This window comes from Arvicola amphibius, chromosome 10 (genome assembly GCF_903992535.2).
Source record: "Arvicola amphibius chromosome 10, mArvAmp1.2, whole genome shotgun sequence".
NCBI lineage: Eukaryota > Metazoa > Chordata > Mammalia > Rodentia > Cricetidae > Arvicola > Arvicola amphibius.
This window is the reverse complement of record NC_052056.1, coordinates 33,023,941-33,168,119: the sequence shown is the minus strand read 5'-3', so window position 1 is coordinate 33,168,119 and position 144,179 is coordinate 33,023,941. Positions and strand designations below refer to the sequence as shown.

Below are 144,179 nucleotides of genomic sequence, written 5' to 3'. Positions count from 1 at the left end.
GAGACAGAAACCCGGATGTGGGTTCTCTTTATGTGTTGCTTTTATTGGTTGATGAATAAAGCTGTTTCAGTCAACAGCTTAGCAGAATAAGGCTAGGGAGGAAGTCCAGAGAGAGAGAGAGAGAGAGAGAGAGAGAGAGAGAGAGAGAGAGAGAGAGAGAGAGAGAGAGAGAGAGAGAGAGAGAGAGTAGGCAGAGTTGAGGAGAGATGCCATTGTAACAGCTGAAAGAGTAACATACCACACTATTAAATCACAGCCTCGTGGCATTACACAGATGAATAGAAATTGGTTAATTTAATAGTTAGAGCTAGCCAGTAAGAAGCCTAAGATATTGGTCAAACAATTGCAATTATTAATAAGCCTCAGAGTGGTTATTTCATTAGCAGCTGTGGGAACTAGCAAGTGGGACCTGGTAAATGGAGAGAATCCAGTCCAGTGGGGCCAAGTGAGATGAAGAAAAGCCTTCTGTGTACAGTTTACTACCTCTTTACTTCTATCTCATGTCAGCCAGCTTCCTTATATACCCAAAACCATCTACAGAGGGATGGTGCCCACAGTGGGCTCGGCTTCCCCATAAACCAACAATCCATCTAATCTCAATAGACATGGCCACAGAGCAATTTGATCTGGTAATTCCTCAGATGATACTCTCTATTCCCAGGTAACAATAAAGCTAATCTGCATATTGTTTTTCCTTTAAGTAAAACCTTATATATTTACTAACAGTTGACTATCTTTAGATGTGTGAAACAAGGCATTCCTACTGTGACTACATTAAGATTATGAATTAATAACAGGCTTCAATAATTTTCCTGTACGCTCATAATAAACTGATAATATTCTAATACCTATTTGTGAATAATCTGTCTTTTATTTAGACAATAAAATTTCCCAAAGGACAATGGAATACTAGAGACAGTAGGATTAGATGTCAACTAGTCGAAGTGTCCAATTTTAGAAAAGTATCAACTAAAGTCTGGATTGGTTAAGAAACTCATTGGGAGGCACAGAGCACGTTGGTGTCTTAAGTAGAACTAGAGCCTAGAAAAAAATTCCTTCCATAACATGAGACTGAGAATTAAGCTCCCAGGATCACAGAGATGACAAAAACAAATACCAAACAGTGATTGTGCTTAAAGACGTGAGATAAGTCTTGTTGCAGCTCTTATTTATGTCCTTATTTTTCATAAAAAAAAAACATGCAAGACACCACACAATTCAACGATTTTCAAGGATGACCTTAGTATAAAAATGTCCTTGACATTGAAATGCATACAAAACAATGGATGTTATCTCTAACTCTAATCAAACAGAAAAATCAATACGGACACTTGGCAAATTTCTATCCAGAATTGTATAGATACAAAGGCATGTGCCTGTTTTCTTTGCAGTACCTAAATATTATTCCACACAGAAGAGACGGAACTAATGTAGGTTAAAAAGCCCCAAGAAAAACCTCATGTTCTGCTCTAATGAGTATTTGACTTTGAAGAATTAATTAGCAACACTCCCACTCATACAGTCAGAAGCACTTCCTAACAAAGTTGTAATGACTTGGGGCTGGAGAGATGGTTTGGTGGTTAAGAGCACTTACTGTTCCTGTAGAAGCTGAGTTTGTTTCCAAGCATCCATGCCAAACACAACTCCCTGTACCTCCAAGAAATCTAATGCTCTCTTACGACCTCCCTGGGTATCTACACTCATGACACGCACTCACTAATATAGGCACACACACACACACATAAACAAAGTCTTTTTTAATATTATAATTTAATTATCAGTCATGATAATATCTGGAAATACCTACAATAATAGTGATAAAAGTACTATAGATATGTTTATAAAATATAAGCAAATATGCATGTAATAAATATTTATGAGATGACTGTATGTGTGTTCATAATTATAAACCATAATACATCATCAAACTTAAAGCATTATCTCATTGAATATTGTACTGTGAAAATTTTTGTATGTTATCAAAATAAATAGTACATCATTATTTTTCCACTCCCTGCTAATTGACTCTTATCAGTGCACATGTTAATTTTAGTTAATTTGCATGGCTAAGATCCTTACTAAATTTTTGGTCCTATGGTCTTCGCAATGAACCCTCCCTTAGCTACCCTGCAGTTTTGAACTCCAACCTTCAACCTATCCCCCCACTTTTCTTTTTTATTCCCCTAAAAAATGAGATTTCATGCATAGGGATCAGAGCACCGACTCTATATGAAATATCCATAAGACTACAGAGGATTAAGACACTCAGGTCCTCATTCCTGCTTTGATCAGCATTAGCAAGGATTTCCCTTACTCTTCAATTTTCCTTCATGGTACAAATCACCTCCTAACAAACTGCCTTGTGTAATCAGTCATTTATGGCCTTTACATTATTTTATCCTTCCCTGTGGACTGTAATTGCATGAGAGAGGAAAATGTCTTGTTCACTGATTCCTCCAAACCTCAGAAGAATAACTTGTTCACAACAAATGCTATAGGAACATCAGCTAAATCAAAAGATCTTCCTTCTACTTTTATTATTCTAAATGTGCTGGATATTTCTGCAATTTAAATCCTCTTTCTTTCATACTGTTGAAAGTGGAACTATTGGGTCAAATGTCGATAACAGTTTTGATATTCTTGTTACTTAATGAGTTATTCAGGTCTCTCTGAAACAAATCGGACCAACTGTGCAGTGAGAAGGGGAGGAAGTAGAGCAGCTGGTCTTGCTCCACAGTTCTGCTCCTCTGAAGAACAGAGATAACCTTTTCCCTAAGGACAGAGGCCTTATTAATCTGACTGATCCATATGCAGATATTTACCAGGCAAAACATACCAGTGAAAGGGTACAGGACACTAAAAATATCAAGCACACTTGTAAATCTCCTCTACATCATTTGAAGACTCCAGTGACCACAAGGCACAGCACCCTGATGCATCTACACACCCCTGCACAACTACACAACTTGTGCATCCAACAGCAGCTACATACCCCCTGCGAAGTTTGCACACCCCAACAGCAGCTACACATCCCCTGCAATGGCTGCACAACCCCAACCCCAGGTACAAACGCCTGCAGCAGACACCCCACCCACCTTGCAGCAGATTCACCTCTGTAGCTACAGAACCCTGCAACAGACACACCCCGCTGCAGCAGACACCCACCCACCTTGCAGCAGATGCACCTCTGTAGCTACAGAACCCTGCAACAGAAACACACCGCTGCAGCAGACACCCACCCACCTTGCAGCAGATGCACCTCTGTAGCTACAGAACCCTGCAACACACACACACCGCTGCAGCAGACACCCACCCACCTTACAGCAGATGCACCTCTGTAGCTACAGAACCCTGCAACAGACACACCCCGCTGCAGCACATATGCATCTCTGCTCTTCGTCGGGTCCTGCAGACTTTTTCTAGGTGTACGTTCCTTAACCCATAGTTTGAAAACTTTGTTTTCTTTGAAGGTATTTATTTACTTGTTTGTATTTGTGTGAGTGTAGTATATACACATGTGCTTGTAGATGAGGACATTGGTTGTCTTCTATCCCTGTCTGCTTATATAGGTCTCTCACGGAACCTATCGCGAGGCTGTCAGCAGTGATTTGGTCCTTGTGACTCAGTTCCCACAATGCTAGGACTATAGACATAAAAACACTATTCAGCTTTTCACACAGGTGCTAAAAACTTGAACTCAGGACCTCATGCATGCGCAGCAAGTCCTTTAACCCACTCACCTATCTTCCTGGCCTTCATGTTTAAAAAATGTAGTTGAAAATATGAGCCTTGAGTTGCCAGGAGTCAGGAACTATTTGAATATGTTTCTAAACATAGATTTAAAATACTCTATCATCTTAAACTCTCAAATTGCGCCATTTGCCTCTATTCCTTTAACAATTTTCTTCGTAGAATGTAATACAGTTTCCTATCAAATGTCTCAGTGGAGTACAGCTATCACCTTCCTCAATCGAGACAGCATTCTTCTGTTAATGCCCATTATCTTTATTGACTGTCACAGCCCCCTGTTTGGTTCATTAAGTTTCCTGCTGAATGCTTGTCCCATTTGGCTATTTGTGCTGACACCCAGCCACCTCATTCCTACATTTGTGTCCTCCTTTTATGGAGTCAGGTTCAAGGTTGCACATGGCGTTAGTGCCATAGAAAAGAATATATTACACACCCCCAAACAACCATTTGTTCATCTGCAGATAGTTTTCCCAGGTCCATTGTGATTTCATGCATTTAAGAAACACGGTTCAGAGAGAAAATGTGATGTGGTGTACGTGGTCCGTGCCACATACAGTCAGCAAGGGATTTTTCAGCATTTTCTGTAGTAGAATCATAAGCCAATTTTAAAGGCTGCTGACTGTGGGAAACTGACACAGGAAGGAAGTCAGCAGAAGGATTTAATACACAAAGGATAGTGGGAGTATTGAGCACAGAAATGCCAGCAATACAGGGTGGTTTATCAATTTGGGGAAATTAGACTGTCATCGTTAAGCACTCGTCAGTGAGATTTTCATTTTGCACCAGTTTCACAGAGAAATACCTGTTCTCACAGATATTTCACAGGAAAGTGTCTGGTTCTCCTGTAAGCACTTCAAGCAATCAGAATATATGTCTGTGTCACTGGTAGGGTGCTTCTGGGAGAATACTTTAATTATATTCAGTCCAATTAGATAGACATCCTGATATAGCAGAAAAGTGGAGGTGGATGACACTCGGGCCAGGGGTTTCTTATGTTCTTGTGTGTTTATTACATTCTCTCCTGTGCTACTGGATATAGCCAGTTTTCAGATAGACCACTACTGAATTGAAAACCAGAAATCTGTTGGCCACCTACTTTTGAAGAAGCCTTTCTCCCTTTGCAGATAAATCCTAAACTATTTGTGAAAGCACAATGTTTGTTTTTCACATTTTAAAATCATGATTTTGTTTCTCTTTATATCATAACTTCCATTGTTTTTCTGTCTAAACTTTCTTGTGTTTAACCAGGAATCATCTACTTTATTAGCTAACAATGAGGTAAAGGTTGCTATTTTATATTAAGGACCCCATTTATCTTAAGAAACTGTAAGAAAATTCCAACACTGGTGTGAGAGGTCCTTCTGTCTATGTGTTGCTTCTATTGGTTAATAAATAAACTATCTTCCTTGCTCATCTTCTCCCTCCTTCTGCTTACTGGATCTTGAGGGCTCAGTCCGTTGCTCTGATGAGGGACTTTGTTTCTATCTCCATCCATCACCGGACAATGACTCTATGGTGATATTCAAGACAATCATCAGTGTGATAGTGGAGCAAGGCCAGTTCAGGCATCCTCTACTTTGCTGCCCAAGGACCTAGCTGGGGACATCCCCATGGACACCTGGGATACCTTTTAGAGCCAAGTCTCTTGCCAACCCTAAAATGGCTCCCTTAATGTAGATATCTTCTTCCATGCTCCTATATCCACCCTTCCTCCATCTCCACCCTCCCACTCCCCCAAGCACTCTCCAGTCTTTCCCTTTTCCCTTCTCTCTCTCCCTCTCCCCCTCCCCCACCCCCATGCTCCCAACTTTTGCCCGGCAATCTTGTCTGCTTCCAATATCCAAGAGGATCTATATATGTTTTTCTTTGGGTTCACCTTATTATTTGGCTTCTCTAGGCTTGTGAACTATAGGCTTAATGTCCTTTGTTTATGGCTAGAGTCCACTAATGAGTGAGTACATACCATATCCATCTTTTTGGGTCTGAGTTATATCACTCAGAATAGTGTTTTCTATTTCCATCCATTTACATGCAAAATTCAAAATGTCACTATTTTTTACCACTGAGTAGTACTCTAATGTGTATATATTCCACACTTTCTTTACCCATTCTTCCATTGAGGGGCACCTAGGTTTTTTCCAGGACCTGGCAATTACAAATAATGTTGCTATGAACATAGTTGAACAAATGCTTTTGTAGTATGATTGGGCATCTCTTGGGTATATTCCCAAGAGTGGTATTGCTGGATCCTGAGGAAGATTGATTCCCAATTTCCTGACAAACCGCCACACTGATTTCCAAAGGAAGTCTGGACCGTGAGGGGTTGGCCCACCCACTGAGGCAGTGTGCCTGTTCCAATGCGAGCTCACCAAATCAAGCTGGACTGGGACTGAATGAGCATGCAATTGAACCAGACTCTCTGAATGTGACTGAAAATGGGGGCTGACTGATAAACCATTGATAAAGGCACTGGGACTTGTTTCTACTGCATGTACTGGCTTTTTGGGACCCTAGTCTATTTGGATGCAAAGCTTCCTAGGCCTGAATGTGGGGGGGGGGGGGGAGGAGCTTGGACTTCCCTCAGGGCAGGGTTCCCTGCCCTCTCTTAAGGAGGAAGGAAGAGGGAGGAAGGTGAGTGGGTGAGCGGGAGGGGAATGGGAGGAGGGGAGGAAGTGTAAATTTTTGAATGGAAAAATGAATTAAAAAAGAAAAAATAAAGTAACTGTCTTGGCCTGTGATAGAGCAAAAGAACAGAGCTAGGTGGGGAAAACTAAAGTGAATGCTGGGAGAAAGGAGGTGGGGTCAGAGAGAAGCCATGTAGCTTCACCAGAGACAGACGCTGGAACTTTAGCTGGTAAGTCAAGCCGCATAGCAATACACAGATTAATAGAGATGAGTTAGTTTAGGATATGAATTAGCAAGAAATATGCTTAGGCTATTGGCCAAACAGTGTTTCAAATAATATGGTTTCTGTGTGGTTATTTCAGGACTGAGCAGTCAGGAAACCAAAAAGTAGCCTTGTTGCAACACCATGCTGTATCTTTAAAATTTCTTGAAAAGTAGCTCATGGTTGTCAAGTTTTCCAGGTAATGTTCAGACACTGATAAATTACCGTAAGTATTACTGTCATTAGAAAAAAAATGTCCTCACAAACTCACAGAGACTGAATACATGAACAAGATATGCACAAGATCAAGAGAACCAAATCTAGGAACCAAACCAATGGGGGTGTGGCTCATAAAGTTCCACCCTGGGAGGAGATGTATTAGTACTTGGTAGATTTTGTAGAAGGGAGAGTCAGTTTTCTTCAGGGGTATGTCCTCTGAGAGGCTGTCCACACTCTAGTATTGGTCCTATGTTCATGCACATGCAGCAGACACTAAGTGGATTCAATGGACAAAAAACAAACAACAACAAAAAAAAACACATGAGGTTGGGACAAGTAGTAAAAGAGAGAGCTGGAATAGAAACTGGAGGGAGGGGACAGGAGGGAATTTGGTCAACATGAATGTATGAAGTACCTGAAATTCTAAACAATTTTAAAACAACATTCTCATGAGTAAAATCAAATAAAAGGTAAGTGTTCAGATTATAGCTTGTCCATTCCCTAGATAGATAAACCAACTTCTTTAAACACCTACTTTCTCTTTTAAATAATGAAGATGTGACTATCCCTTCAGTGGTCTGGCATGAGATTGAAGTCTATGCTTGCTTATATGTGAGAGGCACTCAAGAATAGTGGTGATGACTGTGTTAGCTATCTACTGCTGGATAACAAGCTACATCAATACCTGCAGCTTCACACAATTAGCTTCATGATGCCCTACTGGTCGCACAGGCCATCCTTACTCAACTATGTAGTGTGTGTGTACTAGAAAGCAGAGAACATTAGGAGCCTTCTCCCAGACTACTTACCCAGATGATAGTGATGATGACGGTGGTGGCGGATGATGATGGTGGTGGTGGGAGTGGTGGGGACAATGACATTGGGAGACAAAGAGTAAATCTATAACCCAGTAAAACTAAAGGGACTTCATTTACCTTACAGTGCTTAAGAAGCTGAGTATTCAATGTGAAACCTACAGAGCTCTTCAGAACTCAAAGAATACCGAGAAAGTTCTGAAGTGAACTGATTTCTGGAAGAGCAATATAGTTTACTGGTTCTATGTTCCTAAATCATAGTATATTCTCATTTAATTCAACAAATATTTGGTAAGTTCTGAGAGTACTTCTATTTGCCAGATCAATGAATGTAACAAATCTGTCTGCCATTGTGAAACTTAATAGAGAAAGAGTGATGTGGGATTCCTTTCTGTATGCTGTGAATACCATTGGTTAATAAAGAAATATGCCTTGGCCTGTGATAGGGTAGAATAGAGCTAGGCAGGAAAAACTAAACTGAATGCTTGGAGAAAGAAGGCAGAGGCAGAGAGATGCCATGGAGCCACCAGAAAAGGAAGACACAAGCCGCCAGCTAGAACCTTGCCGGTAGTTCACAAACCTTGTGGTAAAATATAAAATAATGGAAATGGGTTTATTCGAAATGTAAGATCTAACTTGCAATAAGCTTAAGTGATTGGCCAAGCAGTGATTTAAACAATACAGTTTCTATGCAATTATTTCAAGAGTCTGGGCAGCCTCCAACAACACGAGGGACCATAGAAAGTGGTGAATTGCCAAGTATGCTTCCAAAAAATGACAAACAGAAAATGTATCATGTAAACAGAATCTAGAACTCTGGTATAAGGAATGAGCATGTGATATTTCAAAATAAGTGCAATTTTGACTCATGTTTTGTGTGTGTGTGTGTGTGTGTGTGTGTGTGTCTTTATTTACACAGGTACTCCACGATTGCTGCCCTAGAAAGGAATCCTTATGAAGGCAGACTACCTACTAAGTGAATCCTCACAACTTGGCACCAATCTTTTCTCTCCAGGTATTCATTTATCTTTAAAAGAGGATGGTGACATTTTTGCTTAAATACTCATCTTCATTTTAACTTTTGTGCATTGCATGTTTAAATTCTGGTCATGTAGGATGTGCCATGCTTGTCCCTGCTCCATCGGGTCTATGCCAATCCATCGATCAAGGAGGGTAGCTGAGAAGCATTTTCCAAGCTTTTAAGTCCCAAGCCACACAAGGTCAGTTGAGGCCTCACCCCTCAAGCACGCTGTTGACAGGTGTCAGTCCTTTGGCATCCTGTCCTGTTGGCCAAGGTCTTTGCTCTTCTTACTTTTTCACTTTGAAGAGAAGGCAGAAAGAATACAGTGTTTACTCACCACTCACTCAGCTCTGGCTGGCCAGGATGGCTTCTGAGTATGTAAACACTCTCCCAGGGAGACACAGAGACTGGCTTCTAGGTCTGCAAGAGACAGAACAAAGTCAGAGTGTTCTCAGAGCAGGCTGCCAGGAAAACCAGGGGAAAGTGTTTTCACTTATGAAAGTGTGTAAGCTACTTTAGCTGGATACCTTGAGCAAGCAGCTAGGAACTCCATGATGGCTGCTCTAGAAATTTGTACTTACATAGGTAGAGAGGGGAGGAGATTGGAGAAAAGAGAGGACTTTGAGGAAAGAAAGTGTCCACTGTTAACAACCTTCTTATGCAGGTAACAGCCATGAGACAGATGTTTAAGGCAGCTTAGTGTGTGTTTCCTTAAGCAACATACCTGGTTTTATACAGCCACATCAGGTTTGAGGGAAGACACTGAAAATGATTCAATCTTGCAGTCCTGGGAGTTTATGACTTTACATGCTATGAGCTGAGTGCACACTCTCCTCAGAAAAGATTTGATGGAGGACTCTTATTCGTTAATAAAGAAACTGCCTTGGTGCCGCGCACCACGCCCCAGTGTCTGCATTCAGTGCACTGGCACCCAGTTCGCGAGATTTGGGCACACACAGACAGAAAGACAGTGACACAGGTCATCCTTGAATTCTCCAAGAATGCCCCCTTTATTGTGTTCAGGGGCAGATTATATAGAGATAGCCACACCCCAGCCAAACCCACCAGAAACCACTCTCCTGCCATCAGGAACTCCTGAAGGTCTCGTGCTCAGAACAGCTGTAGGCACTCAGATCAGGGGATTACAAGAAATTCAAGATCTGGGGTCTCATTGCTCCCAACATCTCCCCCCTAAATTTTTTATAAAACAGAAAACCCTCCTGACCACACAGCCTTTTGGTCACTTTGATTGAACCTGTACTCAGGAGAGAGTGACAGCATCTCCTCAGGAGAATACTGGCTTTTAGGGAACACAAGAGAGCAACTTCACTGCCTTCTCCTTGTCCGGCTGCTGCATTCTCGGGTAGCCCAGTGGGGTCTGTGTGCCAGTTTGTCTCAGCTCAAGCACTTTTTGTTGCATTTGCTGATACTTCTGGCACTGCTGTGGCATCCACCAGCCTAGGCACCGACTGGGCTGAGGCAATGTGCCTTCCACCACGGCCACCTAGCAAAGCTCTGCTCCAGCTACCTTCTAGCCACAGCTGCATTCGTTCTGGGTCCAAACTGGTGCATGAAGTGGAGCAGAACTCAGGGAAGCAGGCTTGCTGCTCTGCAACCACTGAAGGGGCCCCACTTAGGGAATTTGGGCATTGTCAATCTGTCTGGCTACTTCCTGCTGAGCGAGGACACTGCGTTCTTAGGGGTATTTACTGCAATTCACTGCCATTTTCCAGTCACCCTCAGATGCAGTCATGCTGCTCTGTGCCCTGAGGCCCGCTCTGGAAGCAGGCCTAGCGTTCTTGCCTTGTTGGTCCTCGAGGCAGGTCCCCGGGTTTGCAAGCATTGCAGCCCCTCAGCGCTGGCCGCCTGGAGCAGCTTGGCCTTGGAGCCGCTGCCACTCACACTCCACTGCCAACATTTCAGGAGGTCTCGGGGATTCAAACCACATGAATATCGAATAAATCCTTAGGCTCTCATCGTCTGTGGAGACAAAAACAGAACCTCCTTTCCAAAACATCAAATTCTTAAGCCCATATTTTAAAGTCAAGATACCTTTTTTAGTTCCTAGAATCAAATGTCTTTCTCCAGTCCAGAACACAAAAGACAACACAATCAACATATCATACATCTGTACACATTTATCTTTTTAAGCTGTATACATTCTTTCTATCTTTTCCCAATACATACGTCCCCTCTGGTCGGGGACAACCCTGTTCGTTTACCCCTCTTTCTCGGTTGGACTTTGCTTTGCTGCCAAACCAAGCGAAGGACGTCAGGATTAACCATATACCCCAATCCACCCTCACCTTCTGAGGGCGACCTCTCAGCATTCCCTAGTTCCCAATATCTCGGCTGGGACCTCCAATTGCTGTGCACTGCGCCCCCGTGTCTGCACTCGGTGCGCTTGAACCCAGTTCATGAGATTCGGGCAAGGGGCAGGAGGTTAAAAAACACAAAGACTCACACAAACAGAGAGACAACGACAGCGGTCATCCTTGAATTCCCCAAGAATGCCCCCTTTATTATGTTCAGGGGCAGCTTATATAGGCATAGCCACGCCCCAGCCAAACCCACCAGAAACCACTCTCCTGCCATCAGGAACTCCTGAAGGTCTCGTGCTCAGAACACCTGTAGGCACTCAGATCAGGGGATTACAAGAAATTCAAGATCTGGGGTCTCATTGCTCCCAACACCTTGGCCCATTTGATACACCTTAGGTGGGTGGAGTAGACAGAACAGGAAGAAGGAAGTGAGGTAGATGCCTCGGGCAATCGCCATGCCTTGCCTCTCTGGGGCAGATGCCATGCCTCTCCTCAGGGAGACAGACGCAATGAAGCTCCAGCCCAAGATGGATGTACGCTAGAATCTTACTAGTAAGGCACCACTTTGTGGTGCTACACAGATTATTAGATATGGGTTAATCAAGATGTGAGTAAGAGGCTGAAACTAATGGGCCAGGCAGTGTTTAAATGAATATAGTTTGTGTGTTGTTATTTCGGGTAAAGCTAGCCGGGCAGCCAGTAGCCAGGCAGTCCGAATTGGCCCGCAGCTCCTCACTACAAAGATTGTCAGAATACAGGGTGAATTCCATGACAGCTTTTTGCATGTGTCTTGAAATAAGGCATATTTGTGTATTACATGTAGTGCAATGGTAAGGACTGATGTATCATCTTCTATGGAAATCTTTGGAATCAATCTAGAAATTTTTGTATAGTTCTTTGTCCTTGAGTTGACAATTCAAACAAAACAAAAATTGGAAAACCAAGGTGTTAGAGGTCCAGGATTAATGTGTTCCACCACTACCTTCATGACCTCCCTTCAAAGTAGCCTTATTATGCCCTTGCATGACTCCAGGGATTAGATCTGAATTGGGCAGCAAAGAAATGAAGAAATGACAGGCACATGGACACATAGAAAAGCTAGGATTGGTTGGACAGGGCTCTTGATGGAGAATCCTAAGCATCCAGGAAGCTCAACATGTATATTACAGACAGAACATAGAAGTGGGGTTACGGTATATAGTTGAACAACGAAGTGGGGTCATTACATATAAACAAGCACTCATGAACATTCTCTATCTGACATCATTTAAAGTAACAGATATAACATGATGGCCTGCTTGTTGGGGTTTCTGTCCTACCCAGTTCCCACAGCCAGTAAGCCCCCAAAGAAAGTCACACAGAGGTCTCCATAGGTTATAAAATGATTGGCCCATTAGCTCAGGCTTTGTATTGGCTCTTATAACTTATATTAACCCATTATTCTTATATATGTTAGCCACGTGGCTCAGTACCTTTTTCAGCTGGGTAGGTCACATCTTCCTTCTGTGGTCTGGGCAGGACTGCCGAGGAAGCTTCCTGCTTCCCAAATTCTTTTGTTGTCCTTGACCTGCCTCTACTTCCTGTCTGGTTGTCCCACCTATACATCCTGCCTGGCTAATGGCCAATCAGCATTTATTTAAAACATAATTGACAGATACAGGATCGTTCTCCGGCACAAAGCAGACATAAAGTTTTTTTAATCCCTGACTTTAAAGAGCCCACTATGCTACAGTGCTTTCTCTGAGCTACTGAAATTTTGCACTACAGTGAAGTAAGTCTATAACCTATGAGAAATGAAACTATGGAAAGTCTATGGATAGTCATAGGTGTTGATACAAGGAAATATTAACTGAATGTTACAATTTACAAATGAGCTAGATTCCATAGGATATCGTTGTGTTACAGGAAAACTAGCACTAAAAATATATATTTTAATGAAAACATTCACACACACACACACTGTCCTTTTATACTTGAGCTGGCTTGGGGACTGTCTCTTGCTGAGAGAAGCATGTCAGAACACCAGCAGTTACCATCCCAGAGAAGCATGCCAGAACACCAGCAGTTACCATCCCAGGAGCACCTTGAGGGGCTTCTTGTGCATTCAGCATAGAGCTGAAGTAGTACTTAGTAGCAAGGTCCCACACTCGTGATCTCATCTTGACTCTGTGACCACTATCACAGATCTCAACCATTTGGAGGCATCGATTTTCTGAACAGCAAATCAAAATGGATAGAATAATGATCAGATCAGATGCAAAGTTCTATGATTCTTTGATGCCTCTGCTTTAAATCAACTGGACATGAGTAACATCCAGAAAAAATGAAACTCGGATGGCAGCAGCCATCCCTTTAAATCTCCACCACTTCTCCTCCACCTCCCTGAGATCAGCTCAGCAGTAAGTGCCTCTCTCAACTGCTAGAATTACTCAACCCAATCTCTTCTGTTCCTGATGTGTTTCCCCTGACACCTCTGGAGCATTTTACTCTAATACTCCACTGTTCCTTCTTGAAATTACCTCTTTCCTGGCCAAGTACTGTATTTGCCTGCTTCTTTCCCATCTCAGCCCATTCTTGCATAGTTATTTGCAATTCTAAGCTCTGGGAGAACTGTATTGGGCTTTTCAGTCATGTATGCCCCAAGTACTAATAGTCACTACCCTCCTTTTCTTCCTCTGTGTACTCAGTCCTACTTATGGTCCCAATTAAGTCCTACTGCCCACAACCATTTGCCTGAAATTCTGCCCCATTGTCTCTAATTGACTGGAAAGCAGTTTCCCTGGATAGATTCCCTGTTAGTATTTAAGCATCTATACTGGCCTGACTGCCCTTAGGGTCCTGGTAGGATATGTCCTCATCTCCAGTCACTAAGACCTCCTCCTGCGTCAGGTTTCTTTTTAAAAGATGAGCTTTTCTCACCTCCCATATCTTTCTTTCTTTGCCTCTCTTCCCCTTTCTCCTCTTCTCTCTCTCTTTCTCCCTCTCTCTCTCCCACCACTCTTGTCCTCAGGGACTATTCTCTGCCCCCCCTCTAACCCCTTCTCTGCTCCTTCTCTCTCATCTTCCCATAAACCTCCCATATGAGCCCTGTTGCATGTCGTGTCTCCTCTTTATAGAAGTTTTAAATGATAACATTCCCCACTCCTGAAACCAACTATTTATTTCCTTTCTCCATCATCACGTTTACTACCCTCTATCCAGAACCCTTGAGTTGGATCGGAATCGAAACAAGGTGTTTTTCAATTATTGGAAGAGCGACACGCTATGAATGTGTGTCACACATTTCTAACTTTCTCAAACCATCTCCACTTGTATCCAGTTTTCTCTCCCTGATTACCTTCGAGGGTTCCTGGTCTATTTACAAAAGTGCTAAGGAGTTAAGCCAGAGACTTTCATCAGCCTGTGCTAGAAGGTTGAACCAGGCATCTCTCCTCACCATAAATGCATTAGTATTGGGGAGCAGAGCACACTATTTACAGAGCAAATTCAAATACAAACAACCTCTCACTTGGTTTAGGTAAGGGCTCGCTAAAACACTGCCAGTTAGATGGCAGAGAGTATTGTGAAAATAAAACAAAACAAACAGTGATTTTGGAGCTGTATAGCTCTGAAATTATGCATTAAAATATTTATGATATAACAAATATTAATGATGAAAACAATGTTGAGATAAAAATGATTCACTGAAAACTGATTACATTTGTGTATATAAAAATGGTAATAGAATAGAATGTGCGCCTCTCAGAGCCTGAGAATACTTCTTTCCCTGTTTTTATAAGAAAATTATGAAGTGCTACCAAGAAATTTTTAATATTTTTCATTCTAGAATATTGGATCTTTTCATTTTCTTTCCTCCAGAATTTGCCTTTGTATCCTACAGATTTGTTTCTGTCAATCGCTGTCTCTGAAATCCCAGTGTTGACGTATGACCCAATTTTGGTTCTGCACACTGTGCTTTGGATGAGAGTTTGCCCCAAATTGCTTTTGGTCGGAATTATATCACAGCAACAGAAAATAAAATTAGTATAATGTCCATGTGGGTAACAGAGTCATATAATGGCAAGAGGTTTACAGTCACAAAGGTAGGCACTAAGGGAGGCTCAGCCACACATCACCCATGGCTCTTAGTGCAAACAGACTCGCCAAGTGTGGACTGGGCTATAAATGTGATTCTTCTTCATTTCAGCCTTGCCTCTCAAAAGTTAAACCATTGTTTGATGGTGTCCTATACCCACTGCTGGTGTTTAGCAGAAGTCTAAGATTTCTAACAGTTGAGTAGTTAAAGGGCCTGAGGGTCTCTCCTGACAGATGATCAAGAAGAAGAGACGACCTATGGAAGGGACTGTTAGTTGCTGAGGGTGGTACCAACCAGTTCTAGTAAAAAGAGTTGAGGAGAAATGAGTTGTGGGAAAAAAAAGCCAAGGAGCTGGAAAAGGAAACTTGAATCAAGCTCTAGAAGAGGTTTAATTACATTGCTGTAGGTGAATCTCTGTTTTAGCCTTCTGATATATGGAGAAGTCCATGTGTACTTGCAGCCCTAGGAAAGGAGAGAGGCACAGATCACCAGAGCAAGCAGGCTGGTTAAAAAAGCCATACTGGCTCACTCTGGGATCAACGGAGACATCTCGTTTCAATAAATAAGCTGGAGAATGATTTAAAATGACTCCTGACATCAGTGTAGGCAATTAATACACAAGGACATGAGTATGTGCAACCTCAGACATGGCATGGCCACACACATGCTTAAATAGCATAGAAATGCATACACATGCATGTGTATGTATACACACATGCTCACATGCATATGCACTTTAAAAAATAAAATATAGAGAATGATAAAGGAAGACACCTGACATCTCTCCCTGGCTTTAAGACACACAGAGAACACACTCACAAAACACAGGCACATGCATAACATATGCATCTACATACAAAAGTGTGATACTTAAGTATTAAATATATAATGTGTGTTACAGATGATTAAGCTAAGCCTCAAGATTTCAAGAAGAATCATTCCATCAATTTGTCTAGCAGATGTTTCTAGAATAAGACACAAAGACACATTTTACACAACTACTCCAGATGGGGCTCTATTTATGAGACTTCCCTTGCTTTATAATACTGGAAAACGAAGAAGACCTGACTATTATAGCATCAGTTCTGAAAATTTAAGATGATGAGGGTAGCTGTACTATTGTCCTCTACAGACTAAGCGATAAACTACATTAAAGTATTACCATGTTTATTTCCCAGAAAAACCTGAACACATACATTGTGATTTATCTTCTTACTGTTAATTCTGACTTCACTGATGAAGAAATTATAAACACAAAAAGGTTTATTAAATGGGTTTAATCATACAACCAGAAAGTAGCATATAATATCAATTGGATCTGGTACCTCCACCCTAACTGTACCCTTGCAGTATGAGCATTCTTCATGAGGAGAGAGGAGTAAAAGATCTATGAAAAGTGGAATGGATAGAGGGGAATGAACAGAGGCAACTGCTGAAATTATCACAAAATTCAGCTGTTTCCAGAACCAAATCCCAAATGGGATATAATGTATTTCGCATTGCTCAGACCATTGAGAAATATTCACTGAAATAAAAAAGAAAGTAGTGATTATAGTTCTCAGTCAAAGGGGACACTAAAAACTTAGTATATATAATATCTCAAATTGGATCATCAAAAATATGCTAAAATTGTCTCAAAGAATAAAATGATCAAATTGAAGTTATATAAGGAATGCAGACACAAATGATAGCACCTGTACATGCCTTTTTACTTAACTAGAGAGAGAAGGAAATGGCTGGTTAATAATGGTTTTTAAACTACATGTAGATCATATTAGAGGGCCATGAAATCAACTATGTGGATCACAGCCAGTAGAGAAAGCGTGTGTGTGTCTGTGTATGCCTGTGTCTGTATACATGTATGCATGTGTACCTTCAGATCAATGACAAATGAGGATTAGTAAAACATTTAACACATCTGTGGGATTATAATCTTAACATCTTACAATTTTGATTCACTTTTAATCATTAAGTCCACTGTCATAGAATTAATCCTTTGTCTTTACTATCTTATCTCAGCTGGGACCTTGTCAAAAGCCTCCATTACGGAAGATAGCAGGCTGAAGTCCTTAGTGCATGAATACCTTTGAGCTGATTACAAGGGGCCCTCATCCTTTGCATTTCAGGGCGATACGTGGAGAATGAAGTCCTTTTTGTAAATAGAGAGGAATGTATCTGGGCTGAGGAATCTGAGAAGAGGGACTGAAGAAAGTGTATCTGAAGGACAAAAGCATTTCTCAGGAGTGAGCTCTGTTTGATATATGAGTTCTGGTTGATCTATTCACATGCAGAAGCCCTGACCTTCTCTCCATGCTCCACATGTAGGCTGACCAACGAGGTCAGATGACCGTGTTCACATAGCTGTCCAGGTCTGAGTATTAATAGATTGCCCCTTATTCTAAGAAATGTGTTGTTGGATGATGAATTACATGAACATGCTTTCCATAGTGAGGGCAGAAGTATGTCTCTGGCCTAGAAAGAAATACTTGTAAGAAATGGCTGTGTCCCAAGGATCTCTTATGTTTATCCTTTCCAAATTAATTCCTAGGGCTTTGGTTTCTGCTGGGAACCCCCTGAGATACACTTACTAGAAGAAACGCAGTGTTTTCCTATTCAAGAGTGTGAGAAAAGACTAGTACAGTGTTTGTAAGATGAACTTCAAGGACTTGGAATTCTCCAAGGATTGTCAGCTAACTGAGCTTCCAATGTACACTTAGGTACAGCACAGTTAATCTTTGTACTTATTTTGCAGCTTAAAGTATAAACTGTAGGTTATTCTAGATCATTTGAATGACCACTAGAGACTCAAGTGTTTCTGTTATCAATGAGTATAACTGAGCCATATTTTAATGTTTGTGAAAGAATTTAAAAACAAAAAAATAAATCCTCTATCCATAGAAACTTCGAAACAAAATGGTATAACAGGTACCAGAAAAATAAAAATGAAGATTCTTCTGTGGTTCAAATACTCTCTCTCTCTCTCTCTCTCTCTCTCTCTCTCTCTCTCTCTCTCTCTCTCTCTCTCTCTCTCTCTCCAAATAAGCAACAAAATCATGAATGAAATAATGGAGAAGTCATAGGATGAAAAGATGAGGTAGCTGATCTACAAAGTTCTATCTCTCTCTTATGTGTTTAAAAACATGCTAAGCACAGAGTCGCACTCCTAACCAAGAAACTCTTTGCGATTGATGTTAGGGGAAGTGGGTGAAAGAAAATTACTTTTCTCCAATGGAGGGTCACTGGAGGGATGGTCCCTTGCTCAGAAGTCATTGGCCAATGTAAAATGGACTCCATGGTTTTACTATTTTGGGGTGTGTGCGGGTGCGTGTGTGTCTTTGGGGATTAATTTTCTTTTTTGAGAGAAAGAGCATGGATTTTTAACAACAACAACCACAACATGCACACATTTCATGTGGTCACATCCTTTCCACAGAACAAAAGGACAAATTAATGTTATCCATTTCTATTTTTTTAAGCTTTATAAATTTCTAAAAATGTTTGTGTACTTTAGTGTCGCACAAAATGACAATGTATGTGGAATTTTATACACATTTGTTTGTTCTTTGTAAAAGAAATAATGTAAGAAAATATGGAGGGGGGCTAGAGAATGTTTTGCTTTTAAAATGGGATAGATTTATATTACCAAAGATTTAGATACAAAAGAGTGAAAAACCCCACACTTTGGAAACAAAGTCTGGTTTGCTGTTTTGCCGCTGCTGAAGAAAGCAAACACTAAACCAACCAGGTTTTCTGGCTCGATGAAGTAATGGGAATGTTCTTTTAACCAAAAGAATATACTTGCCAAGAAGGTGACCTAGCATAGCCAGTTGTCCTCCCATGAGTCCTTGTACTGGCTCCTGTAACCCCCACAGCCTGCAAGGAGACTGATCTATCAACTTCTCTGGGAGTTACTTTAGTTCCCCCATTGCTGTCCCGACTCCCCACTCTCTTAATGTTTGTACACAGCACTACCCATCTGTCTCAGTCTCAGGTATAGTTCAGGGAACATTTCCAAGGAGAAGACACCGGATTAAATAAACTAGCAAACAGAAATACCTAGCAAAGGCCTGGAACATAGGAAACAGCTCAAAATACACTCTCTTTTCTTGTGGCTAGTCTGTTTTAAAGATTAGACCACTGAAGCTCAGTAAGTTTGGAGACAATTTAATGCTGCCAATCAATGTAAAGCAAATGCAGTTAATGGTCATAGTCATTTTCATTAAAAAAGACAGTTCTCAGTTAATATTTGTTTACTAAGAAATAAGACTTCTCTAGTTTCTGCAAGTGTTCTTTATGATCTGTTTTGTGGCTGTCCTTGATGTGCCTCGGAATGGTTTGTTGTTCTATTTTGAGACAGCCTCATCTGCTTTTCTGCCATTGGATATTCCTCATAGGTTTAAAGTATCTTCCAGAAGACAATTATGGATTTATCCACTAGCGTCCTAACCTTATTATTGAACATGTTTCATTTTGAAAATTTTCCACACAGCGTGCATGCCAAAACTTGCCCTTAATCGAGTGGATTCTCTATTGAATTTGTGTTTCTCAGATCAGTGAATACCATTTTGAAAGTAGTCTATTCTTTTAACTCACTTTGTGGAAATTAGGTATTGACACCTATATCATTGGCACATGGAAGCATTAAAAAAACAAAACAAACAAAAACCCCCAAAACCTTGTATTGAAGACCCACAGCCAGATACCATGAGGAAGAAAGAGTCTAAACTGAAGGTCCCCATTAAATCCCTCCCCCTCAGAGCTCAGGGAATCCTGTAGAAGACGAGGAGGTAGAAAGATTCTAAGAGTCAGAGGGGATGGAGGGCAGCAGCAGAACATGGTCCTTTGAATCAATTATACAAGGCACATGAGTTCACAGAGCCTGAAGCAGCAAGCACAGGCCCATCATGGGTCTCTACCAGGTCCTCTGTGTATTTGTTATACCTATTAGTTTATTTTCATGGGATCCTGACTGTGAGAACAAGTTTGTCATGACTCCTGTGCCTGTTGTTGGGACTCCTTAATTCCTGTTGGGTCGCTGTGTCCAACTTCGATATGAAAGTTTTTGACTCATTTTATTATATTTCATTTTGTCATGTTGGTTGTTATCTCTTAGAAGCCTGTTCTTTTCTTCTAGAAGACAGAAAGGGAGTGAATATGGAGGGGAGAGGAGGTAAGAGGAGGAGGAAATGGAAGGAGCAGAGAGAGAGGAAACAATAACCAGGATATATAGTATGAGAAAAGAATCTATTTTCGATTAAAACTGTGAAAACATAATTTACTTTTATTGGGGAAAAGAGAAAGAGAAAATATACCTGGACTCCTTAAAAGTAACATCAAACTCTCTACTAGAGTTCTAGCTAATGTATGTGTCATGGCAATATGCTTAAAGGGTAAAACAGTCTATGAACAAGGACTCTAAACAATTTGATAATTAGGTGTCTTCAGTGGAACTATCCAAATTTTGGTGGATAAAGTAAAAGAATACAGTGTGTGTGTGTGTGCGTGCGCGCACGCACGCATGCACCAGATCAATTAGGTAGCTCAAAAGGCACATGTATGTCAGGAGAGATGGTTCTCAAGTGAAGAGTACTTACTGTTCTTCCAAAGGATTCAAGTTTTCTTTCCAGCATGTATATCCAGTGAGTGACAACCACCTTCAATTCCAGGGGATCCCATGTCTCTGGCTTCTGTGGGCACCTGCACCTACATACATGTACTTAGACACATAAATACATACACATAATTAAATAAAAATGTGTAGTGGTTTGAAAGAAAATGACCTCGATAGGGAGTGGCACCATTCGGGGATGTGACCCTGTTGGAGGAAGTATGTCATAGTACAGGTGGGTTTTGTGGTCTCATATATGCTCAAGTCATGCTCAGTGTCTCAGACCACTTCCTGTTGCCTGCAAGTCAAGATGTAGGACTCTTAGCTACTTCTCCAGCACCATGTCTGCCTACACACCAACCTATTGCACCATAACGATAATGGACCAAACCTCTGAAAACGTAAGCCACCCCAATTGGATGTTTTTCCTTTATAAAAATTGCCATGGTCATGGTGTCTCTTTTCATCAACAGAAACCCTAACTAAGACAAAATGCAGCTTAAAAAATAACACATGCATGAGCTAGCTACAGCCATATATGGAGGAGGTAACTGATATTATCTGTCCTGGAATCTAAGACAAACAATATATATAAAGGGATGTGCTTCTGAAACAGTGGCTGTATTGCTTAGGCTGGTCTTTTACTCTGAGCTCAAATGATCGTCCCATGTCAGTCTCTTATGTGGCTACAGTTACAAGCTATTATGCCTTGCTGATAAAGAAACCTTTTACTGAAGAACATAGGTGGTTAGATTGTGTTTGCCTCCTTTATTTGTTAACCACAATTGTTATAGTCGAGTGCTGCAATTAAGCTTTTTTTAATGATGAATGTTGTAGAATATTTGTTTAACTATGTAAAGATGTGTTGCATTGGTTTATGTTGCAGAATATTTATTTAACTATATAAAGATGTGTTGCTGTTCTACCTTGCTTGCCTAATAAAAAGCTGAATGGTCAATAGGAAGGAAGGAGGTACAGATGGGACTTCCAGGGAGGGAGAATAAAGTAGGAGGAATTTAGGCTCATAGAACGGAGAAAGAAAAAGAGATACCAGGAAGATGCCAGAGGCCAGCCAGACAGACAGAAAGGAAGCAGGAAAACAGGACATACAGAATAAAAGAAAGGCAAAAGCCCCAAAGCAAAACATAGGTGAATAGAAACAGGTTAGATTCAGTTAGAAGAAATAGTGGGACAGGTCTGGGCTAGCGCAGAGCATTCATAATTAGTAAGTCTCCATGTCTTTGTTTGGGAGCTGGTTAATGGTCCAAAGAAAATGCCAATTACAGATCAATTTAAGAGGAATATCTATCTTGTGCCATATGATGCAGGTAGTTATACTGGATCCTCGTGACTAAGAATGCCACAGAGTAGATTCTTGTGACATGAGAGAAAGTTATCCCCACCATGCCCCATCTTCTTTTCCTGAGAGTTAGAAGTGGTAAACTCTGTAGGCCTTACCTATCAGCATCATGTCTGACCACAGCCTTTAGCCAGCTCTTTTCTCTGGCCCTCATCTTCCTGTATTATTTTGGAAAGGTGATTAATAAATTCTTTGGATAAATAAGTGAAGTTTTATATAAAAACAATCACAGGCTTATTATCTTATTTTTCTCTCCCACCATCACTAATCCCTCTAGCTTTTGCCTATTTTATTATCTGCAACTTTATTCCCTTTTGTTTTTGATAACAAGATTGGGTCGCCTTGCTCAGCCTTACTACATGGAAGGTGCTTAGTCTTACTGCAACTTGATATGACATGTTTTGTTTATACTCATGGGAGACCTGCCTGTTTCTAAACAAAAATGGAGGAGGAGTGGATTAGTAGAGTGGAAACAGAGGTGGCAGGGGTGGGAGGGTTGCAGGAAAGGGACTGGGAGGAGAGGAGGCTGTGGAAACTGGCTGGGATGTAAGATAAATAAATACACTTATTTAAAAATAACTAGATTGAAGTTGGGCTCTATGGTCCTGTTTCTTATTCCTTAGTGAGCTATACGTTTTCAGTCTGTTTATTCTGTGGTGTGGTATAGTTATTCACATGTAATAGGCTCTTCCATAGCAATATGCAGTGGAAAATTCCTTTTGACAAGCCATAGCAAGCTTAATTGAGTCATGACATATCCCATTAAATGACTTCCAATGAAGCAAGCAGTACTTTCCCTGAGGTAGCAAATGCTATCCTACGGTTTCATCATGACTGTATGGTCTTATATGCCTAAAGAAATGAATTTCTTCATTAAGAAAAAGTTACAGAGAGGTGCGGAGTTCATATTAGAGTTATCAAATTAAATTTTAAAGAGGTACATGTTCTACCAAGCTAATCTTCCTAAGATTTAAGGAAACCCTGATATATGATTCCATTCTCTGTCCTGGGTCTTGAACCCTGTCCCAAGCCTTTAAGGCTGTTGTAGTACATATGGATAAGGTGTGTTCATCATAATTAGCTTGTTCCAGAGGATCAGAAAAAAGTCCTTCACCTAGAATTTGATCTAGGGAAATCTCGATTCCCTTTGCTCTTTTCTGTTGTTCTAAAAGTCTAGCCTCTTGTCTGAACATACATTTCCAATTTAATTGTGATCCATTCTCTAGAACCGTTGAAATTAACTGAATCCAATCATGGGAAGTGAGTTTATTGCTGATAGACCATGTTTTTAGCATCTCCTTAACAAAGGAGCTATGTATCCCAAAATTCATTAACAGCTTGTTTAATTTCTTTCAGATCATTTATACGGATGGGCTCCCATGTATGTTCCTTGATGACCCTAGGGTTGTTTACATTTGGAGATCATTGTCCTCATTTATTGCACACTTGTTTATTCTCTTAGTCTTCAAGTTAGAAAACCCATTTTTTTTTTTTTGAGGAAAAAAAACCTAGCATTGATTACAGGTCCATTTTTAAGTGTTATGCTTACTTGGTTGCTTAATGAGCCCCTTATGAGAAGCCCAAATCTACTCTTTTTAAGTTTAAATTTTATTACAAAATGTAACTTGTCATGTCAGTAGAAACCATTCTGTCAAGAAAGTATTTATGATATTCTCCCACTGCCTTTGCAGCCTGCAGTCATCCCGAATCCTGACACCGCAGTTAATGTTTTGAGAACATTAACATGTGAGGGCTCTCAGCACTAGCAGACCAGTAGTAGTGTTGAACTTGTGAGCCTCCATCTAAGTCTTCTGCAGGTGCCCTGGGATCGAGTGATATTAGGATACCATTGTGAGTCTGGAGAGAAACATTAGGAATGGGTCTCATCCTTGCCTCCAACCCCAGTGCAGCACTAAGCCAAGAAAGGGAGATTGCAAACCATTGATTTGAACCATACAGATGAGCTGAAAATAAATTGTGCTATCTGCTCTATTTGTCCCTAAAGTCAACTTTACCTAATACATAACACGAGTAGTCCCATTCAGTTGCATCAAAGGACTTCTTGGCATGTAACGCAATTGTCACTATTCGTTCCGATGTTCTCTTATATTTCTGATGAGCTGCGTTAGCCTATGCAGATAACCTGATGCTTCTGACCAGGCATCCAGGCCTCTCGATAAAGGTCCATTAGGCCTTTATTATTTATTTATGCACCATGTATTCAGGTAGTCATTATAGTATACCTACCGACATTATATGGAAGCATATTTTCTCACAGTACCACTAAGGGAATAATACGTAATTGAAGTATAAAGCTAAATGGATATATGTAATAGAATAAAGAATGGTAGGCCACCTTGACTTCAAACCACAAATAGCATCTTATGCTTTAAAAATTCAGTGCAAACCATTTAAATGCATGACATTTATTCGGAGTCTATTTGTGAAACTAGTGGCTGCTCCGGGTGCTGATGGCAGGGAGAAGTAAATGTGTTGGTGGCTAACCTAAACTTTTATGAAGCCGTTTTTAAAGTGACTTCGTGCACAGAAAGGGGCATCAATTATTGCTCAGTTTTCAGTTGAAATTGAAAGGCTGTCCAAATTTTCATTCTTCAGCTCAACATCTGTAACAGAGAGGGAGGCAAAAAATACCTCCATGGGAGACTCCTTATTATTACAATCACATGACACACTTCCTCCGAATAGGACTGAAATATTTCCTTCCTAACTATTGATAAAGCCTTTGATGCTCTAGGAATCTGAAGAGTGGAGAACAGGCATAAAGGCAGCTGGTAATCTTAAAAGTTCTATAATCCATACTGGTGGCACAGCACAGTATCAGAGGACGGGCTGGCAATGGAGCCAGCTCTCATTTGGCTCCCTGCTTAAGTTGCCAGTGTCCCTGACAAACAAGTAACCCTGGGCTTTGCTTCCTCATCCACAGAGAGGAATACAAACTCCCTACCAGCTGCGGCTCATTTGATTGCTTGTTTTGAGACAGTGTCTCCCTCTGTGGCCAGACATTGGAAGGCCTCTGCACGCCAACGGCTGATTACTGACAACCACCACCATTCCTAGCCCACAGTTATAAAGATCACAAAAGGCAACACAGACTTCGGTCAACCATTTAATGCTCAATAAATGCTTGCTATTTTGTTACAATCATCTTAATAAAATATAGAAATATATGTAATAAGAATACATGTATTTCTCACCAGTCCCAAGAAAGTCAAGTTGAGTATCACACTTTGTGTTCAACCGAAGCTTCATGACATTGTACAGGAAAAATAATGACATTTTGTGCTGTGAAAATGTACACTGTGGTTAAATAACACAAAGAAAATGCACTTTTAAAACTAGAGAATCCAAAGGCAGGATTTCAAACAGAAAAACAAACCAGTAAGTCAAACTAAAATAAACAGAACAGTGTTTTGTCATTAATCTTCCATAGTAACTGAATACAGTTGCTGGGCTCAGCAGATGAACTTTTACTTTAAACACACTGGTCACATATACTTTAGAATCCTGTAGAAAACAACATTTCCCTCAACTTGAGTGCAGTGACACAGGCTTGCAAAACAAAAAGTGTGTACTGGATACCTTAGAGGACAGAACAGACAGACAATACCACTCTGCTGCCGTGGAATTGTGTGTTCCCTAGCTAATTTCTGGCTTGAGCCATGGCTTCATGGTTAAGAGTACGTGTTGTTCTTGCAGAAGATCAGAGTTAGATTCCCAGCACCTACATGGTGGTTCACAGCCGTCTATATCTCCAGTTCCAGGGGAGCCCAAGCCCTCTTCTAACTTCCTCAGGCAACAGGCATTCACATGGTACACAGACATACATGCAGGCAAGACATTCATATATATAAAATAAAATAATAATAAATAAATCTTTAAAAAAATTTGAAAAACCTAATTTCTAATTTGAAGTATGCTTTGTAATTTTCTTTCATGCTCTCTATCTTTCCCTCTTTCCCTCCCTTCCTTTATTCTCCCTACCAACCTCTTTCTTAAAGAAGGTCTTGCTATGCACCTACCTCTGGCTGGATTTGAACTTGGTTTCTGCCTCAGTCTCCCAAATGCATTACCATGTCTGCCAGCATGATTTTTATTAATAGTTGGAAAAATATGTTTGGATCCAAGTAAAGCAATTTTTAAAGAAAAGTTCATGATTGAAAATTGATTCTAAAACCCTAAGCATACATATAGACATATGCACAAGACTCGTGGGGTACGTGTAAACAGAAAGAGTCACTCAGTGAATGGTTTGGGGTCCTGGAAATAGATAACTGACTCTCCTCAGGCTCTCTCTTGTGCATTAATATGTGACATCACACTCTCATATAACATTTTATAACCTAGTGAAATAAAAAGCCCCTTCAGATTGCAACTGTAAGATAATCAGATTCCGTAGTACTCATTATGACTGCAATTATGTAACAAAACACTCCAAATATAGTTCAGTTATTGCCGTTATTAATCATCCTGGTTGTGTTTCAAGTGCTTGCTTTATAGCCTGCTGGATAGACTGCATTATTTCACAGGCTGAATGTCGAAAGTCAAGCACGTGCTTGTGACTCTGCTGCACTAAAAGGCCTTTCAACATAACTTACCCTTTCAGTTTGTATTTCTGGATAAAAACAAATGGGAGGGATGAAGAAGTTGGTGTCAATGGAGTCACTGACCTTTGCAGTAAACAGAAGAGAGTCCTTAGCACAACAACTTTGCAAATAAGAAACCTATTTTCCTACGACTAGAAATTGTGCTGTTTAAGGAGCTAGCTTTGGAATACCAATTGCTCTTGCAGAACGAATCTGCACATTTGAGGAGGAAATGGTAATGAGTGTTGGCAGATCCATTTTAAAGGAAATGTTTAAAATACCTATGTCATAGGATTCAGTCCTAAGCATTTTATTTATTTCATTTTATGCACAGAACCATGTATTCTAACTCATTTACCAAGTAAAAACAAGAATTTGATTACACAGAGCCAACACCATCTGCCCCACTTCACACATCACTGTAGATATATTTCGAGGAACAAAACTGGACCTGAAAATTTCTTAAGCCTATGCTCTGCACGCTGAAGTACTAACTAAACAGGATTCCAAATGGTCCTAGGCAAAGTGGCTCTGTAATTATTTAAGGACTAACACATAGTGTGCTCAAATAATATGCATATAATAACACATCAATATGGCTTACAAAGTTATGTCACCATTTTCCTGTACTCACGATTTTTTTCAGCTTGGCTATAAACATTGGGCCCCAAGCTTTGCCCTTTTCTGGAATCACCAAAAGACTGCATTTCTGGTTAGTGGGAGCAAATGTGAAATCTTGGGAGCAAGTCCTTGCTATTCCACTAATATCCACAGGCACGATGGTACTGTTGGAAGTTAAGATCTCACTGATGACATCCTGATTTTCAGCCTTGGAAAGCGTGCATGTGGAGTACACGAGTAGCCCTCCAGGCCGTAAGGCCTTAATTGCAGACCTGTGCATAGTGGGAAAATGAAGAGGTGAGTGGAGTACAATAAGTAGGGGACCTGAGTCAAGTAGATTACATACCAGCCTTGCTCTGCCTCAAGCTGCAGTAAATCTGGTGGTTTTCTGACCCTAGACATAGTCTCTGTACATCCTATACATAGTTTATCACTGATACCTGGGAAACAGTAACCAGAGAAATCAAGATGGAAAAGTCAGAGAAAGTGAGTTGGTTGACGGTTTGTTCTTCTAAGGGTAGGAAAAGGGGGGCAGAACACAGATAATATTTTTTTGAATCATGGAAGTAAAACAGAAAGCAAAGACAATGATTGAAAATAGACATAATAAATCATTGATCGCACCCTACATGCTCAAGGAGGGCTATCAGGTAAAAGTCAGAAGGTATTCACCTAAGAAAAAGAGATAAATAATTTGTAGAGACATAAGGAAGCTGCTGTGGCCTGGGAAACCAAAGACCTTTGCACTCTACCTTATAGGGGTCCTCTAGAGTAAGATCTAGCTTCCCATGGTGTGATATTAGCAGAAAAAGTTTCCACCCTTACAATAAACCTCCTGTTCATTGTTGTTTCCTTATAGACTAAAACGTATGACCAAGGATCCCAAGAAATGATTAATCAATACAAAAGAAAAAGAACACAAACAGCAAAAATGTGGCCTAGAAAGAAACTGACAATTCAATTCAGGGAACAAAATATGACACAATAAACACAGAAAGATCAGGGAAGATGGATCACTTGTAAAATAGCAACATCATAAGAAAACAGCAATTTCTATGAAACAGAGTTCATAGAAATTGAACATCTGTTTGCCAAAATAAGGAATACCTGTAGAAGCACTTGGAAGGTAATGGTCAACATATCCCCCACTCCCCACCTTCAAAGCAGAACAACAGGTGAATTCAAAACAACCTTGTCCAAAATTCAAGTAAGAAATTTAGAAAAATATTACTCAGAAGTTTTTGACAACGGGAATTTAATTAATATAATAATATAACTATCCAGAATGCGGACAGAACACAACACTTCAGATGGTAGGAACTCATCAAGAGGCTACCACATTCATTATTATTCATGTATCACCTATTATATCCTGAGTATTGTCTAGGTATGGGATATGTATCAATGAATAAAACTAAACAATGAAAATACAAACAATTTAAAATACCTCCTACGAGGTGTGATTCTTTACCTAGCACTTCAGAGTCTGAGGAAGGAGTTTGAGGCCAGCCTTGGTTATACAGTGAGTACTAAGCTAGCCAGGGTTACACAGACAGGCTATCCTGTCTCAAAATGCTCCAGGAAAAAAGCACACTATATCCAATAACAAAGCTCAGTCCTGAAGACATACACATACAAATAACAATGTATAGCGTGAGCAGGCTGTATTTTAAATTTAGAAACACACATATGTGAGAGCAACTAATAAAAAAAAAAGAGCTGCGAATCTGAAAGAGAGCAAGGCAAGGTACTTGAGAGGAAGAAAAGGAAAAAAGGAAACAATGTAATTACATTAGTTGCAAATAATCTAAAAGTCTTCCAGGGAGGGGAAATTGCAGACATGATGAGTGTATGAGAGAATACATTTTAAAAAAATTATAAAAATAATCAATCTAGAGACCCAAGGGTGGAGGGCTTTATTTTCCCAAATATCACATTCTTATGAGCACCACCTATGGAAAGATGATCATGCCAGTAACTGAACCGTGCCCCTTAGACTTACACAATGATGTGAAAACACACGTCATCTCTGCATGGGGCTGAGTTTGGAAATAGGTCCTTTAATGAGATAATTCAGTTAAAATCCAGTTATTGGAGAGGACACATTAATCCAATTTAGCTGATATCATTATAGGAGAAAATTTAGACAAAGAGCTACAGAGAGACAGACCTGTAAGCCAAAGGAAAGGAAGGTCTGCAACTATGGAGGGAGGCCTCAGAAGAAGCCAGGCCTAGCAGTGTCTCTCAGACTTGCAGCCTGTCCGCTGTCTGAGTAAACTAATCCGTCAGATACACAGTCAGGTGCACTTTGCCATGGTGGTCAAGGAAAACTTATAGAAAGTATATGTATACACATAAACGCACATAAATCTATACACAAGAGTATGTAAGACTATGTGAGTTTGTATATATTTTTATTTCATGTGTAAATTATTGGCAGGTACCATGAAGGAAACTAAATCAAGATAAAAAGATTAGGAATGACTGGACAGTGAGGAATTGTAACTTTAAGACTGAGTAACAAATGTGTGGGCCAAACAGATGTGTGATGGATAACTATTTTACACTGCAGGAATAGCCAGTAAAAAAATTCCCTGAGGCTTGGCCAAGGAAAGAGGACAGACGTGTTGCTGAAGGCAGGGAAGACAGGAAGGGAATGGGGGATGGGATGAAAGCTCAAATCAGAGTCTGAGGTGCAGAGGCCTGTGAATGCTCTGTAAACCTCACCTTACACACGTGCACTGAAATACATCACTGCTAATGCTTAGAATGCTGGGAAAAAAAGAGAAGATACTAAATGCTTCCAGAAGGAAAGACGAACCACCAATCAATGGGCCATCTCAGCATTCAGGAAGCGGGCTGGCAACAGGGAATGTCATGTGACTTCCATTTGCATCCGACCCATCAAATAAATATACGAGAAGAATACAGAAATTCAGAGATCGGATGGCTCTGAATTTTTCCTCTAGCGAACTAAAGGGATAAGGAGAACTAGAGCCCATAAAAGAGTAAATATGGCACAGAATGGTTGAAGGGCGGGAAGCCTCAGAGCAGAAGCAGTGTGTGAACTTTGAGGGGAAGCCTCTTCAGGTGGCAAGGGGAGAGGAGGTCTCCAGAAAGAATGGTAAAATGTAAGAAAAACCTGCAGATCCACCATGCACAGCTGGGAGAGAGAAAGTTTGATGTTCCCATCTGATTTGGTTGCAGAAAGACTCTTCAGTAGAACTCCTGCCATAAAATTGAACTAACAGAAAGAGAAGTTTAATTCTAACACATTGGCCAAGTCTAGAGTAAATGATATTTATAGAGTTAAACAACCCTTTATCAATCTTCAATATTCAGAATCATTTCATAGACTGATATTAGTATTGCCTTGGAGAGTAAATAAAACCTCTGAAAGAACAGTACCAAGGTTGACAACCACGAAAATGAAAACACCATCAAAGGGTACTGAGAAATAAATGAGAAGGAGATATGCATGGCAGGGTCAGCATACAAATACACTTATTTCAGAAAAAGAGAGGAGACACTTTGGATAGGAGAGGGGGAGAGAGAGAGAGACAGAGAGAGAGAGACAGAGAGAGAGAGACAGAGAGAGAGAGAGACAGAGAGAGAGAGACAGAGAGAGAGACAGAGAGAGAGACAGAGAGAGAGAGAGACAGAGAGAGAGAGACAGAGACAGAGAGAGAGACAGAGAGAGAGACAGAGAGAGAGAGAGAGAGAGAGAGAGAGAAAGAGAAAGAGAGAGAGAAACTAGTAATAGACTAAAAAAATAGAGGTCTCAGAACTGCCTAGGAGAATGGGTAATGTGGGCTGCAGGTGTACTCCACTCATTATAAAATGCTGTCTGTGCAAATCAGTAGTCACAGATGACCAAGGACACAGGGTGTAGGGTCCTATACGTGCGATGAATACCAGCAACAGGCTAGTAGTCAGTGCCTAAAAGCTAGAAAAGAAAAACAAATTATTTAGAGAGCTGGGGATGCTCTTTAGAGATTTGGTAGTGACCTGGAGAATAAATTAAGAGCAGAAATATGTGCAAGTCATTGCCTCTGAAAACACGGGCGGAAGACTGAAAGAACAGGAAGCAACAATTTAGACACAATTATATTTTGGGATTTTTTACCTATATGGTTATTTTTTATGACACTACAAATGATAGGGGAGATTCAACAGTAGTATAAGTACCCACCTTTGACACAGTCATTGTTTTTGTATAAATTTTCATTGTTAGGAGAAAACTTCATCTCCAGACAACCTATGCTCTGAAATCCCAGACAGCTAACATTTTCTAGTACCTAAAATTTATAGACTTCCCAAGTATTCCTTTGCTAAACATGTAATGAAAATACATATCATATATTACTGCAGCAGTGGGTGTAGATGTCGCCAGCTACTTTCCACACTGTCATTCGCTCTTTCCATCTAACGTTTCCGTGTATCCTTACAAAAATAAAAGCAGCACAGAAAGAAAAAAAATATAGGTATATGCATATTTGGGATATTGAAATGGCAAGAAGCACTTGGTTGGGAATCTCTAACGCTCTGACTAAGGTTTTGAGATCAATCCAATTTGTATTAAAAATAAAGCCTTTGTGTTATTCCACATAGTTTCTTTGTTTAGAAATTAATGTAGCCAGCTAAGTTATGCAACCTAAGCTTAGAAGTTAAGTTAAGGATGTTGAAATGAAAACAGCAGAAGAATGAGCCAATACTGCAACATTATAGAAATAATTAATTTGCATCAAGCCAGAAACACATTGTTGGTAAACGGTGAAGCTTCTGTGTCATTTTGTACAACTTTAGTGAAAAGGAAAAAAAAAACTCACTTGTCCCTGATTAAGTACTAGCTTTGTTACCAGTGGAATCAAGATTAAAATAGTCCTTTTAATAGGAATTTAAAGACATCTGCATTCAAAACTGCATATATCCCGTGTACAGTGTTTATCTAATGGGTTTTTAAAAATTGTACACCTATTGCCATGGTCCATAGAAAATCACCTAAAATGAGTGTTGTTCAACTCCAATCTTAGAAAAATGACAACACATTTAACGGCTTAAAGTATCGGAGCGATATCCCCTTTAGGCCTTTGGAGCCCACAGTTCATAATAGGATTCATGACTCAAATGAAGGTACACTATGCTGTATCACCCCAGAAGTGTGGGTGAGGAATCCTTACTTTTATCCTGCTTTGTATTTTAGTAGCCATGCACCTTGACGAGGCAGTGCTGTCATTCAGCCTGAACTCTGTCCTGGCAGCTCCGTGTCTACCTCTATGCTCCCTTCCCATCAGCAAGGACCTTCGTGATGACACTGGCCCACTGAGATATCCAGGACATTCTCCACACCTCAGGATCATGTTTGATTTAAAAAGCTTCCAGCCTATTCTGGTGACTCTGATCATCACTGTTCTCATGACAGGGTGTTATCTTATTAACAATTCCCTTCTCTGGAGTCTAGATATGAAGACCTTCCCTGACCCTGGCTGTGCACATCCTGTGGAGATTGAGAAGAAAATATGAATAAGCATCTTTTAGGGACTTTTGAGCACAGCATGCATGTAGGGTAAATAAGCCCCCCATGACAGTCAACCCCCAGGTATGTTTTTAAGCAATGAAATTTGGTAGACACACACACTAAAAAGCTAACATTTGAGATGGAAAAGCATTTAAAGGCCAGAGAGTTGAATAATATATTGTGGCAAGTCAGTATGAAGTAGGCCACATAAAAAGACAAGGGAAAAACAAACAAGAAATACAGACACTGAATAGTTAAGAGGCTTTTCCCTCTAGCACAAGCTTCTGTGCTGTGCAGTTATTCTGTTTTATTGAGAGAGAAGAAAACTAAACTACCCTGCTAACCTTCTTTAAGGAAACAATGGCCTTCTTAATGACCCTAAGTTTGCTAGGTTAACAAGATCTTAGCAAATGTGACATTATTTCCCTGTACAACAACCACTAACCACAATGCATGAAAAAAAAATCACAAATAATGTCGTAAAAAGATGCATTATTCACCACTGAAAAGCAGCAGAGACAGGCTTACTTACAAGCTGATATCAGAAGGAAACAGGCAGTGTAGTATCTGCTAACTACAACAGAATCAGAGGGGCTCATCCAAATATTCAAAACTGCTACTAATCTCCGTTTCTAAAATAAGAACTGATAAACAGTATCTTAGGCTACATATATTATTCAATATACAATGTCCAAGTATAATGTAAAAATTGGGGAAGTCCTTCACAAGAAAGCAGAATAACCCACAATACAATCCCTCTCATTTCTCTAGAGCATCTATATTCTTCTCAGAAGCTTCCTACAAAGTGCTCATTAGGCTTAAACCTTATTTGAAATATAAAATAAAATTCTATCTCAGAGTAGCGCTGTAGTAAACAGGGCCGATGTTGCTTATAGGTAATAGAACAAAACACAGTGGGAAATTCTATTAGTAGGAAGTACTGCTAACAGAAATGGTGACTCAGTCACAGAAAAATTCCAGTCACTCGGTGCTTTACAGCAAATCTGGGCTATCTAGCTCTCTCCAAATCTCCCGTAGCTTTGTGGTGCCATATGGAAAAAGGCTGAAATGCGTCTTGTGCTTAAGCATCTAGTTAATGAAGCACCTGAAAACAAAGCCAGACATATTCCTACTGAGGAAACCATTACACAGAAGAACATTTTGAGTTATTAAATGAGATCAACCCTTACTGCAAAGTTGTGGAAGTTTACAAAGCATATACAAATGGAACTTCAGGCCTACTCCTCCTTATACTTTACCATTAATGCCCAAAGCTCTGAATCCTATAAGGTTTGTTTTTAAAGCTTTCTTTAGTCTATGAGTAATAAACACACACAAATCTACTTATGGGGAAGACCTATGGCATATAGCGTAGCTATATCTATGTTTGCTGAGTAGGTGTTAATGTGTGATTACAGAGTGTACCACTAACTCTGCAAGGACAAGGAGGTTATCCCATACACCAGTATGTGCTGCACTCTTTCTCAAGCCCATTGAAATGTCTGAGTTCTGAACATACCAACACCATACCTCAAGGGTTTTGAATCAGACTTTGAACTTCTGTCTTCTATTCATTGAAAAGTTATGTAAAATAGGATCTGCAATATATCTACAAATAGCCACATAGTTATACATTGAACATTTCATTCTATACTTGGTATAAGCAGACAACTGAAATGTTAAGGCATCAGAAAGTGTTGATGGACATTGCTCAGTGGCAGACAACCGCCCAGCACGTATGAGGCCTGGTTCAATCCCCAGTCAACAAGGGAAAATGAAAGAATCATCACACAGGCAAATCTACTTAGTAGACTATGTGCTCACCAGTGCTTTCTCATCCTAAGAGAAGAGGAAAAACTAGATTCCTTTGCTTTTGCAAGGCATAAAGAGTTCCATCCCCTTGATGTCAAAGTGCTTTGATTTGTGTTTGTATTAAAAAACAAAAACAAATGAACAAGAACTCCCAGCTCTTGGTTTATAGGTACTAACTAAAGCCAACTGTCAAGGCATTCCTTTTATCTTCCAAAAATTAAATCCTCTGCTTTTCATAGACGCTGATCATCTTTCACAGGTCTACTGACAGAAGAGCAGCTTCAGCCACCAAGAGCCCTTTACGATGCTGGCTCAAAATCTGGGTAAGACTGTGCTCCTTCTCACCACAAGAGAGCTCATCTTTGGGTCTCTACATGGGCTCACAGAGTTCCAACTCCCGGCACATGATCTACAGAGAACTAAAAGAAAAGGCAAAGGGCTACCTGGATTTAAATCCTTTAAGGAAAAACACAGTACTTTCATATTAGCGTGTTTCATGGCTTGGGAACTAAAATGAAACAGAGAAGCCAATAGCCTTAGAAACCTCATAGCTGCCTAAGATCCAAAGGGAAAGCAATGGATCCAGCCAGGACTTAGCACATGACACAGGGTGTCCTGTCTTGTCTTCCCTATGGCAAATCTCAGTCTCAGCGAATGTTCTTTGTGGAAATACATTAAGACAACTAACATGTAGCCAGGTGGTGGTGGTACACACCTCTTTGAGTTTGAGGCCAGCCTGGTCTATGAAGCGAGTTGCAGGACAGCCAGAGCTGTTACACAGTGAGACCCTGTCTCGAAAAACAAAACTAAACAAAAACAAATAAACAAACAAAATTACAAAAAAAAAGACCTAACCTCTCTCATCTCTTCTTCTACTGCCTGATTACAAAACGTGGCATTCAGTGGGGAGGGTCACTGTTAATTAGATCAGCGCATTTAACTGGTTTTCTGAATTTATAAAGGACCAAACTCACATTATAAGAGAAAAACAAAACAAAACAAAAACCTACCAGCACAGCAACAGTGCCATCTTTTGACTGAAGAAAATAAAAAAGAAAATGGTTTTCATTTTCCTCTCTCAATTCCTCAAGCCCTGCCAGGAGGTAAGCGACTTCTGTTTGTGTCATCACTATAATGTGATGTACTTGAAGATGTAGATCCCGCATCATCTCCAATTTCTGATGTGGAGGTAGAGGATTCATAGATGATTCTACTCTTGAAAATATAGGTGATGACTGAAAAAGACTGTAACTAAAATGCTTATAGCTCATCTTTATTCATGTCTTTCTACTAACACTGTAGAAATAAGGCAACTGTACCATATCATTGGATATAAATATAGGCAAAAGGAAAACAGTAAGAATCACATATTGTTTTTTTTTTTTTTTCTGGGTTTTTCGAGACAGGGTTTCTCTGTGGCTTTGGAGCCTCTCCTGGAACTAGCTCTTGTAGACCAGGCTGGTCTCGAACTCACAGAGATCCGCCTGCCTCTGCCTCCCGAGTGCTGGGATTAAAGGCGTGCGCCACCACCGCCCGGCTAAAAGTTAAGTTTTTTTTTTTTTAATCACATATTGCTTTAACTAACAATCTTAGCAAGCTTATCCACCTCACAATACACTTAAAAAAAATCCACATGGAGGACTCAGTGGTTAAGAATACTTATTGCTCGCAGAAGAGCTGAGTTTGATTCCAAGCACTCACACTGGGCAGCTTTCAACCATCTCCAGCTTCACTGGTGGGTGTCCCATGCCTTCCTTTGGCCTCTCAGATGCATGCAGTATAGAGATACACATATTTGGACATAAAAAAAATCCTTCTTAAAAATCAAAGGTTTAATAATTTTAGATTATTTAAAGTAAACATAAGAAGCCATTTATAGTCAAGCAATAGCTCTGCGATTCTGGATCAGAGCACTTTATAACGCATGGTCAACCTGTACTGAAAATAAAACGGATCGCGATGATATGAAAACTGGAGGCCTCCCAATACCACTGCCCAGACAACAGTAATAAATAAATAAATAAAAATAAATCATAATAAAATGCAAAGATAAAACACGCACTTCCAGAGGATACTACAATCTTGGCATATATCACTCCATGAAGGCAATTTCACTCTTGGTTTAGAACAAGCATATCATGTTCCTCTATAAAAGGGAATGTTGATTTGGCTCCACTGAACTTGGAGCAGGCAAAAGAAGTTTGCCTATTCTTGAATCCCATAAAAGGAAGCCCCACAGAATAATCAGGGCTTTGGAGAATCTTCATTCAAGTGGTCCTCTGCTCTCTTATAGCAAACTGTGCTTTTGCTTTTTGTGAGTAAAGTATTTTTGCCATTCTGTGGTCCGTATGCATGTTCATTTCATTCTTAAGATGCCAAGAACCCGGAAACATGCAACTTAAACCCCAACTGCCAACTCCCAATAACAAGCTAAACTGTGAAAAGGACGTGTGATCTGTCTATGTATTAATACTTATTTGGTACCTCAAGATCACGGCACATGCAGTCTTAATGAAACATTACAAAGTGTACAAGGTAAATAGTCTGACTCTATTTATCAAGCCAAGGGTCACAAACTCTAAGTTACACTGTTAATTAAGGGAGCACAGACGGCCAACCTTAGCTAATATCAGAACAGGGCTACACGCTTTACCACTGCTTCTATCTGAAGCAAAAATTAAAAGTGCTAAAATACAGAATGGATTCTAGGGCAACAAGACCTAGGATGCCACACATATTCATTTCATCATCCCAACTGCACCAAGTCCTCATGGAAGAAAAGGGAAACCTACAGGCCTTCAGGCATTTTAACACAAAGAAATCAGGATCTGGCAGGCCCAAGGCAATGACCTGAGAACCTCAGTGTATGTTGTTATGCTTGTTTACTCATTCCTACAGGTTGATTTCTAATTAAATGGCAAGAACTGGACTGACTGCCCTGGTGAGTTCAGGCTCTAATGACTATGGAACCTGACTATCTACTGACTGCCAGTACTACTTTAGGAAGTTTAGTTATGTTACTATTTATTTAAGTCATTCTTACATAAAGTGATATCGGGGAGAAAAATAGCTTCACTATTACTAAATCTGGTGGCATCATGCTGAAGTAGCTATAGCAGAATCTCAAATGTAATAATGCTATAATAAGCAAGTAACAGGGAACACACTATAAAACTACAAGTTACAATGCTAGAATGATAACTCATGCCGTTTTTAACTTCATTGGACCACTGTGCCCAGATATTGGTTAAATAGTATTTTGAGCACATCTGTGTGGGCGGAGAGGTTAAAGAAAATTAGCATTTGAATTGAGAGACTAATAAAGCAGGCTGCACTTCATAATATTGGTGGGACTTTGAACAATTAGCTGAAAAACTGAGTTGAACAAAACATTGACCTCACTTAAAAAAGAAACTCTGTAGCAGGTTGTGATGAACTGGCAGAGCAGGGTGGGCTCTTCCCTAGGTCTTTGGCCTGCTGGTCTACCCTGTAAATTAGGGACTTACTAACCTCGCTAATTTCATACAGTTTCTCTCAAGAACCCTAGCTAATATGGCCAATGACCTTCACTATGCCATCACAATTTTTTTTTAACTCACATTTTCTGTCTCTGAGTTATCTAATTGGCATGACTCTGTAAAGTACACAAACCACTACAGGTCCATTGGTTCAACCTTTATGCAGAAGAGAGTGGCTATGCATACTTCCTTTGGAATCACAGGGTATTTCTCAACTTCGAATTCTGAAAATCTGAGTTCTCTAATTCTGGACCACTTAGTTCACAAAGGAATCCAACAGCTCCTCTACAGATCTCTAACACCATTAAAGTTAGAAGCTTAAGAGTAAGAAGAGAGCTACATAGCTTTTGATAATAGAGACGATTTCTCTCATTCTTGTGGGTTTTCCCCATCACATGTGCAGTCAGCCTGCTTAGCTCAAGTCTAGTCAACATAACCAACTCTTAGAACTGGACGAGATCTAATTCTCAGACTACATTCCTGCAGCATTAGGGAGATTCTCTCTAGCCAACTCTGCGCCCAGGCAACCAGTTACCATTGATGTAGGAGTGTCTTATATCTATCTGTTGTTTCATTGGTTAATTAATAAAGAAACTGCTTGGCCTGATAGGTCAGAACAAAGGTGGGTGGAGTAGACAGAACAGAATGCTGGGAAGAAGGCAGTGAGGCAGACACTTCAGTCAGTCGCCATGAAGCCAGCCATCAGGTCAGACATGCTGAATCTTTCCCAGTAAGCCACCACCTTGTGGTGCTACACAGATTACTAAATATGGGTTAGTCAAGATATGAGAGTTAGCCAGTAAGAGGCTAGAGCTAATGAGCCAAGCAGTGTTTAAAAGAATACAATTTCCATGTAATTATTTCTGGGGTTAAGCTAGCCATGCGGGAGCTGGGTGGGATGAAAAGCAGGCCTGCTCGCCTCATTACTACATACCATTGTGAAATTAAACACCTAGTCATGGAACTAGAGCTACATTTAGTTTTAAGACTTATGTAAGTTTCCCCCACAAAAATCATGCTTCTTTTTTAGAGTTGATGAATACTGATTTATCTGTCAAAACCCACGGCAAAGTATGCAGAGTCTCTGAAAACTTCACTATGAAATGCCCTAGTACATTTTCCCCAGGCAGTAAATTTTTAGCTTTTTTTAAAATAATGGCTTTGTTACAACCATGCTGCATGTGCCCAAATATTTATTGTGTCTGTTTGAGATAGGGTCTTGCTATGAAACTGTGGCAGTTTGTTATTTGGCCGGGCTGCTCTAGAATTCATGAAAACCCCCTGAATACTGGGATAACAGGCATGAATCACTATATTTAGATACCCTGTAATTTAAAAATATAGCAGAATAAATGAACGTTACCTTAAGAGGGAGGTCATAAAAAATATTTAACATTAAAGACAAGAATGCATTTAATTTAAGCAAACATTCAAACATTCTGAATAAAGAGCATTTCAAGCAGCCTCTGACTTTTATGCTGTAGAAGAGGTGAATATAATAGAGGCCGAAGTTTCACTTGGGGAAAAAAATACAAGTTTTTCCTAACAATTGGATGAAAATGGTTTTCCTAACAATTGAATGAAAAAATATTTTTCTTCATGCCAACTTAAGTTTCAAGTAAGTCCTTTAGTAAGAAAACAATCAGTTAAGGGAGGGCTAGTACTTAAAGCAACATGGCTTCACTTTTGGTAATGTCGTATTGTTACTGTATTCAAAGACTTTATTTTGATTATGGGTTTAAGTGGATATCTTTTGTGGGTTTGTACATGTAAGTGCTGTACCTGTGTAGGCTAGAGGAGGTTTTTAGCTCTTCTGGAGTTGAGCTTACTAGGAATTGGAAACCATTTTAATTCACGGGTGCTAGGAACCGCTGAAAAGGCGGTGCTTATGCATAACCACTGAGCCCTTATTCTGTAACTTTTAGTAAATAATTGGCCTCCATAAAAAGAACATTGTTATTGCTTTAAAAATGAGGCACGTGATATCAAAATTACAATTAAGTCATCTTAAATACTAACTATCTCAGATCTTGCCTTTTTACTAAGAAAAGAAAAATCGTAACAGAATACATTTTAAAATGGCGGGGAAGGCAATTTGATCTAAAAATAGATCTATTTTTAAAAGAAGATATTAGCCTAATTTAACAGAATAACAGAACCAATTTAATGGCTATTTAATAGCTTGACAAACTGTAAAAGAATCCCTGAACTGACTTTCAAGGTTTCTTCAAATCTCCACCAAAATGTCCAATTCCTATGCATCCACACACCCTTTGTCTCCCTGGGACTGGGCGGGGGGCAGGTGGTTGGGGAAGACGTTTCATTTCTTTTACCTTTCCATCCAGGGTCTGTCTCTCTCATGGTACTCTCGCACACTCGCAGCTTCTAGTATTCCTTTCCAATTTTTCTGCTTCTGCTCCTTTCCGTGGGCTCTCATTTCTTTCCATCCCCGCTGCCTGTTCCTCATCATTCCCTCCTCTATCAGTTTACTGTTGCTGCGGGAACACAGCAGTCTGAGCAAGGGAGCAAATCAAATATCCCTATGTGATTATGCACTACGACCACAGAGACATTCAGGTGAAAAGTTGGAGCCCATGTGCAATCTATCAAGTAAATGCAGATCTGAAATTAAGGTTCAGGTACTATAAACATCAAAACACAGATATTTCTAGGCTGATAGCTATCGAGTGCTATCATCAGTTTTAAAAGTATTATTTTACAAGCCTTGAGGGTACCCTTCACTGTGCTCACAGTATGTAATCAAATTTCTAGATAGCAAACTGTTTATTATCAAAGAAGTTCTGTAAACTCAAGATAAATAAACATGACCAAGCTTGCTATTTTCAGAGGCATCATGCCCGGTGGCCAGACTTTTGTCAGTATAAGAAACAAAACCACACTGATAATTAACCATCTCTCTTCTGGCAGGAAGTTTTTACCTTGAGGAAGGGATATTTCTTCCAGTGTGTTAGTAGAACAAAGAAATGGCATCAGATACTTCTTCCAGATTACAAAGGACAGACTCTAACATGCTTAGCACCAATTTTCACTTGAAGATCTCAAGTTTTGTGTATCTTTTGCAAATGCATGTTTACTTTAATTACTTTACTAATTTAATTTATTATTTTATTAATATGTGCATGAGGAAGGAGTTAGGTATTAAAAGTTCTGTTTACAATTAAATATAATAAACCTAAGATTATACTGCCTAAATTAGCAAAGAGTGATAACATACCATTAAATCTGCCTAAGTTTAAGATCAGGTTGTTTTTTTTTTTTTTTCAAGACAGGGTTTCTCTGTGTAACAGGCCTAGTTTTCCTGGATTTGTATGATGGAGGATTCTCATTGGCTAATAAACAAACTGCCTTGGCTTTTTGAGAGGGCAAAATTTAGATAGGTGGAGTAGACAGAAAAGGAAAAAGGAAGTGAGGTAGATGGCTCAGACAATTGCCTCGCCTCTCCTCTCTGGGACAGACTGCCGTGCCTCTCAGTGAGAGTGATGCGATGGAGCCAGCCGTTCAGACGTGCTGAATCTTTCCCGGTAAGACACCATTCGTGGTGTTACAAAGATTATTAGATATGGGTTAGTCAAGATGTGAGTAAGAGGCTGAAAATAATGGCCAGGCAGTATTTAAAAGAATACAGTTTCAGTGTAATTATTTCGGGTATAAAGCTAACCATGCAGGAGCCAGGCGGCCAGGAGCCGGGCGGTGGGATCTGGCCCACAGCTCCTCGCTACATTTGTAGAACAGGCTGGCCTCAGACTCACAGAGACCTGCCTGCCTCTGCCTCCCAAGTGCTGGGATTAAAGGTATGAGCCACCACGGCCCAGCTTCAAGATTGGGTCTTTAATATACCAAATGTAATCTCACTAACAAAAAAAAAGAAAATTTGAAAAATATTTATTTAAGCAAACCAACAGAACTAGTGTCTGTGGATGCTTGTATGTGTGTGGGTGATGGGGGGCGCAGTTCTGGGAAGAGCTGGACAGGAGGGACTAAGGTGAGGGTTTGACCAAAGCACTATTCAAACATGTATAAAATCTTAAAAACAAAAGAATAGAAAACCATCAGAACCAATTCTATCTGGGCTCATGACGAACGCAATAGTCAACAGAGAACAATAGTTTTAAAATACGAATTTTTAAATAAGAAATGGTCTTCAATTTAAAATCTTATTTTTAAATATGAAATCGTTTTTAAATGAAATTCTATGCTTTTTCTTAAAGATATCACATCTAGCTATATTTTGGGTGCAAATTAAGGGGCTCTAACGATTATCTTCTATATTCCCTCAAGATGATCCCTGAACCAGTGCTCCAGAACCCCATATCTTTATAGATGTTCCCCAGATCAGTGTTCAAGAACCTCATGTCTTTATAGATGGTTCCTAAATTAATGCTGTAGAGTCCCTATGTCTTTATAGACATTCCTTGAATCAGTGCTGTAGAATCCCTGTCTTTATAGATGTTATCTGAATCCGTACTTTAGGACCCTATGTCTTTATATATGGTTCCTAAATCAATGCTATAGAATCCTTATGTTTTTATGGAGTTCCCTGAATCAATGTTGGAGACCCCTACATCTTTACAGACTTTCCCTAAATCAATGTTATAGAATCCCTATGTCTTTATATATGTTCCCTGAATCAATGTTGTAGAATCCCTATGTTTTTACAGAGCAGAGTCACATTGACCTGAATAATTCTTTAGAGAAAAACAATGACCTCCTCTTAAAGAAAGAAGTCATTTGGTTCCTGCAGTGGCCAGATTATAATATAATTAAAAGCCTGTAAAGCTTAGTGATGGCATTTTAGTGAATCCATTTAGGTCAACAGCATGGTAAACTCAGGTGCCTGTAGTGAAGGATAGAGTGGGGTCCAGTGTCATGGCATGCCTCTGCTGGAAGAAGCTTTGCAGGGACCTAGATTAGCAGGGAGCACTGATCTAATCAAATCCGTCAGGGGAAGGAACAGTTCTTCCCAACAGAGAGAAATTTTAAGGAAGATTATGTGGCCCCAACTAGCACTAGAGAATACTCAAAGCCTGGTGCTGTGGAGCACACTTATGCCAACTCTCAAGAGGCGTGGGTAGGGCTACAGCCTGTTAAATGGCTTCTGCGGAGAAAAGCGTTGGTTTTCCTAAGGTTGTGGCTCCTGGTTGGTCAACCCAGCTCCAGGGGATGGCCTCATGCCCAGATGCAAATGGAAAGCACAAACTGAAGTCATCATGTCTTTGAAGGAAAAAGAAGGCAAGAAGTCATTAGGTGGAGGGAGGAGAGGAAGGGAGTGGGAGGAGTTAAGGGTGAGAATTGGAGTTGAATATGGTCAAAATACAAACAATTCTCAAACAATTAACACAGTATTTTTAAAAACAAAATCACATTACTGAATACATCAGCCGTTTCCTAATTATAAGTTACCTTTAGTTATAAAGTAGGGCTTTTAAATTAAATGTTAGTCAGAGGCCTGATGGTAAGGGCCAGTAGTAGAACACTTGCCTAATATGGGCAATGTCCTGGATATGATCCATAGCAAGAAAAAAACTTAGGTTGTATACAGTCTGGCTCAAGAACAAATAGCTTGACAGAAGACTAAATCAAGTATTAGGACAGTAAGATGGCTCTCTAGGTAAAGGTACTAGCCATCAAATCTAATAAGTTCAGTTCAATTCCAGAACCCAAAGGGTTTATCCTCTGCCGCCCGCCGCACATATGTGGCTCAAAATATATAAAAGGGAAAAGGAATAAATTAACAGTAAATACTGATAATACAGCCCCATTTTTCTTTTTTAAAGTACAGTTATTTATTTGTGTGTATTGGGCACTGCTTTTCTCGGGTTACTTGCCCTCTAGCTATTTTCTCTAGCATAATCTTTATTACATCTGCTGATGTTTTCCTAAGGACATTACAACAACATATTTTATTATTTACAGTGTTGGCAAGGTACAACACAAATCAGATATTTAACAAAATGCTCGATAAATTAATAAATACTGAAAAAATCCTATTATACTTAGACTGTATTTCACAGTACTAAAGACACTGACTAAAAGCCACAGGAAGGTTTAAGTTATGAGTGAAAACAATAGCTACAAATTATAGGATTTGATTTCCCCTGAACTTCCTTTCTATAATCACACTTAATGGAGAAATCCTGACAACTTTCATTGAAAAAGACAAATGTAAGAGCTAGGGATAGAAATCAGGAGGGGTGCATGGACCCAGCAGGCAGAGGTCCCTGAGCGGTACCAAAAATAAATAAATAAATAAATAAAATCCCAAAACAAAACATAGGAAACAAAGTTCATTTTGCCAAATTATAGATGATTAACCTCGGAAGTTCTGGTTTCTAATGCTAACTTAAACAACAACAACAACACCAAAAACGAAAAACAAAACAAAAAGGGAGGATTAGAAAACAGGAGGAGGGAGAAAGAGTGTCACTATTATTTGCAGGAATAGTTTGCTTCTGTTTTTCGGATTCCAAACATGTATGACTAAGCATGTGATGACAACATACCAGGCAGACTGATAGGGACTCAGGAGAAAGAATACTTCATGGCAGAAACAGTGAAACAAACCTCCCATACCAATGTAACTATGCAGCCATGATTATTCTTTGAACATTCGGACTGACTTCTTCGGTCACCATGTTGATAAAGGATAAAGGCCCATTCTCCAAGTCACTAGGAGTCTCCCAGCTCAGCTCAAGAGCATCAGAGAATAAATGTTAGTGATTTTTTTATTGCTTCTTTTAAAAACACACTTCTTCCTGCCAGTGTACCACTTTTTAAGACTTGTTATCTAGATGATTTATACAAATTTTCAAAACATTACCCAATAATCTACGCTTCCTCTTTCAATAGTTCTCAAATTCAATTTTACTTGTCAAGTAGTGAGAAAAGAAAACCAGAAGGGGTCAGTATTTTATATGTGATTGATTTTCTTCCAGGAAATGGATGACATGATACATTACTGCAATAAGATACCTATATTTTTGTGATAAATCATACTCCTCAGTTAGCACATTCCCAAGCCCAAATCATGTAAACTTCTCCTACACAAACATCAAAGGCACTTTCTAAAAAGCTGCCGTGTTTATCACTTTCAGCATGTCTCTCCACTCTGCATTCTTCTAAATATATTGACGTGGAAATGGAGTGACAGAGTTCTACTGTGTAATATATATATACATATGACACACAAGCAGCAGTGAGTGGCTCACAGATTATTTTGAGAAGCAACAATAACGGTATACTTTAAACAGCATTCTATGGATAAAACTGGGTTATCTTCAATTATTCCTTTAATTCTTGCTCTTCAGTCTTTGATTCTAAGAATAGCCTCGAGCAGTGGTTTTTGACCTTCTTAATTCTTCAACCCTTTAACATAGTTCCTTCATGCTGTGGTGACCCAACCATAAAATTATTTTCATTGTTATACTTTATAACTGTAATTTTGCTACTATTATGAATCATAATATAAATAGTTCTGGAGACAGCAGTTTGCCAGGGGAACCATGACCTACAGGTTGAGACAGACTGGCTTAGGGGCTACTGTGTGATAGAATTTTATATAATGTGTATGTTCATCCTTGAGAGACTCAGCAGAGATTGTCATGTAAGCCAGAGTCCATCAGCTCTTAAACTTTGGGGATCTGTCCTCTGACATCACTGTGCTATTTGTGTTTTTAGCCATCAACAGTACAAAAAAAAGTGTGGGTTAAATTACTACGGTCATGACTGCATATAATACTATACATAGATTTGGTTTTTTGAATGATTTTGTAGGAGACTATAAGTGCTAAAGACAGAGCTCAGTTCAGTTGAGCGTTTGCCTAGCCTGTGCAAGGCTCTGGGTTCGAACTTCAGCACCACAGGACACTCCTACCAACAAAGAACAAAACAACTTGCACATATACTAAAAGTTCTTTTGAGAAATAAACACAAACCTTCCACTAAACAAAACACCACTTTTCAGTTCTACACCACGTAAAATGTGCACGATTAATATATGACTACAGATCATTAACTTTCAAAAGCTAAAATTTTAAACCCTATGAAGATCACCTATCTAAGGAATCATTAAAAAAAATCTGGGAAGATCATGGATGGCCTGAACTAGAGATCCTCCCCTGCTTCAGCCCCTACAAGTGCTGGACTTACAGTCTGAGGCAAAGGTCTGGACTCATTGCCTTCTCTCTGTTTTTAGAACCATCTTTTGTCCCTAGTATTAGGCCAGGCAATATTTTTTCCTAACTGCTCTTTGTAAGGATCTATCAATTCTTTGCAGTTTGGCTAAACTTATATGTATAAATTTACTCTCTTGTAAATTGCATATAAATCCATTTATCTCATATTACAAAATAAAATGATTATACCTTTTCTGAAAAAAATAAGTATGCAAGGAAAATTAAGAACACCGGCCAAAGAAACTTCTTTGTAAATGATATGGTATCTCTGATTTTAAAAATTACCATAATCCTTTTCTTTTCTGAAATGAACAGGGAGATATGGAAAGATTGTTTGCTATGCTTTATCTTTTAAACCTCAAGACTTGTCTGTATCAGGAAATCGGACCTTTTTTATCCATGTTTCTACAGCTTGTGTATTTGACTTTCTGCCCTTTTCATCATTATCACCTGGCCAGATACCAATTTCAGCTGCTCCTAGTCACTCTGCCTACAGAGCGGCCTAGGAATCAGAGGCAAGGCTTCCAGGCTCCCTGTTCACAGGAGGGGACAGGACAGCTGCAGAGATGGCCTTCCCCAGGTACATATGATGACATGAACACTGACCCCAAATATGCCCGACAGTCAGTTCTGTGCCTTGTCAACCTCCTTTAGCATACACCGTTTTGTCTGAGGGTTAAGGAGATGGAGGAGTGGAGTGCCTACTAACACAAGCTTCAGCTCTTGCGTCCTAAGAGGTGGAAGTATGTTATGATCTTCAGAATGAGGAAAAATGCTATTGGATCTTAAAGAAAATTTAGTATATGGAAAAAAATAAAGTCAAACCAAAAGCATGCTTTGTCTATATAAAAGCTAAAATAATCAAAATATATTATGAAAATTGTTTTGCTGCTATGCCTAATTACCTTGCAGCACAATAATGATTACAAGATTATTTTGATCAGTTTAACTTTGACCAGAATAATTATAACTGTGTATTCCAAATATTCAGGCTTTGAGATTTATTGTTTTTAAAGAAACATTTACTGAGCTCCTTTATTTGTTTGGCACTACATTGAGAATAACAGTTACTCTCTGATCCACAGAGTCAACCAAGCAGGGCTATAGGGGCTCACAAAGACTGAGTAATAATTACAGGCCATGTATGATCTAAGCTAGGTCGTCTGCATATACATTACTTTACAGTTTGGTGTTCTGGTGGGACTCCTAATAGTGTGTGTGTGTGTGGGGGGGGGGGGGTCTCTGATGTTTTCGCCTGTGCTTCAGACCCTTTTCCTCCTATTGGGTTGCTTTGTCCAGTCTTGATATGAGGGGTCTGTGCCTGGGCTTACTGTAATTTGTTATCTGTCTTATTGAGAGAAATAACACAGGCAAGTGTCTAGTGGAGACTGGCTATAGACAACACATACACACACACACACACACAAACACACATCTATTTTTTTCCCTTGGGGAACAGTGTTTCTCTATGTAGCTATGGCTATCCTGAAACTCACTCTGGAGATCAGGCAGGCCTCGAACTCAGAGATTCACCTGCCTCTTCCTCCTGAGTGTTGGGAATAAAAGCATGGGGCCACTATTGCCCAGCTCACCATTTTTAATAAAAGTAAGGATGTCATAAGAATATCATTGATTAATGCTTCAATATAGGGTTAGCAAAGCTGATTCTGAAGAACAACAGTCAGAAGGGAGGGTTAGAACGACTTAGAACTCTAAGGCAATGCACTGGCCTCAGACTTGAAAACTAAAGGGACTACATGCGGTGTCGCTCCCCTGAAATACACGTACGTGGAGCCTTAAGACAGTGAAGGTTAAAGAAGTAAGAGTGAGTCAGGTGAAAGAGAGGCCTTGACTATTAGGTTACAGAGCTGGAAATTTTCCTGCTATGGAGAAAGCGCTAAAACTCTGCCAGGATAATGAGGGTTCAGATGGACCTCTCAGATGAAATGCTTTGGCTTCAGCGTATGGAATGAAGTGGTGGAGCTCACCACTGCAAGCCTGTCAGAAGCCGGCTGAAGTCATTTCAGTGAAAGATTCTGGGAGGATCTAGCTTAGGTTGTGAGGAATTGAGGGAACTGGATGGAGTTGACAGATATGTAACAGTTACAACAGAAATGTCTTAGTGATTGATTGGATATGGGAGAAAAGGGGGGTAGTTGAAAATGGCTTTCTGACATAGGCAAAGACATTGCAGAATGTCATTTACTAAGAAAGAAAACAGGCAGATTGATAAGGCTTTGTTTTTACTTTTTATTGATTTTGGCAGTGGACCTAATAAATCATTAACTTAACTAACTTAACTTACTGAGTTTTAACTTAACTGAGACTTATTTTCTAGAGAGCCATGTTACGTTAAGAAGTGCATAAGTCCAAGGCTAGGGAGAAATCTCAATTTAGATATATATTTAAAATACAGCACTTTACATCATTTGAAGCCGTCATACAGCAAAATGAGATTAGCAACTTAAAGAAACACAAGTTTTTTTTGAGATGAGCTATGTAAGAACTAAGAAAAATATAGAGAAGACACAACCACAAGTAAAAAGAAAACATAATCACAAACTTCAAGAACAGAGAATATTTTAAGAGAGAGCAAGTACAACCTCCTTAGCAATCAGGGAAATGAAAATCAAAACAACGTTGAGATACCATCTTACTCCTGTCAGATTGGCTAAAATCAAAAACACCAATGATAGCCTTTGCTGGAGAGGTTGTGGAGTAAGGGGTACATTCATCCATTGCTGGTGGGAATGCAAACTTGTGCAACCGCTTTGGAAAGCAGTGTGGTGGTTTCTCAGGAAATTAGGGATCAACCTACCCCAGGACCCAGCAATCCCACTCTTGGGAATTTACCCAAGAGATGCCCAATCATATTACAAAAGCATTTGTTCAACTATGTTTATAGCAGCATTATTTGTAATAGCCAGAACCTGGAAACAACCTAGATGCCCTTCAGTGGAAGAATGGATGAAGAAACTGTGGAATATATACATATTAGAGTACTACTCGGCGGTAAAAAACAATGACATCTTGAATTTTGCATGCAAATGGATGGAAATAGAAAACACCATCCTGAGTGAGGTAACCCAGGCCCAAAAAGATGAACATGGGATGTACTCACTCATAATTGGTTTCTAGCCATAAATAAAGGACATCGAGCCTATAATTCGTGATCCTAGAGAAGCTAAATAAGAAGGTTAATCCAAAGAAAAACATATAGTTATCCTCCTGGATACTGGAAGTAGACAAGATTGCTGGACAAAAAATGGGAACATGGGGGTGGGGTGGGATGGGGGGATAGGAGGATGGGGAGAGAAAAGCGTGAAGTGGAGGATGGGAAGAGCTTGGGGGAATAGGATGGTTGGGATATAGGAAGGGTGGATATGGGAACAAGGAATTATATATCTTAATTAAGGGAGCCATTCTTGGGTTGGCAGAGACTTGACTCTAGAGGGGTTCCCATGTATCCAGGAAGATGCCCCCAGCTAGTTCCTTGGGCAGCTGAGGAGAGGGAGCCATAAATGTCCAGATCCTATTGCCATACTCATGAATATCTTGCATATCACCATAGAATCTTCACCAGGCGTTGGATGGAGAAAATGACAGAGCCCCACATTGGAGCACCGGACTGAGCTCCCAAGGACCTGATGAGGAGCAAAAGGAGGGAGATCATGAGCAAGGAAGTCAGGACCGTGAGGGGTGCGTTCACCCATTGAGACAGTGGGACAGAACTAACGGGAGACCACCAAGTCCAGTTGGAATGGGACTGATGGAACAGGCGACCAAACCAGACTCTCTGAATGTGGCTGATGGTGGAGGAGGAATGAGAAACCAAGGACAACGGCGATGGGCTTGGACTCTTCAGCATGGACGGGCTCACTGTGAGCCTTGTCAGCTTGGTTGCTCACCTTCCTGGACTTAGGGGAAGTTGGTAGGACCTTGGACTTAACATAGTGAAGGGAACCCTGATGGCTCTTTGACCTGGAGAGGGAGGGAGTGGGGGTATGGGTGGAAGGGAGGGGAGGGAAGGGGAAGGAGGAGGGGAGGAGATGGAAATCTGTAATAAAAAAAAATGAGAAAGGAAAAAAAGAGAGCAAGTAGCCACCAAAGGAAAGTGCAAGACCATAGGCTGGTACCATAGATTCTGGAAGGAAATATAAATATGATAAAAAAAAAAGCTATTATGCACATCTACTGAGACAAAGGACAGCATGCAAAAATGTTGTCGAAGGAGAAAGAAAACAGGATACAATAGACTATTCCTCTTGAATAGTTCACAGGCGTTGAGGAAGAGGCAGATCTATATAGTCTGAAACATCACAAATAAAAAGTACAAGAACATACGTGCATAATAACACCTATTTTTTAATGTATTTTTTATCCATACTTACCTACATACACAGAGACTGAAGCAGAAAGTTTACAGGCATATAAACAGAACTTAAGCCTAACAATCAGCTTTGTAAAGAAAGACAGTATAAGACTGGGTGTGTGGCCAACAGGTTTACATCACTTGACAGTTTTTACAGCATCAGTATTTCCAGATCTTATAAATACACTTAAAAATACATTTTAGGTGGCCATGGTGGCTCACGCCTATAACTTGGGCACTTGAAAAATACTGATGCACGAGGGCTGAAAGGTGCTGGAGCCGGGCTGGGTTACACAGCAGAATACTGTGACAGGAACACTAAGAGGAGAAAGGAAAGAAAGGAGAACAAAGGGAGGAATCTTAAAATCCTGTCAAATCTGGGCACATGAGGTGTCTCAGCAGGTAATAGCCATGCAAACCTGATGATTCGCAATCAATACCTGGAATCAATGGAGGAAAGAAAGAACTGACTTCCACAAGTTCCATACATGTACCATGCACCACGCTGTGCATGCCTGCATGCATACACACACACACAAACACACACACACACACACACACATACACACACACCCAGACACTTATAATAAATAAAAATTCAAAATCTGTCTAACTTATTTTAAAAATAGATTGAGTAAAATTAAGATTGAAAGATAGTCAACTGACAATTAGATATTTAAGAACTTTAATAAGAAAAGGTTTGTAAAAATGAAGCAAGCAGAAAACAATAAATTGAGATGAACTGAAAAGAAAGGCATTAAATAAAATGGAAAACTCAAAGAAACTGGTAATGGCAATGGCAAAAATAAAAACCAGTAAAGGATATTTCATATGAGGAGAAAAAAGAAAAATTCTCTCGCTGTTTACTCACAGTTTAGAAAAACTAAGAAAGACATGCAGAAGACAGATGTCACAACAGCTCCCATTTTCCTAAGAAGTTCACTTTTCAGAAAATTACAAAGATAGGAATCTGGCCCCAGACTGCTTTCCCTAGTAAAACAGGGTAATAGGCTCCTGGCCTGGTACAGACCTTGGCAGAAAACAACTGAATTACAGCAAAATCCCTGATGTTGTTTTGAAAAATACATTGAGGGGAGGAAGCAACACAGCAGAAAGATGACCTGGAATTTTTTGCTTGCAACCTTTGGAGGAATTAATCAGAACACCCATAAGAAAAAAAGCTTCCCATATGCCTGCCTGACATGCTTGGCTGCTGCTGTTTAAATTATAGTAGGAACACAAACAAGCTTTTGAATAGACAGTCCTCACCTTAAGAGGTCTACCTGTAGGAGAGGCAAATTGCTCCTTTGCTGGATCCTATAGGCAGCCTTCTGAGAGTCAGATGAGAACAGCCAGCTTCGATCATTTGAACATGGAGCATCAACTAACACCTGGAGAAAACAAAGACAAACAGTGCGAACATACTTAGGATGAGGAATATGGCACAGCTACATGACAAACAGCATGTAAATAAACCCCTGCCTTAGGAATCCAAACATATGACATGTTAAGTCCTGTGATGTACTTGTCTCTGATAGTTCGCCAAACATTTTCCTATGCAGTATTAGTGTTTGTTTCAATACAGAGAGGGGGCATTAATGAAATAAGTCTACTAATGTCTAGTATTTGAATTTAATGTTCTTTTTTTGTTTTGGGTTTTCAAGACAGGGTTCCTCTGTGTAGCCTGGAACTCACTCTGTAGATGAAGTTGGCCTCGAACTCAGAGATCTACCTGCCTCTACCTTCCATGTCCCGGGAGAAAAGACATGCACCATTACACCAGGCTGAATTGAATATTCTTGACTACAAATGAAACTTACAAAAGTGACTCATCTTCAGAAAACATAACTGTTTTTCTGAACCCACAGTATTTCTTTCTTTCTTTTTCCTTTTTTACCCTAGTAAAATTATACATTGTTGGGGGCTGAATCCAGGGCCCAGTGTTTATTTTTAAGAATTAAAAAAATTCAATTTTAATTTACTGAAATGGCTTTTCTTTATCTATCATACTCTGATATGAAATATTCTGAATTAAAATAAAATGTACAAATATTTTAACTGGTTCGGATGATAACTGATCATTTCCAGAGTAACTCTGCGGTACCAGAAAACAGAAAACATTCTATAATCCCCAAACCCAATGTCACTGTTTCCACTGAACCATACTAACCATCAAATGAAAAATGCCTCCACATCCAGTTTATCAAAATCTCCCAGAACAGTGAGAAAGTGTACCATCTGGAAGCAGAAGGCGAAGAACAACAGAGCAACACAATACCGTATCACTAGGAGTCTGTCAGCTTTTCACAGTACAATAAAAGTACCTTGTCAAACGTTTCAGGCTGGGCATCTCCCATTTCTCTGCCATCCGATTCAGACACTTTAATTACATTTATCAAAGGCTGTGGGATGAAAGATTCCAACGTCTGTCGCAGCCATCCCACTCTCAGACGATCATATTCGTTACAAAGAAGATAACCTAAATGTAAAAGATTAAAAAGTTCCAGAGTAGTCCGAGGCAACAGAACTGGGAAAGTTTTACTTTTTAACAGACTTCAGAAAAATCAATCCTTTGGAGTTATATGGAGATATGGCTCAGAGGTAAACATTATGATAACTTTGAAAACAAAACCACATACTTTATTGAATATTTGCCATGTTAAGCCTCCCAGCCTCCCAGAAGCGCTCATGTTTATTCAATCAAGTTTAATTTGTGATGTGAAACTTATAGATTCCTAGAGGTGCGGCACAGCCATTACCTCATGTATAATTTTCACCCTGCAGTACCAGCTGTGGAGAGTAGGCAATATATTCTGATAGGTGTATAAAGTTCCTTGCTGGGACAACACATTCATTTTAAATGAAGGAAAGTAATACAGTGTCAAATAAAATGGATAAGAATATAAGCTACCGGTAAGGAAAACATGGGTTTAAACTGTGAGCTGAGAGCCTAGGACAGTTATTTAACTCTGTGACAGTCTTTGTTACCTTGTGGCGATTGGTACGATGGGGATCATAGTTGCACAATGGTTGTTATGATTAAATGGGACAGAAACTCAGAACAAGATGGTGGCTGAAGAAATGGTGGCCTCCCCACAGAGACACTGGTTTAAGGGTACGAGGAGTCAGGTAAGAGGCAGTGTCTGGTCTTGGCACTGAATAAGAAGAGCTGCAGTGAAGAAAGAAAGAGGTGTCCTTGTCCATACCCTTCCAGTTCTAGGCAGTGTGATGAGAGACTCCTCTTACTTGGGGGAGGGGAAAGGAATCAAGTCCAGACTTTGACTTGAAACCCAGTAGCATAACCTGCCACAATGAAACCCTGTGCCTACTAATCTTATAGCTCTTACACCAGGCTATTACTTGCAGACTGTGACTGGATGTTCTCCTTAGTTAGGCAGGCAGGAGCTGCCACCACTCCTCCACCAACCTTGGGAAGCAGAGTGAGAAAGGAGACTCCAAGTACTGGAAGTGTTGTGGATATAGATTGATAGGTCTGTTTGCTATGATGCTTGTAGCATTGTTTGTTATCTGAGTTAGTTGGGGCCAGCTGGAGTAGGGAACGTTTCATGCCTTGTAAAAACCTGTTAAAGAATTCTATATCCCTCATTCCTTCCCATGTGATGTTTTCTATGCTATTCAAGTAAATACAGAGCTAAGTTTCTTCTTAGGGATACAGCCATGGACATAGACACACAGACACAAGGACAGACAAGACAGCAGTCAGCCAAACACAGATTCAGATTTCTATAACAGATTACAGATAGAAGAGATGATGGAAGACACAGGGAGAGAGAAGTAAGCAATTCAAACCTGGGCTTGCTCTTGGTAAAACTACTCCAAGGCCAGGATTATGATTTCTTTTCCTTAATACAATACACATTCATTTGAGGTTGTTACTAGTGTGATAAACTGACAATAAAGGACCCAGTGCCAGGCTGGTACAACTAACACCAGGCAGATCTTAGCAATCCCAGTCCTCAGGCTAATGTCCATGGACAGAGCTCCTAAACTGTCTGAATGCCACCATCAACTGAACTCATAACCTAGCCAGCATCTCTTATGGTTGGATATAGATGCTCTGGACCATGAACAGACATAAATCCACCAAGGAACAGACAGTATATAGCAATGTAGGTCTTAGTGTCCCTCTGTTACAATGATCTTAGTAGCCAATATACTCTGTACACAGTGTTTTTAACCATGGAACTGCCAACTCCATTTCTTCCCTGACTCCAGACAAATCAGGGGGAGCAGCTGTCCACTTCATGGCAAGTAGAGGGAAGTGCTGGGGCAGTGAAACGGTCAGTGACTAAAGGATTCTGCCACTAAGCCTGACAACCTGAGAAAGGAGACCATTAATTCCTGAGAGGAGGAGATAACTGACTACTGCAAGTCATAAGCTGACCTCTCTGAGCGTGCCCCTGCAAGAGTACATGCGTAGGTACATGCATAGGTAGGTAAGTAGGTAGGTAGGAAAGAAGACAGGTAGGTAGACAGATTAGATAGATAGCTAGGTGTTGCTGATATTTATTTAAGGAAATATAAGGGAGTATACATTAATCCACGAAATAAAGTGTGGCACAGAACTAGATATAGCTCTATTGCTTGTCCATAGGCCAGTGACTGCAGCTAAGGCTATCCCAGCTTTGGGGTAAGGTTTGTTATGACAAACTACTACATTTAGGCACTCCTCTAGCGCCTTCTAAATTACATACCTACTGAATACACGTGACAAAATATGGTTTGGGGAATCAGGGAGCTGAACCAGCAGCTACAACAACAACAACAACAACAACAAAAAAAACAACAGGCTACAACAACAACAACAAAAAAAACCAACAGTGGAACTGTGATAAACCTAGACTCAGGGTGCCATCTAGTGCTGAAATACCAGAAAGATCCACAGACTCACACAAACCACCTAGAACTCTGAAAGAGCAGGCACAAACAGCTAGGTTATAAGGGCTGGGAGAAATAACTAATGTTTATACATGGCCTATGTCGTAATCAAGCATCAGAATTCACAGAATCGTGACCAAGTCTAATGGATAAAATAAGAAACTGACCATAAAACAAACCGTCCCTGGCTAATGGAAAGAGCGAAAAGTAGCACTTTTAGGGAAACTTGGTAAGCTTCAGAAAACTCAGAGAAATCACAGATTAAAGCGACTTTTAGAAATATCAATTATTTAAATGCAACAGAAGGCAGAAATAGCAGAACAAATCAAACAAAATTCCAGTTGCCTTGAAATCAGAGTATTTGGAAACATACTGTTGGAGACAATACTAAAAAGAATAGAAATGTTAAAAAATTCCAGCAGATATGATGTAGTAGCTAAAAGGGCAAATACAACAAAACAAAGGGTTCATTCTAATATTTTCTACCAGCAAAGGTTAACCAGATGTCTAAACCTTACCACTGACAGCAAGAAAAATTTCCCTCTAGAAGGACTTCTGTCCTCATGGAGAAGCTTGACCATGCTACTCCAGGAAGCTGCATCATTCCTTGTGAACAGTTCATCTTTTACTGTTTAGGATCATAGCTGTTTGCTCTTTTTTCATTAAAAACCAGCACACTGCAAAACCTGTGCTAATGACAACAGTAATAATTTTAAAAAGCCAGTCCATCCCTGTGGTACAGGTGAAAGAAGTAGCACGTCTTTCTGGATCAACGGACAGACAAGCAGACTAATGCTTTAATTACACTAAACCCTTATGTCATCCAAAGCCACAGCCTCGTTGCCTAAAACAATGTCAATGTAAAAAAATTCAGTGCATAAATTGCACATTTAGTATGGCCTTCATTTTAAATTTTGCTTATGGAAGCACTGACTAGCGTTGCTTCTGCATTCCACATTTGAATAGTGTGGCTAACTTAGTTTGGGTTTTCAACATCACCATGAAGACATCAGTGCCTTGGAGGGAACCATTACCATTAGTGTATTTGATGAAAAGCTGCTTCAGTTGGAAAACTAGTGGTAGTTCACTGTCCTTGAGGAAGACTTGCCCTATCTGCAAAGGCCTAAATGTGATCAGTTTGTAACCTTTGTGTTTCTGAGCCAATTACCTTCATCACTACAAATGTGTAAAGTATCTCTAACCTATGAATGAGGTGGTTTAAAATTAAAATGCAACTTGTTAAAATGGAATTAGATTCAGGTATTTCTCTCCAATCTCCTACAGTATTACATATTCTATACCTAAAATTAATAAGCTTGTAAGAGTCAACTAAGAACATCATCAAGTAACATAGAAAGAGTGGGTGTAAAACAAATACTCCTTATAATAAATGAACTGACAAAAGCAGAGTCAAATTATAAAAATAATAATGTAGCCTTACTATTTACTTTTACTTCTTATACCAAACACATAAAGCTTCAGGTGCAGCATTTTATTGGAAATCTAAAACATACAGTGTATTTTTTTCTTTTAAATATTAATATATCTGTACCACAGCCTAGTACAACTGGCTTCACATTTTGAAAATGCTTCCAAAGGAAGAAATAAATTAGCATGAAGATGCATGTCCTGGGGGAAAATAATACCTTTCTAAGAGACAGGCAAGCTTGGAGGATCTGAAGAAATAGCTGTTTAGATCATCCACTTCCTAAAGGCATCTCCTTCCACATGGCTAATCACCAACTTTATAAATAATAGCAAGCTTCTCACTCATACATAATCTGAAGAAAATATGCTAGAGTTTTGAAACTTCCAGTACAGTAAAGAAGAACAGTTTAAAACACTAAGAGGCTGGAGAAAAGGCTCAGCTGGTCAGAGTTCTTGCTGCTCTTTTAGACGACCAGAGTTTGAGTGTGCACATCTGGTGGCCCACAGCTGCCTCCATCTCCAGTTCCAGGCTATCCAAAGCTCCTTTCTTACCTCCTTGGGTACATGTATGTGTGTATGTATTTTTGCATGCACCCCCCCCCCATACACACACACACATACACACACAGACATGCAAAATAAATCTGAAAAAAAAAACCCCAACAACAGTTTCTTCTTTGTTGAAAGAGTGATGTGTTAACAACTAAGCAAGACAGTAAGTGATTGGGCTTGAAACTTACTTTTGAAAAGCTGAGAAAAGCAATCATTAAAATAATGCCCGCTGCCCCTGGTAGCAACCATAACTCGGTTATAGCAAGGCTCTCAGTATTTCAGGTGTTTTTTTTTTTTTAATCAGTGTGAACAGTAAGTAAACTTAAGATCATAAAATACAACCAAATTGAACTGAAACTGAACTATGCCTCATCTAGCAATCACTAACATTCAGAGAAACATGAATTAAGGTTTTAAAAGTTTTAGCAAAATGATCACTAACATTATTAAGGAAGTAATTTACAATAAAATAGGTTTATTTTATGTGTGCATGTGTGTACTCATGTTCATGCGTGAGCACACATGTGTGGCTAAGCAAGCATGTAGAGGGGACAGAGGTTGACTTTGGGTATCTGTCTTTGTCCATAGCTCTCCACCATAGAGACCTACCTGGGTCCTGTCAGTGCTAATAGTACACGTGCAGGCAAATATGCACAGCATTTTCTTAACATTGGTACTGTGAGTAAAAGCTTTATTAGGTCCTTATGTTTACATGGTAAATACTATACTGACTGAGACAGACCTCCAGCCCCTGGACTTAACACCAATATCAGCAACAATAACAAAATCACTATAAAAGAACTTACTCCACTGTTTAATACTATCTTCTCTGCCCATATGTGGTTATGAGAAATTGACCTGTGTTCTAATAGTAGAACAATTAATTTCAAAGACGTCTAAGAAAAATGAGAGTGTAAAAATACTTCGTCAAATACTTTTATTGTGATTATGTGCTCAAGGGTCATAACCTTGGTACTCAAAAAAATGTCAAATTAATTTTACCTCTTACTCCTTTTTTAAATGAGAATATTCAAAAAATTGAAGTATTTTATGTGTTACATAGTATCCGTCTGCTAAACAGAACTTGTTTAGAACCATATGGTTCTTAAAAAAAAAAAGTGGTTTTAAGTGGAGTTTTGTGTGTTTGACAAAGAGCTCTGACAATGGCAACCAGGCAACCACTCAAGTGTAAGGAGCTCAGTGGCAGAGTACTTCCTTAGTCTGAGAGGCAATCTGAATGCCATCCCCAGTATTCCTCAACTATGCTTTCCGTTCTTACTCATGGTGTCCTACCTCGTATTCGGGCTTCCTAACTCTGCAAACCCATGCTCACATTTCTCTTCATCGATTTTCAAAGTGTCTGTAACCCTCAGATATGACAACTGTGGGGTGTGACGAGAACAGACAGTACCTGGGGAAGCACACTGCAGCAGGGCTACTGATTTGCCTCCAGGAGCAGCACACAAGTCCAGAACCGTCTCCCCGTCACTCAGCTCCAGAGCCAGTACTGGGAGAAGAGAGGCAGCGTTGAGGAGGTAGTATCTCTTCAAGCTTCCAGTCTGATGTCGCTCTGAAGGCATTCGATCTGGAGATCGGCTGAGGTAACACTTCATTGATTTAGGATAATATGGTAAGGACCCTGGAGGGATTGTGTGATAGCCCCTCAAGTGTAAGTCCTTTTCCAGCTCAAAGGGATAATTGAATCGGTTGAAGAGGACCGCATATTGCCACAGTGATGGAGATACTAGAACATCCCTATAGCAGAAAAAGTGCAATAAATGAGTGTCAGTATCACAAACTAGTGTAGTCTTATACGATTAATAGGATGAATGTGGTCCTAGGATTACACTCCTCTACCTGTGATTATTCAGACAGGATCTGTAATGGTTAATCTGGACTGCCAGTGTTACAGAGCTGAGAAAAAAAGACTATATTTAGTGATGCACTGTTCCGTATGTATCTATGAGGTGATTAGTTCATGAGGCTCTTCCCTAATCAAGAGATTAATCCCTGCTGTATTTCTACATTATGCTACAAATGGGGATGATGCAAAATGGGATGTGGGGCTTGGTTGGGAGGTACGAATCACTGGGGTGGGGCCTGGAAAGGTAAATTTTACCTCAGCCTCGCCTATTCCCTTACCTATATCCAGGCCCTGTGAATGGGCTTTTTCCACTTGGCTCTCCCCACCCAACATGAACTAATACTTCTCAGTGCATGAGCAAAATAAACCTACCACTTTCCATCATTTCCATAGCTACTGACCTAGCAACCCAAAAACCTAATACAGGATGGGTCTTCCCGACTTTTCCTTTTGCCTCATAAGATCATGATGTGGCCACCCTGATTTTACTTAAAAATATAATTTAATTAATTAATTAAGTGATACACTCTGTTTATTTTAATACTAATTTTGATTAACGTATTAGGAATGAAAAAGATTGGGAAGAAAGCAGAGGGTAAGAGAACTTCCTTTACAAACATGAGGATACTCAGCACCTAGGTACAAAGTCAGGCATGGCTATAACCCGTGGTATAACTTGGAGTTGTGTGCCTGTAACCCCAACATTGAGAGGTCAGACAGTCGAGTTCCCTATTAGTCAAGGGTTAAGTTTTGAGTTCAGTGAGACTCTATTGAAGGCTTTAGAGCAAAATGCAATAGACGAAGACATTTGAAGTTCTGCTCTGACCTCTGCATGCATGTGCTCAGATACACACACCCACACAGGCATGAGCAACCACATACTCACATGCATGTACCAAACAAATCTCTCTCTCTCTCTCTCTCTCTCTCTCTCTCTCTCTCTCTCTCTCTCTCTCTCTCTCTCTCTCTCTCACACACACACACACACACACACACACACAAACCACGTGTTCTGTGGTTTTTAAACTGCAGACCATAGAAAAATGCTCTACTTACCTTTGCTTCCATACCCACTGAAGTCTTGCCCTCCAAAAGTGGCTTGCCTAAAATTTACATAACTTTGCATCTGCCACAAAGCAGTTTTGTTGGGCATAGAGAGATGGCTTGGTAATGGTTACAAGTGCCTAACGGTCTTGGAGAGGACCCACATTCAGTTCTCAACATCCACATGGAAACTCACAACTGTCTATAGCTCCATTCTTGGGGATACAATGGCCCTATCTAGCCGTGAAGGCTCCCGAACACACATGATGCAGATAAACATTTGCAGGCTCACACTCATGCACATAAATTAAAATAATACTTTTTAAATAAAATAAAATCCAGGAAAAATAGTTTTTAATCTGTCAGTATTTGCACAAAAGGTTTTCTTTAGTTACCAAATTTAAGGTCAGGGGGTGACCCAGGGAAAAGTAATATCATAAAAAATAACATATTTGAAGGAATAAGCACTAAGCTCTTTAACAAGAATAAGGGATTTGCAAAGCTAACTTTGGTCAACTCTGCAGTAACACAAGGTTCAGATGATGCAGAGCCAAGGATGTGAAAACCTCTCAAGGACTGATATGTAGGCTTCCGTCAGCAGCTGGACCTTCCTAGATCTGTATTCCGTCCACCGTTAGGTCTTCCGACAATCCCAAGCTCCCATCAACCAACAGACAATGCAGCAGGAAACATTTAATTTATTTCCTAGCTGACCTTTCTGGCTGAGTTATTTGGAAGCCTCATTAACTATGGTCAATTAAATAAATCCCAGCTACTGCTCTGTAGGGCCCGGGTCTGCCCTTGTTCCTGGGGCTCACCTTGAGGACGGTTTCTGGTCAGATGACTAAGCATCCTGTTTGTTCCTGTGCTCCCTCTGCCCCGCCTGGTGATTTGTTGTAGGGCATTGTTAACTCTATTGTTGGTATGGTAATTTCCCACCTGCCTAGGTGGAAGTCCTTGTGCAGCAGTTAGATATGGTAATTTCCCACTTGCCTGGGTGGAATTCCTTGGGCAGGAGTGGGGTATATAAGATTTTCCCCAAGGCTAAATAAACGGCATTCGGCTGATCTCCTTTCGAATGACCCAGGTCTCTTTGTGTGTTCTTTCAATCTCCAGGCCCTTGTCCGACTCGCGTAAGGTACAGTGGCGCGCGAACTGTACCGAGGGGGTAACACAGAATCGGGTGTTACAATTGGAGGCACCGCCGGGATCATCAACTACAGTCGGAGACCCATCTGCGAGATCGGGAAGTAGGGATTCCTGAGAGGTCGCCCTCGGAAGTCTGGACAGCAGGTAAGAAATTGAGTGGTGAGGGTGTATTGGTTATGGGTGCAAGTAATTCTGTTCCAGTGTTAAGGGGCCGGTTAACAGGCCAGTTGTTAAGTCTTTTGGAGAAACAAGGCACCGGTATTAAAGTTGAGACAGCACAAGAGATCGTGAAGACGGTTTGAGAGTTTAGTCCCTGGTTTCTACATGCAGGGGGTTTTAATACTACTGATTGGGAGCAGGTAAAGGCTGACCTTCAAAATGCTCTAAAAGATCGAGGGCCAGAAGAATTCCCCATAGCAATATTTTCGCTATGGCGCTTAGTCAGAGATGCTCTTCTCAGTGATGATGTTAAAGTAAAAGAGCAATTAGAGAATTTGAACAAAACCCTTGAGGAGATTCAGGAGGTAGAATCTGTGAGTTCTATTAAGAGTTTTGAGGAACAGGAAGTTAAGAGTATTAGAAGGGATATAGAACAGGAAGAAGAAATTTTAGAAAAGGAGATCGCACTGATAAAAAGGAAGTTAGAAAAAGAGGAAAGGAAGGAAGCAAACAGAAATGTCTCCATGAGACCTCCGCCACAAAATACATTTCTTGACACTTCAAATCCTTATACCAGTGCTTCCGCCCCTATAGACTTAGAGGCAGATATCCGAGAGCTCCAAAACAGATTAAATAATCTAAGTAGAGAGAGGCAGATTTATCCTGTTGTGGAAACTATTGATCCGCAAGGACAGAAGTTCAGGCAGCATAACCCCCTGGCCTTTAAGGATATTAAGCAGTTAAAAGAAGCAGTTATGGACTATGGAGCTCATGCTCCTTTCACTATAGCTTTTTTGGAATCCTTTGCAGAACTCAACCTTATACCCAATGACTGGATGCAGCTTTGCAGGGCTTGTCTTTCAGGGGGAGATTATTTGTTATGGAGAGGTGAAATGCAGGAATATTGCAAAAAGACAGCACGGGAAAATGCCGAGGCGGGTTTCCCCCAGCATAACCTTGACAAGTTAACTGGTGAAGGACAGTATGCTGATTTAGCAGCACAGATTGCTTATGACCCTGCGGTTTATGCTCAGATAGCTGCCGCAGCTGTTAAAGCTTGGAAAACTTTACCTAACAAAGGAGCAAGAGATCAGCTTTCTAAGACCCTTCAAGGATCTTCAGAACCTTATTCTGAGTTCATTGACCGCCTGCTTCAGGTGGGGAGTCGCATTTTTGGGGATGTGGACTCAGCTATGCCAGCCATAAAGCAACTGGCCTACGAAAATGCTAATAGATTTTGCCAAGAGGTTTTACGCCCCCATAGAGATGGAGATTTAAATGACTTTATCCGGTTAGGCAGGGACATTGATGGCACTCACGTGATGGGTAGGGTAATTGTTTCTGCCCTTAAGGAAGGTCAAAGTGAAGCCAGGTTAAGGAATTGCTTTCAATATGGAAGGTCAGGACACAACAAAAGGAACTGCCCTGCAGGTAAAGGGATGGTTAATCAGCCCAGGAAAAAAGCCAGGTGTAGTGGCACGTGCCTTTAATCCCAGCAACTAGACCCAGCTACTAGAGACAGAGACTGGTGGAACTCTATGAGTTTAAGATCAGCCTGGTATACAGAGTGAGTTCCTAGAACAGCTAGAGGCAGGATGCATAGTGACATCCACTTCTCCTTGGAATACTCTTATCTTTGTTATTAAGAAAAAGTCTAGTAAATGGAGGTTGCTGGAAGATCTTAGAGCAGTAAATAATTATGGACATTCTACAGGGAAATCCAGACCCAACCTCCTTTCGTGAGTTGACACCTCAGGCAAGGAAATGTATTACTTTAATTGAGAAAAAGCTTGCCTCTGCTCATACTCATTATATTGACTATAGTCAGCCGTTGCTATTGATAATTTTTCCCTCTCAGCATAGTCCTACTGGAGTTTTTTGGCAGCGAGGACCCATCCTATGGGTACATGAACGCGTGTCACCTGTAAAAATTGTTATCTCGTACCCATCAGCTGTGCTACGTGTTATTCAGAAAGGGTATAAACTTAGTTTGCAAACCTTTGGAATGTTGCCTGATAAGGTTATTACGCCTTATACCCAGGCAGAAATGACTTGGTTACAAAATTTTGCTGAAGATTGGACCTTGTTTTTATGCACTAATCCCTGCAAGTTTGATAATCATTATCCTTCTGATAAGTTGGTCACCTTTTTCAAAAATCATCCGGTATGTTTCCCTAAAGTTATTTCTTTGCAGCCTCTGGCAGGGGCTCGGAATGTGTTTACTGATGGATCTTCCACAGGGAGAGCTGTGGTAGCCTCCCCTCCTGATTTCGATATTCAGCCTGTTGATACTAAATCTGCTCAGGTGGCTGAATTGATCGCTGTTCAAATGGCATTAGAGAAATATGCTGATATTCCATTTAACCTTTTTACTGATAGTCAGTATATAAGCAAAATTCTTGCACCTTTGGAAACTGCAGTTTATATTGCCTCTGTATCTCGAGTCCAGACGCAGTTATTGGCTATTCAAACTTTGCTTTGGGCCCGGTCTGTTCCCATTTACGTAGGGCATTTACGGGCTCATACTGACCTCCCTGGTCCCTTGAGCGAGGGGAATGCATTGGCTGATCAGCTTACCCGCCAAATTTGTGCGGTTAGTCTAGAATCTTATGAAGCCGCGGAAAAAGCTCATAATCGTTTTCATCTCAATGCTGGGTCGTTAAGATTTCATTTTAAGATATCTCGAGAGCAAGCCACTGACATTGTTAAAAAATGTTCTCTGTGTACAGAACTTTTAACTGTTCCCCATTTGGGAGTTAATCCTCATGGGCTTGCTCCTAATCATTTATGGCAAATGGATGTTACCCATGTTCCTTCTTTTGGGCGTTTGCAATATGTTCACGTAACCGTGGATACATATTCTCATCTTATTTTTGCCTCAGCTCATACAGGAGAAAAATTACGTGATGTTAAAAGTCACTGTCTCCAGGCCTTTGCCTACATGGGAGTTCCAAAAACTGTAAAAACTGATAATGGGCCAGCCTACACCAGCTCTGGCTTTACTAAATTTTGTTCTGACTTTTTCATTTCCCATAAAACGGGAATACCTTATAATCCTCAAGGACAAGCTATAGTGGAACGAGCGCATCGTACGCTCAAAGCCTATCTGCATAAAACAAGAAAGGGGGAATATGGTTCCACCCCCAGAGACCATTTGTCTTTTATTTTATACATTTTAAATTTTTTGACTGTTGATGCTCAATCTCATACCGCTGCTGACCGGCACTGGCGGCCAGATTCTTCCGGGATGCCTCATGTTAAATGGAAGAATCTAGCAGATGGCACCTGGTATGGTCCAGATCCTGTACTGGTGTGGGGAAGAGGGGCTGTTTGTGTTTTCCCACAGGATGCTGACAATCCAATATGGGTACCTGAGCGTCTGGTGCGTGCTGTGGATTTTCCCGTCCAGAAGCCTGAAGACAGGACAGAGCCAAGAGATCAAGTAGATACTGGCTTGTCAACTGAAGAGTTGCTGGGATCCTGAGGAGCTAGCTGTGGTGGTCCGAGTGCTAAGGACCTATCTACCCATCCCGTGAATGCAGCCATTGCTGAGGCTGCCAGAGCAGCTAGAGCTGCTGGATGTTCCATTAGTCAGTCAGTTGCTTCTGCTTGCACAATGGATACCCTCTCAGGGCAGGTTGCAAATGCCTTGGCCATTCAAATTGAGCTAAATTTACAAATGAATATTGCAGTTAATTTTGCTATTGGTTGTGGTTAAAGTCCACTGCTAGGTTACAGTAAAGGCTTATTGCTGTTTTTCGTGGACCCTGGAGTATACAATTTACTAATTGGCTCTTGAGATTATTCTAGTTTAATATACCAGGGTTCCTTTCACCAGTGCTGAGACCTTACTTAAAGGACTCCAATTTGGGCAGATTTATTAAGCAGGCACAGTCTCCTAAGGAATGCTTATATGCACTGGAGCATCATCTTCATGGTTTCATGGTGCCAGAGCCAAAGGCAAACTCAGGTCAATGTTGCCACGTGGCAAGTCCTCTTAGCAATTGCCCCAGAGAATCTTTCAGCACAAATCTGGCTGAACTCGGTGTTGGGTGACTAGTGAGCCAATGACGGGAAAGGTTTTTGGGGGGCTACCCCAACCTAAGACAGGAAATGTGTTTTGACCTGAATGCTTTCCCATGACGGGTAAGGGGTATTGCCTGACGTCCAATGCCACCCAAGACAGGCCTAGTCATAATTTATATAAAAGGGAGACCTGTAGGGCCCGGGTCTGCCCTTGTTCCTGGGGCTCACCTTGAGGACGGTTTCTGGTCAGATGACTAAGCATCCTGTTTGTTCCTGTGCTCCCTCTGCCCCGCCTGGTGATTTGTTGTAGGGCATTGTTAACTCTATTGTTGGTATGGTAATTTCCCACCTGCCTAGGTGGAAGTCCTTGTGCAGCAGTTAGATATGGTAATTTCCCACTTGCCTGGGTGGAATTCCTTGGGCAGGAGTGGGGTATATAAGATTTTCCCCAAGGCTAAATAAACGGCATTCGGCTGATCTCCTTTCGAATGACCCAGGTCTCTTTGTGTGTTCTTTCAATCTCCAGGCCCTTGTCCGACTCGCGTAAGGTACAGTGGCGCGCGAACTGTACCGAGGGGGTAACACAGAATCGGGTGTTACACTGCTCCCTCTGAAGTTGCTTATGTGAGAAATGGCTGGATTGAAATGTAATACCTATTACGCATGCCTGCCACGTGAATTTCAATTACACCTGAATTGTGGACTGCTTTTTTGCCTTTCATTGCCTCTTGCTTACTATGGGCGGTGCATCTTGTTTATTTACTTTGACTCTGGATCCTGTTTGGAGTTACCAAATCAGCAGGATAGGGTCTACTATTTTTGTTTCGTTTTAGGACAACTGGTGACTTACTCATTTACTTATTTTTTTTAAAGATTTATTTATTTATTTACTTACTTACTTACTTACTTATTTATTATGTATACAACATTCCTTCCCTGTATGCTTGCATGCCAGAAGAGGGCACCAGATCTCATTATAGATGGTTGTGAGACACCATGTGGTTGCTGGGAATTGAACTCAGGACCTCTGGAAGAGCAGTCAGTGCTCTTAACCTCTGAGCCATCTCTCCAGCCCCCTCATTTACTTATTTACTTGTGTGTGTGTGAGCATGCATGTACAAACAAAAGTGCAGGTGCATATACACCTCATTCCCCTTGTGAACAACTTCTTGGGGTTAGCACTCACTCATCTCCCACCTTACCTGAGGCAGGGTCTCCCTTGTTACTACTGCTGCACTTAGTAGCTCAGGCTAGCCAGCCCTCCGGCTTTCAGGCAATTCTTCCTCCACCTCCTATCTTGCTCTAGGGCTACTGAGATTATAAGTGTGTGCTATAGCACTCAGTGGATCTGAGCTAAGGTCAGGCCTGCTTAGCAAGCACTTTTACCCACTGATCTATCTCCTCCACCCAGAACAAAGAGTAGTGCTGTTTCCAGCTTTGGTCAAGCTTAGTTTTTTCAGTGGTCAACACTGAACGTTGATTCCTGGCCAGAGTACTAAGAATAAATGACTGCTGAATTTCAGGCTGTAAATGACACATTTGTATCACAGTCTTCCCAAGGCTCAAGGAACATTTTGGAAGAAGCAGAAGAAGAAAGAGAAAGATGGGTATAGGTGTGGATTGCTCACTTCCTAGCATGAGATGGCTGTTGCATTCTTGGACTCACAGCAGAGTAATTCCACGCAACAGATCTACTCAAGACTGGACCGTCAGCGCCTTGTTATGGAAGGAGAAGAGACTCATGAAGTCTTATACATAGCTAATGATTAGAGAAAGACAGAGAAACATTTTCTTCATTGCTGGATGCTGGAGCCACTGGTATGCTACACAAGCTTCTTCAAGTTATAATCCATGCCCCAACTGATAACCCTAATGATATTCATTAGGTCACACACTCAGACACTTGCGCACACGCACACACAGACACACACACAAACATACATATAAGTCATGAAAGTAGAGCCAGGCAGTGGTGGCACATGCCTTTAATTTCAGCACTTGGGAGGCAAAGGCAGGAGGATCTTTGTGAGTTTGAGGCCAGCCTGGTTTACAAGAGCTAGTTTCAGGACAGGCTCAAAAGCTACAGAAAAACCCTGTCTCGAAAAACTAAATGAAAGAAAGAAAGAGAGAGGGAGGGAGGGAGGGAAGAAGGGATGGAGGGAGGGAGGGAGGGATGGAGGGAGGGAGGGAGGGAGGGAGGGAGAGAGGAGAGAGAGAGAAAGTAGAAGTGAGGGTAGTTAGAAGAAAAAATATGAGTGGAATGGGAACAAGAGAAGGTAACAGACAGAGGTTATGAATATAATCAAAATATATTATGTACATGTATGGAACTGCCATAATGAAACCTATTATGCACAATTAATATATTCAAGACCCTGTCTCAAAACCCAAAACATAAATATAAATAAATCTACCCAGTGAAACATGACTATATTGGATTTGACACCTGTCACTGCTCATTTAGAGCTCATATTAATGATTCTTCAATAAGTAGAAATACATTATTCCTTTCTTTAACTTTTTCCATTATATTTTTATGCTTCAAATCCTTTATTTTTTTTAAGGTTTTTAGGTTTTTCTCTTTTGAGACAGGGTTTCTCTGTAGCCCTGGCCTGCCTACCTGTCCTGGAAACTTACTATGTGGACCAGGCTTACCTCAAACTCAGAGATCCACCTGCCTCTCCTGAGTGCTGGGATTAAAGGCGTGTGCCACCATGCCCAGCTTGTAATCCATTTTTATTCACAATTTTATCCACACTTCGGTGGCATGCCCACTCACATACACACTTTGCATGCAGTATAAGGTTTGCTTTCCCTGTGGTTTTAAATATGTGTAAAAATAGTAATTTCTATATTTTATTGTCAATAACCAGTGCAAATTTGCTTAAAATTTGATATTTATTAAACATAAGTAAACCTGATCGGAAGCTGGTATCTTAATGAAATAAGTGCTGAGGAACAATGGCCTGTTCCCTGTCACTTGTATTTTCATAAAATGCTGATTGGCCAGTAGCCAGGCAGACAGTAGAGGCAGGGCAACAAGAACAGGAGAATTCTGGGAAGAGGAAAGGTCAGTCTATAGCCATCACCCAGACACAGAGCAAGTAAGATGAGAACACCTCACTGATATCATTTACAAGCCACATGGCTAACATAGACAAAAATAATGGGCTAATTTAAGATGTAAGAATTAGTTAAATAAGAAAAGCCTGAGCTACTAGGCCAACGAGTTTATAATTAATGTGAACCTCTGTGTGTTTCTATGGGACTGAACAATTATGAAACCATGGAAGACAGAAACCTCTGTCCACAAATAAGCTTTTGTTTCCACATATCTATAGATGACTTTTTTTTTTTTTTGGTAGAATGATTCAGGGTTCAAGATCAATATTATGCCTATTTTGATTTTTATAAAGCAGAAAAAATTCCCACTTAGGTCAGTTAAAATGAAATGTTTTGTAAAATTAAATACACTTGCCAAGTTTCCCTCCTTGAATTCTTCTGAATTATGTCTCCAAAACTGCTACTGATCCATCACCAAAAATATTTTAATGAGCTGTCAATTGCAGCTGCTTAGTTTTGTTGAAATTAAGCCCTGGAAAACATCTCAGCTGTCAAACAATTTTCCATTTAGTTTCTAAGTCCTGATGTTGACATCCCATGCCTTGAGCATATGGGGATTTTGATGCCCTAGAGAAATGCTTTATAGAGGTTGGATAAATAGCTCAGAGATTAAGCATGTTTGGTTCTTCACATCCACATGGTGGCTCCCAACCACCTGTAATTCCATTTCCAGAGATCTGATAACCTCTTCTGACCTCAAACACTAAGCACTCACACGGTACACATATACAGCCATGCAAGCAAAATACTCATACACATAAAACAAACTAAGTAAATCTAAAACATAATTTCCTAATAAAAAAAGAAAGAAAAAGAAAGAAAGAAAGGAAGGAAGGAAGGAAGAAAGGAAGAAAGAAAGAAAGGAAGAAAATCCTGACTGTATGGAAGTCAGGATAAATAAAGCATGGCTCTCTTTGTAAGTGTATACAGCATAAATGTGGATTCTGCTTTGTTGCGGTTTTTGTTTTTTCTGGTAGGAGAACCAGAGAAAGGCACGTTGGGAAGTACTGGTTTAGGTAGATGGGACGGCACTGTTCTGAAGGGGCTTAGAGACTGCAAAAACTTGCTGTGACTGTCTATGCCTACAAAGTCTTTGTGATTCACGTTTCTTATGCTTACACAACATGCCAAGTCACTGTTGTCATCTTGCTAAGATTTATTTATTTGTGCTCTAAATGAACACTATGCTTAGGCCACATGCTATTATATAGTCACAATCTAAAACTCTGAATGTTTAAATCTTATGCAAAGTGACTTTAAAAGACAATAAATAAAACTGAACTTGAACACAGTACTAATGTTCTTACTGTCCACTAGAGGGTGCTCACTAGATCACTTTAAAGGCTGGGCTCAGAAAATACAGGATGCATGGAAACACACTTAAGTTGTTTCCAAGGCTTTTCATCTTTGTCTTTATTTTTTTCAGTGATTTTAATAAGGGGCTAAAGGCTTCTCACCTTTTCCTGGCAATGCTTCCCAGGGGTTGTCTAAGACCACTGGAAAACACAGATACTTACACTATGATTCATAATGATAGAAGTAGCAACAGAAATAACTTTAGAGGGGTCACCACAACATGAGGGACTGTATTAAGGAGTCACAGCATTCAGAAGATTGAGAACCAATAGTGTATATATTTATGAGAATTCATTTCCTATCTTAAATAACAATGGAATAAGTCAGGCAGTGGAGGCACGCCTTTAATCCCAGCACTCAGGAGGCAGAGGCAGGTGGATCTCTGTGAGTTTGAGGCTAACCTGGTCTACAAGAGCTAGCTAGTTTCAGGACAAGCTCCAAAGCTACAGAGAAACCCTGTCTTGAAAAACCAATAATAATAATAATAATAATAACAACAACAACAATAATAACAACAACAACAACAACTATGAAATAGATACTATTTTACTTGTCTTACAGATCAGGAGAGTGTAGCAGAGATTTTCAATAACTCATCTAAGTAATATGCTACAAGATGCTGAGAGCGTTGAACCCACACTCCTAACTAATAGAAGGAAGGCAGGGTATACCTGGCAGAGGGGACATCATATCTAGTACCAAAGGCACAAATGAGCCTCTTTGCTCCTATCATTTTGGTTCAGATGCAACACTGCACATGGTGAAGGCATAAAGAGGGTCTGTGGGCGGGATGACATGCTGGAACACAGCAGCTCTGAGAAGCAGCTTGACAGAGTGGTTAAGAATAATCCACAAGCCGGGCAGTGGTGGCGCATGCCTTTAATCCCAGCACTCGGGAGGCAGAGGCAGGCGGATCTCTGTGAGTTCGAGACCAGCCTGGTCTACAAGAGCTAGCTCCAGGACAGGCTCTAAAGCTGCAGAGAAACCCTGTCTCAAAAAAAAAAAAAAAAAAAAAAAAAGAATAATCCACAAGTCCTCTCCAAATACATGGGATGTTTGCCTTCTCAAGTAATTTGACCTCTGCATGTCTGACTATTGGTGAGTGGAAATAACTGTACCTCAGAGGGCGGGTGTCAGTTTAAAATGATGAGAGTGCTACCTGGAACATACTGCCATGACAGTGGAGGCTAAAGCAAGCCACCAACAAATGCAGAAGTTGAAAGAAGATGGAGACAGCAACATGCCAGACGGACGAGGATGGCTAACTAAACAGCAATGACAGATAGAACTTAAAGTGTATTCAAATGAAAACAAGCAACAGCCCTTGGCAGCCAATTTCCCTTCCTCTAAGGGAAGGAGTGAAATATATAGATAGAGTTGCCAAGACTATGCAGTTTCCACAGCAACTACAACTTCAGGGATCCCAGAGGTCACACCCAGAGTCAAAAATTCATAAAACACAATGAAAACTGCTGTACTCGCAGTCATGAGCACTGGGGACTACAGCAAAAGCACTGAAGCTGAAATATATCATGGGAAGAGACAACTCACAGGACTCTGTTGGCTCCAGGAGCTCGGAGAAGTCTAGCTTTTCCTGGCAGCAATGTGTGATAATCCTGCCAACCAAGGATGCTCGCAGAAACTTAGGTACCCAGCTGTTTTGCAGATTCTATCATGGAGACTTAACTGACGGTCCTTATAGTCAACTTTAATTAGCCACCAACCTCCCCTGGATGTTGTTCCTTTATCTGTGGTCTAGAACTCCCTCTGTAAATCACACGGTTAAACTAGCAGGTGTGACACAAGGCCCCAGAAACACATCTCACTCCTACCAGGGCAGTAGTAGGACATATCAAGGGCTTAGAGATCACTTCTCCTCGGGAGCTGAGGAAAAACACCAGATGTACTTCCCAGTAACCTTTCTTCTTTATTACAAAGATCCTAAAGGTCTAATAGAGTAAGGATTCAAGATTGACAGTAAAGCCCCCAAAGGAGGAATGTAAATCAATCCTCAAAGCAGCATAGGGTTAAAGAGAACGATAGCACATGTGTGACTACGCTGAGCAGGAGGGCAAGAGTAACTGCTGGAAAACGCAGGCAATGCACTGAATCTGAAAAGGAAGGGCAGAGTGTAGGAAGACATCACGTGGACGAAAGGTTAAATAAAGCTCTGCTGGGAAGGGTCTTCCTTGAAAGCAACAAGCTAAAAGCAAGTACTGCAAAAGCTGAAATATGAAAACCCATTGCCTCAGAAACCTGAGAAACATCAATCACTTTCTAGATGAGCAAGAGGTAGGGCAAAGCTGAAAGAAAAATCCTTACAGGACATTATGTTTGGGGCCAGTTATCAAACAAACATGTCGTTCAGTTCTCTTCCTATGCTGCCTTCATGGTCAGCCTTTCTAAGAAAGCTTTCATTTTCCTACAGCAAATTTAGTACATGTTTATGCAAAACTTAAGTTACCATGAAAACCTACCAAAAGGGAAGGTGGAACAGAAGGCACAGCTAATTAAATGGCTTTGAGGTTCACTGCTCATTTTGTTCAGGGTCAAATAGTAATTTATAGGTCTTTCTGGGTACACGAAGTAGAAAATCAACTCATTACAGGGTATGAATAGCCAAGTTACTAAAAAAGTCTCTAGACAAACTACTTCTCGCAATATTTTTTTGTTTTCAATCACCCAAGTATGCTAATTATATCCCCGGTAGGAGACAGCACTGTCAGTAGGGGGAAATCACGACTAAGACAGAGTGGGCAAAAGTCCCACCTCTACTTACTAACCAACTGAATGAATGCAGAGAAATTTCTTTAACTGCATGCTATAGCCTCCGAAGAAACACTGAAAGCAAACCTGAAGTTTGGTCCCATGAGGACACAGGTAGGTATTGTTTGCATACAACAGTCACGCAGGGGGTGTGGTTCTTTAGGTAGTCCATGTGAATATGTTCACATACTATAAACCTCATGAATTCATTATATACTTCACTGTGCATTTTTGATAGAAGGATCACTATGAAATGCAGTATTGTTGAAATAACTGTTGCATTTCCAATTATATTTATGTTTCCCAAATATCTAACCATCCTAAAATCATCTTTGACCCACTCCATATTTTATTCTTTATTAATAAGACTTAATTTCTGTCTTGAAATATGCTTCATGCTGTTCTGTAAAAAGAAGAAATCTTAAGTTAATCTAAGAATCTAAAACAATACTGAGAAGTTACTGTCTGAGCTAAGTTGAGGACTGTCTGCAAACCACATTGTTCTCTTTACTGCAGAAAATATTGGGCAATCTCCGCCCATCCCTTATTGTCTGGTTCCTTTTACCAAGCTAATTCCAAAATCACCAGTGGCTTTCACAGGCACCCAAACACATCAATAAATAAAATATGCCATTCTTGCTCCATGTTTCTGGAATGTTTCCCATGCCCCTCCCATTTACTTCTCCCATGAACAGACTGCACGTAAACTAGACAGGGGTATAACGTTCTTTTATTCCAGGGGGTATCATATATGCATATCAAGCACTCCATATAAAACCCCATTCACTATTATTCTGATCAAGATAACAAACTCACCAAACACAAATGTTTTTGTCTCAAAAAAAAAAAAAATTACTGAATTTACTTCAGGGACATGGAGTATGAGTGAGCATGGAGCTCTGAGGACAACTTACAATGGGGTCCCCCTTCTGGTCACCAGCCTTCCCTCCCCACCAACTGAACCACAGCATCACACAGGCCCACTGCTGACTTTTCTGCATTATATGCTTAGTTTTAAGAAATACATTTAGACTTGTCCATGCGCCCATATGTTCCAATTCAGACAATGGTGACTATGACTGCCAAATAAAGTATGACTTTAGCTAAGATAAAGGAGCACTGGCTTTAAGGATTTGTTATTTTCTGAATTCCCGAAAGTGAAATTTCTTCAAGGTTAGGACTTTTGTTATGACACCGTTTTAAAATGCAATGCAGATAAAAGTAATAGCTTCGGAGGAAGGCGCTTATTTTTACTATCACTTTCTCCATGTTTTGAAACCCACTTGTGGCTCGTACCTACAGTTCAAGCAAGAGAGAGCAGCTAGTTGATTCCTTCATCTGTATTTTGTTTTGTTTTGTTCTTCGAGACAGGGTTTCTCCAGAGCTTTGGAGCCTGTCCAAGAACTAGCTCTTAAGAGACCAGGCTGGCCTTGAACTCAGAGATCCATCAGCCTGTCTGTATTCTTACTGTACCTTCCTCCCAAAATGTGTATACTACATTTTTATTTGCATGGTGCCGCTCTCCTCAAAGAGGTACACCACAACCTCCCACTATTCTGTCAAAAATAGCAAGAGATGAATTACACTAACCTTACTGTTCTCCAGGAATCCCCAAATTCTTTGGAATACTGTTTGTCAAACTGGTCCAACACAACTCTGCAGAGCTGTTTTGCGAGCTTCCCGTCTGATTTTGCTTTCAGCTATGATGGTAAGAGAAAATTGCGAACGACACATTGTGATATTAACAAAATTTATTGAAGTCTGACATTAACATGACCTTATTTTGTTTACATCCGTATTTATTCATTGAGCATTTCACTACGTATTCAATGTATTAATAACCACGCCCACATACTTCTCCAATTCCTCAGACTACCCCTGTATGGGTTCTCTCCCAACTTCGTGTCTGTTTTAAAAATAATACATCAATGAAATGTGTGGGAAGAAAACTCTCTCATAGAGACAGTCACCTACTGCCAATAGCTACTCGGCCAAGAGAGAGGCTTCTTTTAAAGTAGTTCCTGCCTGGGAAGCAACACCTCACTTGTGACAAAATTATATTATTCCTAGTCTACCAATTTGTGAAAATGGCATTTCTCAAAATGGTAATTACCCAAATGAAAGGCCCAGGTTAAAGGTGGATCTATGTTAAGAAAATTTGAGAAGGCATAAAAGTGTTTTTTGTTGCTTTTTTGTAACATCGTTGAGAAAAATCACCACAGCTGCGTTTCCGTGAACGTACAATTACTCCAAAATGAAGTTTATTTATGGAAATAAACGTCGCCGTAACTTCCTGGAACTCGCAGCAATTGCTTCACTTATCCACCCAAGCGCACCGAGGGCCGAGCCAGTTGGCAGAACGAACGGCGCCGGGATAGGGCGGACAGAAGCACGAGGAACGCGTTCGGCACGGCTCCCCATCCCGGGCCGCCCCGGCTCTCCGCGGCTTCAGTCCCAGGCACCGCGCCCGAGGGCCTCACCCGAGTCAGCATGCTCCCGCCTGAACTCGCAGACTACCGATCTTTCGCGGGGTTCGCCCAAGAACAAAGAGAAGCGCCACACTTCCGGGTTCTGCTAGGAGGTCACGGGTTGCTTTACAGTTCCTGTTTCCGTTCTCGCGAGATTGTACTTTCAGTGCCCCAAATCCCGCCGGAGGCACAGATTCCGCGAAACCTGCTCCGAACCTTTGTTTAATTTGCGCTGGGCTAAGCAGAGCGCTTGGATGTTCCTTCCCAAAGTCACCCTTCGCGTCCGGACCCGTGGAGTCGACAAACGATCTTTATCATTATTAGGTTGTCAGAGTTTTATAGCCAGAGGCATGGTAATTTATAAAGCCGAGCTCCACGTTGAGGGAAGCGCTGAAAGGGTTAAGTGGTGCTTTTCCTTGGGATCGCCCGAGATAAGACAGCCTTAGAATGGGAAGTGTTAAATATTGAACTGAAATACCGAGTAAAGCTCTCACTAGAGACTACAACCTACGCTGAAGGCTGGCTGATAGTATCACCAGCCTGACAGGCACGAGACATTTGTGTCTGGGTGTATCTGGGTGTTGAAGCAGTGGACCCTAAAGAAATGGGAGAGAAGGGAAGGGGACCAGCCAGAGGGGAACTTGTCTTGCGGAAGGAGATTTTCTACAGTTGTAACATATCATACCATCTTCTAACAAGAGGAGGTTAAAACCCAGATAATGATTGCCCCCTAGTCCCAAGGGACCACGGATGTTTCTTTAGGATCCCAAAGACCAACATGGGGGAGTGTTTAGTGTATCTCTTTGTTCCTTTTCCCAATGTTCCTTTTATTCCTTTGTTCCTTTTTCCAATTCACATTCAATAAATGGTTTTTTTTCTGCTTCCCACTTTCATTTTTGTTTTTTAAATAGGCTTATTGAGGGTGAGTGGATTATTATATCATTAATGTATTGTTATAACCAAGCACTGAGACCCAGGGACCACGAAGAACCCACCAAGCAGCAACGTTGATTGTATTAGGAATTACCATCCATTAGCATTTTCCTTGTTTTGTAACAAATCTACAATTTCTCCGAGATGATTTGGTCTCTTACAATAAGTAGGCATCATCTTTTTTAAGATAGCACTGGATACTCAAAATGTCAGTAAAGGTACTGGTGCTGGCCTCTTAACCCTGTTGCAAAGAAAATGGCCCTTAACCACTAATGTGATTTAAAGCTTAGCATGCTTATTTAGGCAAGTTTCTCAGAAATCTAAAGTGTCGTGTTAGAATTTCGATTCAGTGCAAAATAAAATACAATATTTGGTATGCAAATAATTAAATGAATACCATCTGTTGTATATTTGGGGAAAATAATTCATCTTTTAGCTGTAATAAGAAGAGAGATTTTGTATATTTTCTATGTTCATTATAAAGTGTTTCAACCACTGAACTAATATACTAGCTTTATATTTGCAAAGTAGACCTAGAAAATAGGTAGCCTCATATTAGGATGTTAAACTTGGAAAGGTCAAATTTATTGGTAGACTTGTTTTGAGCTACTGAAAACATGAGATAAGAAACAGAACCGACACTTAAGTATGAGAATTTAATTTAGTGTTTCCTAGTTAATATTGTTAATATAGGTGGTGTCTCATGCAGCTCAGACTGGCCTTGAAGTCACCGGGGAGTGAACTGATCCCCCTTCTTCCGCCTCGAAGGTTCTGAGGCTATGTGTGGTATGCTTTTAGGCTTACTTTATGTGGTTACTGGCACTGAACTATAGTGTTGTGAATGCTAAAATGAACCACATCCCAGCCCCATTCATTTTTTTCTTTCAATAATAGTTTCAAAAACTTGGTTGATTAATAAATTAAAGGATTAATAACACCTCTAAGCAAATTTTTTTAATCTAAGTATTTTTATCATTAAATCATTTGACATAAGGAGTGTTTTTGGATATACTTCATACCCTATTTCAAACAATTTTATAAATTTTCATATTTAAACAAACTATGTCTCAAACTCTTCTTGTTTATGGTAACAAAAAGGTAAAGATCCACTGGGTAGTAAGGCCAGTCATACATTGTGTAAGATTCTTGTTCCTTGAAGCCAATAGCAATCAAGGTTAGAGAACATAGTCCAGGCAGTTGTGGACTTCCAGTTCAGGTGAGACTATTACTTTAGGGGTCTAGGTATTGTGTAGAAATCCAAGCACACAATCCACTACAGAAGAAGTAAATATAACCTCTATTTTTATTCCGTTTTAGGATTTTTTTGTTTGTTTTGGTTAAACTTCCTTTTGTAGGGGGGCATAAAATGTATGTTGTATAGATAAGTATGAATGTATGTATGACTGATTCAATTTGTTCTAACACCTTCATGCTGATGTTTGGTTTTTGTTTTGTGTGTTTGGTTCTTGAAGACAGGGTCTCCCTGTGTAAGCCTGGCTGTCATGGAACCCATTCAAGGCTGGGCTTGAAAAGGAGATCCGCCTGCCTCTGCCTCCTGGGATTGCACTACTAGCCCTGGTTCACAGTTGAAGTTTTTATCTCCAGTGTCGTCTTACTTAGGTTGGGAATGCCTTTAAAAGGGTTGATCAGGTTAAAATGCTGTTGTGAGGATGAGCGCTACTCCAGGTAAGTGACAGTTTTTGAAAGGGATACATTGAGACACTAGGAACAATAGAGAAACTGTAACCTAGCATTAAGGTAAAAAGCCTTTGAAAAAGTCAATCTTACATTCACTTCGGCCTTAAACTTCCAGCCTTCAGAAATCAAAGAAAATAACTGTTTAATCCACTAAGATGGTGGTGCTTAGCTATGCTAACCCTAGCCCAATAGTAACAATAGGTGAAGAATAATATTCAAATGGTCTTTGATAAACATGTAATAAAAAGTTGAGGACCACTGATTAATTCACTGTGTTGTACACTGTTCCCTCAACAGTATATAAATGGAACTTACAACTGATGACTTATATTCTATTTACCCTTTAGTTATAAAACTGAGCCACCAATTAAAGGGAAAACTATTTCTCCTTTCCTGTTTTTTTGTTGTTTGTTTGTTTATTTCTGGAATGGAATAAGTTTCTACACTTCTGTTTCTACAAAACAAAAAGATTATTACTATTTTCATTATCTCTGCCATATTTAAAACCTGCATTGTCTGAATTTACTGTCTAGATCAGATGATATATACCTCTCAATAAATAAGTATCAGCAGAACATCACTTATAAAGTATCCTCTATTCAGACAAAAACAGGTAATAAAATCTAGGGGGTAATAAGACCTATAAGTTACAACTACATTTATAAAGCAGTTTCTACTTTAGAAAACTTTTACCCAGAAGCATGGATTTCATTTTTTAGAATGGGAAAGAAATGAATACCTTGAGTATGATGGCACAAGACATGGACCCTTAAATTAATTTGTTTAGTTTTAATTATGGATTGGGGTAGAGTGTGCATGACAGTGCAACGGCCCTGAAAAGCAAAGAGGGCTTCGGGTGTGCTGGAGTTGGAATTGTGGGATGAACAGCCTGCTGTGGATGCTGGGAAGGGAACACAGGTCTTTTGCAAGAACAGCACGTGTACCTGGCAGTGGCACAAACTTTAATCCTGGCAATCAGGAAGCAGAGGCAGGCGGATCTCTGTGAGTTCAAGGCCAATCTGGTCTACAGTGTTTCAGGACAGCCAGGACTGCTGTACAGAGAGAACCTGCCTCAAAACCTCCTGCCCCTGCCAAAAGCAGCAGAGAAGCACACGCCCTTACTTTTAGCCATCTCTCGAGATTCCAAAGTCTTTTCAGTTAGAGAACATTTAGTAAATGTTCAATGGCTTTTTTTTTATAAGTGAACTTTTCTAGACTATTCAGAGTTTCAGTAAATTATAAAGATTAACTGAAATAATGTTTAATTTTCTCCTTGAAGGAAATGTGGCATGAGGCTGGAGAAATAGCAGCAGCCTGGCAGTTAAGAGCATTGGTTGCTGTTCAAGAGTCCTTGGGTTTGTATCCCAGTGCTCACATGACAGCTCACCAGCATCTATAACTTCAGTTCCAAGAGATTCAAGACCTTCTTCAGAACTCTACAGTTATAGATGCTCTCTCTCTCTCTCTCTCTCTCTCTCTCTCTCTCTCTCTCTCTCTCTCACACACACACACACACACACACACACACACAAACACGGCAAACACGGCATACACGATGCAGGCAAACACCAGACATAGATGAAATGAAAATATCCTCTATTCAGACAAAAACAGGTAATAAAAGCCAGGGGGTAATAACAGCTATAAATTACAACTATATTTATAAGGCAGCTTCTACTTTAGAAAACATTCAGTTGGATGGTGGTGACATACGCCTTTAATCCCAGAATTTAGGAGGTAGATTTTCTGTTAAGTTTGAGGCCAGCCAGGTCTACAGAGCCGAGTTCCAGGACAGCCAGGACTACATATAGAAACCCATCTTAAAAAAAACTAAAACCAAAACCAAAACAAACCAACCAAACAAAAAACAAACCCTTAAAGTTAAAAAAGAAACAGCACTTAAATAACTATTAAAAATTATTAAACTATTAAAAATTTGTTTGCCTCAGTATAGAAACAATTGAAAATTAAGAAAAACATAAATAAGATCTCTTGAAATTTCAGCTACCATTCTGTATAGTTCCACACTGTAACATGAGGGGAGCCTGTTTGTTGGGGTTTCTGTTCTGCCTGGTTCCCCACAATTGTTTAGCCCCAAAGAAAATCACACATAGGTCTCCATAAATTATAAGATGATTGGCCCATTAGCTCTAGCCTCTCACTGGCTAACTCTCACATCTTGATTTTTTTTTTTAATCTATGTTAGCCATATGGCTCAGTACCTTTTTCAGTGGGGCAGATCACATCCTGCTGCTTCAGTGATCTGGGCAGGAGTGGGAGGAATCAACTTCCTCCTTCCCAGAATTCTCCTGGTCTCATTGCATCATTTCTACTTCCTATCTGGTTTTCCCGCCTATACTTCCTGCCTGGCCAATCACCGTTTATTTTAAAACATGATTGACAGAATACAGACAATTCTCTGGCACCACCACACCCCACATTCATACATACCATATATGTAGTATATACATATAAATTATCCAGTAAGTGCACATGGAATTTTCTTCTAAATAAGATAAAATATATCTTTTGGGAAGTAGAGTTAACCAAACACTGGGGACAGTAGCACAGACACAGACACACAGACACACAGACATACACACACACACACAGATCACAATGTTGTTTTTAACATCTTTATATAGTTATAGTTTTCATATAAAAAAAGAAGAGTTACTTTAATCCACCAATTTAACTCATTCCATAGTAATAATGCAAAAAATAAATCCATTCGCTAAAGAAAATCATTCAAAATCAGGAAAGGAAGAGATACATGGGATACTGGTGTAAATTATTTTTTATTCTGTGAAATGTTATAATTCATGATGAATAAGAATGAAAATGTATAATATAACAAAATAAGCATAGAAGTGTTAAAATCTGAAAGGATTTACAAAACATCTTTTAGAGGATTTTTACACTGCTTTAAGAAAACATATTATTATAGAAAACATCGATTCTAGTTTATCTTACATTCAATTTCAAAATCATTTTTATGAAATAGAGTCTGCAATTACTGTATTCTACAGTAAACATTGGTAGGAAGCAAGAATTTTTTTTTAAAATATTCTCAAAGCAGATGAATGTAAAAGATAGCAAAAGTGCGAGTTTAGTTTTAAAAGGGAATTTAAATATTACAAAATGAACTAAAAAGATGAGCACTTGTTCCTCTAAAATCCGGTACCATATTAGCATCCTGTGTTCATGTGATTCTCCTTATATTTGAACTACCTCCTAATTCTGCATATAGGTTTTGCATAGAAATGAAAATGCTTTTTTGTCCGTGTGCAAGGTAGGTACCATGCAAAATCTCACAGAAACTCCACCAATGCTAACTAGAATAACGTGACCTGGTTGATCCAGGTCCAGTGAGCTAAAATGTGAACACAATACTTTGTAAACATTTAAAAGACAAATAATCATGTCTATCTACCTTAGATGGACTTATATTCAGAAACCAGTATATGTCAATTGCCAGTATAAGGTACCAATTTTAGCAATGTGATAGGGGAATCGTTCTTTATATTCACCTTGACTTAAAGACATACTTTCAATTGAATATTACATTATGAATCTATTACTAACTGTATTTCTAGAAGTTTTAGTAAAGGACAGATGAACAGAGAGCCTTATGAATGGCACTCAAGAGCAAAACAAGTGCTATCATTTGAAATAAAGAAGTCATGCAGGAATTCGTTCTTTATAAAAGGATATGAGCCAACATTTTCACTCAAATGACTGTGTCTGTTGTAAAGCTGAACTCTTGAGACCCACAGTAGCCTTTGCAGTCTTCTTACCTTTAAGTTCAAGGCATGGAAAAATGAAAACAGCCCAAGGAGTCAGTGAAGCTCCTAACTGATCAAAGTAATGTCAGAGGGTACCTGAGCTCAGAAAGTGTCTGGTCGTTTAGTTGGGTCTTTTAGGGTTTGAATAATGTCTCACAGTGCACATTTTTACTAATTTAAACAGATTTAGGATGTTTCTGAAAAGATATTTCACATGTCTTAACATTTATTGAGATCATCACCAAAGAAAGCAAACAATGACAACAGAATAGAATTCTCTCCTCAGGTACTACTTTTAAATCACGTAATTGGGTAGAATCAAGTAAGATCTGAGAACTTGCTTTTTAAAATAGCAACTATTTAAAAAAACTATTTTAAAATTATGTTAAAATAGGGTGTACATTTTAAAAATAATGGTATCAGAAAACATACCTCAAGCCAGTTAAACATAGCCTGCCTGTACACTTCATGTCTGTCAAGTAAATCAACTTTCTACCCAGACAGTTTAATGAATACATCTATAGAAAAGTGCACAGTCAATACAATAGCAAATTCAAACAAAAGCTTTAGAAAAAAATATAAAAATAGTTAAAATTTAGATTATAAATTCCCAGGAATTCCCTTTTAATGTACATGTACCTTATAAAACATGTTTAATGCATAGAAATACAGACTATTAAATAATCAGGTATGTAGAGTCCATTGGCTCCATTTCTGAGGAGGTTTTCCTTTGGGAGAATGTCCAAGAGTAGGCACGTGTAAACCAAAAACTCAACACTACATCTTGCTAACTTGGCCAAATGCTCTGGTCATTTTGTTTCCTTTCTGCTTTAACCATAGAACACGGAGACGTAAAGGATCAGGTGAGAAGTTTTTGGGTATTCTTTCCTCCCTGGTCTCATGGATGTCTTGCCCCAGTCATCAGTGTTCAGGGCTTTTCTGTTGGGGAAAGGTCTCAGTTCACTTTGTTTGTATTAAAAAGACCAACCCATGTGACTTGGTTATGAGATCATGTCCTGAGCATCACCATTAGGTCTCTGTCGCACAGCCAGGGGAGGCAGTGGCTTCCCATAGAAATCTGCATAAAGAAGGAAAATGGAAAGCATAAAACAGTATGGTAATCGAGTTTGTCACAGCTATTCTTTTCCAGCCAACATAGTTAAAACAAGATGTAGACAATTCTCAAAGGAGTGGATGGGGGGGTGGAGACAGAAAATGGAAACAAACAAAAATCCGAGAAAATATGAATGAATTCAAAACATAACAACAACATGGGTAAATTCTATATGACTGGTAAAATGTTATAACAAACAGACATACTTAAAGTTTTTTTTTTAATTGCACATTCACATTAGGAAAAAAATTACAAAATATTAAGAATCTATGCCATCTGCTACTAAGCCCCTGGTCAGTCACTCTTTGTATATGCCATGTTTCTTTCTAATGATTGGTGTTTAAGGTTCTTCTGTCTATGTATTGCTTTCATTGGTTGACTAAAGAAACTGCTTTGGCCTTTTGATAGGGCAGCACTTAGGTAGGTGGAGTAGACAGAACTGAATGCTAGGAAGAAAGGCAGACAGAGAGCCGCCATGGAGCTGCCAGGTCAGACATGCTGAAGCTTTCCCAGCAAGCCATGACCTCGTGGTGACATGCAGATTATTAGAAATGAGTTAAATCAAGATGTGAGAGTTAGCCAATAAGAGACTAGAACTAATGGGTCAGGTAATGTTTAAATGAATACAGTTTCTGTGTGATTATTTCAGGAGTAAGATAGTTAGGCGGTTGGGACACCAAAGGGCCTGCGCTCCTCTCGGGCAGCTGGGACAACAAGCAGCCTGCTGGTTCCCTACAACAAATGATTATTATGTCTAGGTATTTTAGAAGAAGCAGACTAACCTCCCTTACCTAATCCTACTACAATTCTGTGGTTTGCTAACTATATTGTACTAAATGATCTTTCTTTTTGAATATGTGAATTATTGGTAACTGAATTCAGAGTCTCATAAACGCTCAGTAAGTTCTTTATTATTGAGCCATATTCCCAGGCCCACAACCTTTCCATTTATCATAAAATCGTATTCTTTACTTGTTTGTTTTCTTGCTTGTTTTTTCAAGGTAGGGTTTGACTGTGTAGTCCTGGCTATGTGCTACTACTGCCTGGCTCATTTATATTCTTTTAAAAATATTAAATTTACTTATTCTAATGCTTGTGTATGAACAATGTGTGGGAGTTGGTTCTCTCTTCAACTATGTTGGTCTTGCAGATCAAATTCAGGTCTTTAGGCGTGGCAACATAAAGTACCTTTACCAGCTAAGTTGACTCACTGACTCAAATTTCTATTTCTTTCTTTGCCACAAATTAGATTATAAAGCTAATGTCACATTTAAGTCATCATAAATTATTTTCTAATATATTACCTTAAAATTATTTTAGAAGCACAAGTGTACAAAAGCACTTAAGATAAATATATTGGAAATGTACAAGAGGAAATATTTTCAAAGCAAATGCAAATAAAAAACAAAAACTCAGCTGCCAAGAAAGAAATGCTAAAGTAATAGTATAAACATAAAACCTTAAAGTATGGATTTCAAAACCAGACAGACCTAAGTTCAAGTCTTGATTCTGCAGCTTAGTGGAATAAAAGCTTTGGCTCTTGCCTAAAGTAGTTTGGCTAACAATATTACAATGCAATTTGGAAGAACTATAATTGCCAAGCATAATGGTAGGTACCTATTACTTATTATTATTATGATAAAATTATAAGATATATCCAATTATGCTAATGAATTTCAAAATATTTTTATTAAAAGACCAAATGTATGTATGTAGAATGTCCTTTTTGTCTTCCAAAAAATTAGTCTATTTTTGTAGTAGGTTCTGTATCACGTCCTTACAGGAAACTAAATCATCCTATAAGATACAGCATTTTTATTTTCTATATATTTTCATAGTGATTATCAAACATTTTTAAGATGAAATTTAGAGAGCTTTGAAAAGATACAAATATATTTAACTTTCTTTATAATTTTAAGCTTTGACAATATTCCTTAATTTGTATAGTTCGTATTTTTGACTTCTCATGATGTGAAATATAGATTTGAGAGTGTTCACAATATAAATATTGACTCTCATTTTATGCCTCTTCAACTACTTCTGTCCTACCTGTTACAGAGAAAGCTTTGTAGGCAATAAAAGTGATTATAGAAACATGCTATAACCAAAACAAATGCCTGTTATCAAAGTAAGAATCTCCCTTAAGCTGCTTTCAATCTGATAATGGCAATTTTTGTCAAGTCAGTGAAGTTTAAATCACAAGCCACATACAGCTGGATTTTAATTATCCACTAGCTCATTGTAAGTCACTGCATATTTATCACCAGACTTTGGACCACATATATCTATATAAAATTGGAAAGAAATGGGTTCAAAATTAGTAATAAGAAGAGGGTCTGGGGGGATGGCTCTGAGGTTAAGAGCACAGGCTACTCTTCCATGGGGACCAGGGTTCAATTTCAGCAACCATAATATGGCTCACATACATCTGTAACTCTGATTCCAGGCTATCTAATGCCGTCTTCTGGCCTCCGCAGGTACAGGCCCACATATGGCACACAGACATACACACAGGTAAAACACTCATACACACTAAGTAATTTTTTATTGTTTTCTTAAATATTAAATCTAGTAACACTATGTCCATGCAATAAATGAGCATTAGTTCCTGAAAAATTACTAGTACTAAGCCTTTATATTTTAATATATAAGGCCTTCACCATTTAGCCCAATGCCAAAAATCCATTTTCAATGTTTACTATAATTTTAAATTTCCTCTCTTTATCACTATGTAACTTCATGCCTTCATACCATTTTTCAAACAAACTATTGTTTTTTTTTTTTTTTTAATCTCTGTTTTTGTTGCTGTTGTTTGGTTTTTCTTTTTCAGACAGGCTCTCATGTAGCTTAGGCTGGCCTGGAACTCCCAAGCCTTTTGCCTCAGCATTCAACGGTACTAGCATTACAGGCATTCTTACTTTTGGATCCTGTTTATCCTGCCTTTTCTTATTTGAACCCATGGTTTTTATGTCTCTTTCTATAGCATCCCATGGAGTTTCTGAAAAGTACTCCAATTTTCCACTAAAGAACTAATTGTTTCAGATAAGTAATCTGAAGAACTACAGTAATTTGGAGGACTATTTTTTCTATTAAATCAAGAAAAAATGCATGTCTTATTCATCTTGATATCACAAATATTTAACTGGTGTCAAATACATAAATACACAGTTACTGTTTGGGTCTGAAATGATCCCTTCCCCCTTGCTAGCTCATGGGTTTCAACACAATAGTCCCAACACTGGTGGTGTTGCTGTTTTGAAGGTTGTGGAACCTACAGAAAATTAGTAAGAGAGGGATGAAGTACTTGTTGCAACGAATAGTATTAGCGGTTCCTAGACTTTTAGTTAGTTTTTAGGATGAATATTGGAGAGTATAGAACTACTGGCTAGAGAAGCCCTAGAATGTTATATATGAAAAATCAATGGACATTCTGCTACACATCTACAAGATAAGGCCAACAGAGATGCATGCAGTGAAGGCCGCCAGCATGAGGGTTCAGATAGAAACAAAGACTCTACTGGGTTTGGGTAAGTGGCCATTACACAAAGAATCTAGCCACATCATAGTCATTTTGAATTCAAAAGTAATAGACAATTTTATTTGGTGTTTAACATTCAGACTGTGGCATGGTTACTGTTAAATGCTTTCAGCTACAATACTAAGAACAGAGAGCAAAGAGTGGAAAAGAAAGAGAAGCAGCAGTTGGGCCTGGAAAAGGAAAAGAGCACATTTATCACAAAGTAAGTGCAGACACTGTAGGCCTGGTTGTTAAAGAGATTAGCATCAGGAAAGAGAAGCTACACACTTCAAACACTGCACTACAACAACAGAAAGGGTAATCAGGAAGCTATAGCTCCAGAGAAGGGCCTAGAATGTAAAAGTACAAACTCACTTGAAAGACTTTCATTTACAAAGAGAGAACAGAGAAGGTGAATCCCAGCATTCGGGAGACAGAGGCAGGTGAATCTCTGTGAGTTCAAGGACATCCTGGTCTACAGAGTGAGTTTCAGGACTCCCAAAGATACACAGAGAAACCCTGTCTCAAAAAAAAAATTAAAAAGGAAAATAAAAGAAATATGATTTAAAATACAGCCACATAGATGGAAAATACACAGAGAGTCTGGATACTGTATGTGATTGTGTTGTCTTTGAATTGCATGACTGCTGAGGAAAGAGCCACAGCTGCTAAAAGACATTTGATTGTACATGCTGCTGAACTAATCCAACATAGATATTTTGAAAATGCCTTGACTTCAAAATTGAAGTCAAAAGATATGTTACTTTGGAGAAGAGGTTTTGCTTTTGTTTCCACAGGAATTAAGAAGCTGTGGATTCATTCTGGGTTAAGAAAAATCATGTTTGATCAAGAAAGATTCCCTGAGAAATCTTCGATAGGAGCAGATGGCCCAGATGTCTGAGTTCTACATCCAGAACAGTTTCAAGACTGCTGGCTGAGATGATCAAGCTTCATAGAATACTTCAGTCAGGACTTTGTCATAATTCTAAAACTTCTTTAGGTCCCCATAAGATTATCATCAGCCCCAATCAGCAGGAAGTAGCCCAGAAAACTACTTATATCCCCCCCAAAATGGATTATGGCTATCTTTGTTTAGAGTGTTGGTTATAAGATGTTATGGCTAATGGTCTAGACAAAAAGTAAACAAAAGATATTAGATTCAGAGTTCTTGTTTTGTAAAGGGGGGTTGCTGTGGGACAATGGTCTTTTATCCTGTCACTTGTATTATTTTAATAAAACACTGATTGGCCAGTAGCCAGGCAGGAAGAAGAGTTGGGGAGACAAGAACAGGAGTATTCTGGGAAGAGGAAAGAGTCAGTCTGCAGTCCTCACTCAGACACAGAGCAAGCAAGATGAGAACACATCACTGATAAAGGTAGCAAGTCACGTGGCTAGCACAGCCAAGAATTATGGGCTAATATAAGTTGTAAGAGTTAATAAGAAGCCTGAACTAATTAATAGGCCAACCAGTTTACACTTAATGTAGGCCTCTGTGTGTTTTTTGGGACTGAATGGCTGCAGGACTGGGCAGGACAGAAACCCCTGGCAACAGGTGACCTACTAGGAAAAGGCCACCTAGAGAAACATTTTGTAGCCATGAAGAGACACTTAGCTCTATCTTCAGCTGGTAGCAGAACTTGCCACTGTCCCTGTGGTAATGGTTTGCAGACATAGAGAATGGAAGAGTTACAGGATTGTGAAAGCAGCCGAATGAGGTGCAGAGGACAGCCTAAGGCAGGGGCATGTTTAGCAATAGCAGATTTTCTGAGAAAAGTCTCTGGCAATGGGAACCAAGAAGCTGTGAAGATGAGGCCTAAGCTGCTACACTGGGATCAACACAACATGGAATGTCTGCCGAGGAGAACTGTAGGTCCTGGGGAGCTACCTTAAGAGAAAGGCCATGTGTGCTGCAATCGACAAAGCCCGAGTGAAGGACGAAACAAGGCCATAAGAACTAATATACCACCATGGGTCTTATATGCTGTACATGTAACAGCAGGATTTAATATTTGCCCTACGAGGCTTTGGTCTTGCTTCAGAGCCACCCTTCCTTGCTATTCTGTTCCTCTCTTCTGGGAAGGGAATGTTTATTCTCTACCATTTTATACTGGAAGTAAATAACTTTTTTTTATTTTAGAGGGTTTATAACTAAAAGATTGTCATTCAGAAGAAACACTGAACTCTGAAATTCTGAATAGTGTTGGGATTGGTAAAACAAGAGAGACTGTTCAAATTAGACTGAATTCATCTGCACTATGAGATGGACAGGGTCCAGAAGTAGCAGGCTACATTTTGATTCTAAACTCTTCCTACATGAGCATGTGTGTGAGTACTTGGACCCCTGCTAGTGGCACTGTTTAGTAGCATCAGGAGATGGAGCAGGCCACTAGGGGCAGCCTGTGAAGGCCACCACGTTCTGGTTCTAGACAGAGCCCTCTATGCTTCTGTATGGTGGCATGTCATCGAGGTTCCACTGCAAGCTCTCTGCTCTTGTGAGCAATCGTTTGTCTATGTATATGTAGAAATATAAATGAACAAACTAACACTATTTTCTAATATTGAATAGTTAAATTGATAATGTACTCTAATATGAATAAAGTCAGGTTATATAAAAAAACAGGACTAAACCTATTATCAATTAAAATCTTACAATGCAAATATCAGTAAATAAAGTAGAAATGTGTAATTCCACTGGAACTACCCTATCAGGAAGTATAAGAGTAAACTCACTTATTTATAAATATTTTTTTAATTTTATGATTATTTAGAAACCATTAGGGACCTGTATAGCATTCTGAAAATGAAAGCAAGAAGCAGGCTTGACTACTTTCGACTAGTATCAGTTCAGTTTGACAAATGTAGAGTTTATGGTAACGCTTTTTCTAAAGATTCAATGTCTTTTTCTAAGTGATCCTCTTAGGAAACATAGTCCTATCACATTAACACAGAAAGTGTATTGGATGCTCTTAATGAACATGTTATGGAGCTACAGTTAGACTTTTGCATTCTAGGTTCAATATGAAAGCCCAGGCCTGGGAGTCCTAACTATCTTTCCTTAGGCTTTATTTCTTAGAGTTGTAAGGCAAGGCACTACAAAGATTACAGCTATGCCCATTTCATAAGGAAAACTGTTTTCTTGATTCAATAAAGGCTTCAAAAACCTTTCTGTATTTGGTTTACTAATCTGATCTCTCATTTTATATAGTGTGCTGATCTTGACTTGTTTTAATGTTTAGTAACTGGATTAAGCAATTACGTTTATGATCACACAGTGCACTGAGCACAGGCAGGCATGACACTTTTCTAGCACGGTACATAAAACTGCAGTAGCTCAGACTTCAGTTGTTGGAAAGCTTTCCCACCTTATAATTGTTTCTCTTAGGTGTATCATGAATAAACACAGGAATGAATCTTGATGTATTTATATTACGATTAAAAACTCAAACTATATAATAGTAAGGTGCATTTAAAATTTAGAAAAGAAAAATGAATGTTAAAAGTATAATGAAAGGATGGTAGTAGATCTGAGAGCTACCAAAAATAAAATACTAAAACGGTGAAGTTATAAGATAAAGAAAAGTGCATGGATCATGCAGAGATGATATTTGAAAACTGATCCTTTTGTATTACCATTATGACGTGTTTCACCAAGAGGCTCAAGTTTTGGAAGTCTAGTGACTTTGGGGGTTCCCCAGCCAACTACAGGAAAAGAAAAACATTGAGAAGCTCTGTTAAATGAATACTTGTTAAGGTCTTTGCAGAGGATCCCTCCTTGACAGGAAATGTACTTCACATTCTACATCAATTAGATATACAGTCACACAATTCTGAACAGTGGCTTCATTCACCACGTTACTATAGGATGATAACATTTACTTTAGAACATTATAATTATATTATATTAATGTTAGTTATAGTTAGCTCTCAACACACTTTTAGCTATAAATTCACACCTCTTCTCACCATCACAGATAAACTATTGGCTACCATTATAATGCCTAGCACAGGCTAAGAGAACTCTTTTGTTAAAAAATAAATTTAGAAATGAATCTTATAAAAGTTCGTAATCAAAAATATTACCATTTAAAGCTTTGGCACAAAGTCTACACGAATGTATGTATTTATTTCAGTCATACATATTTACCAACAACTGTAAAAAGTGGGCCACTCACTATGCTCAGTGCTTCCATTATCTCCTGCAACATCTTAGGAGGTGGATATACATGTTGCATTTATATTGAGAAAATCACGGTTACATTAACTTTTAGGATAAAAAGACCCAGCATTTGAAATTTCAATCTAGTTGCCAATCCATTAAACTTCAATTCCCTTCAGCAATATGTGGTATAGCTATTTCAAATATAATTTGATCACATTCTAGGGATTATTGTATAAAGTTATATTAATACATTTTACCATATAATTCTTAAAACAACACAGAAATGTTAACAAATGCTCCATAACACAGACAGTAAGGTTCTAGGTATTGGGGCACAAAGGTCCTTGCACACACAGATCACTTTTTCATGAAATAATGAAAACACTAAATACCAATTTCTTCTTCCTTTCTTCCTACAGTGCTTAAAGCAGTGTTTCCATATCCAGTGTCAGTATCAACTACTCACCAGGAGGGGGCGGTGGGGGTGGCGTGGGACTTTTAGGCACAGACTCATCTGTATTGACTGGCTCCACACGATGACTCCTTTTCATTCTTAGTTTCTTAGTTCTCTTTTTACTGTTCTCTATAAGAATATAGACATAGAACTTAAATTCATAAAAACATGAACTTCTACAAAGTAAAAACAAAGATGAAAATGAGACTATTCTTATTATTACCATAATAACTCATTACACTCAAGTTTGGGAATTACTATCCACAACCAAGTATGAACTTACATACACTAAGAATACATTTTAGAAGGCTGACAGAAAAAAGTGTACGGTTAATGAATAGAACACCAACATCCAATTTCTAAGAGAAGACTTCATTTCCAAAATTAACTAGCATTTCTTCCAAACTCCAAGTCATTTTAAACAACTATAAGTGTCTAAGTGTAGAAACTTCCATAAAACTCAGAAAGGCATACAAAAAGAGGAGAGATGATGACGCTCCTCAAGAGTGCGTCCAGTGTAAATATCTGTAAGCACATCACACTGGTAGACCTACCAGAATCTAATATTCTTTAAAAAGCGAAAACAGAAGTCATACAGACTCTCAGAGAAACACACATGTACATTTTAAGGTTTTCTATATTAATGTATACATTTTAATAACATAAAACCAAAACTGAAGAGTATATTGAACAAACTTAGAACACAGTTATAAAAAGTATCTCCCCTAAAAAATTCTGAACTAAAGTTTATTTCATCTATTTAAATATAGATGCAACATACCAGATATATAAAAAACCATATTCTAAGATACAAATTATCTGTAACATAAACAATAACCAACATCTGTGAAACCTACAAAGCTATAGGGAATATAAAACGTCTAGAAAATAATATTTTGTGAGCAAATGTAATCTCACTTCATGTAGGATCAAAACAGAAATAAAAAGTACTATATTACAGAACTATTTCTGTGAACATGATAAAAATAAAATCAAGTATAAGTTTCCTTTCCATATGGCAGGTATGAAATGATGCGATTTAGCACCTGATTCTGATGATCGCTGGTCTAGCTCCTCTTCATTGTCCAGTTGCTGTGACAGGGCCTCCTTGTAACTCTCCACCAACCCACTGTCATTGTTTTTGTGGCAGCCACTAGGCTGGCTCTGCGACTCTACTTGCTCCTGCTCCACTTTATGTTCTGGGAGGCAAACCTCACTCTCTTTCTCTGTAGTCTGCTTCTTCTTCTCTTTTTCTTGCTTTTTTTCATTCTAGCAAAAATGAAATAGATTTATCTTTATCACAACGGTGGTAAACACTTTGGTGAATCAGTATTACCGTGAAATGTGCAATGAATTATGAATATAGCATCAAAACACATTAACTGCTAAATATTCACTACAGACAAAGGTCTAAAAACATAAATATTTCCAGTAGTTTCATAATCTAGAGATGATCAATGTTCTGTTTAAAATCATGAATGTTTTCTCAGTCTTTCCTGCACTCATATAGATACACACCACCAATAAACATACGTGAATATTATTCTCTCTGTATACATGTATTACTTACTTATTGATAAAACAAAAATGAATCGAAGGTTTTATTTTAAAATGTTTCCTTCCATGTTAATGAATGCATAAAGTACTTAAAATAGCACCTCAAATGCAGTAAACATTATGTGGTAGATACTATTAATTTCATCAACTGAATTAACATTTCTGTTGCTTGTAGTATATATGTATGTATGAATGTATGTATGTGTTCTATGTATGCATGTATATACATACACTTGTTACTGTGGGTGTATGTTGAGTTCAGAGGCTGGGAACACATGGCCTAAGACAGGGTCTCTAAATCTGAAGCTAAATTTGGCTTGATAGGCTGGCTAATGAGCTACAGAGATCCCCACCTGTGTCTCCAAGTCCTTGTATTACAGCCACATTCCACCATGCCCATCTTTCTACAGACTTCTAGGTATTGGGGCACAAAGGTCCTTGCACACACAGATCACTAGGAAAACCAGGAATGTCAAACACACAGGGACCTTTTCTCAGCAGAGGAGATAAGATAAAGTACCTGTTTCCCCACCCAGAAGACCTTTTTGCTATCTATGGAAACAGACCTCACCCACCTTTAGCTATAGAAGCAGACCTCACCCAAATTCTCTAGAATGATTATCCCAGACTCTTAACTCCCTAGACCCTTACCCATCCTTAGGGAAGATGTCATGGGTACTTCATATCCTGTTGACCTCTATGCTATCTTGGTCAGAGATACTAGATTCTAGTATCACACGAGATTCTAGTCTCTTAGTTAGAGAACCCACGCTGATGGTCACATGTACTCTTAGTTAGAGAACCCACTCTGATGGTCACATGTACTCTGTAAAAAAAGTTTCTATGTAGCCACAACTTAAGCTTTATTGTGCACATGGAGGTGGACTGACTGTTGCCTGGAAACCTTTCCCCACATTGTACTGTATTTTAAATATGCTGACAACAAACCGCGTGGCATTAGAGCCCCCAACAAAGTCTGATCTAGGTTAACAAAGTCAATCTGCCCTGGGTTTTTATTCTCATCCCTTCAAGCAGTTGTATTCTTATCTGACTCCTCCAGGTAACCCCTCATTCGGGGATCTAAACCCAGGTCCTCAGGCTTGTGGATAAGGTAATGAGCTCTCCCCCTAATTTTCCAATTGCATTAGTATTTTTAAATGGCTGTAGCATTGTAGGGTGAGAGAAGTCCTGAGTGAATGTCTATTTTTGACTTGGGCATAGCCCTGTAAGGACTGCAATATCTCAGACTCTATGGGAAAGGCAAAGAAACGCCCCTCCCCACTCCACTCCACTCCCCATCCCCAGGGTAAGGTTCAAAGGCATGGCAAAGCCTCCTAGGAGTCAAATGCAAATGTGGACATTGTGTGCAGAAAATGTTCCTGGCAGGTCCTGACCCTTTTGGTTAAAGTAGCTAACCTGCCTCCTTGTTCAGAAGTATGAAACAATGCTGCCTCCTCTATGCAACGACACTGCCTTCCTGTTCAGCTGTACATAACAAACACACCGAGCTTCCCATGTGCTGTGGCTTCTCCACCTAGTCCAGATGTTTCTCTGTGTGTTTGTCTATTTTTCATTCCCTCACCACCCTGAATATGATAATCCTTGAAGTCATGCAGATTTTGGCAGTATCATAATGTATTTAATCCAATGACATTCCAACAGATGAAGTTCTGTATAATTTTTCGCCATTATATAAGAAGGAAATTGTCATAAGTGTTTGAAATTACACTCCTATCAGTTCAGCTATGGATCAGCTGGTCAGTACATTTTAAAATAAAAGCAAACTTACCTTCAGAAAAACTGAATCAATTATATATGCCAGGGTTGAGAGAATGACATTTGTTTCCAAGTGATTTTGAGGATGGATGATAGTGAAGATTGAACTCAGGGCCCTGTGTCTACTAGGCAACCGCTGTACCACTCTCTGAGTCACTGCCAATACTGTAAGGCTGTAGCTCTGCGAAACTAGCAAATGTTAACTTGGCACTGTTTTAATCTGATTTCAGTGTGACATGACAATAATTTTATTACTACTGGAGAAGATTATTAAACACCCTTAAGGCCATGCCCTCTCCCACCTTTGGGAATCCAATGTCCATGTTTTTATTATGCTTTAGTAAATATTAGTATTAGTATATTGTCACAGGACTATGAGTCTGGTGTGTCTCTTTTAACATCAGGGCTATTTTATTTATTTATATTTTAGTTTTCATTAGGAATTTTAATTCTGTATAGCAATTCTAAATTCAAATGTAATAAAAGCTACTTTTTCTTTATGATTTGTAGCTTATTTATGTAAATATGTAATATACATGAGTATAACATAATTTAAAATATAAATATTAAATTATATTTTTAATTATTACAACAAGAAAATAACATCAATCCTACAAAAAAAAAAAAAAAGAGAGAGATGGCTCAGTGGTTAAGAGCACTGGTTGCTCTTCCAGAGATCCTGAGTTCATTTCCCAGCAACCACGTGGTGGCTCACAACCATCTGTAATGAGATCTGGCATCCTCCTCTGGCGTGCAGGCATACATGGAGGCAGAATATTGTATACATAATAAATAAATAAATCTTAAAAAAAGCATTTATTAAAAAAGATCAAATTTAATATGGCAATCTAGATTTTTTTTTCTTTCTCATGGTTTATTTTTTTTTTATATTTAAAAATTTCCATCTCCTTCCCTCCTCCTCCCCCTCCCTCCGCTCCTCCTCCCCCTTCCCACGGGGGGGGGGAATCTAGATTTTATCAAAAACAGTAACTATAAAATATTCAGCTTTTACTTTTATTCCTGTATATTTTGAAGCTATATTTCTCTTTTTACAATATATTGAACATGATTTTTTTAAAGAGATTGTGTTAGATAAGCATTTGTCCTATCACTATGCTCCAAAGTAAACTATGAGCTGAAAAAGTGGTTAACCTCTTCCTAGTGACAAACCTTTAACGTCATTGGAAATTCTCTCTGGAGGAATTCTCTACTGCCCTGTCTGTTGTCCTAACACCTAACCACCGCCACTAAATTCTGTTTCATTTAACACACAAAAACTCACAGTCTCACAATGCATACCTCAATGATAACAGCTCCTATGGGCTGGAAAGGATTAGCAAGAACTGGTCCTGAGTCCATCTCAGCCAGACCACTGGTCCCATCAAGTTCAGTTTGCTCTCGATCTCTGTTTGTGGGAATTAAAAATAAAAATTCCTTTTGAAAGGGGGCAGAACCATTTTTACCTAGTCAAGGCTTTTACTTAGGGCAGCATTTCATGAAAACACGCTTATAACAGGACACTATGTTTCTATAAAGACGAGTCAAAAGGAAATCCTAAGAGGCAGAACCATGGCAGAATGGAGTGGGCTCCCTCCCTGCATCTGAGTAAGGAGAAACAGTGCTATAAATGAGACATGATAGTCCATGACAGCGAGCGAGCCGGGAAGAATGCTGGGAACCAACAGGAAGTGAAGATAAAGCAAAACAACAGAAGTGGAAAGGCCTCAGACAAGCACAAAGCAGTTTGGGAATTCAACCTCTGCTAGCCTCTTGGGGGGGGGGGGGGCTGCAATCATAAGGAAAATGTCAAGGTCCCGGCAACACGTGGAATAGCAGCAGACAAGACCAGAAGTCCTAACTACTGGAGAAACTCAAGCTTCTGCAGTTGTAATCCAGAAGAGTCTGGTTTAATGTAATACCCGTATCTAGTAAATACTAAAACCCTCCTTCTACCAGGAAATCATGCCTACTGCTCAGCTCAGCAAACACTCCAGAGCTCCAACTAGGAGCCATTGTTTGAGAAACATCCTAGTCCTAGGAAATAAACTGCTCTTGGGGTCAAAACAAAACAAAAACAGAAAAATCAGAACCCAGGGTCTTAAGAACCGTATGTAAGAAGTGACAAGGTGGGATACCACCAAACAATAGCATTGTTGATAGGACATCAATGACAAGTCCACTGTGAGGTGTAGTGGGGCAGTGGGGTGTGGTATGGAGGGAGGGACTTGGTGGAGGTCCCATTCCGTGAGGAGGAGTGAAGCCAGATGCACCAGGGTCTGGGTCTGAAAGCAAAGACCCCAGCTGTCAATTCTGATGCACAGAATTCACTGTTCTGATGGTTTCCTTCACTGTCGGGGAGCATTCCAAAAACACAGCACAGCTTGGGTATTTGCCATGCCCTGCAGGCTGGCAGGCTGGGGGTAGCAGGCACTGCCTGGTCATTCCACATACTGCTGAGGCTCCATATGTAATAAGGGCTTTTGGCAGACAGACTTTTGCCACACCTCTGATATACATATAAAAAACCTTCAGAGTCACCACTAATTAACCTGTGTGGCAGGAAGCAGCCAGGGAGCAGCCTGGATATTGACCTAAATTGTTAGGGTGGAAGCAGAGGAAGGACACCTAGTTTCAGCTACAACTCTTTGACTTTCAGATGAATCACATTTTCTTTTTTAGTTAAGTCGCACATATGAAAGGAAATACAGAGTCCTTAACTGACCATAGTTGGCTTATTTATCTTAATATGATGACCTCCATTCATTTTGCAAAAGTGACATAACTTCTTTTATTTATGGCTGAGTAAATGTTCCGCCATGTGTATGCATAGGAAAAGATAACAATGGAATAAAAGTAGAAATAAACAACGAGAAAAGCTAAAGGAGCTATAGAAACATGGAGATTAAAAAATGGACTTTTTGAATAAGCAGTAGGTCACAAAAGAAATCAGGAGGAACTTTAATATTCCTAGAATTAAATAAACTGGAAACAAAATAACGTAACAGTAACAGTATCTATGGGATATAGGGAAAATAAAACTAAAAAGGAAGTTCATGGACTTCCTAACTAATATAACGATGTACCTCAAGGGCCTAGGAAAGCAAAAACAACAACAAAGTCAGCAGAAGGAAAAGTGCTTCAGTAAGAATTACACTGAAGGTAGTCAAAGCTTCCATATTCATAGATTAGCAGAGTATGTCCATAGTACGGAGAGCCGTCTACTGAGTCAATTTAATCTTCATCAACATATTTAAACTCAGAACTGAGAAACAACTCAAATTAATACAGAAGCATAAAGAACAAGAATAGCCAAAGAAATCAAGGTCAAGAATAATGATGATAGGTCTATCATGATACCCAAATTCAAAATAAACTAAAGTGACATAGGAAAAACAAACCAACTGCACAGTCTAGTTCACAAACATGTGAATCAATGGATAGTATAGAGAACTCAAAAATAAGTTCACGCAACTACAGTGTGATTGCGATTAACTACCTATCTCCCAATCTGTTAAAAAAAAAATTAAAAATTACCAGTTCAAAAGAATTTGAAACCTTAATGGAAAAAGTGGAACTACTTTAGGCAATCATAGGAGAATCCTTCAAGATCTTAAATAAGCAATTTCCTGAACAGGATCCTAGTGTTTTGGAGATGAAAGTAAGAATTTGCAAATATGATTACATCAAGATTTAAAAGCTCTGAATGGGAAAGAAAGCAATAAACAAGTTGAAAGGAGAACACGCAGAATGAAAGAAAATCAGTGTCTTTGCCAGCTATTCATCTGACAGAGGATTAGTGTCCAAAATAAATAACAAAAAATTAACAACAAACTAAGTTATCTACTAAACAAACAAAACCAGGCAAATTCCCAGAACAGCTATTTCTCAAAAGAAGCGCAAATACCCAAACAAGTGTTGAACTTTTTAGTCATCATAGAAATATAAACCAATACTATCAAAACTACATTGAAATTCTATTCTACTATAGTTGGAATGGTTACCATCATAAAACAAACAAAACACTGACTGGCAATAATGTGGGAAAAAAAGAAACAGTTCTCATTGGTAGGAATACAAATTTGTATAGCCACAATGAAAACTAATATGGGAGATGCCAGAAAAAAAAAACAAGCTAAAAATAAAAATACCATATTATCCAGTTATACCTCTTCTTGGTGTACACCTACACAAAATGAAGCAAACAAAAGATACACTTGCAGTCTCAAGTTCACTGCAATACTGTTCACATTCACTAAGTTACAGAATCACCCTAGAGCACATCACCAGATAAATATATATATATTCCATATATGCTTATATATAAAATAAATGGATACTATATATTGTATACAATAGAGGTTTCTTCTATACTGTTTTGCACAAACACAGATATATAGTATTATTCCATAAAAGAAAATTATGCCATTTGAAAGAAAATGAGTAAAACTAAATTTAACATGTTACACAAAATGAGTCATATATGGAAAGTTAAGGATGCATATTGTCTCTAATACACTGGAAAAAAATAAATGGGGGAAAAGCTATCTATCTGAAGGTCAAAAAGGGATTATTGAAGAACAGGAAAGAGATGAGGGAACAGGGGCAAAAGAGATTTTTAGGAAGGGTGCGTACGATCAAAGCACAGTACATGAATGTATGAAAATGTCTCCAAGCCCATTAATATGTTCTAATAATTATAAGAGAAAGAACCGGTTCTCCAGTCAGCCTGTATGTAGAATACATTACATTGCTTTGTCAACTAACTATGTTCTATGATGAAAATATCTGTTTCCACTCTGAATCTAGAAAGCTAAGATAGGGAGATTTTTTTGCTTTACCACCTCTTATGACCTTCAGTTCTAGAATTCTGAGCCTCTGCTTTGCTGCACATGGGATTACAACAGACATCTCATAAAAACTGTTTTGACACCAGAGAATATACTCTATAAGTGAACATACAAAAAACAGCCACTGTGGCTACCCATTCATTAGAAAATAACTTCAAGTTTAAAATGATAGCATATCATTTTCATAATAAAATAGTAAGTATATCCTACTTTTAATAGAAATGACTATGTGAACCAGTAAGATTGGTTTAACATGGCAAAATGCTTGCTTTTCATTTGTCTTTAAATGCTGATTTATGTATAATGTTGCAGTCACAACTCAATACTGAAGTTTTCCCTCTCTAACTGGCATGCCCAGAAGACTTATAAAGAGGGATGTGAGTACAGGAAAGACCTCCTAGAACATGACCTGGACTATCACTATGGAAGGGAAGGAACTTATTTAAGATGGCTCAGAGAACATTTCTTGTATCCAACTCAACTGTTATTGTTACCTGCCTCCTTTCCTTCCTTTTCCTTCCTCTTTTGGTACAGAGAACTAAATCCAGAATTCATACAGTTAGTTCCTCATGCACTGTACCAGTGAGCCAGCTCTACCTGTCACCCCATGGTTTTATTTCTGCACTGGAGAAAAGAGTTTTCAGAAAAATGTGGCCATATGTTTTATTTTTACAAATATATACTATTTATATTTATATTATATATACATATATAATATATACGGTAGTATTACATGATTGGCTATAATGATCTTTATGGTATGAAAAGGTATACTAGGATTGAAAACAGAAAATACCAAAGAATTCTCACATGAACCTCCCATCAGTATCTGGTCACAACACATATAGCCCGGAAACCCATATTCCTCCTCCATCCTGCATATAGCACATAAACCCAGATAGTTCTCCCCTTATCATACATGTAGCAGAGAAACTCAGATAGTCCTCCTGCCCATCCATCATGTAGAAGAGAAGCCCAAATAGTCCTCCTGCCCACACAGAATGTAGCAGAGAAACCCAGATAGCCCTCCTGCCCATCCTGTACGTAGCAGAGAAACCCTGATAGCGTGTCCCCCCCCCCCCCGCAATCATGCATGTAGTAGGGAAACCCAGATAGTCCTCTCCCAACCTGCATGTAGAAGAGAAACCCAAACAGTCCTCCTCCCATTCCAGAGGTGGGTGAATAAGATAAAAATAAGCTGTACAAAAGTCTCAAAGAAATTATTTTAAACATGAGAAAAGAAGACCACCCATTCCATGTTGTGCTATGGGGAGACCTAGAACTTGGTAGTTGGAGAGTAATTCCACACATATTTCTTTCCTTTAAATCCTATCTGGGTTATAAGAAAAGTACCACCAGGAGGCTTCCTTCACAATATAAAAGAGGCCTCACAAAGCCCTGAGAGTGGGGACACCTTGGAGGCAGCCTGTGAAACCACACGAAAGGCCAATGTGACTGCAGCAGAGAGGGAAGGCAACTGGGAACCTTGTCAGACCTTCAAAAATTTTTTTTTCTCATTTTTTTCATTCTAACATGTAACAAAAAGTGATGAAATGTATTTAAGACTGAGTATTAAATTTAACTCTATTGAAATCTCAGCACTGTCTTATAGCATTAAATTAATTTATAAATGATTCTGAAAGATTACATTTGTAATCATTTTTCAGCTTCATGAATTTAGCTTAAGTGCTTCTTATCAGACATAGTATTTTAAAAATACATCTTAAAAACTCCAGTTAGGGCCTGGAGGGATGGCCTGGTGGATAAGAACCTGAGCACCTCCCTTCCAGAAGACCCAAATTTTCAGCACCCACGGCGGGTGGATTACAACTGCCTGTAACTTCGGCTCCAGGGATCCCATATTCCTGTCCTTTGTGGGCACTTGCACTCCTGTGTTCATACCCACATTCGCACAGACACACACACACACACACACACACATATGCACACAAATAAATCCTCCATGGCAGGCCTGCCCCTTTCTGAAGGGAGAGGAGAACTGGATGGTGGGGGTTGATGGGAGGTGGGGAGAGAATGGGAGGAGAGCTAGAAAGGGAAACTGTGTTCATCATGTAAAATAAATGAAAAAATAATAAAAACAACAACAAAAAATAACTCCTCAAGACTGTGCAACTTTTGATAAAATTAATGTTCCAGATCAAGTTTGAACTAATCAATCCTCTATGTTGAGGGCACACACAGGCTTTTCATTCTACTGCACTGGACACAGTGCATCTGATTCTCCTGTGCTGAGCTCCCTGTGCACTAGAGGATGGTTGACACCAGCCCTGACTGACGCCAGCCCTGACCTCTACCCATAACAGATAAAATGTCTCCCCACACGTCCACCTGTTCCTGAAGCAAAGTTCCCTGTACTTTGAGAAGAACTACTCTGAAACTTCTCACCACCGACTGATACAAATTTAAACCTTTGGGAAGCAATTACTTCTTAAGAGGTATGCTTAAGTACTATCACAGCCCCAGGAAAGTTTCATAAGTCCATCACTTGGGATGGAGATAGGGCTCCATGGTAGAATGCTTGCCTTCCACACACAAAGCCCTGGGTTGGATCCACAGCACAACAAAACAAAAGTGTCATCTGCACTTGTGCATGTACACAAAGTCACAGAAATCTTTCTTCATACAGAAAGAGAAAAAACTGAAAAGACAGACACAAGAAGCAGAACTAACAGATAAAACTGCCCTTCTGAATCTTTAGACAAACTGTGCAGTAAACTTAATCTACTCACCTTTCTTCACGTAACTTTCTCACTCGCTCAGCCCGCTCTCGTTTCTCTTGCTCCTCAAGAGCTCGCTGTTCAGTTGTGTCTTTTTGGATGCGCTCACTTAAGGCATCAAAGTCTTTTGCAATGATGTGCAGTAGCCAATAAAGCCCCTTTTTAATGGACTTGTCAATTTTCTTTCCATAGCCCAAGACTGCTGAACAAGGTTCCTAGAACAAATCATTTGACCCAATGATTAAAACTAAAAATTCTCCACATGAACATATTCATAAACCATTAAATAAAATAATTGACAACGTAAAATTTAGCTTTTTTAGTTAATAACTTCCAAAACAGTTTTCAGTAACTAAATTTAGTACTACCAGAAGTTGAAAATAATTATAGATATTATCTATGTTACATTATGAATAAAATGAGAGGACCAGATAAATTTTATGAAAATTTACTGGACGATAAACTGAACTGCCCGGAGAAAAGCACTGTTATGTATTAAGAACACCTGGGAGGACCAGGTGCAGTAGTACACACCTCTCTACCTTGCACTCTGGAGGCAGAGACAGGTACATAGATTTTTTTTGAGAGTTTGAAGCCAGCCAGAGTGACATAGACAGACTCTGTCTCAAAAAAAAAGGAGGGTATGGAGAAAAAAAAAATTGTAAGTTGTAAATTCTTATGCTGAGCCAGGCGAAGTAGCTCACACTTTTAATCCCAGCACTCAGGAAGCAGAGGCAGGTGGAACTCTGTTGAGTTCAAGGCCAGCCTGGTCTTCTATCAAGTTCCAGGACAATCAGACACAAAAATCCCGTCTGGAAAAAAAAAAAAAAAAAACAACAACAACAACCAAACAATCAAGCAAAGAACAAAAAAACAAAAGAAAATTCTCATGCCAATTAAGTTACAGCAACAGACACATCTATAAGCCTTACAATCTACTGATCATTTCCTGAAAGTTGAATAAATCCTCTATTGTATTCCTCAAGACTGTATGACAACTCACAGACTGTTGTAACTTTTTAAAAGTCATATTAAATCCCTTATGTCAAAATTTTATTTTTTATAGTTTTTTTCTAATTTCCAAAATTTGCAACATGAAAGTTTACTGGTTCTATCAGTAATATTTACCAAAAAAATAACAAACATAAGAAATTTAGAAACAATGCAGGAAGGTTTGAAGTCAGTGAAAACATTAGAAGAAATATTACAGTATTAACTACTATTAACTGAAAATGACAGAACGGTATATGGCATAAAAATTATTTCAATAGTGTTCTTATTATCTTTTTACATTTATTTATTAATCTGGGAGTGCACAGCAATCACCACAGCACAAGAGGTCAGGAGACAACCTGACTCCTGTCTGCTGTCTCCTACATGTGGATCCAGGAACTCAGTGGTCAAGCCTGGATACTTTTCTCAGCTAAGCTATCGTAAAACATGGCCCCAAAAGAATGTTTTCTGGTTGACTATCACTTTTATAGAAACTAAGTTTTTTGAACAAAATTAAAAAGTAATAATGATAATTAACAATAACAACAACAATACTAATTAACCAACTTACTATCTGGCACAGGCACTTGTGCTCATTGACCAGCTTTTCCAGAGAGAGACATTCAATCACATCGGCTTCTCCTAAAGCCCCCTCCTTGTCTTGTTTATTCGCCAACCTAGGAACACAGATGAACTGGTTGGTTATAGAGCAAATGTACAATCATGGCAAGTGAAGTGTCCTTTGCATGGCCTCTGTTCCTAAGATTTAAATCTACTGATTTTAGAACAAGCTGGTTCAGGGATTACTGTAGCACAGATGTCTTAACTTTTCTCAGTTACTGCTGTACAATCCACTGTGGAAGTACTGGCTACTAAAAACGGCAAAAACAACAAAGTACAAGCAACCACTAGACAAATAATAAAAACTACCAATAGAAGAAGAAGCAGGCAACTTCCCAGGGCCCACAGACAAAAATCCAGACCTCTCCTTCTTGAAAACAATGCTGGTGAGAATGTGAGTTCCAGTCCATGTCACACTGGAGTAACTGGACGATGCAACGATGGAAATCAGTATGGACACTTTTCCTGTTCCACCCCATTCTAGACACAACCATTTTCACTATTTCTTAGTTCAGCTTCATGTTTCCGTTCGAAAATATAAACATATTTTTGGGTGGTATTTCAAAGTTTACAACTGAGCACTGTGGAGAACATGTTTCTTTTGTACCATGATTTTTTTTTCCCCTGGACACAAAATTCAATCCTGAAATGATCTTGATGCAGAATAAAGAAATCAGTACTTGGCTCTAATTTGTGAAAGGAAACATCATATAGGTGATCCAGTGTCCATTCACCAATCCTGCATGGAAGGATTTCTTCTTCAGCTTCACACTGGGAAGGAGTGGTTTTATTTGGATACGGAGTGGAAGAGACTGTTGAAGGAGTAGAAATCTAAAGACAATCTAAATTTACTTTAATTGCAGCAGGTGTTCATCCCACATCTTCAGTGGGGGTGGGAACACCAAAAAACTAAAGGGTTAGAAATGGGATACTATGAAAGAATTTCATTCCTACATTTTCCTGTAAGTATTTCTTCCTCGTAGAAATTAATTTTGAATTTCAATATTGACATAATAAACAGTAGTACTGTATAACTGTTATTCTACATTGAATATTATAGAAACTAACTGTAAAGTAAAAATAAGTATAGAAAGAAAAGTGAAGTGGAAGTTTCGAAGACAAAAGTCTTCTAATTTTGTGAGTTAAGCCCTGTGGGATTTCCAAGGAGAAGAGACTTCAACCATAAATGGAATCCAAAACGCTGCACACAAGGCTGCATGCCATTCCTCTTCATGCCTACCTACTTCATTCTGTACTTTCACGTTTTGAAATCTACAAAGAAACCTCTGTTTAGATACACCAGCAGTTTCTGGAAGTAAGGCATTCTGCAGGTAGTGTAGACTAGCTAGGTACAGAGAATGTATTCAACCTGTGTGGGCAATTTAATAAGGACTTCCTGTTACCAAGGAGTTCCAGTGAAAATGATCTTCCTTTAATCTAAGGAACAGGGGAGGAACAGGCAGAACCAGATTCTCCAGGTGTGAAGTAAGCAATCCGCGCTCCTCATTTGATAGTAACAGCAAATGTACAACTTTATCTCCAACGTATTTGACTTCACTGTTTGGCTTTCAATTAACTGTATGAGAACCATAAAGAAAGCCCGTGACTTAGAAGTGATTTAAACACTGGTTCGAGCATTACACCCCATGGCACTCGGATTCTCTCTCAGACTAAGAACTCTAAGACCACGGGTGGGCAAACAAGAACAAGACAGTACGGTAAGTGAATTGGGGTGTGTGTGTGTGTGTGTGTGTACGCGTGCACACTATTTAAGGTGAAATATTTACAAACTGAAATGCAGGTACAGGTAACAGGAAAGAATGGTTCAGCAGGTCCTTCAGTTTAATTTTTAGACTTGCACAAAGCTGCAAGCAGCTGACCTGTCCTGGCTATAATGACCAGAAGAGGCTTGAGGTGGAGTTACAAATGACTTCTCATTTTAGAAACATTCGAAAAGCAGATTCTGTGAAAACAAATCTGAAAATCTTTCTTTAAACACAGTAAATTAATAATGCTATATTTATTTTAGACAGGACTTAGGACTTTCACACTTAATTCTGAACAGAACTTTATGTCCAAGTTTGACAGAAAATATTAATTTCTCTATTGTTATTTCTCAGGATATGCTAAAACTGATTTGAAGAAAATTTAAAATGGTTTTGTTGGGAAAGAAGTACTATAATATCAAATATCAAAGCACTCAAGCATTTTAATGTTGTAGACAGTATGTCCAAAGTACTTAAATTAAAAATTATCATAGTTTTTACAAGTTATTAGGTCAACTTAATATATAAATTGGGGCCATTTAAATGTAATGAATTTCCTAAGTTATGACTGTTCCTATATGTGACTTTAATAAATACTCATTTCAAATCAACATTATGACTTTCATAAGTACTTTCAAAGGAGATATGAAGTTAGCCATGTAATGTGCAAACAATGCCTCTTCAAGGCATGCACTTTAAAATTTAATATGAAGACCATTTCATATCTATTCAACTTCTCTGAATCATATAAGTAAAAGTTAAAAAATATCCATCAACAACTAACTCTTAATGAAGTTATGATCTTACTTTAGTTCAACAAGTCAACTAACATATCCACATCAAATCGAAAGAATACTGAAAGAATACATTACTGAAAATGTCAGTTAATTCAAGCTTAGAAAATATATATAGTAAGATCTCCCACTTTTAACCTTGAGATAGAAAATGCTAAAAGTTTCCTTTATATACAAGAACAAAATATATTTCTTAAAGTACTTATTAACATAGTAACTACAGAGAATTTACTTTAAAAACCCATAAGCATATTAAACATGTATCCCTTCATGTATTTTTATTTTAATTTTATTCTCTTTATTTACTGTTATTATTATCATTATTGCTATTTTGGTTTTCAAGACAGGGTTTCACTGTGTAGCCCTAGATGTCCTGGAACTCACTTGTAGCCTAGGCTGGCCTTGAGGTCACACAGATGTGCCTGTTTCTGCCCCACAGTGCTAGTAATGCGGTGTTCACCACCACTGTCCCATGGTTTACTTCTCCTGACTCTGGGTATTGCATATTCACGACTGTCTCTAGGAATCTGCGTTCTCTGTAACAGTGTGGGGAATTCCTTTGAGTCACTCCCATTTACTTCTCTCTTTCCCGCATGGAACTATGACATGTGATCATCACATGTATCAACCACCATCACTTTTTTTCTTTTCTAAAATACCATCCTTAAACTCACAGCTATAGTAAACATTATAGGTGAAGCTCAAACCGCATAGCAAATTCAAAAATGTGCACTAGTAAATTAGCCGTACTGATTAATCTACAGACAGAATACTGCCACACTATGAAAACTGCATAAAATAATGAGCTCATGAATTTCATCTAGCCTAGCCAATTCAATGACTTCTTATTTTATGTTTACATAAACGTAGACAAAATTTAAATTCTACTATGCATCGTTCTAATTTCTGGACGCAAAATTAAACTGGAAACAGTTGCACATATAGTTATGTGCCAACAGCATTACCAACAGCTGAAAAATGCACACATACAGCATTTCAGTGCACCTGAGTACTTAAAATAAGTGTATTTCGATATGGACAAACAAAAATTGGAAGAAGATTATAAATATGATAACACGGTAAAGATCATCACCTAGATCTTTATCAAGGTAGACAGTTATTTGACAAGTGGTTCCCATCTGTATGTAGTATGGAAGGATATCTGATATAAACTTAACTTTACAAATATCAATTTAAAACTATCCCAACAGTTTTCTCTCCCCATTCCCCCATTCCCCATCCCACCCCACCCCCATGTTCCCATGTTTTGTCCGGCAATCTTGTCTACTTCCAGTATCCAGGAGGATAACTATATGTTTTTCTTTGGGTTCACCTTCTTATATAGCTTCTCTAGGATTTTTTACGAATTATAGGCTCGATGTCCTTTATTTATGGCTAGAAACCAATTATGCGTGAGTGCATCCCATGTTCATCTTTTTGGGCCTGGGTTACCTCACTCAGGATGGTGTTTTCTATTTGGGTGGAAGGGAGGGGAGGGAAGGGGGAGGAGATGGAAATCTTTAATTAAAAAAAAAAGAAAAAAAAACTATCCCAACAGTTTTTAAAATAGTAAAATCTAGGAGGCTCTAGAAATGAAGAGCGGACACATCCACAGTTAGGAGCAGAAGTTAAACACAACTACACTTGGCTACTAGAATAAAATAGTCTATCTCAGAGGCTGGGACTTAGGATTTAGATATTACAGGAAATAAAACTGAATTTCCTGATTGACCTAGGCAAAATAGAACACAGCCTGTACAGACACTACCTGGATATGGTGGACAAATTCCATGGCTCTGGAGGGAACAGCCAAACAACCTTAGATTTAATTTGTAACTTAGAAAGGCATTGAGGACATTCCTGCATAATAAAATACCTCAAGAGACAAAACAAATACACTTGTCCACCTTCAAGAGAGTAGCTAGAAGTTAATAGCCACTTGAAAGAATTTATTACCAAGAAAAATAACCTAATTATAAAAAGAAACTTTAGCATAAATACATTAGATATTTGAAAGAAATAAACTGGCATTAGAGTAGTCATCAAAAATGATGCACACTATATACATTATAGCTAAGCACATAAACATCATCTATTTTATATGCATGCCCTGGTATACAGCAGCAAAAAGAAGCCTAATTCTATTTACATGTTTGCATTTTCAAATCAAAACTATAGTGATCTAAAGAAAGAAATGTTCAAGTATTTACTTGTATTTTATATGTACTCTTGGAATATGCATGAATGTACACATGTGTGCATTTGCACACCCCTCTGCACTTACTAAAACAACTAGCACTTTAGGAAAAAGCTTGAAAAAAAGCATGTCCATGGCATCAATAATTTGCTTCTAGCTTCTTAAAGACGAAAGGGTCATCCCATCCTAAACATGTTAGAGAGAAGGTGTTTTAATGCCTAGGGCTTCACTAGACATGGAGATGGCCACAGTCATAAAGGTGGAAATGACGTCTCCAAGTAAGCAAGTTGGAGACCAGAACCCTTGTGAATACACACAGACATGAATGTGAACAAGAACCATTCCGAACTTCAATGCAAGGCTTGAGAATAGTCATTGCAGTGCCATATCTTGTTGGGCAAAACAAAATTATGTACAATTTTTTACAAATAAAATTTAAATTTTGCAAGGAATTATAAGTTAAATTTATTACAAGGCTAATAATATTTTCACTGTAACTCTGAAAATTTGAAATCAAAGATTTAGACTCTTAAAAATTGCATTAAGGCTTATATTGACTCTAATTAACTGTAATTAATTATAATCCATAATTACATGTAATATATGACATAACTTGATTTGTATAATTAAAAGATGGGAAACTGCTGATACATATCTATATCTTCAGTGCTTGGAAGAGGAAGCAAAAGGATTATGAGTTCAAGGATAGCCTGGATGAAATAGCAAGATCTGTCTCAAAAATCCAACAGCCAGTGCTGGTAAGATGGCTAACAAGCAAAGGTGACTGCTGTCAATAATGACCTGAATTCAGCTCCTTAATACATGAGGTAGAAAGAGGGAAACAACTCCCAGCTCCAGAGCTTGTCCTCTAACCTCCATACATGGGCTATGTCACATACAGGACACACACACACACACACACACAAGCATGGACATATGTATAACACTACACCACTAATTATATAATAAAAGGAAAACTACAAAAATGAGTTACAAAATCTTTCACATACAATTAATTGCTTTAGTATTGAAATCTTTCCTCATCAAAACTACTGTTTTCATTTTAATAGAGGACATCAATAATAACAGTCTGAATATTACTCAGTATATTCATTCTGTTTTATTTCCTAGACCCATGGAAAAGGGGTAAGAAATATTTCTTGAAGATATGCATGATACACAGATCCATAGTTACATTCCTAACGTAATATCTAATCTTACATTCCTGTGACTAATTTTCATTTCATAAGTTTTCTACATGTATTATAGAAAATTTTTGTTGTTCACTCTGAGCTGTGAAACTCACTACTTTGGTAATTTCTAATCCGATAGTCTTTATCAGAAGGTAGAGGAATTACTCCTCACAAGGAAAGTAGAAAACAGAATAAAGAAGATGATAGGCACAAGTGTGCCTAAGTAATCCTTCCCTTCTACTTCTAGGTTCTGCCTTTCCCACTAAGAGCCACCAAAGAAGACTTTCAGGCACAGTAGTAGAGTTTAACTGAAATTTGTAATGAGATAAGATGAGCGTGAGAGGATGTGAAAGAGGAAATGGCACTCAGGAGACTATGACAGTAATCCAAGTGAAATACTAATGTCTTGGACAGTCTGGAAGAGGTGGTTGGCTCCAAACACACAAAGGAAGAAATGCTGAGAAGTTTTATTAGTTGTTTGGAAATGAGCTAAGGTATAAAATATTGAAAAAAAACATTCAAGAATGACTCAAGCTTTTGGATTGGAGTCACTGAAAGAAAAGAGCAGCCACTGACTGGGCTAGAACAATCTAGGCACGGAGACAGTGAACACTTCATTTCAGATGTACACACCTTAATGGGACTCAGCAAGCAGAGGAATCCAGACTGGAGAACCAACCTGGAATCAACAGTATTTAGTACCATTATTAAAAATAATGGTGGACAATATTCACTTTATAAGCATCCCAATATTCAGAGGTAGGGGAGATAAAAAGCCAGGAGTCTGTGGGAGGGTAGGAAAGAAAGAACCAGAGATAAAAGGTAAAACGCTTTTTTGGACACTGCCTCAAAAACTAATTTTGTCAACTTGGCTGTAGTCATATTGCTTCTACCTTCAAAAAACATGTTCTAATGATTACCATGTATTCTATGTTTCTTTTTATTATTCAACTCTCTCACGAACCATTCTGTGACCCTGGGAAACAATTCTATACAAAACAAGTTAAAACAAGCTTTGCAAAACAAAATTCATGCCAATGGCTCATTTGTTCTTCATGTGTTTCCTACCGCGCCTATGGTAAACTCACACACCTTATCCCGCATACAAGTCAACTACCATCTGCTTCCTATCTACCTGTCTGATTTATTTCCCCTATTAATTTTCCTTCTCTTAGTTTCTATCTACACAGGCATTAATTTTGTCCTGAAAGTAAAACAGCCTCAGGCTGGAGAGATGGTTCAGCAGTTAACACCATGCACCAGCCCTGCAGAGAACGTGAGTTCCATTCTTAGCACCTGCATCAGGCATCCCACAGTCACCTTTAACTCCAGCTCCTCAGCATCCAACACCTCTGGCCTCGACAGGCACTTCTACTCATATGCAAGTCTCCATTCAAACACACACACACACACACACACACACACACACACACACAATTAGAAACAAATATTCTTCTAAGTACACCAGTCTTATACTGGTTTGGTATTTTATCTCCTATAGAGAGCCTATACTCCTTGTCTCTTCACCAATATTTATATTCACCTTGTCTGACTTCTCAATATTTAGAACTAATAACCCAAATATCTCCTTAAAGTCCTTGTGTAGCAGGCTTTCTTTTGGGTCACAAACCAGCTCCCAAATCTTGACACACAGACTTATTAGTTAGGAATACTCAGCCTTATCTAATGCTTGTCCCACTAGCTCTTACAATTTAAATTGTTTCTTTTCATCTACATTTTGCCTTGGAGTATTTTACCTTTCTTTCATTCTGTATGTCTTAACTCATGTATAGCTTGCTGGTGGGTGCCTGGATAAATGGCTCATTTCCCTCTTTCTCCCTCATTTTCTCTTTTCTTCTCTCCACTCTCTGGAGCCTAGATTCCTCCTCCTATTTATTCTCTCTTCCCACCAGCCCCACTTATTAGTTATTCAGCTTTTTATTAGACCAATAAGGTGCCTTAGGCAGGCAAGGTAAAACAGTAACACATCTTTCATAGTTAAACAAATGCAACACACCTTTATATAGTTACAGTAATATACCACAATGGCCTTGCCTGATTATCTGTTAAGACATAAGATGATCTTATGCATCTCTTTACAACTTCATAAACTAGTTCACCTCAGGACAACTTCTACATGCTTACAAAGTCTTCTTTATCTGCATTAACACTACTCTCATATAATTCCCATTCAACAAGCTTTAGAATGATGCTATGTCTAACCATGTTGTATCAAAGATTTTCACAGTTCAGAAAGTAATTGTAAAAGAGATCTCTTAGAATGACTTAAATTTATTTCAATGATTCTCCACTTCATTTCTAGTCTTTCCCTTCTATGTTCTTTTGGGAATTTCTAATTTATGAGTTACCATCATAACTCATCATAAACAACATCATTGTTTAGTTGTTCCCACTAGAGTCATGGAATTTGTCCACCATTTTCCAGGTAGTGTCTGTACAGGCTGTAAGTTACACAAGAATCTTTCTTAGCCCTATTATCCTGGTGCTTACTATTCTGGTGGCTCTGATTAAAAGCATGATTGAAGTCCAATACTTTATCATAGTTAATGGCTGTGAAACAAAGTCTTCTATGTTATAGATGTGAAGTTTTCTAAAGTACTTGATATTTCACATTCTTTCCTGTTAAGTCTATTTTTATACTTTTACATTTAGTATTTGCTTGATGTTACTTTAGTCTCTGAATCTCAATGTAACTTCAGGAGACTAAAGATGATTCTACACTAAGCATCATGAATATAACTGATAACTATATGTATGTGTATTGAAGATTCAAATCATTAATGTAAAGAAACTATGTAAATATGCCAATTATTGAGTGTCACAGTACCACATCCTACAAAACCTTTCTCTATATTCAACATTAAAAAAGTCTAGAGATCAGTAATCTGTTTATATATCCACTCAGCATTTTCAAAACTACAAAAGGCATTAAGTACCTTTCTATACTCAAGGATTAAAAAAATGGTTTATTAACAACAGTTTTTATTTATTTCACTCTATGTATGTGTGTACTATTACCTTTTCATTATATATAATCATATGTAATTCATTTCCTTTTTATTTGATGCCATGGACAATTAGGAGCACTAGGTGAAAATGCAAATAACATCAGCATTATAGATAAAGATTACAGATAAACATGTTCCCAAGTATCTAAAGATTATCATAATATGAATTCCTATACATTTTGTTCTAGGAGTTTAAGATCCTTGGAAACAACTCAAAGAATGAGAAGTCTGCATAGTCAAAGCAAAAATATTTTTCATATATGCAAGACGAGAAAGCAAGACTATATAAAATATGCTAACTCAACATCTCATTTTATTTATATATTTATATACATACATATGTATTGCTTAAAATCCACATAGAATTTATTCTGACATTGTTGGTTTTAATTGACTTATCCATATTTTTAAAAGTGAGTATATATTTAAAGATTTTTAAGTGTCTGAGTGTTTTGTCTGAATGTATGTATGTGTATCACATGTACACTTGGTCCCCACAAGAATGAGGGAAGGGTTTCAGATCTCCTAAAACTGGAGTTTTATGGTTGTTAAACTGCCATGCGGGTGCTGGGAAAGGAGCCATGGTCCTCTACAAGAGCAGCATGTACTCCCAATGGTTGAACTGTCTCTCCAGTCCCAGAAAATGTCCATTTTAAATATGAAATAAGGGAAAGGGATCTATAATAATGGTATTTTTAAGAGGCTAAAGGACAATCCTAAAAGTTAAAGTACAGTCAAACACCTTTTGTAGTAGAAAATCATGTTGTGGATAGTATAACAATATGAATAAATTTATCTGAGGTCCAACTGTATCCTCCACACTGCTTTCTCAGTGAGTATACTCAAATATATGAGATGCGAAGCAGGAGCAACCATCCAAAGTCATTCCTAACTTATCTTGCATTACTTTCTCTATTTTGGTAATCTCTATATGAACATTATTTTTGATTCTTCTTCTTTTATTTCTTAGTTGTTACTCTATAGTTCCGGGCGGCCTCAAATTCCACCTGTGGCCTAGGATAGCCTCGAATTTGCCATACTCTTCCTACAATACAGGGATTATAGGCAAGAGCCATCACACCTTGTTGATGTTCCTCAATTTCTAAAATTTCCTGTTAGAAAATAGAATTTTTGCTAAGAGACACATAGCTATCTCACAGCAACAGCTAATGGGGAAAAATAGCAACTTCTTCCTTGTTCAATTTCATTATTTTTTGTTTCTTAGGAGGAAAGGGAAGATGAAAGACCGACTTCAGGAATTAAAACAGAAAACCAAGGAAATCGAACTCTCTCAGGACAGTCAGGTGTTTCCAGAAGCAGAGGAACAAGGAGTGCTTGTCCAGCAAGCTGTTATTTACGAGAGAGAGCCAGTAGCTGAGAGACACCTACATGAGATCCAGAAACTGCAGGAGACTATTAACAGCTTTGCTGAGGATGTTCAAAGGTTTGGACAGCAACAGAAAAGTCTGGTGGCTTCCATGAGAAGGTTTAGCCTACTTAAACGAGACTCGACCATTGCAAAGGAGATCAAAATCCAAGCAGAACACATTAACAGAGCACTGGGTGACTTAGTCAAAGAAGTAAAAAAGTCAGAGGTGGAAAACGGTCCATCATCAGTGGTCACAAGGATACTTGAGTCTCAGTATGCTGCCATGTTCCGCCACTTTCAGCAAAACATGTTTCTATACAATGAAACAATAGCTTCAAAGCAAGAGAAGTGCAAGACATTCATTGTCCGTCAGCTTGAAGTGGCTGGAAAGGAAGTGTCTGAAGAAGAAGTGAACGACATGCTTCAGCACGGAAAATGGGAAGTTTTCAACGAAAGCTTACTCACAGAAACCAGCATCACGAAAGCACAGCTCTCAGAGATTGAACAGAGACACAAAGAGCTTGTGAGTCTGGAGAACCAAGTGAAGGACCTCCGGGATCTCTTCATTCAGATCTCTCTTCTGGTAGAGGAACAAGGAGAAAGCATCAACAACATTGAAGTAATGGTGACCAGCACAAAAGATTACGTTATCAATACCAAAGAGAAATTTAGACTCGCTGTCAAATACAAAAGAAGAAACCCCTGCAGGGCCCTGTGCTGTTGCTGCTGCCCATGCTGTGGCTCCAAATAAAAGACGCTATTTTAGAAGCTTCTCAGGGTTTAGGGGTAGGGTTCCACATTTCAGAGCCTTGTTTTGGTTGTTTTATTTCATGAGCCAAGTCCCAAACATTCTATCACTGCTAACAACTCATTTTCCCCTTTAATATTTGCCTATTAAAGTTACAGATATGCTGAAGCCAGTGACACAAGACAAGCATTTTCTTAAAATTTCCAGGTTAACTATTAAAAGTTAAATTGAAAGACTTTACATTTCTAGAAAAATATTGAGTTCTATTGTTAATTTCTGTAGTCTTAAAATGAATATTCAAATAAGTGGTAACTACTTTTAATCTGGCTTAGTTGAGAATATTTTGGTAATTAACAGTTGTATAAAACAAGGTCTCAAAAGATGCCACAGAGCATCAAAATGAAGCTAAAATGCCTAGTAAGTCTTTCTCCTCAGATAGGTGTGGAAACCTGATGATCATTACATCCTGGAAAAACCCACTCACAGACTTGATGAAAAATCTGATCTGTCCATGCTTAACAATGGTGACTGTCAAGCATAAGACCTACGATGAGGTAAGACTGTTTTATGATCTTGGAAATGGACAAAAAAACTGAATTACATACAGATTAGAGGCTTGACAAAGTCAAAGTAAAGGCAACTGTGTTCTTGAACTTGTGACATCACTTTATGATGAAGTATAAATTAATGATGAGTCCTAAGCAGTCTTTGACTTCGAGATGATCCTCCTGACAGCCTCCAGAGAGCTTGGACGACACAGGAACACACCACTGAGCCCATTCTGATCTTTTTCTTTAAACCTCGCCTTTCACTTCACCGCTTGTTTTTGTTACAGCTGCATTGTCCTTTTCTGTAATGGAGCAGGTCACGCTAGAAGGTCTATACTCTGTTTCTTATGCCTGAAGTAAACCTATTCATACTATCACCAATTTTATGTTCATTGGTATGTTGGTGAATGGCAGACACCATAAAGATATTTAGTCTTCCTACTTGAAGATATGATGTGTCTTCATTTTTTATACATTTTCTAGTTATTGAAAAACTCTTACCATTCCCTACATATGAAAGCGCCATGGCCATCTTTGTTTTGTTTCTATTGCTATTATGAAGTAATATTTCTCTCCAGTAAATATTTGCCACTGTTATCAATCAAAGAAATAAAATACTAGCCTTTGAGAAAGTCTTTCCCGGACGAGTCACCCTAACAAGGCCATCCTGATGACCTGTGGCATCTCCTCACCCTTGCTTTAAGTGTCTGCAGGAACTTAACACCATCTTCTAGATCTGTTTGTTACTTGCTTCTGTGTTAGCATGTGAATTTCCAATTGATTTCCTGTGCAAGACCAACCAATATCCATAGTCTGTAAGAGTACTTTTCTCAAATTTACTCAGTTATCTCATTTCCCTTGTACACGGTCTCCCCTCCTTATAATATAGAAGACTGTGTTTCTGCTCCAACCCAAGGCATCTTCATTTGTCCCCCAATTCCACCCTTGTGTTTGCAGTTTTCCATCGCTTTGCAATATCCAGAGTAAGCTCCTCCTCTAAATCACTGTCCTCAGCACGGTGCTCTGTGTTTCCTGTATCAGGTGCCCTTGAGTCCCTTCGCATTTCTTCAGGTCTGACTCCTTACTGGAGGGCTCTGTCTGTTTAAACTCTTGGTCAGAGTGGTTAAAAAAAAAAAAGTGAGAGAATTCATCTGTGACAATTTCTATTTCCTTAAAGACCCTTAAGACAAAATTATCAATTGAGAAGAGCATAGTTAAGGGAGCAAGAGGATGAATGAAACAATCAGGTCAGAGGGAAGGATTGAGTCATCCTGGAAAATGGCAGAATAACCAGGGGGCATGCAGGGCCCATCTGAATGTATTGGGATAACTTTCATGTGATCTCAGCCAGGACACACATGTTTTTAACCTCGCCATGCTCAGCAGCTTGAATGCTGGCAGAGAAAGTGAGGATCCCTGTCTGCTCAGGGTGGGGGCTCTCCCACACCTGTGCAATGCAAGAAGTGTGTGCTGGGAAAGCTAGGAACTTGAAAGGATTAAATTGCCATGTTACACCATGTTAAAAGTACTACAAAGTAATTTTAGTTCAAAAATGTAAATTGAATTTCTTCTTAGCCTGTCAGTTACGAAGTATCACTGTGGGAAAAGATGTTTCACATGTCCCAGCTTCAAATGCTTAAAGTAGCATTATGAAAAAGACTCTTATAAGACTGATGAAAAACTCAAAAGCTGACTGGATAATTACAGTCATCACTTTTACTGTTCCTTTTAAGTTTCTATTTAGAGTTTTACATATACTTGGTTACAGCTGTTCTTAAATTATTTATCATGAAAACTAGATTATTAAGAACTATTTAATATGCATTAGTTCAATTATGCCCAGATGATGTGTAAAAAGTTCTGTTACTATTTAATCATGCTTGTAAAGTAAAAATTAAGCCCAGACTTGTTGCAAAGCCATTAATGATATTCTATTTCATTGCTACATTCTTTATCATAATAATACGAGTTATACATATTAATGGGTTCAAAAATGACATTCCTGCACGTGCACTATTGTGCTTGATCTTCTTCACCTTCTTCTGTCTCTCATACTCTTCTCTGATAGCCGCTTTCTAGTCTCAAGTTTGCCTCCCTCCAGCCTCCATAAATTCTAAATTCTACACAGAAGAGAAAAAAATGTTACATTTGTCTTTCTGTCTCTGGATAATTTCACTTAACCTGGTACACCTACTTGCTTCCATTTTCTTCCTAATGACTTGATTTTGTTTTTTTTATGTTGCTCCTGTGTTGATTTCCACCTAGGCTCATGCCATAACATAGCTATGGTAAATAATAACATGTCTACATCCTCAATTGATTAGTATTAGCCTAACCTAAGCAACAAGGACAACATATTTAATCAATAATTAAATATTTTGTGATGGAGGAGAGTTATCTGTCTATGTTACTTTCATTGGTTAATTAATAAAGAAAACTGCCTTGGCCCTTTAAGAGAACAGAAAATTAGGTAGGCAGAGTAGACAGAACAGAATTGTGGGAACAAGGAAGCAGAGTTGGGGAGACGCTTCAGGCATTCGCCATAGTGAGTCGTCATGATTCTCCTCTCCGAGATGGACGCAGGTTAAGATCTCTTCTGGTAAGCCAGATGATGGCGTAAATCACAAACAATCCCACACCAGTTTGGAATTATGATTAATAGAATGGTTATTTATTTAAAGGGGAAAAAACTTACAGATCACCGTCCCAGACAACAGCCATCTATCTGCGCAATCAGGAAGGGAGCCTAGTCGTCAGAAGCAGAGCGGGAAGCCAGAGAGCGAGCGGAGGGAAGTGGCCGCATTTTTAAAAAGAGAGACCACGCCCCAATGGGCTGGGCTGGTATCTCAGTGGCTATTGGCTGAAGGAGCAGAAGGAGCTCCCACAACAATTTTGTATACTTTATTTCCACACTTAATACAAAGTGAAAGCATCAATCTTTTTCTCAGTATAACTATCTGAAAGAGAAAACTAATTATTGAAAGAGTTGATGGAACAACATTAGGAATCTGCTGGCTCTAGAAACAGAAGTCAAAAATAACAAATAAAAAAAAAAAACAAAGTCTTTCGGGTGCATGTTAACACCACTGAATTGGTTTAAATGGTTTGAATTCATCTAACAGTTTGAAGTACTATATCATCAGCAATAATATTCAAATCCATTTCCAGAACAGTAGGAACACTCTTTCATTATCTGAATCCACATGTTGGCACAGGCATGCACATGCTTGCTCATTTACAAGCAGAGTCATAGAGAGAATCAGTAACTCCCCTGACCGTGTGGGAGTTGCACACCTGTAATCCCTAGCTTGGGCTGGAAGGTTACTAGAGTTCCATGTCAGCCTGGGCTACAGTGTGAGACTTTGTCTGAAGGAAACAAAGGAAGAAGAGGAAGAGAAACAACAGGAGGGAGGAGGAAAAAGAGCATCTCCTGAGGGCTGTCTGATTCCAAAGGTCTCACCCTCAAAATACTGAAGGTCTGGGATGAAAACAGTAAAGCAGGAGGTCCATGGCAACGTGTTGATGCCTACCTAGCAACACTGTCAAGTATCTGTTCTTCGTGAGCTTTAAAGAGTGTGATAGTGGAAGCAGCGTGCAGCATAGGTGACGAAGGCTGGAGTGCAAGTCCACAGTGTAAGCAAATGAAGATGGCAGCCTCGAGAGGTTCCACAGCAGCACAGCTCCCAACTATGGAACGTCAGTGTGTAGTGGACTTGGAAAATGAAGCTGATCAAGGCAATCAGACCTGTGTTAAATAATTCCTGGTTATGTGATTTGGGCGTCCAAAGTAAAGACCTATCACTATATGGTAAGATGCATCACTATTCTAATAGATAAACTGGACTAGCACAGGTTGAATTCTTAGCATCCTGAAAAGAAATTTTTGCTGGTGGCTTCAGAGATATTCTGGATGAAAATATTAGACAACTCGACTGGACTTCAAAAAGGTAACAGGCAGGGTGATTTATTATCTCTCTAAGGACAACTGTCAAGACTACACGAGAAAGAGAAAGTCTACAAACGGCATCCATCTTCCTAGAATATTGCTATCAACTGCAGATAATGAAAATTTCAATATATTAAGTTACAGAATAAAACTTACAGTTCTACTTATTTAATAGGAAATCAAACAGTGCTTTGTACATTAATTAATTCAACATGTAGTAGGTAGTCAGTATTTGTTGAATTAATATAGGCATAGATGCAAATATACACAAAAGAAAATATCAAGAAAAATAAAAAAAAATGACTACTTGGTTAAAAAAGATAAGAACTACTCTATTGATAGCAAATAGTGATTAATATTTTAATTTTACTGCAGAAACCAGGAAGTCATTGTTTAAATATTTTCAAGGACTACTTTAGCCTGTAGGGCTCAGCAAAGGTCACCTTTCATATATACTTCTATTAAAATTTTACTTCTGATTAAATAAAAGTGAGACTCGAGTCTATAGATGAAGTAACCTCATTAATAAAATACTTAAAAGTCTAAAAATATAAGCTTTACCAAAAAATAATCCAATAAAGTTTCAACTTTTATGATCAAAGTTTCAAATAGACTTGTTTAAAAATCTTCATCTGCATGGCCAGGTGGTAGTGACACACGCTTTTAATCCCCGCACTTGGGAGGCAGAGGCAAGCGGATCTCTGAGTTTGAGGCCAGCCTGGTCTACAAGAGCTAGTTCCAGGACAGGCTCCAAAGCTACTGAGAAACCTGGTCTCAACCCTCCCCCACCCCACCCCCCCAAAAAAACAACCAAAAAACTTCCTCTGCTATTGAAATGAACAGGGACAAAACTCCTCTACATTTTTTCTAATTTAACCGCAATGAGTTGATTGTTTTCATTGCTTAATAATGAATTACAAGAAGGGGCAAAGCGACAAAAACGCAAGGGCAAAAGCTCAGTAACTTCCAGTTGAGAAGTAATGTTAACAATTGAGATGCAAACTGCTTAAACTTTGCTCTGTCTCATGTTACAGCACCATCTGGTGTTTATTGTGTATAAAGGCTATGCATATAAATGTCCGTTTTCAATGTCTTCTACAAATGTTCCAGTTTAAGTACAAAATGCTATAAGCATATGACCAGGAGGATAAAGCTAGTCATACTCATACGTGCAATAAGGAAATATGAATACTCAGAGTGAGAAATTAAAGTGTCATTACAGAAGGAACCATTCAAGCAACTTTTAGAAAGTACACTACCAAGAAAAGAAGAGCGGTGGGGAGGTATCTCAGTTAGCTGGGAGAGCGCCTGCTTAGCCTGCACAGGCTGTGGGTTTATCTGATCAAGGCAGTTCACACCTGTAATCCCAGCACGTGGAAGGTAGAGGTGATGGATGGATCTGAAATTCAAGGTCATCCTTGGCTACAGAACAACCTCAAGGACAGCCTGAACTATCTGAGGTCCTGTCTTAAAGAAAACAATTCCAAAAGAAAGCAAATTAAAAAAGGACAACGACAAAATATAAGTTAAGAGAGGAAGCTAGCTGTGACGGCACACCTCACAATGCTGAGGCAGGAGGATCTACAGTTCAAGTTCAACCAAGGCTACACTGCAAAGTCTTGTCTGGAAAAAGGGTTGAGGTTGCAGCTCAGTGGCCGCGAATGCTCAGAGCATTTCCCTAGCATGCCAAGGTGGTCTACCTGGGGGTGGGGAAATGAAACATACCCTACAACCTTATTTAAGATGCAAAATTTAATACAACGCAGGCCATCAAATAAAACAAGAGTTCATATTTAATTTTTCAAGAAATCCTATTAGTAAACTTGCTCTTTAATCAATCTCAAAAACAATATAACATTAAAACTGACAGGTAATTGCACACACTTATTATACTAATAGATGACCACCTTGATTATTCAATATTCTGTAAGAGACAAACATCTCTTGCTAATGCTCCATTACTTACACCAGTATAGGCTTTCCTGATATCCTAGGATGTCTTAGCACTTCTGACATTGTCTCTTTTGTCTCTTCCATTCTCTCTTCATCACTGGAATCCACAACAAATATTACCCCATAGGACTCAGCGTAATAATTCTTCCAAATTCCCCGAATTCTTTTTCCACCTCCCAAGTCAAAGATGGTAACTTCAAACTTTCCTTGTCTAAGGTCAATTTTAGAAAATCCAACAGTGGGAGCTACGTCTTCAGGATGCTCTGTTTCAAATGATACAAAAAGAGGAATCTTTAGACTTTAATATCAGTTTATTTCTACAACATAAATATAACAAGTATCATGCATTTGTCATTACAAAATGGAAAAATCACTTGCTGATGCCATAAATATGACTTTGAAACACACGTGTGTGAGGAGAGGTTAATAATGTAAATATCCAGCTAGTATTTTCACTATACACAGATAGAAATTTGTTTTTGGTTTTTTCATTTGTATTTTGTTGTTGTTTTTCAAGACAGTGTTTCTCTGTGTATCACTGGCTGTTCTGGAATTCACTCTGTAGACCAGACTGGCCTTGAACTCAGAGATCTGCCTGCCTCCTGAGTGCTGAGATTTAATGCATTCATGCATTCAACCAGCACCACCTGGTTGTTCTTTGTTTTACCTAACTACTACAATCTTAACAATTAACATGAAATGGGTACTTAATAATTGTATGTTGAAAGAGTGAATGCGGTATTGTGTTAAGGTTATTTATTCTCCAATCAATTTTAACCTTTCAACACCACATCAGTCACTCAAGAGTTCTATTACAAATTCTATGGAAAAATAAGCAAAGTCAAGAATGCTAAAAAAAAAAAAAAAAAAAAAAAAAGAAAAGAAAAGAAATAAAAAGAATCAAAAATGGAGGAAGCTGAAAAGAATAAGGCAATTCTTTCTCAATCAGATAAATCTACAATTGGATGAAGAGATTTTTAAGGGCCTACTGCAAAGAGAGCTCAAATTCAGACCTTCTATAGGAACATTTTTCTTATATGTTCCAATAAATTTATAATTGGTAGCTTTGAGTTAAGAAGAGAAATTTTATTGACAACACCAAGGAAAGGGGGCACATGGCCATACCTGCGAAGGGGAGCAGTGACCATGAGGTTTAGAAAGACCCCTGAGAGACATAGAAGAATCATTCCAGGAGATAGGACTAGGCTAAGGCTGGGGAGCAAGGGGCCCCTAAGAGTGAGAAATGAAACAAGAGCAAGGGACTAAACATTGGCAATGAAGCAAATTTTCAACAGGTTTTCTCTGGTTTGGTTTTTGTCTGCAGCTGGTGATCTCCTGCTTCAGTTTCCCCATGTCTGTATGACAAGGATGCCCTTTGATGCCTGGCAAATCTTCCGCGACTGCACAGGGTCCTAAAAAATGCTGAAGGCCCTCGACATATCAGTTACACAGTTCAGTGATTAAAGTCGTGCTCTACTGACAGAAAATGAGTGATTGGCCATTTCTCAGAGAGCTAAGAAAATTAAAACAAAAGATAGAAGCGAGAGCTTATTAACTATTAATAGACTTTATGGATTCAGTGGCTAAGAGAAAACTTTAATGTCACATGTGTCTCTTCCATCTCTCCTTATTACTAGAATATGCCATAAATCTCTCTCCACAGGGCTTTGTTTAGAGCTGTATGGTTCAAGTGTAGAAAGATGCCATGAAAGACTTTTAATTTTTTATGTGGCAGTAAATGGATTAAAACTCAGTTCCTCGGTTGTACCAGCTTTATCTCCAGTTCTTGGGAACAAAATGTGGTTAGTGGCCCACCCTATTATATGGACTCTATATAAACTATTGCTATCATTCAGAAATTTCTATTAAATGACACTGGTTGTCATTGAATAAAACATTCACTGTGATAAATCTGCACGGAGTGTTGTAGGATTAATTACAGCCAAGAAACAGGCTTGCAAAATGCACTCCCTCTCAGGAAGTATCCAAGAGCAGCTTCTGCATTGCCTGGAACACTTCGCAGAGCCATTACAAGTCACGTTTCTGCTGCTAATTTCTTCATTACTAAAAAGGCAAAGGGGCAAGGCTAGACCTACTAAAAGGAGCCTGCCTTTTCAGAAGCAGGATCACACAGGAGCCTAAATGGAGAGCTAAATGCTGGGGAGGTAACTCCATTAGTAGAGTGCCTGCCTGGCAGCCTGTTAGATCCAAGCACTAAATAAATCAGGCAGTGTGGTGTTTGACTATAAACTCAGCATTTGGGGGGTGTAGGTAGGAGACTTAGCACTCTGACTAAGAAAAATAATAACGATGAGGTCAATCACAGCCAGAAAAGATTGTTGTCTTTGAGTGTGAACTGAAAGACACTGCCAGGAAATGAACAATGGAAACACACTCGCTGTGCTGTAGCATGGACAAGGGAACTAAACTAAAGCAAATGCTAACTTGATGAAAGAACATTACTAGGGACCAGGGTGCAAACACAAATTGGTTATGGCTGTCATCCCCAAAGAACATTGAGAAATATGAAAATCTCAGGGCTGGAGAGATGGCTCAGTGGTTACAAGCTCCTATTGCTCTTCCAGGAGTAGGGTTTGATTTCCATTATGCACATGGCAGCTCCCAGCTGTCTCTCACTTCTGTTCTAAGAGATCTAATTCTTTCTTCTGGCCTCTGTAGGTATTAGGCATATAGCAGACATTTAGGGAAATAAAACACCCATACAAATAATAAACAACTGTTTAAAATATAGAGATTAAATATTAATGGGAATGACACAAAATGTGAATGTTCTGTGAAAAGACAGAGATGATTCTAAGATGAAGGGAAGGACTGAAATGGTCAAGAGAGGCTTCAAAAACTAAGGAGAGCAAGAATAAAGTCTCAGAAGTAACATAATTAGAGATGAGAATGTACTAATCTAAGCAAGAGAACAATGCAAGCAGAGATAAAGTGGTCATAATAGTCCTAGTAAATCAGTTAGCATCTGTGTAATCAGTTACTGGTGACCTTTTCAGGTAAATTCATTGACACAGATACATGGTCCTCAATCTTAAGACTTACAGTAATGTGTATGTTAAGACAAAATAAATCTAAAATAAAATACAAATACATAATAAATAAGCGTTTATTAGGTATTTCTTACATTATTATTAATTATTACACATTTATTATTATTAACAGATTCCTAATCTACAGAGCTCTTGGTCTATTGTTAAAACTATGTGTGCGTTTGTGTGTGTATGCATATATATATATATATACACATTTTATGTATATCAAATGATTATAATATAGTGAAAATATGCTAATAACAAACAAAGCCAGAAAAAACTAACCTTTTACCCAAAATAACATAATTTCCTAATAGGAAACAGTATTGGATAAAAATCCCTAGGACTATTTCTTTAGTTTGGGTACATGAGTGTTTACAAAAGACATTGATTCCCGACCACAGAGGCTGAGACCAGCCATGAGAGGAGGGTCTAAATTAAATGGTGGTCTATTAAATATTTAACAACTTATTTGGAAGTAGAGGGAGAAGGTTATTGTGTAGCTTACGTCAGTTTCATAGTGTAACTACTCCCATGATGACTGATTACAGAGTAATTCTGTAATTACTACTTAGATACCCAAGAAGAAATTTGGGAAGAAACAGACAGCCCTGGCTCTTGCTAGAAAGTCTGACTCAATATACTGAAGCAGTGGTGGGGTCCAGAACACCACTGCCTCTTGTCAGTAGCACATGAGCTAAAGTGAGGCATCAGTTTCTGCCTCATGGTCCTAAAGGAGAGAAGCATGGCCTCTGCTTCTCTCTTACAGCTTCTCCTTGCAGCTCAAATGCATGCTGCAGAGAGCTATCTTGGGCTACATAGAAGAAAGAGAACAGCAGGGATGGCAAAGTGAATAGGAAAAAAGGGCTGAATCCCTACCATCAAGGAATGACATCCTAGTACTAGACTTTTGCATGGCCAGAGGGAAATAAACTCCAATTGTTGAAACACTGTGACTTCAGATCCCTGTTAGACTCATGCACAATAACACAATCATTTTGATGGTCAGGGAGATGAACAGCCCAGTGAAAAAAAGCAACATTCATGACAGGGAAGATACTTCTAGAAGAAGCTATTGTGACATGAGAGGTACTGGGGTCTGGTTTTAAACAACAGCAACATAGTTAAAGAAGAGGTGCATGTATCTCAAAACAAACAAACAAAAAACTAGCAAAAGGGGGTTGAGCAGAGAGTAAGAACAGAACCAGAAATAAGTAGAAAAGTAGAGTCAGGGAATAAACATTTTAAAAAGGCTTGGCCAGGTGGTGGCACATGTGTTTAATCCCAGCACTTGGAAGGAATGTTACACAGAGAACCCTGACATGAATAAACAAAGAAGAAAAGAAGAGGAGATAGAAGAGGAGGAGAAGGCTGTCTACTATTTCAAGAAGCATGGTTTAAACCACTGGGACACCAAAATAAGTATCACTGCCCTTAGGGGACTAACAGCCTGGAGAAATAGACAGATAAACAAACAGTGCAACTAAGTACAAGTCGAGTGGGCCCCAAAAGAGAATGTAACTGAGTCTATTAGTACTCCTCAGGATGGTCACAATTGGGAAAGTTTATGGGAGAGGAGACTACATGGCAATATTTGTGTAATCCCAGCAATTGAGAGGCTAAGGCAGAGAACTGCTAGCTTGGGTTACTTCCTGTCTCCCACTGATCAATGATGTCAACATGTCAAGGAGACTACACCTATTCAAACCTGAAATATGGCAGTAGGGGGACATCAGGAAATCAGAGCCTATTCATATCATAAGTAAATTAACAATACAAACTAGTATACTATCTCTTTCCAATTAACATGTAATAAAGCAGTTCGTATAAACAAACAGCTTAGAAAATTAAAAGTTCAGAAAGCAAGTATTTTCTACTTACCTCCTTGGATTCCCTTTGCTGTGGCCGTTTTACCAGCGTTATCAAGGCCCACCATCACAAGGGTCACCTTTCTTAAAATAACAAAATTTAAAATCACTCAGCATGCAAGGGAATATACAAACAAATTCATTCATGCAACATTTAAGTAGCCTACACTTTATACCACACAATCTTTTAGATGCTAGGAACTAAACTGATAAATAAAACACTGACTCAAAAGCACAATTTATGAAGACACCATCCTATTGTCCTCTAAGCAAAAATTTACTGCATAGAGTAAAACTAATAACAAAAGAATAGTTGAGCTTTACAGGTGGAGAAATACAAGCCCATAAAGTTAAATAATTTGTCAAAGGTCACAGAATGAATCAGTCAGCAAGTCAAAACCAGCATCTAATACTAACTTTAAGGAACTTCATAAACCTGGGGATGGTATATACTGGTCCTGCTAATCTGATGCTTCAGTTCCCTAGTAAAGCTCATCCCTGGCCCGGGTGATCTCTGCACAATGTAAAGGGTGGAACAGCCCATCATCACTGTGGACCTAGAGTGAAACTGTTTGGGAACACAGGGAGAACTGCAGCATAGCATGGCTGCCATGCTAAGACTACAGGGTGTAACCTCAATGAGGCAGATCAGAAGAAAGAGCTCTGGAGGGCAAAGGAACAGAGGCTAAGCCTTATTAAGCATATAAAACAAATGTTTTAACTCTTTATATATGCATATAGAATATATATCACATACACACGCTTCAGACAACCTGCACTGACCTTAGAAGGCATTCCACGCTAGACACGCTTCTGTGTACTTAAATGACGGTGAAGCTATTCTTTCTAAAACATGGGGGTGGAGGTGGCACCTCCTCAGTAACTCTGGAAGAAGCCAGTGGTTGGTGCAATGTGGGACTTGTGAGAGTTCTTTCTACAAGGTCTGTGAAAGGCTGTGCTGTGATTGGTGTAAACATAACCCTTCATTTGTATTCCACAGCCATGCTGCACCCTGCTCCTGGCTATCTAAATCAGACTATTCGGCTCACTCTCTGAATCTGTTGGGAGGGCCCAATGAAAAGCTTCTGTCAAATGGTATTTTCTCTGATCAAAAAGTACAGCAAGCTAAGCTTAGAACAAGTAGAGAAACCAGGGATGCCAGCCAGCGGCACCGCCTCTGCAGCAGTGGCAGCAACAACAGTACCAAGAGCAGTAGAGGCAGAGGACATGTGGAGACAGAGAGGACGTAAAGACAAAGATGGGGGCTGTGGGCCCTCGTTTTTAAAAGACTTCCAGGAATCTGGCAAGGCCTAAGAACTGAAGACAGCAGTTCTCAAAAGCTGTAACACCAACCAAGGTAAAAGCCACAGATCTCAACAGTAGGAGCCACAGTAGGGCCACTGGTTAGGAGGTGTTAGTCCTGGGATACAGGTTTCCGGAGCTCTAACTACCAGGCACTGACAACCACTACTGCCATCTGCTGCTCAGAACTAAGAATTACACTATCTGCTAAACTCAATACTCCCCAATCCCAGTTTGTAGACTTGTTAGGATCTGGCCTGTGGAGCCTCAAATCCTAATCCCCTAGTTCTCAGGATTTAGGACTATAAGCCTTTGAATATAGCAACCCAGCGCACATGCATTTGATACTCAAAGGCTCAGGTCAACCAACCTGCAGCCACCTGCTCAGGCTCCAAGGAGGCCAAGAGGAGCCCAGGCATCACTTGTATTAGTAATACACGCATATTCATTTCTCACTGGCAAAGATCCTAAAGAATGTTGAAAAACAGAATGAAGAGGGCAGTTAAGGTTGTTCTTTACATTCTAGGCATGGCTTTCTTGAATCTGTACTTTTATTCTTCCCCCTCTCTCAAATTCCAAATGTATTCAGAATCCACAAAAAAAAAAAAAAAAAAAAAAAAAGGAAAGAAAGGACATTAGAGGTGAAGGTGTCAAGACATTCCAGGAACAGGTCACAGGCTGTTTATGCTTAGCAAAGAAACCAGAAGATTGAAAGATAATTTCAGTAATGTGAGATGGTTATTATAAATGGGAAACAGCAGCAGGATCATGAAGACAGCCAGGGACAGAGCCTGCTCTAGAAGCCCAAGACTGTCTTACATTTGAGGACCATGGAGGCAGCAGCTTCTAAGAACTGGAATTCTTTATATACCCCTTGAGGGGATCCATGCCCCTCTCCCACGGCTCAGGGTTTGAACAGAGCCTCTAGCTGGTGGAATTATTTAGGGAGGCTCTGGAAACTTGGGGAGATGGGGCCTTACTGGAGAAAGCAAGTTTCTGGGGGTAGGTATTTGAGGTATACTATCTCTGGCCACTTCTTGAAAGAGGGGTATGTGTCTTGAGTGCGAGTGTGCGAGTGTGAACACTACTAATAAGCAACATAGGAAGGCTCAAGGCACTCAGAAAAATAGGCGCCAACCTGTTACAGAGTCCTGCATTCAAGTCCTCATGCTGCAATTTCTAAACTATATGACACTAGAAACATTACCGGTCATAATTTCATCAGTAAAATATAATGCTGACAATGCCCATGTGGGGGGGGGAGATAAAAATTAAATCAGACAATGTGAACAGTGTGCGCATGACCGTGGCACACAGGAAATGCTTAATCTGAAGCCATTCTCATGACAACCCAAAGTGCAAGCAAGGGAACCCACAGCTGGGCTCAGATTCCGAGAGAGGGTTAAGTAGTTCCCTGGGCACATGTTGACAGGATGCTTGCTCTCATGACTGAAGTCCAAACCCTAAAGATCTTGACCAGGTATTTGTGTCATCTAAGTAACAGTTTAATCCATCACAACACTTGAAAGAGCCCAGGAAATGCACAAGACACAGGCCAGGGGACAAGGAAGATGAGAACACTGTCAACCTGGAAATGGGGGCTGAAAAAGATGTCATTTATGTGAACAGTTTCTAGAGGGATTAAGAGAGGAACAGTATCGAATGCTGTGAAATTTCGTAAAATAAAAGTATCTCTTTCAGTGTTTCACCTGTAATCCCAGCATTAAGAGAGATGGGGGCACGAAGATTCTACTGCGGTCAGCCTAAGATACTTGTGAGAACTTTCTGTCAATAAAGGAAAGCAAAAGCTATCTTGGTGATCACCATCTCAAATAAAGTGGCTCACAACCGATAGTCCCCACTCTCCCAGCCCTGCAATAACCAGGACTTTGATGTAAATGGCATGTCTTTGTAGTTCAAAGGCATTTCTATCATTTTTCTCCACAGTATGCCTTGAGCAAGGAAGGTGCAAGATACTCAAGGCTTCAGTACTAATAAGAAATTAGCCACAGTGGTTTCCAGGGGAAGTTTAAACAATACAGACACTACTGTGTTTGGAATAACTTGAACCATTTTTATCCTAATATCCACCCACTTTCATAAAAGCAAACAATCAGGCATCCAGGGACAAGGGCTCCTTTTCACAAATAAAGCCGGGAATCATTTTCCCACCCCTTTGCCCAGAACACTCACAACTTAGCTCCTGAAGCTACAGCAAAGGTGACAAGTTGATCAAGCCAACTCTGTGGCAAAAGGCAGAGGAAGGTGGATCTCTTAGTCTGAGGCCAGCCAAATAGCAAGTTCCAGGTCACCGAAAGCTAGATAAAGAGACTGTCTCAACCCACACCCTGCTCCCTAGAAGGCAAAAAACCCTGTTCATTTAAAAAGAAAAAAAAACTAAGCACTTTCTGCTAAAAAAAAAAAAAAAATACAGAATCAAGTTCAAGCTTGATGACTTCTTCCTTGCCATCCCCAGCAGACAATGACTAAGACGCCTTCTGTACCACATGGTCACCTCAAAGAACAAATCAGTCTCCTCGGCTAGAACTTGTCCTCATCTCTGTGGAGCACCAGTGCCAACAGCGGTGGACCATCAACTTATAGCTTCTTCCTTCCTGGCTTGCCTCATACTGAGGAGACACCAAGTGAAGCTAATACAAACAAGGTTAAGGAAGCACTATTATTAAATTTAATTCACATAAATCCTTCGATCAATTTGGGAATGTAAGCCAAATTGTTTATCTCCTGTCCAATTGGCTAAAAATTTCTGAAAAAAGTATACATGCTCATAGATTAAAAGTATGAACAAAATATTTTAAAATTAAAGTAATTTCTTAAGAATTAGGAAATGAATTGATCGAGATACCAAAGTTCTGATTATATATTTGTTCAGTTACTTGCCTCAAGGTGAAGACTTCTGTAGTCTAGGTACTAATATTTGAGACATTTTATTTCAGGGTTCCCTTTTTTTCCCCTTTGGTTTTGCTAGACAAGGTTTCTCTGTATATTTGGCTGTCCTAGAACTTGCTTTGTAAAGCAGGCTGGCCTCAAAGTCAGAGATTCGTCTGCCTCAGCCTCGTGAATGCTAGGATTAAAGGAGCGCAAGCCAAGTTCAGGGTTCTTTTTATCTAACTAACACACACACACACACACACACACACACACACACCACAGGGGCTGGAGAGATAGTTCATTACTTAAGAGCACATAGTATTCTTCTAGAGGACCCAGGTTTGAGTCCCAACACCCACATTAAGTGACTTGTAACCACCTATACCTTGAGCTCACAGGATATCGATGTCTCTGGCCTCAGATAGTAGCACTCACATGCACACATACATACACAGGCTTCCACAAAGACTCACACACATATGCAAAATTAAAATAAAAATGAAAAAGAAAAACACACAGGAAAGTATTCAACTTAAAAAATAAAACCAAAAACTACCTACATTTCGCGAACTTTGGTCAGTGAACCTTATGGTAGGGAGCAATAGTTAATGTAGTCTCATACTGGTCAAAGCATTAAAAATAAGAGACAACTGCATTTCAGCCCTAACTGAGGCCTAACTATAGGTATATGAAACCCCACAGAGCTCAGGGACATGGGAAGAGTGGCCAGAAAGATTGCAAGAGTGAGAAGATAAGAAAAATCACTGGGAAATGCTGTCTTCTGGGCTCGGCATGGCCACTGCTCTCATGAACTCACCTAAGCTGTGCAAACCCACGAGATGAAGGCAGTCAATAATTCCAGCATGGATGGGGAGGTGGGAGGCAGGGAGTGGTGGCAGGTCTCATGAGGTCCCTGGCTGAGGAGCTATCAGCAACTGACAGCTGCTGAATGAGGTAGAGGAATTCTTCAGCCACTGGTTGGCTGTCCACACTCATGCAGACAGCACTGACTGGACTTGGTGGAAGAAGTACAGAAGAAGAAGGAGGAAACAGAGAAGAGGAGGAAAAAGAGGAAGAGGAAGAGGAAACAGGGAAAAGGAGGAAGAGAAGGAAGATGGAAAAGACACATGTTGTGGGAATGGCTGGGATGGGTTGGAAGAGGTTTCACTTAAGATATATTGTATATGTGTGAAATTATAAAATAATAAATTGATCTGTCAGAAAGAAAATACTTAAAATTTATCATATAAAAGTTATTTTTAATGTTAAAATTATACATATCAGAGATAAAATAGTTTATTCAAAAAACCAAAGGGCCAAGTTTGACATAAAAAAACATTATGGAAAATATTTCAAACCTCATGAAGCAGGTTCTATATTTGAACATAAATACATATATGTCTCTTGTACTTCTTTTTAACTCCAAAATCTCACTATTTTTATTATGCATAATCAAGTAGGCAGTTAAAATGAATGTCAGGCATTCCAGTTTAGCATACAGTATACGAGATAATCCTTGCTAATCTGTATGTAAAGCTTAATTAGGAAATTAAGAAGTCAGCAACTTCTATAAATGGTCTAGATTTATTTACATTTAATTGGACAAAAATGTGGTTGTAGGGATATATTTCCTCCATGAAAAACAAACACAGCATAAATAACAAACCATGTCACCATCAGCTTTACAGACACTCCGCCAGTGTGCAGAAGCAATGAGATGCATTCTGTAAGCTACCTGGAGCTCTTCTTTCTGGATGGGTTAGCCAGCAGTAAACACTTGAAATAAAGCTTTGACAGCCTGATACACTAAAATCAATATTGGAGAGAAATTGTTTTCAAATGGCAAGAACCTGTGGGAGAAGTGATGGGAGAGGAACAGCGTGCAGGACATTTAAGGATGAAAAGCCTGTATCTTTGAGATTAACACTTATGTGTGATCCTAAGGGGTAATACCTGAAAACCTTGTGATACTCCTATTTTCTGATTTAAAACAACAGCTGTTTATTATTTTATATTACTTCTGTTTTCAAGATGCTTTTAGTTAGTCTTACTTTTCTGATTTTAAGTGGGCCTTTCTTGGCACCAGAGTCACAGAAAGCACAGGTATATGTCTTTAAACACCAATAAAATCACATGCCTCTCTTGTTCTGAACCTGCCTGTCTCATTCCCGCCCTAAGGAGCAGCAGTCTAAGGTTGCGAAGTATGGAATCTGAACACAAACTGAAGGCCGAGATACCACACTGCCTCCCATTTTACTCGCCCAAGGTATCTGCAGCCCCAGAGTCAGTGCCTTGAAGCAAAAGCAACCTTTGAGTCCTTATTATTGATGTGCGACCCATTATGTGGGAACACATGCAGAGTAAAATCTCTTACATATAAGCTAGAAAAGGAGAATGAAAAGGGGGCCTTGGATCCCACAATTTTCTTTGAGGTCACATCTCTAGTGACCTAACCTCCTTCTACCAAGCTTCATCTCTAGAATCTGACTACCTGCCAATCTCAACATGTTAGGGAAGAAGTCTTAACATGTAAACCACTGTGGGGCATTCAATCAAACTGCAGCACGTGACTAACTGTGCTCTAAAATTACCAGTAAATTCTACATTGGAGCCCTAACTTCTCTACTGTGTGTCCCAACAGCAGAATGAAAGTATCAACCCGCTCTGCCAGGCCTGGGTGTGACGCATCTGATTCATGTTAAGCACATGTCAGCATATCCATGCTGCATATCCTACCCAGCCATTAGTTATCTGTGAACCTGACTGGTTTTGTTCAAGTCACCCTCATTTTACTTTATTTATTTTTTTTTTAATTTTTCGAGACAGGGTTTCTCTGTGGCTTTGGAGCCTGTCCTGGAACTAGCTCTTGTAGACCAGGCTGGTCTCGAACTCACAGAGATCCGCCTGCCTCTGCCTCCCAAGTGCTAGGATTAAAGGCGTGCGCCACCACCACCTGGCTCATTTTACTTTAATAGAAACCCCTAAATGGTAGTTATCCATACTGGTCATATTATTACAGTACATTGCTATAATTGGTCAATTTTATTATTAGTTATAATTGCTAAGGTCTTACTGTGCCAAATCTACAAGTTAAAGCTCAGTGTGTGTGTGTGTGTGTGTGTGTGTGTGTGTGTGTGTGTGTGTGTGTGTGTGTCTGTCTGTCTGTCTATATATCACATTTGGTATTATTCAGCTTTAGGCATCACTAGGGATCTCTGAAAGTGCCCCTTAAAAATATGTGAGAACTATTGTATTAAACAGGGAGCCAACCAGAACATAGCGACACAGGACAAGAAGACATAACTTAGTATAAAGGATTACTCTTCACTTCTGATTTTGGTAAGAGATAGACAAAACAAATCTGCTAATATGAAATACAAATGAAACAACAGAACTTGTGACATGGAAATGAGACTGGGTCAAGCTCAATTGCGAATGTGCTGAGACTGAGAATTCTGTAAAGGATCAACCTCTCTGTAGCAGGAATATGTTCCGCATGTAGCAGAAATGCTAACACAACATCTGACTTGTTGCACAGTAAGGATATATCACACAAAAGAGACTCTTGGGGAGATCTAGGAAGACAGATAAAGGAAAGCAAACTGGTGGTGTAAGATAAAGGAAGCAGGCAATAGAAAAGGAAAAAAGCACAGAGAATTTTAAGAAGTGGTCTTAGACATCTAAAGATGGTAAGAGCCCATTTAAGACAAGAGTCAAAAGGAATCAATTGCAATTACAATGAAGCAACTAGTATAAATCTTAAAGGGGCAGGGCAATAATCATTTAAACAGGGAGTTACAGAATGCATGACAGAGGAGGAAGTAAGGACAGCATCAGAACCCACTGTGAACTGAGAAACCCAGGGTGAAAAGAAAGGGAAAAATACTAGTAGCTGCAAGGATAGAGGACTGTAGAGGGTGGCAGACCCAAAAATGCCTTCCAAGGATGTCCACGACTGGTGTACATGCTACTTTACGGTATACATGAAGGGAATCTGGGGTGTGATTAATGAGGAGGAGCTCATCTTGGACTGTATAAGTAGTTGCAATGTAATGGACAAGGGTCCATACAAGAAGGTTTTCTCATACTGTTGTGACTGGCTATGCTACCAGCCTTGAAGGAGGAAGAACAGCACCATGAACCAAGAAACCCAGGTGCTCTCTAGAGGCTGGAAAGGGCACAGGAGAGTGGATTCTTCCCCTAGAGCTTCTAGACTAGCAGACTATTTTAACATCCATCTCAGAACGTAATGATAATAACGTCGTATTGTTTCACGTTACTACCCTTACAGTGAAGTGCTAGAACAGCTATGGGAAGCCGACAGCTGAGTTTGGGTTGGTTAGGCAAGAAGAGCCTGAAAACATTCTAGAAGGATGTAAGAGAAACTCGGAAGACTAAGGAGAAAAGTTACTTTGGTTCTCATACATTCTTATAGCTCATAAGCCCCCTATGAGGTATATATAATGTATACTGATCTAAGCAATTATGAATTGTCTGAATGTCAACAACTAAATCAAGGAAATGGAACACAGAGCACAGGTCAAAGAACTAATCTTGGAAAGACAAATAAATTTCTCTTTCAGGAAAATAAGAAGAAAAGGCCAAGTTAGGTCCTGATAAACATAGGCTGTTGACAGAGGAGGATAAATTCTTACACAATGTCTATCAGGGTTGGGGGGAGGTAGTTTGCTGAGTAAAAGTTGATGCCATTGTGATGACAATTCTTCATTGTCAGCTGGACTGGATTCGGAATCACCTAGGAGACACACCACTGAGAGTATCCCTGAGGGGGTCCAAGGAGATTTAACAGAGGAGGGAAGCTCCACCCTGAATATGAATGGAGCCATGCAGACTAAATAAAAAGGTGAAAGAAAAAAAGCAGCTGAACTAGGCATTCTCCAGTTACTGAATCCTGGCTGCAGGTTCCCACCCACAACTCTGACTGTCCACCTCGCTGCAATGGACAGTGTTTTCTTAAAACTGAGGCCCAGATAAATCCTTCTTGTCATGATTTGCTTCTGTCAGATTTTGGTGGCAGGAATGAGAAAAGTAACCTCAGCAGCCATGCTTCTAATACTTGCTCTCTTAGAATGTTGTGAGATAGAAATAACCAACTACTTCCACGTGAGAAAACGCTAAGACTTCTAGGATTCCAATTCCAATCTATTAAAGTCAAGCACCCTACTGAGAAGCCTGGAAGACAATATGTCAACCACATGGTCAAGATGAACCTTTCCAGCAATAAAACCCACTAGCACTACAGACCCCTTGATATGATTACTGTGAAATGGGTACTGTAGAGCCCTTGGCAGTGATGAAGGACATACTGTCTCTGCATTCTTCCTCCAAAAGCACCACATCACTCAAATTACAAGGAATTAAGAAGCAAATTGAGGTCTCTGCAAACAGCCACAGCTTCTACCTTAGAGTCCCAAAGCAGTACTATTCAAAGAGACCTTAAAAATGGCAACCCTTATGGACTGAGAAAGGTGGAAAAATTCAGAGCAAATATAATGTAGGATCCTAGACTAGATCTTACCCCCCCACACACCAAACTAAAAATTATTACAAGTAGGTTCACATTTTAGTTAACAATATTATACTGATTTTTTTTTGTTTTCATCATTGTACTGTATCTCAAAATAAAAATTAAAACCAAAAAAATCTAGCAATGTACTATATAGCTTCTATTGGGGCAAGTCACTTGTCTGTGGGTCTAGCACTATAGTCAATTTGAGATTGATTTACATGGCTTGAAATCCTAGGTTCATGTTCTGACTTGTATGAAAGTATGGTTTGAAAACTGGCTGGGTTCCTGGTCCTCATTACTAAGCCAGACTGGTGCCTTAATGCTGAGTCTCAGCCTCCCGCCTGGTACATAGCAAACAAATCTAATACACTCAATGGGTTGTGGTTACCACTAGACAAATGAATAAATGAGTTTCATGAAAGAACTTCCTTGTGAAGAGTACAGAATCTATTAGAAAAGCCAACATAATCTCCGAGCATATTCTGAATATTAATAATAATTATTGCAATATATTTGCTAATATATTTTCAGAAAACATTAAAGAATCTCAACATCAAACAGCATAGCTAAAACTTAAAAAATAAACAGGAAGCATAAGTATATTAAAAAGCAAGTTTTCATGGATTAGTGTAAGTCATAAAAGCAAAGCTCTGATTATATTCATGCTATAATACTCTCCCAAAAAGTTCATTCTCTAAAAGTAAGCAGAGGCATGTAAGAATGGGCATATGTTCTGACTTTCAAGTCTGAGTAGAAGCTATGAAATCACCAGAGTAAGATTAAAGTCATCACATGAACACACCTTCGGTTCTTAGAGGGGATCCTAAAAATTACCAGAGTAAGATTAAAGCCAATCATATAAACACGCCTTCGGTTCTTAGAAAGGATCCTATCACTTACACTTGAAACATTCAAACCCAAAGGCAACGAGTGGGAAAGAATGCCAAAAGTTCTGTTTAAAGCAAATTTCTTTTCCAAATACAGACGTGTTTTCCTATAAATATGTGACTGTGACGTGTTGCTTTTCAGGTGCATACTTTAATGGAATGCTCATCTTTACAATAAATATGTATTTGTGGAGTTCGGGATTTTAAAAAAGCACTTTGCTAAATTTTGTCTGTGGTCTAATTCCAAAGCAGAGCTATGAAAAGCCAATAGTTATAAAGTAAAACACACTGTGTAGTCTGGGCTTCTAGGTTTCAGAAGCATTAGCCTCACTGACTTCATCCTAACACTGCCTGGTACATGTCACTTTCTTGACAGTATTTACTGAATGAACAACCAAGGGCCATGCACGGAACGGTAACACATGTACTTATGTACTTATGCAAAGTGAATCATGAAGCAAGAGACTTTTCAATAAGGTTATACTAGAGTGTGCATGAAAACAGCAACTAAATTACAGCTAAGGAAACACTCCTCTTCTCACACTTTAATTGGATCCAACACTTCTTAGGCACAGATCTTATCCTCATTTAATAAATAAGGAAGATGGGCCAAATGTGGTTGAATCATATAATTAGTAAGGAGTAGAGCCATATAGCCAAGCAAAATAGTGTGCGGTTGTGTTTTCAGATGCGTACAAGAGAGATGAGACAGAAAGAGCGGCAACAGGGATGTGTATATTAGGAAAACTGTACTTCAAACTTCTCTTTAAGAACTTTCCCATTACAAAAGGTTTTCAAGAAAATCACAATGGATAGTTCTCTCTCCTCTCTCCACAGACACGCGCATACACGCATCTTTCTAAGAAACAGTTTAAAATATATGTATACGCCGTGGATCAAAACTTTGTCAAGCATACAAGGGGCTACAGTCTAGGCTATCGGCCCAGGAATGGTCCGTCCAGAAGGATGGCATCCCCTAGACCGGGCCGATTCCTCCCACGCCTAGGGAAGAGGCGACGCCGGCCCGGCCCAGGGGCGCGGTCGTCCCCATCCCTCTGGGCAGCGGGCCCGCGCCCCAGCCTACCTGACGGGCTCTCGCCACCGCTTGAACAAGTCGCAGCAGTTGGCCATCAGACTGAACATCCCAGGTCTCTCCTCCCGCCACCTCCCATCAGAGCCACGGGCGGGGAAGGGCCCCGAGCTGCCCGGCCTGGCTCAGGGGCCCCACGCCGCCAGGCTCCCCTAGGGTAGACTGGCCAGGAGGACAGACCGGGAGGGCAGTGACCCGGACCGACCCCAGGGTCCGGCCCTAACCGCGTCGACCCGCCGCCCCGGGACAGCCAGAAGACAGGTTCAGCAACACCGGCGCGGCGGTGGCGGGACTCCAGAGAAAACCCCCGCGTCGACGTGCTGACGTTCCCGCATCTCGGAAGGCCCGCCTTCGGAACCGCCCACACCGCGCTTCTCCAATCAGAGGCCGACGACCTCCGTTTGGGGCTTCTGAGCGGCTGAAGACTTCCTTGCTCCCCGCCCCCTGTCAAAGGGCGGAAAAAGGAAGTGGGCGTGGTCTAGACGAATGAGGAGGAGCTCGCGGAAGCAGGATCTGGTAACTAGGCAACCGGAGCGTCTGTAGATAAATCCAGGGTTCCTGGAGAGATCTCACACAGGTCCTGACTATATACCCAATGGAAACGCATTTGCCAGCCAACCTTTTTGCATCCCCTTCCTGTCCAGTAATTCAAATGAGATCCAAAGATCTCTGCTCGTCTGCGTGCTTTTGTTTTGTTTTGTTCTGTTTTGTTATGCAGTGGGGATGGTGATCCTCTGGGGCTCAGATCAACCCAGGCTGAAGAAGTCAGGAGCAATACACTGAGGCAATTATAAATTAAAGACACACGGGGAAAACTCGTTTGCTGAGTTGTTTCAACAGTTCAAATGGGAATGGTATTTTAATCTGATGTTTATCGCTGTTATGTAAAAAAAAGTGAACAATAATTATATTTCTTGTAAGAAGGGGTTACAATTACAAGAGCAACATGTCCTTGTTGTAGAATGTGCAAACATAGAAGGAACTAAATGAAAACGTTGTGCACTTTCCACTCAAAAATAAGGAGTGGTAATAATTTAATGTATGTTTTTGGGGAGAGGAACTTTTTAGCTATCTAGAATTACGGTCATTTGATATTTGAATTTTGAGATTGTGAATATGCTGGCTCTTTTGCAATGCTTTTTAAAAAAGAGGTATTTGATGTATGTGTTTCTAATATACTTATTGAGGAAATACTAATATACATTTTTGAAAAGCAAGCAACAACATCTAGAGCCATGTTTATTCAACTTCTGACTAAAAGATAGACGAAAGATAGATAGATGATAAAGACATTTCAAATCATAGAAGAGAACACTGGGAATTCACAGTGCAAGGGAAAATGGCAGTGTACAACTAAGTTAGACTGGGTTTTTAAAGCAGTTCTTTTCTCATTCATGAGCTTGCCGACTCTGAACCTCTGTAGGCCTTCTGTAAGATGGGATTGAAAAAACACCAGTTCACAAGGTTTCTGAGATGGTGAGATAGAGTTCAATGCAATCTCTGATAGATTTATAATAGCAGGTTTTAGAATTACTGTCACGTGTCTCAAAAGCATTTATGTTACACCATAGCTACCTATCTGCTTATCCATGCAGTGGGGTGGAAGTTCAGGGAAGCATAAGGAAAGGGTCTTCATTAACAATCACTAGGGTTAACAAGTTTTTTATTTGTTTGTTTTTACTAATTTTCACCATCCACCCTCTGTAACTTGTGGTTCAACAACTTTACAAAGCACTGTTGTCGAAGTTCATTCTTTCTTTCATCTATCCCATCAAACCATGCTAAACAAAATTACATCTTCTAAATCCTTCTCTCTTCCCTACCTATCCCCTTTTGTCTTCTCCCTCCCTCCCACATCCCTCCATCATCCTCCCCTCTTAGATATTTCATTTAAACAGAAATAAAGCATGTGAGCCAGAATTTCTTTTTTTTTTTCTGCCTAGCCTGGCTTTGGGATTGATGACTCTAACAACGTTCACCTGTGCTGCTCTTTCAATGACAGTTTTACAACTCTTGATATTGTGTTGTGATACTCAACACAGTAAGATTTGTTGCACATCAGCACTTCCTGTTCCTTGACCTTGTGGAACATCCAGGAAGTTCAAGAGGATGCTGGACTCTAAATGCTTATAGTTTTTCTTGTTCCTATAACTGATATGGCCCTTGAATCTTCTTCATACCCTGGTGTGGAGACTTCGGGGTTCCCAACGGTTAAGTTTAATTTTGACCTATCCATCTGGATAGTACTGGTTGTTGTTTTTGATCCTCTATTTACAATCTTGGACTTCACAAGAGGCCATAGGAGAACCCTCATGCTGAGGAAGAGATCCAGACACTGTGGGGGAAGAAGCAGCTCTTTTGCATCTCTCAACTCACTTAATGCAGTTAAGACTCTTTCTGGTCTCCTCTTGCGCTTTCTCAGCTCTCTCTCTGTTGTATATTATCCTGTTTCTCTTCTCTGCCTGATAATTCTCCCTTTGTCTTCATATGGTTTCTAGAAGCTTACCCTAACCTTCTGCTTTCCTTTAAAAAAAAATACTTTCTTTAAAAAACCGTAAGTGTAAGTATCCCTTCTGTGCCTGAAGATTGTTATGTGCATGCTCCTTTGGAGTTTCGAGAAGCATATTTGGTACCACCTGTTTTAAAACTAAATTCTGGTAGTAATTTCTACTGCCAGCAAGTAGTCACCATCTATGGAATTTGAGCCTACGTTTTTCAATGCCTTAAGTGGTTTGATGGACAGGGGAAATACTAATTGTTTCTTGTTCCCTTCTCTTTACAAGCACACAAGAAAGCTATTTTTACCGTATAGAATCAAGCACACCAAGTATCTTCCTGTGCCCAGGTGAATATGAGTAGAATGTCAACATTTCATGAAGGTACTTAACAGCCAGAGCAATGATCCCTGCTCTCCCTTTCTATGTGAATAGCTGTAAGAGTCTATGTGAGCATGTCATGCCTGCATATGGTGAGCCTCTGCCTGGAAAGACATGCAGATTTCAATTTCCCATGACCAAGAAATAAATCATCACAGTTTTGTGGCTCTTTTACCACAATGAATGAGCAAAACAGTCTTGCTGCTATCATTCTAAATAATACCCTTAGACTGGGTGTGGTGTTACATTCCCTTAATCTTAGTACCCAGGAAACAGAGGCAAGCAACTCTCTATGAATCTGAGGTCAGTTCAGTCTACATACAGAATTCCAGGTCACCCAGGAGTGCATAGTGAGATTCTATCAATTTAAAAACAGAAAAGAAGGAAGAAAAAAATGTCTGTTGGTGGGCCTACAGCCTAGTGGTAAAGAAGTTCCCTAGTATGTGAGTTAGAGTTCAATGTTTAGTACTGCTAGCAGTAAGCAAACAAAACTACAATCAAAAAGCAGGAGTCACTTCATGTTCACCCTTCAGACTGCCGTAAATAAATCCCTAGGCTCGAAAGGTTCAGCCGAATATGTATGGACTACTCAGTGTTCTAAACACTGGAAACAAGGCTGTGAATCAAACATCAGAAACATCCTGCTGTTATAAATTTTATTGTTTAAAAGAATAGTACATAGAAAGCATGATTAATGAACATATTATTTATTAGTAGAATGATGTGAAACATAGAAACTGTATAATTTAATATGGAAACAGGATTAGATAAGTAGTTCAAGTTTGGACAAGTTTTGTTTGTATATAAGGAAGCATATCTATGTTGAAGGAGGCCGCTTGTTCATCCTGGCTGCCCAGAACCAAAATAACCACACGGAAACTGTATTAATTAAATCACTGCTTGGCCCATTAGCTCTAGCTTCTTATTGGCTAACTCTTAGGTAATTTAACTCATTTCTATTAATCTGTGTTTGGCCACGAGGCTGTGGCTTACCAGCTAAATTTCCGGTGTCTGTCTCTGGTGGGGCTACATGGTATCTCTCTGACTCCACCTTTCTTTCTCCTAGCATACAGCCTAGCTTTCTCCATATAGTTCTATTCTTCCCTGTCATAGGCTCAAAGCAGTTCTTATTTGTTAACTAATTAAAGCAACACATAGACAGAAGGAACTCCCACACCATACCTAAATCATATTCAACTGTATAATATTAGCCAAAGTGTTGTTACTTAGAGCAGAAACCAGATATCAATATTGAATTAAAACTAGAGTTAGCTTATGAATTTAAAACCCATATATTTTATCCAGAGATGTACTCTTCAATTTCATTATTCAGCATTTCAGATAGTATTCAAGTTTAACATTATAGCAAAGAGGCAGTTGTTCCTCATTTGCACTGATACGGCAATGTAGTTCTGAAGCTAAAATGTTGATCCCTTTCAGGCAAAGAAAACGGAGGGTTTTTTCTATTTTTCCATTTCCTTGAAATGCCTTTATTTATTTAACATTCCTTTCTCAGCTCTCTCTCTGTTTAAATTGGAAATGTTACTTTATGGAATTCTGTTGATTTTTTTTATTTACGAACTTCTCCCTCTGAGGCAAGTTTTGAAATCTCAAAGTTGACAATGTCCCCTCAAAATTATCCTCTGATAATGAAGAGGTTTTCAAATGAAGTTTTTCAATGAAGACCCATGGCATATGTGCGTTTACATTCCAAAGATTAAATATAATATTTAAAGCTTCCTTTAATATAAGCCAAACAGTTATGAGGGATTAGATTTATATTTGTTCTTGAAGCACATGGGGATGAGAATAAAGTGGTAAACACATAGACCTGGTGGAGTCGAGGATTCACAAAGGAGAAAAATTTTTCTTTTAAAGAAAGGGGTCACAGACATACTAGATAATTCTTATTCTAGTAAACTGAAGAAATTAGAATATGATATAGCAATATGTACTCCATATATATATGTGTATATATATATATATGTATATATATATATATATTTCAGTTAAACAGTTTTATTTGAAAATATGAACAGCTGAGTCCCACCATCTTCACAGCCATGGCAGTGTTGGCCTTCAGTTCCAGTGGACCTTGTGAAAAGACAAAGGGGTCATAATAGAAGCCAAAGAAAGACGTGGGATACTGGGTGTCTGGGGGACTGGGTTTCACCTTCCCAGAAATGAGCAGTAGGTGTGGAACTGAGAGTCCTGAAGCTATAGGTGATGAAGCTCACCTATGGCCACAACCCAAGTTTGCAGATGTTTTCAACAATTGCTGGTGGCATAGGGGACATTTTAAACCACAGCAAATCAAAATCCAGCAGAAGTAGCAGGCTCTTTAGTGACTGCCTCAAATAAAATGTGAGTTCCCTGATGTGGAAAGGAAATTATGTCAGTCAGCTTCTGTCCTATGAAAACAAAACAAAACAAAACAAAAGTAACAACAAAATCTACCAGAGGATCAATGTAATGAAGAAAATGAATATTTTGGCTCACGGTTTTAGAGTGGTTCTATAACATAACCTGTGGCTTGTGATGGCGCAATGCACCATGGTAATGTTAGGACTGGAAGAAAGAAGCAAAAGGGCTGCTTACCTCGTGGTTACTGGTTACTTGGTTACTTTTCTCTAAGGAAAAGTGACAGGGGAGCGCATCCCCATATGACCTCCTGTTACTCATCAGTCCTAATGTTTCTTTCACCAATCCCAGCACAGGTTGGTGACAAAGCCTTTATCACAGGACCTTTTGAGATACAACCAAGATAAGTAAGAATGGAGCTTTAGAGGCTGGAGAGATGGCTCAGTGGTTGAGCCCTTACTGCTCTTCCAAAGGACCTGGGTTTGGTTCCAAGTACTCACGTGGTATCTCAAAAATCATCTGTAACCCCAGTTCCAAGAGGACCTGGTGCTCTCTGCTGGCTTCTGCAGGCACAGGAGCACATCCACATGCAAAGCTCATACACATCCAAATAATTACTTTTAATGGTTTTTTTTTTTTTTTGGTTTTTTCAAGACATGGTTTCTCTGTGTAGCTTTGAGCCTGTCCTAGAACTCACTCTGTAGACCAGGCTGGCCTCAAACTCGCAGAGATGCATCTGCCTTTGTCTCCTGAGTGCAAGGATTAAAGGCATGGGCCAGGGCCACCACTGCCCTGCATTTTTAAAAGATCCAAGCTACAACAGAAATTTATACCTACCTATAAAGGAATTTTTGATTAATAAAATTCCTATCAGACCAGGAAGAGCAAGTTCCAGAGATGAGTTTTATTGTCCCCAAGACCATAAGGCAAACCCCTTTTGACCACACTTTTCAACTCCTTGTCTTTCCTCGAGCTCTTTTCTCCCCACACTCGACCCCCTTTGCTGAAACCTCCAACTCCCTTTCCACAGCTTAAGTTGCTATATGTCTCAATCATTG

General features: G+C 39.3%; 3 protein-coding genes and 1 non-coding gene across 5 annotated transcripts; 1 reads left to right on the top strand and 3 right to left on the bottom strand.

Moving 5' to 3' along the window:
- Nucleotides 1–25,279: 25,279 nt before the first annotated feature.
- Nsun3 (NOP2/Sun RNA methyltransferase 3) lies at nucleotides 25,280–75,678 on the bottom strand. Its single transcript, XM_038345539.1, has 6 exons — nucleotides 75,540–75,678; nucleotides 74,650–74,759; nucleotides 58,984–59,327; nucleotides 53,018–53,172; nucleotides 51,963–52,084; nucleotides 25,280–27,553 (listed from the first exon to the last, which is right to left on the bottom strand). The coding sequence occupies exons 1-6, from the start codon at nucleotides 75,549–75,551 to the stop codon at nucleotides 27,274–27,276; spliced, it is 1,023 nt and encodes a 340-aa protein (XP_038201467.1). The 5' UTR covers nucleotides 75,552–75,678; the 3' UTR covers nucleotides 25,280–27,273.
- Nucleotides 75,679–80,937: 5,259 nt separating this feature from the next.
- On the bottom strand, nucleotides 80,938–138,207 carry Arl13b (ADP ribosylation factor like GTPase 13B). 2 transcript variants are annotated; one of them, XM_038346360.1, is made up of 10 exons: nucleotides 137,879–138,207; nucleotides 126,197–126,267; nucleotides 121,276–121,525; nucleotides 103,670–103,775; nucleotides 102,118–102,320; nucleotides 95,820–95,925; nucleotides 92,234–92,456; nucleotides 91,200–91,316; nucleotides 90,205–90,273; nucleotides 80,938–83,021 (listed from the first exon to the last, which is right to left on the bottom strand). In XM_038346360.1, the coding sequence occupies exons 1-10, from the start codon at nucleotides 137,935–137,937 to the stop codon at nucleotides 82,945–82,947; spliced, it is 1,281 nt and encodes a 426-aa protein (XP_038202288.1). In that variant the 5' UTR covers nucleotides 137,938–138,207; the 3' UTR covers nucleotides 80,938–82,944. The 2 variants fall into 2 exon arrangements, with proteins under 2 accessions (XP_038202288.1, XP_038202289.1); XM_038346361.1 differs by lacking the exon at nucleotides 90,205–90,273.
- Nucleotides 113,937–114,818, top strand: Stx19 (syntaxin 19). The gene has a single exon (XM_038346362.1). The coding sequence runs from the start codon at nucleotides 113,937–113,939 to the stop codon at nucleotides 114,816–114,818; it is 882 nt and encodes a 293-aa protein (XP_038202290.1).
- Nucleotides 138,208–142,910: 4,703 nt separating the features above from the next.
- LOC119825839 lies at nucleotides 142,911–143,037 on the bottom strand. The gene has a single exon (XR_005287304.1). It is a non-coding gene; the product is annotated as a small nucleolar RNA ACA64 (small nucleolar RNA).
- Between the last annotated feature and the right edge of the window lie 1,142 nt (nucleotides 143,038–144,179).

What these genes read in the sequence shown, in the direction of transcription:
- Arl13b (XM_038346360.1), bottom strand. Translation starts at nt 137,937, where the DNA reads ATGTTCAGTCTGATGGCCAACTGCTGCGACTTGTTCAAGCGGTGGCGA. An exon ending in TAGGAGCTGTTATCATTGAG is followed by an intron (nt 92,457 to 95,819) that starts GTATGCATTGTG and finishes CATTTTTGCTAG; the next exon opens with AATGAAAAAAAGCAAGAAAA. An exon ending in ACCCCCACCGCCCCCTCCTG is followed by an intron (nt 90,274 to 91,199) that starts GTGAGTAGTTGA and finishes CTTTTCCTGTAG; the next exon opens with TTGGCTGGGGAACCCCCAAA.
- Nsun3 (XM_038345539.1), bottom strand. An exon ending in GATTCCTGGAGAACAGTAAG is followed by an intron (nt 59,328 to 74,649) that starts GTTAGTGTAATT and finishes TTTCTGCTATAG; the next exon opens with GGATGTTCTAGTATCTCCAT. An exon ending in AGCCTGAAACGTTTGACAAG is followed by an intron (nt 52,085 to 53,017) that starts GTACTTTTATTG and finishes TGTTTTCTCCAG; the next exon opens with GTGTTAGTTGATGCTCCATG.
- Stx19 (XM_038346362.1), top strand. Translation starts at nt 113,937, where the DNA reads ATGAAAGACCGACTTCAGGAATTAAAACAGAAAACCAAGGAAATCGAA.